Source organism: Bombina bombina, chromosome 4 (genome assembly GCF_027579735.1).
Source record: "Bombina bombina isolate aBomBom1 chromosome 4, aBomBom1.pri, whole genome shotgun sequence".
NCBI lineage: Eukaryota > Metazoa > Chordata > Amphibia > Anura > Bombinatoridae > Bombina > Bombina bombina.
Window position 1 is genome coordinate 333,061,670 of NC_069502.1, and position 144,179 is coordinate 333,205,848.

At 38.3% G+C, this 144,179-nt stretch overlaps 1 protein-coding gene across 1 annotated transcript; it reads left to right on the forward strand.

Moving 5' to 3' along the window:
- Positions 1-3,421: 3,421 nt before the first annotated feature.
- LOC128657434 (extracellular calcium-sensing receptor-like) lies at positions 3,422-109,696 on the forward strand. Its single transcript, XM_053711786.1, has 6 exons — positions 3,422-3,588; positions 4,551-4,842; positions 13,129-13,947; positions 52,372-52,599; positions 88,081-88,204; positions 108,792-109,696. Exons 1-6 carry the CDS (start codon positions 3,422-3,424, stop codon positions 109,694-109,696), a joined length of 2,535 nt encoding a protein of 844 aa, XP_053567761.1.
- Positions 109,697-144,179: the final 34,483 nt, after the last annotated feature.

Genomic DNA, 144,179 nt, shown 5'->3' on the forward strand with positions numbered 1-144,179 from the left:
TTTTATAATAATAATACTTTTTTATACGGATTACCACTGCAGGAAATTTTCCTGGTATCTAGGACTGCGGACATTACTTTAAACTAACTGTTTGTTTCCCTTACACTATTTGCATTGGGACTATTTATTCCCCAATTTTGAAGGATTCTTTTGTATACTTTCAAGAAGAAACCGAGGGGGATCCTAACCTGAACACATATTTCCTTGTTGCATTTTGTTGTAGTAATATTCAGAGACCAATGCTTATGAATGTGTATATGTACACAATATGGGTGTAATTTAATCTGACTAGAGAGGATACTATTAGTTATAAATAGTGAGTTACTCAATAAATAAGTTCACATCATATCTCCTATTAATGCCTGTGGGTGTTCTTGTTGCTAATGTGAACATCCAATAGACCTCCCTTTTGAGTAGGGTTCTTAATCTATCCCCTCCCTGAGGATCTTTATCAATATATACCTTGGAAAGAGAAATTCTTAATATGATCTAAGTGTGTGTGAAAATGTTTAGCTATAGGGGTTCTAGGTAGAGTTTCCTCTATAGATGTAAGGTGCTCCCTTATTCTGTCTTTAAGGGGACGGGTAGTGATGCCAACATATTGAGTCACTAAATAAATGACAAATGTAGATATACAACTAATTATACTCTTAATGAAATATGTTTTTCCTGTTTGTGTTGATTTGAATGTTTTGCTTATGTTAGTGTAATCACAGCTTTTGCATCTGACATGTCCACATTTATAGAAACCAGAGGAGGGTGTCAGCCAATTGATTTGTGTTTGATCTTTTTAATGGAATTTCTTTTTCACTATGTCACCTATATTTGTGGCTTTCTTCGCTGTAAACTTAATTATGTTATCCAACCTATATTTAAGTGTGGAGTCACCATTGAGAACTGGGATATATTTTCTAATAATTCTACAGATTTTCTAAAATTGTCTACTGTATTTAGTAGTGAAATATATAGGATCTTTGTCTAGTGTGTCCATTCTGTTCTCAGTTTCATAGGGAGAAGTGATTGTGTTAATTTGTGGACTGGTATTTGTGATATGGTGAGTGTGATCTTCTGTTTTGTTTAAAAGGGCATATCTGTTCATTTTAGCTACTTGTATCATTGTTTTGTTGAGTAGTGTTCTATTGTATCCTCTAGTAATTAATTTATTAGTTAATTTCTGGGCTTCATCTTTGTATAATTTAAGTGTGGAGCAATTTCTGCGCAAACAAAGAAATTGTCCCTTTGGTATGCCCTTTCTCATGTGTGGTGCATGGCAAGAATTTGCCCTTAAGATGGTGTTTCTGGATAGAGGTTTGGTATAGTTAGAGATAATAATGTTATTGTTGTTATCATGTTGTAGAAAAAGGTTCAAGTATTCAATGTTCTTTTGATGGGCATTATAGGTAAAAGATAGATTTAATTCATTGTTGTTAAGGTATTTAATAAATTCAGGGATAGTTGTCTCTAGATTGTCTTTGTATATGAGGATCAAATCGTCTATATACCTACCATATGTGATAATGTTGGGCTTGAGGTGGCAATCACCTCCAAAGATGTGGCAGGCCTCAAAGTACCCCATGTACAAGTTAGCATAGGAGGGGGAAAATTTTGCCCCCATGGCTGTGCCACATCTCTGGAGGTAATACGCCCCCTCAAACACAAAAAAGTTATGAGTTAAAAGAAACTCTGTTACTTTAATTAGGAAGTCTATAAAACTGTTTGGAAAATCTGTGAATCTTTCCAACATAAATTTAAGTGCTTTTAGTCCTTCTGTGTGGGGGATGCTAGAGTAGAGCGATGAGACATCTATAGTTAACTATTTATAGTTGTTGTGCCATCTGAGAGTTTCTATCTTATTGATTAGATGGGTACTATCTCTAATATTTCCTGGCAGGGATCTTACTATAGGCTGTAGGACATTGTCAAGCCAATCTCCCAACCTCTCACACAGTGAACCTCTGCTGGCCACTATGGGTCTCCCTGGTGGGTTAGCAACAGTTTTGTGGATTTTGGGTACTGTGCGAAAGGTTGGGATAATTGGATGTTCAACTAGGCAATGTCGTGCTGTTTCAGATTTTATTAAGCCCTCCTCACAGGCTGTAGCCAAAAGATTGTGGAGTTCTTTCTTAAATTTGTTGGTTGGATTGAAAGTTAATTTCTGATATGCTTTGGTATCTGCAAGTTGGGATAGTGTTTCAGATCTGTAATCTGTTTTGTTTAAGATTACTATAGCTCCTCCCTTGTCAGCTGGAGTTATAACTATATCATGATTCATTTTTAATGTTTGTAGAGATTCACGTTCTCCTATAGTAAGATTATATTTCAGAGTTGTCATAGACAGTGTGATGTAATTTGGTAATTTCTTGCTCTACTAAATGTTGGAACATTTTAATGGAGTCATTTCTGCTATTTACAGGATAAAAGTGTGATTTGCTTTTAATTGTGGTGTCAACTAAGGGTATGGTACTGTGCTCACTTAATTGTCTAAGTGTAAGTGCTTGAAGAGAAATGAGATCATTAAGATCACAGAGTTCCTCAAATGTGAGACCAGTGTCTATGACTGGATAGTGAGTGGGGTTAGCAGGTGGGGTGTGAGTGGCACTGGTGTTATGTGAAGGTTGGGTACCATGTGTGTTGGTAGTCCTGTTATGTGAGTGGTTATCGCTGGTGTGATTATCAGTTATGTGAGTGTCATTTTGAATCTGTGTAGTGAAGTGTTTTTTCAAAGTGATTTTTCTTACTAATACATTGAGATCAAGTATGGTTGAGAATAGATCAAAATTCATGCACGGTGCGTATGTCATGAATGCGCCTTTCCCTTTTTCTGACTTATTAAAATATTTCCCCTGCCTTTCAGATAAGTTAATGTTTAAATAAGTCTAGCGTTTAAACTGAACCCATTGATGCATTGCTAGGGAGTTTTGGGGGAAGGGAGAAAAAAAGACATGTAATAAAGCATGCAATTATATTAGCATTGCAAGAGTTATTTTTTTTTGTTACATATTTAGCAACCATTAATAGATATATTAGTAAATCTATTGTTAAATATAATATGATATAATATATATATATATATATATATATATATATCTTGTGCTTGACATTTTATAAAGGAGATCTAAAGTGGCACGCATGGGGTAACAGCTTAGATTATTCCAGATGTTTGAGTACTTACCATTTAACTTCATATCTAATCAAATTAATCAGAACTGACAGGAAAACACTGTTTCATCATTTGCATTAACATCCAAATATTCTGTTGGGATTTGCCAGCCATAAAAAAACCTTTTACGATAATTAAACATTAAATGTTAAATGTATAGGAGACTATAAAAGCTACAAAGTAGTAGTTATATTTTCATCCAGTATGGATCTATCTAAAGAAGGGCTATGGTGTTTATTCTATTTGCAGCTTTTGTTTACAATGTGTGATATGAATTTTCATTCCTGTGAAGTAGAAGAATATGATGTGCCAGGGATATTTAGCAATGGGGATCTGATTATTGGAGGTGTTTTTCCAGTTAAACGTTCTATAAACACAGTAGATATGTTGTTTACTTCAAAACCAAATTTTCGAATGTGTGAAAATAGGTGGGTATTTAAAGGCCTCATGTTGGTACATTAAGAGGGATATTAATTTACATTATTTAAGTGATCATTTGCCATCATTTATAGTTTTCAGAAAGCACAATAAATGCTAGACAATTGTGAGTTTAAGTGTAGCATTCAAAATATTGCAATTCTACGTAACTCAGCAAACAAGGAATAAAATATGACAGAAAAGATCAAACACAGAAAGGATAGGAACTGAGAAAGGAGTTTTTTGATCCTATGGGGCCGATTTAAGAAGCTGCGAATGCAGCTGTTTCTGCGCCAGCCTTCAGGCGGCAAGGGGCAGCATTGCACAAGCATTTCACACTATATGCTTGTGTGCATTAAAACTGTGCATAAGCAAGCCAAACCTATCATTTTCTTTAGCTATTTCTAAAGAAGAGGATAGGTTTTCCCTGAAACATCAAATAAAATGTTTGCCTTGTTTATTAAACATCATTGAGTTCACTGTCTGTATATAGATATGGAGATAATTATTATATACAAATATAAATATATATTATGCATATGTAAGCATATGTTCATATCTATCTATATCGGTCTGTCTGTCTATCTATAAGTTATTTACATAGATGATTTTTGGTACTCCTGAAGAAAAGAAGATCTTTATTAAAAATTCAGTTAAATTAGAAAGATAGATAGACAGATAGCATATGTGCACATATATCTATATATTTCTATCTATCTAAATATGTCTGTCTGATTGTCAATTAGTTGTATTACCATAAATTAGAGAAATGTAAACCTTTTTAAATAATTATAATTGTTGAATTTATTTTAGTAAAATGCTTTCTTTTGTTTAAAGTCTGCTGAAAAACATACATAGTCATTGAAAAATAAAAACTATTGGAGAGATCTCTTAAGACTTCACCATACAATAACTAATATTTTTGTTATTAGAGCAATATCTCTCATTCCACAAACTAACACCTCTGCCTTAGCTTTGACTTTAGGAGCTACAGATGGATAAGGGCAATGATATTTGCCATTCATGAGATCAACAGAAATAATATTTTACTGCCCAACTTAACAGTCGGTTATGCAATCTACGACACCTGTGACAACACTGCAAAAGCAGCAGAAGAGATGTTTACTTTAATGTCTGGGCAAGAAAAATATATTCCCAATTATCTCTGTGAAATGAAATCCTCCTTAAATGCAGTGATAGGGGAGTCTGCTTCAAGTATATCAATAGCAATGGCACGAATCCTGAGCGCATTCTATTACCCACAGGTATAGTATATCAGCATTGCGTATTGACGCTATCTTCATTATAGAAACCATTTAGATTATTTGGGTCTTCTGTTCCAGTGCTGGCTGTGTAATGCTGCTTTTAGACTCTATATAAATACATTGTAAACCACTAGCAGTTAGATTTGGGATGATAGATATTCTGCCTTTAAAATAACTACATGTGGCCTATTCTTTGTTCTAATGGACTTTTTAAAGTATAATGAACTGTGTTATGTGTCTCACAGACAGTATCAGAATCATTACTTGTAGCTTAAATGTTTTGGCTCTACAGTGGGCCCCTGCAATTTGCTCTTCATATCCAAGCATAAAAGGGACACGAAATCCATACATTTTCTTTTGTGATACAGACAGAGCAGACCATTTTAAAAACGTTTCCTATTTACTTCTATTACCGTAATTTGCTTTGTTCCCATGACAGATACCTAGGTAGTCACCTTGAGCACTATTTGGCAGGAAATAGTGCTGCCATCTAGTGCTCTGGCTCTTAAGCACACATTTTTTTGCTTTTCAACAAAATATACCAAGAGAACAAAGAAAAATTAATAATAGAAGTAAATTAGAAAGTTGTTTAAAAGCGCATGCTCTATCTGAGTCATGAATGAAACATTTTGGGCTTCATATCCCTTTAAGCACCCATTGAGTGGCTGTTGATTTCACAGTATTTAAGCTAATGTGCAGTTCTTGTGTACAACAAGTGAGTGTCCTGTTGCACACGTTGCTCTTAATATTTTTTGTTTGTTCATTTTTGTCCTCCCCCCACCAAAAACAATTTCTATGGAAATCCAGGCTTTGAATGTAATTTCTCATACAGCTTTTGATTTTGATATAAGTCTAAGAGAATTAGCAGGGAATTAATATGTTTCATAGAGTTCCAATGAAAACTGTGATGATTTCATTTCTTGGAGAATTTTTTTTCACTTTAAGAAAATATATTTTGGTAACGTTCAAACAATGAAACCATTGTAAGCAACAAAAGTGACATTTAAAGTACATTTTAATGCAAATTTGTTCTATAAAAATGTATGCAAATGAATTCACAGAGACGCATTCCCTTCACGCATTAAAGGGACACTAAACAGCTTTTAATTACAAGATGTTTCTGCAGTCTTATAATAAAGTAACATAATGGGTAAGTTTGAAAATATTTCAATTGCATTATCATCTTGTTTTTTGCAGTTAGTTTTCAGTAGCCAAACTTTTTCCACTACTTACCTTTTTTGGAGGAACCAATCCGGACTTGTTACTGGAATAAACAAGGTTAGCCACAGTCATTATGTTAGAAAAATCACAATTTTTTGGCTTTATTAGAGATGATAAGATAAACAGCAAATGAACAACAGCTATATAGAAGGGTGAGGCTTGTGATGCCTGCCATATGCCCTTAAAGTTGTCAGAATTAGAAAATTCTTATCTTTCAAACATTATGTTTATTTAAAGGGACAGTCAAGTCAAAATTAAACTTATATGATTCAGGTAGGGCATGACATTTTAAACAACTTTCCAATTTACTTGTATCATAAAATTGGCTTTTTTCTCTTGGTATTCTTTGTTGTAAGTTAAACCTAGGTAGGCTTATAAACTGTTTTCTAAGCTGTGGAAGACCGCCTCTTATCTCAGTGCATTTTGACAGGTTTTCACAGTTAGACAGTGCTAGTTCATTTGTGTCATATATATATTGTGCTCACTCCCGTGGAGTTATTTGAGTCAGCACTGACTTGCTAAAATGAAAGTCTGTCAAAAGAACTGAGATAAGGGGGCAGTCACAGAGGTAAAAAGTGTATTATTATGATACTGGTAATTATGCAAAACTGGAGAATTGGTAATGATGCTATTATCTAGCTTTTTAAACAATAAACATTTTTAAGTAGACTGTCCCTTTAATTTTGCATAGTACAGCAGCTTTGCAATATACCCTAATTATTTATTCCATCCCCTTCTTAAAAATGTCGGCTTTCCAGTTATAAGAACTCAAAGTGCAAATGTCAGGCATCACAAGCGTTAATCATGCATCATACCTGTCCCTAATTGGCTTCAACAGAGATGATCCAATAGAACGTGTTTTGCTAACATAATTACCGTGGCTTCTTGTATCTTCTCTAGAAGTAAGTCTGGGCTGTCTGCTCCAAATTAGGCAAGGCGTGGGTGGAGTTTAGTTTTTGAACAACAATAGCAGAATACAATGTGTTTATGTAGTAAAAACTGTTCACACTCACCCAATATGTTCATTTATTGCATGACTACAAGAATATTATTATTACAAAGTGTTTACTGGGCGTTTAAATTACAGGAAAAGTGGGCAAAATAGATAATTACAGTGCATTGCAAAGTAGATTTACAACAGAAACTTCAACATTCTACATCAAAATTTCAAAATGTTTTTGTCTCTTTAATTAGAACCATGTGTTGCAGGCAAGAGACTAAAGGGTTATTTTAAGCTGAAGTTGAGTACAAACTTTTAAAGTACAGTTATTTTCTATATCCTCTAAAATAATTTTTAAATGTATGTTGCTCTGCATGTATTTTTAGTGCCACTCAAGAAAAATTGCTGCATTTCTTTGTGAAAGTAATGGATTATTTTGATACAAACAAAGTTCATAAGATTCACTTGAACCAAACACTGTTAAAGAGAAGCACAACACATTCTTAAAATCACTCTGAAACAGGAAAATAATTTGCTATATAACAGGGTTATCCAACCTAGTTTCCTAAAGCCTTATTATGCCAATCTACTACTCTGGACAGTGGGCTGTAAAATAGTTTTTACTTTAATGTGTTGGCAATGATTTGTTATACTAGCTGCAAAGTATAAAATGGGTGATTTAGGTTTATTTTTGCATTTGAAATAACTGGTTTTATTAGTTAAAACCACAACACATTAAAATGGGTTGAGCTTGCAGGGAAATCAGATTATTTTATCATTTTATGTAAATACACATGCTTCCTGTAAACCAAAGCCCAATACTTAGGCCCCGATATACAAAACATTGAAAAACCCACAAGATATTGACTGTTTGGGGTCGCTAGGCTCACAGTCCATTGGTCCGTCAACATATTCTAAAAAAGTGGGCTGAACCTCATGCTGACGAGTGGCGATGTGTCTCCCTTAGGATATAATGGGAATCACAACTTCAACAAAAGTTCGCCCACATCGCCAATGAGCTGAGATGTAGGCAGAGGGTTGGGGAAGCTCTCTTTAAAGGATGTTTTTACAAAATACACTGTGAATTTGGAAAATAATCAAAGTTTCCTGTGTAGTTGCACTTCAAATTATGCATATGTATGTTGAGTTTCACTGTATATTCACTGGGAAATATCGCTGCTAAAAAGCAGGCGAGACTGTTATGGCTGAAAAGGTAAAGCTAAGATGGAGGACGGTGCTTTGAATATTAGAAACCCACGGCAATGTTTCCCCATTAAAATACAGGTTACTCCCATCGAACACCCAGTACATTTACATGGAATGCCTATAATATTCGTCATATCTTCAATAGAATAAAAAAAAAACTTCCTATTAATACTATAGGAGCCTGTATAGTATAATGTTACAATATGTATGTAAACCTGATTGTACTAATCTTCTATTGTTTCTTTAGGTGTGTATTTTCACTTATTTTAAGATTGCGCATTCGCAATAGTCATATTTACATTATATTGAGAATGTGCATTCACTATCACAGTATTCATATTTCACAATATTGTGATTGCGTTTTCACGTTTCCATATTTAACAATATTGTGACGGAAAACAAAATAAATATTTTGTAAACATTTAAAATTTGAAGGGGATTTGCTATTTTAGAACAGTACAGGAACCACCCGCCTCATAACCCAAAATTAGGATGTTTATCTAATCTCCTTTGCTCCCAATTATGAAAATAAAACACTTTTTTTTTAAAAATTCCTCACAAAATGTTAAAGTTAAGTTTTTAAAAAAAGAAATTGGAGTATGCATTAATTATTTATGTTGCCTTTGTCCTGTGATTTTAGGAAATTGTGCTTTTTTCAATTCCTGTAAGAATTGGAAATGCATATGCTAGATTTCATAAGCCTGCTTATGCTACACGGTGATTATTTGAATGCTGTGTATTATTATTATTATTATTATCATCATTTATCTACAAAGCAAATTCTATAGCTCTAAAGTAGCTAATTTATATATATCTCTTATTGGATTCAGCCGAAAATAAGCTTTTTAAAGGGTGTGTTTCTGGCCTTCAGGGAAAATTTTGCTAACAAAATCACAGCTTAAATGAGTTTAAAACATTTATTTTGTATAAATTTTGCAATGTTGCATTTAATTTCACATATTTACTATGTGCATAGACAACAAATCAGTTTTATGTACCTTTACGGGGGGCTTAAAGGGACAGTCAAGTCAAAAAAACCTTTCATGTTTCAAATAGGGCATGCAATTTTAAACAACTTTCCAATTTACTTTTATCACCAATTTTGCTTTGTTCTCTTGGTATTCTTAGTTGAAAGCTAAACCTAGCAGGTTCATATGCTAATTTCTTAGATCTTGAAGGCCGCTTCTAATCTAAATGCATTTTGATAGTTTTTCACCACTAGAGGGCATTAGTTCACATGTTTCATATAGATAACATTGAGCTCATGCACATGAATTTACCATGGAGACTGCTCTGATTGGCTAAAATGCAAGTCTGTCAAAATAATTTAAATAAGGGGGCAGTCTGCTGAGGCTTATATACAAGGTAAATACAGAGGTAAAACATGTATAATTATAACTGTGTTGGTTATGCAAAACTGGGGAATTGGTAATTAAGGGATTATCTTAATCTTTTAAAACAACAACCATTCTGGTGTTGACTATCCCTTTAAATTTGAGTTTTAATACATTTTAGCTTATGCAGAAGTTTTAATAACAGCGCTGTGGAAATGATTGGAAAAACCTTGATCAGGTGAAAAGGAAGAGAAAGATCATCATATCATTTTAATTAAACAAAAAAGTATAATATAATTCCAATTACAATTGTCTTCATTATATAGTTAGATTTTATTGTTGTGTGGTAATAATAATTGATTTATTTTGTGATGTAAATTTGTATGTTAATATTAAAATGTAATTAATTTGCAGGGCTAGAAACCACTTACACAGCTTTATCAGTACCAGGCCATGTATTATGCACAGTGATACTTATCTATTGAATTATCACTCTAACTTTCTAAATTGCTTCAGACCATACAGAGTATAAGTCTAATAAAAATGTATCACTACATACTGCAGAGTGCACATTAATTATTTATTTGATAACATTGCAGACTGTTCGTAGTAAAATTCTCTTCAGCTAGATTTTGCTAGCCATAATATATAAGGGATATAATATATAATTTCCTGTATTGTGCATCAACATGTAGAATGTCAAGTAGATTAATATTAATGTGTAATGTATTTATGAAGCAGTATCAAATTAATTACAATATTTTAGTCTTGTTTCAGTCATTTCAATAAAAAAGTAATTATTTATAATTATTTGGGAAGAAACAAGCTTGTATCATATAACTGTCTGTCAATCTCTCTGTCTGTCTATCTATCTACCTGTCTGTCTATCATAAAGGGTTCAGTTATGAAAAGACATCAGAAATTCAGCTAAATCTATTCATTGCATGTAAATGTATTTCAAAATATTCTGCCTCTCTTCAAATTTTTTATGTCTTTTTCAAACTGTAAGACTACATAGCAAAATGAAGTAACAAATTAGAGATAATTTAGAGGAACAGAAAGGTTGGATAGTACATAAAAGAAATGAAACAAGCCTAAGGGAGAGTAAAATCTACATATGCTGCCAATATAATGAGAGAATTTGTCATTTCCATGACTCTTATTAAAGTTATATGATTTCATAACTATGTAAAATTGTATGAGGTAGAATGCTATAGATGTAATTATAATGATTCTTTGTTAGTTAAAAAGTTATAGTGCAGTGTGAGTTTGAAATGATTAAAAATAAGAACTTGAGAGATTCCAGTTACATCTAATTGAATGAAGAACATGTCTTCAAATGGACATGAAAGGAATATATTAACGTTAATACATCATCTCCTTTTCCATCAATGTTGTGTCAGAAAAAACATTATTTTGTATGTTTTACTTTTGCTAACAAATAAGTATTGTACTATGTTGCTGCTAAGTAAGACACCACCATTAAGCACTTCATTTAGAATTGAGGTTTATGCACATAAGGAAGGCCACAAGGACTCATTTGTGCAACACTATGCTTTACTGATGCATTACCTGATTGGCTGACCAAACTAAACAGGAAAAAGCAGCACCAATGAACTGGCTAAGCAGAAATGTGTTTTATGGTAAAACATTTATTATCTTTATGTAAAAGGAACATGAAAGTCAAAATTAAACTTTCATGATTCTCTCCCTTGGTATCTGTATTTGAAAAGCAGGAATGTAAAGCTTAGGAGCCGATTTTTGGTTCAGCACCCTAGGTAGAACTTGCTGATTGGTGGCTACCCAGGTGCTGAACAAAAAATGGGCCGGCTCCTAAGCTTTACATTCCTTCTTTTCAAATAAAAAGGTACAAAGAGAACAAAGAAAAATGGATAAAAGACTAAATTAAAAAGTTGCAAAAAATTGCATGCTCTATCTGAATCATGAAAGAAAAAAAATTGGGTTTAGTGTCCCTTTAAAACAATTTTACAGTCACCTCCATTATCAATTTACTTTGTTCTCTTGGTATCATTTGTTGTAAAGCATATGAACACATATGATTAAAAAGAGGTGCGCTACAGGCTAGGTATTCAATAAACCAGATAATTTCTTAGGCAAATTTCCTAAAATAACTTATTATTTTATTCATAAAATTACTGAAGAACTTCAGATAAAAGCATAGATTATGACATTTTATGCACAACTGTGTTAATAAAAGTGTGTATTGTCGACAGTCTAAACTCCCAATGTAAAAAGTCACTTCAATATAAATTAATTGGATTAATCCTTGAAATTAATAATAATAATAATAGTACCTTTTAATCCTTATGAAAAATCCTTTGGATACATTGTTACACAGTTGTATATGCTGTAGGGAATTGAGTTTTACTTGTGATCCCTTCGTGCGACAGTGAGCAAACTTTTTCGGGATTCACTTTGCTTCAGTGTCACATGATGTAACGTTACAATTGGAGTTGCTGTGAACTGCTTTCCTTAGGGCTCAATTTATCAAGCCATTTGCACCCCTATGACTGCAGGTACCCACAAGAGAACCTGCAGTCAATATTTATCAAGCAGCGGTCATCGGACTTCCTAACTTCTTCTCCACCTCTTAGGGGAAGAATTTAAATCTCCCTGGTCTTGTCCGACTGGGGAGATTGACAGCTCCTGCCCGCATGTGATTCGCTGTGAAGGGGGCGGTGTTACACGTGTGTTTTTCGCCAAGATTGTTTAATGCGGCAGTACCCCGACTTTTTCGGTGTTCCCTTCAGTTCTGTGTCATGTGACATCACGATTGAGGTTGCTGTCGGTTTCGCAAAACTTGCTACAATTTCCAGAAGCGGTTACAATGATTCACACTGAGCATTTTCCACTTGTAACTTTGTGATTGTTATAGTGTAATATTTCTCAGTTTGTTGGAGTTTTTATCCTCACCCAGTGGCTGTATAACTCTTGAAAACTGCTCCTTGTACTCTTGTATCATTTTTTTGGCACAGAACGTCAATACAATTGCAGTGAACTCCTCGTTATAATTCCCTCCAGACTGTAGCACTGCCGTTCTTCCGTGAGGTCATATATTTACATATGTTCATCAGTTGTAATGCGCTACTGGGAGCTAGCTGGTAATTGCTGGCTACACTCTTCTGTCGCTTGTCATTGGCTGAGATAGCTTTGCAGGGGTTAAACACATAAGAGTCCATCACAATCCTTTAGAAAAACATATCAAATGATTTATTTACAAAAATCCCATAAACTTTAAATTGTGATCTTTTTTTTCTAAAGGTTTGCCATTGACCCCCATAGTTATATGCAGGCAATGCAGTATATTATATCATTCTTTTTTTTGCTCTTTTATGTCCCTTTAATGTATCCTGTCAATTTTCTTATATGTGTTGGAACTATTTTACAGAGGTTGATACAGATGGGAAAACATAAAGCTGATGTGCATTGTAGCCCTCCACCACAGTCATAGGGTTAATTATCTGACAACACAAGGATTAAACTATTGATTTTATTAATGTATTATTTGAGAAAAGAGAACTTATGTACATGAAACTAAAATTTATTGTTTTTGTACTTTTTCAGGTGAGTTATTTTTCTTCTATTAGTATCCTCAGCAATAAACAGGATTTTCCGTCATTTTTTAGGACCATTCCGAGCGACACATTTCAGACCACTGCCTTTGCTGAGATGGTAGAACACTTTGGCTGGAAGTGGGTTGGTACATTGGCTGAGGACAATGATTATGGCCACTTGGGAGTTCAACTTTTTACAGAACAGGTAGAGAGGCTGGGAATATGCATTGCCTTTTCTGAGACAATCCCATTAGTTTATTCAAAGGCCAGGTATGCAGATATTGCTTCTACCATAAAACATTCCTCTGCAAAGGTTATCATAGTCTTTTCTGGAGACACCAATTTAGTACCACTAGTCTGGGAAATAGCCAAGGAAAATATTACAGGGAGAACATGGCTGGCAAGTGAAGGATGGAGCACATCTGCATTTGTAATAGAGAAAGAGCAGGCTGCTTTTTTCAGTGGTACACTGGGAATCGCAATACCCGAGGGGAAAATTGCAGGACTGAAAGAATTTGTCTACCAGCTGAATCCCCTTCAGAATTCTGAAGATTTTAATGTCAAGACGTTTTGGGAATTTGCATTTGACTGCACCTGGCCTGATAATCAGAGGGCACAACAAAACTCCACCCTTTGCACTGGGCATGAGGATCTTTCAGTTATATCAAATCCGTACACTCAAGTCTCCCAGCTAAGAATAACTTATAATGTTTACAATGCAGTTTATGCCATTGCCAATGCCCTCAAGGATTTGTTTTCTTGTGGAAATAATATGGCCTCATTTGACAATGGAGCATGCACAAGCATTCATAATGTTAAACCGTGGCAGGTAACCACTATTTGCAAAAATAAAAAATGTAAATATTGTGCTATGTCGCGTTTGGCCTAGAACTGTTCATTTTTAATTTTTTTTTTTTATATTCTTACTTCTAAAAGATACTGTATGGAAAATAGTGGCTGCATCATTCATGTAATCTTAACATAACTGTAGTTTTAGTTTAGAGTATGAACCATTACCTGTACAATGTACACCTTTTGTTTGTATATATATATATATATATATATATATATATATATATATATATATATATATATATATATATATAAATATATACACAGTATCTCACAAAAGTGAATACACCCCTCACATTTTTGTAAATATTTTTTTTGTTTAATCTTTTATTTATATCAAATTTTCATTACAATCAAAAAGAAAATGCAATATAACAGCATTACAGTATAAATGGTAACAGGACTTCAGCAGTTCATAAGGCTATTACAGACATAGCTCGTTACATATTGACTTCTGTGACACTTTAATAAAACCCATCCAAAGAAGGAATTAATCAACACACCTCCCTCCAAAGCAGTACTAATATCACATTTATACAGATTGCATCAGAGTAAAATAGTTCCCTCCCGTCTATCCTGTAAAGGACTATGAAACCAAGCCATGTGTTCCGATGTCAGGGCCTGAAGGTCCTAAACTATAACGCTCAGTGCGTTTATTCTATCGGTCCTGCTATCTCAGGTCAGGGTGAGTAAGGTCAAGGGGGTCAAGGTCAAGGGGGTGTGTATGGATCCCCAGCCATCAAAGGACGTCTTCTCTCCCTAATTTGGTGGTGATAGGCAATAAGTCCCCCTCTGACTGATTCCATGCTGGGTTCCTCGTTTATAGAAGCCTAGTGAGTAACTCTAAGGGGGGTCTACCTTTGTCTGGGGCAATAATAGGATTCCCAAAAAAACATCATTTCAGCATAGAAGTCTAGTTTACCTATAGTATAATAATGATATCTCTCTAGTGACAGATTCATCTCCATTTGGGATTTCCACATCTGTAAGGTGGGTGTGGCTTCAGATTTCCACAATCTAGGTAATATTTGTTTGGCGCTACAGACAGCTATCTGAAGGAGGGATGCATAGTGTTTAAATGGAAGTTTAGGCAAGACATGGAATAAATATATTAAAGGATCTAGTGGAAGGTCGTGATTTAACATTTTGCTCATTTCCTGGTTTACTTCTGTCCAAAACTTCCGAACCTTAGGGCACTCCCACCAGATATGGTAAGGTGTACCCTCTCCTGAGCATTTCCTCCAGCATCTATCCGATGCTTCTGGAAAAATATATTTTAACCTATGGGGGGTGAGATACCAACGTAGTAGGAATTTGTAATTAGTTTCTAGTAATGCAGTCGAATGTGCGGATTTGCTGGTATTTGCAAATATAGCGTACCATTCGTCCTCTGAAAATGTATAGGGGAGTTCTTTATGCCAAGATAGTATAGTTGGGGTCTGTTGGAACTCAGAGGGTGTGGTTAGTAATTTATATAGGTTGGAGATAGCGTGCGGTGGAGGTGAGTCAAGGGTGCATAGTCTTTCTAATGGGGAGCATTCCCTAGTGACCAGGTGCTTCAGCTTTAGCGTATGTACAAAGTGCTTGAGTTGCAGGTATCCAAACCAGTTAGTGAACTGTGTAATACCCAGCTCTGAAAGTTGCTGTCTAGGCATCAGTTTGTCTGAGTCAAGTAACGTGTATAGTGGAAGGAAACTATCCAAACAGCATTGTACTTTAGGAGTAACCAACATCCCGCTAATGAAATCAGGGTTGGCTAGTGCCGTTGTCAAAGGGGAGGGGACTGTCGTGAGATGTGGGTAGGCGGTCAGAACCGTGGACCACACACTGAACGTCTCCTTAATTATAGGATAGTTTTTTATTATGGCCGGTTGGTTCCCTTTAGGTTGCCAGCAATATACGCCAAGTTGGGCCTGTCTGGTCAGGTCGTGTTCTAACTTCATCCACGTTTTGTTGTGTTCTAGGGGAAGTGTGCACCAGTCGACTACTCTGCGTAAAAAGACTGCTGTTCGGTATCTAGCCAGGTCCGGAACCCCCAAACCTCCATGCTTTTTGGATAAGCATAGAGTGGACCTGGCGATTCTGGGGGGTCTTTTCCTCCAGATGTACGAATTCATCACTGATTGTAGCTTATTAAGATAAATATCAGATAGTGGTATGGGGAGTGCTTGGAATACATATAAGATCTTAGGGAGGATGGTCATTTTGGCTACTCCTATCCTGCCTAGCCAGGACATATTTTTATTTAGCCATACTGACGTGTCTTTGGTGATAGTTGTTAAAAGTGGTTCATAATTCAGTTCATGTAGCCGCTGTACGCTGGTTGCGAGATTAATGCCTAAATATTTCAATGAGGACTTCTGTATAGAGTAAGGGACCTGTGTACTGAGTGCATGGATCTCTACTTCATTTAGATTGATGGGGAGTAGTTCAGATTTGGTTTTGTTGACTAGGTAATTAGAACATAGGCCAAATTCCTCTAAATTTTTCTGTGCCGCAGAGAGAGACGAGGTCGGATGAGTCAATGTCAGTAGTAGATCGTCAGCATAAAGTGCTAATTTGTGGTGAGTTTTGTTTACAAGAAGTCCTGTTATATCAGGATTATCTCGCAGTGTAGTGGCAAGTATTTCCATTGAGAGTACAAATAACAAGGGCGATAGGGGGCATCCCTGTCTGGTGCCATTTGATATGTTAAAGGGGCTGGATAACGCACCATTAACCTTAACTTTAGCAGTGGGTTTGGTGTAGAGCGTCAATATTTTCTGTATAAAACTGTCGGGGAAACCAAATTTCTGTAGGGTAAGTCTAAGAAAGGTCCAGTCAAGTCTGTCAAAAGCTTTTTCAGCGTCAGTAGATAATAGAACCATGGGTATATCATGTGTAGTCACGTACTGTATTAGATGAAGGACTTTCGCTGTGTTGTCCTTGGCCTCCCTCTGGGCACAAATCCCACCTGATCTGGGTGGATCAATGTGGGTAAGATTTTGTTGATTCTTGTGGCCAATATCTTTGCATAAATTTTTATGTCGACATTCAATAGGGAGCTTGGGCGGTAGTTAGATGGGATCGTTGGGTCTTTGCCAGGTTTCGGTATCACCGTAATGATGGCTTCGAGCATGGAAGGGGGTAAGTCATGGGTCCCATCAATACTGTTAAAGACAGTGAGCAAGTGGGGTATGAGGAGATGCTTAAATTTTTTATAGTAACCGCTAGTAAGGCCATCTGGGCCAGGACTTTTCCCTTGCTTAAGTGAGTGTATAGCGTTTCCTATCTCTTCAGCCGTAATAGCTGAGTCAAAGGATTCTAGCTCCTCTTTAGGTATTCTAGGGAGTTGTATAGTGTCTAAGTATCGCTGGCAATGCAATTGATGTGCTGTCTTGTGTCTATGAGGTGTCAGGTTATATAGAGCTGCATAGTACCTTCTGAATATCTCTGTTATTTTCTGGGTCTCCACCGTGGGTGTATTAGGAGGGTCTTGTAGCGTGGGAATGTAGTGTGTTGACTGTCTAGTTTTAAGTGTTCTAGCTAAGAGTCTACCAGGTTTATTGCTCTCTATAAAGAATTTCTGTCGCAATTTTAATGCCTGTGCCTGGGCCGAATGGTCAAGGAATTTTTTAAGCTTATGTCTGGCTTGATCAAGTTGTTGTCTTAAGGAATCATCCTGTGGGTTGTTTTTATATAATTTATCAGTTTGCTGAAATGTCGCAGTAAGGTCCATGTGTTGCTGCCTATAAGCCTTATTCTGTTGTGACCTAAGCTTTATCATTTCTCCCCTTATAACACACTTATGTGCCTCCCACAAAGTGAACGGATCTATGTCAGATGTGTTGTTGTGCTCAAAGTAATCCCCAATAGAGGTTTCTACCTTTTTTGACAGTAAGTCGTCTTTTAGTATTGTGTCATCAAAGCGCCAATGAAATGGTTTAAAAGGGAGGGCAGACCATTGTATCCTACAGATCACGGCAGAGTGATCGGACCAGCTAGTGGGGACAATGTCAGTAGATAAGACAGAGGAGATAGTGCAGTGGTCTACAAAAACATAATCTATGCGGGAGTGGGTGTTTTGTGGTGCTGAGTAAAAGGTAAAATTCCTGGCTGATGGGTGTTGGATACGCCAAACATCATGGGTCCCTAATAATGTCAAATCTTCTTTGATAGATCTAAGTGACTTCCCCGACCATTGTGATTGTGCATTAAAGGTATATAATCCTGGATCTAGGGGTGTATTTAAATCAGTCCCAATGATAAGAGAGCCTTTACAAAATGCCATGATGTTGTTAGCTATTTTGCGAAAAAAGGATGCCTGGTGCGTGTTAGGTGCGTAGATATTTACTAATGTGATTGGTTTCCCATATAACAGACCTGAAAGTGCTAAATACCTCCCTTCTGTATCCCTATCTACTTGTTGGACATGAAACTGTAGTGATCTATGGAGTAAAATACTAACCCCAGAAATCTTCTTTGTTGAGTGGCTACTGTGAAAGTGATTGGGATAAGTAGATGCAAAAAACTTGGGCTCTTGTCCTTCTAGGTAATGTGTCTCTTGCAAGAATAGCACCTCTACCTGCTTATATTTATTATCACTAAATGCCATACGTCTCTTATGGGGCACATTAAAGCCCTTGACATTTTGCGTCATGAAAATAATTGGCTTAGAATTTGTCATATCCCTTTCTCTAGGACAATTTCTATCTGATAGTCAAGTCTCAGCATATAACTACAAAGTCTGTGCCAGTTTAGTGTACATAAGTCCTGTGCCATACATTTGTTAATAGCATATGAATTGCATTTGAACATAATCAACAACAATAACAATACAAACCTAAATAACAATAACAATAAACTTAATTTAAACAAATAATCTGACATTATATGTCACAACGTAAGGGTAGAATAGCTAGCCCCGAATTAAGGCATGTGTACAAAAGAGGTATATAATTACAGGAACATTATTGCTTCTGAAGTTTTTCAACTTTATACGTGTTCAGAGTTATTATTATGAAATGTTCATTCTCTTCACTGGAAAAGTTCAGAGGGTAGCAAAAAAGTAATCAGATAAAGAAGAGTTATAAGGCAACAAAACAAGGAATTATCTCACCCATTTAGCTTCTCCTGATTCATCCATTGCCGTCTGCAAGTAAGGAATCCTGGGATTTCTTCGCCTTTTTAGGCTTTTGCTGTTGCCACATAGCTTTGGGGGGTCTCTCTGATCTCACCCCCCCCAATCCTTCTTCACTATCTCTCACTGTTGCTGGGTGAGGGGGATCAATCCCTAGAGCTTTGCAGAGATCTGGTATTTCGTCTAGAGATTTACAGGTATGTCTAGTACCTTTGTAGGAAACATTAATGGAGCAGGGAAAACCCCATCGATATGGGATCCCCTTTCCCCTGAGCAACATTGTTAAATGTTGGTATTCTCTCCGTCGCTGCAAAGTGCGGGGTGCAAGATCGGTAAATATTTGCAGATGGCAATTCTGAAAGTTTATATCTTTAAGTAGTCTAGCAGCTTTCAAGATGTCTTCTTTCGTTTGAAAGTGGGTCAATTTAAGTATGACGTCTCTTGGAGGGGCTTGGTCCGAGGGTCTCAGACGGAGTGCTCTATGGGCCCTGTCCATTGAGAGATCTGCTGTAGAAGAAGGGCCTAGAATAGAGGAAAAGAGGCCTTTGAGGAATTCAGGGATCGTGTTTGGCAGAACTGTTTCTGGAATACCCCGAATTCGGAGATTCTGGCGTCGCTCCCTGTTTTCCAGGTCCTCTAATTTGTCCTGCAGTTGCGTGAATAGTGAGTCATGTATTTGAGCTGTGGTCTTCAAATCAGAGATTTCTTGCTGATTGAACTCATTATCTTCTTCTAGGACCTCCACCCTATTGCCAATTTCCGTCATATCTTTTCTTAGAGTAGCCAACTCCTCTTTGATGCAATCCCTGACCTTGATGACTATATTGTCCAAATCACTTTTAGATGGTATAGTGGCCAAAAAGGATTTAGTTAGGTGCACAGATTCTTCTAGGTCGCTTTCCTCACTCTCGGAGGGCGACTTCCCAGACCTTCGTGGGGTAGTAGGTTCCGATGGAATAGACTGGGAGGGTTCAGTAGATCTGAAAAATGAGCTTACTGAGTTACGTGAGGTAGCAGGTTTTTTGATGTCTTTACCCTGCGTTACAGCTTTTTTAGGCGACATTTTGGCTGAAATAGTAAATTGTTGCTGTTCTCTTAGTATGCAGTATCACTTTCACTCTTCCAACTGTGCTGTAAGCCCTGCTGCCTGTGCATGCGGTTGTAGAAAATGTTTCTATGATAAGCCTCACCTTCAATAACTATGAGCTGTAGTTAATTTAGCAGACAAAATCACAACAGTCCAAGCAGACCCTCTTTGCATATTTATTTCAATGTAAAAGCACAGCTTAGCAGGATGTAGCGATAAGGCTCTTTTGTGGTAAGAAAAATAAAGGCTTTATTTTTATAGAGATCTCCATAAACTCCCTTTGTGGCCTGTTTTCTGTAGATATTCGTCAGAGTGACTATAAGAAAAAGAAAGGGCACTTCTTGGCTATACGAATCTTACTCCTCATTCAAAAAGGTGATTATGCCTGGTAGATCTACAGATATTTATCTTATAATTCCCATAACCAGTGGATTATATTTCCTTTAAGCTCCGGAAAGTCCGGTGCAGCATATGCATCTCTTGGGCTGTGTAAACAGCGATTATGCCAGGGGTCCTCAGTATTATTGTGAGTCACACTTTAAAGGTACCTGTTGGTGTTTGATCCGTTACCCCATGCGGTCTCTGCAAATTTCCAGGTCGGCTACCGCTTAGTCCTCAGTGCTCCGGTGCGGCTCACATGTTAAACTTTAGCCTCATGCTCCAAAGATGGCGGCCGTTACTAAGGCCTCAGAACCGGAGCTGCGTGTGGCTTCAAGCTGGTTCAGCAAAACGTGTTTTCAATCCTTCATCTGTCCCTGAGAGGGTTATAAGGGGTTTCACTGCCTAATAGCTCCAAAAGGTCCCTGTAAGAGCGATTTAGGGCATTTGCAACCGGAGCTCACATTAAAGTGCGGCCATGTCTCCTTTTGTAAATATTTTATTATATCTTTTCATGTGACAACACTGAAGAAATTACACTTTGCTACAATGTAAAGTAGTGTACAGACTGTATAACTGTGTAAATTTTGCTGAATACAAGCAGACTAAGGACATGGATTACTGGAACCATGTCCTGTGGTCCAATGAGACCAAGATACATTTATTTGGTTCAGATGGTGTCAAGCGTGTGTGGCGGCAACCAGGTGAGGAGTACAAAGACAAGTGTGTCTTGCCTACAGTGTCATGGTGGGAGTGTCATGGTCTAGGCCTGCATTAGTGCTGTCGGCACTGGGAAGCTACAGTTCATTGAGGGAACCATGAATGCCAACATGTACTGTGACATACTGAAGCAGAGCATGGCCCCCCTCAGAGACTGGGCCACAGGGCAGTATTCCAACATGATAATGAACCCAAACACACCTCCAAGACAACCACTGCTTTGCTAAAGAAGCTGAGGGTAAAGGTGATGGACTGGCCAAGCATGTCTCCAGACCTAAACCCCATTGAGCATCTGTGGGGCATCCTCAAATGGAAGGTAGGGGAGTGCAAGGTCTCTAACATCCACCAGCTCCGTGATGTCGTCATGGAGGAGTGGAAGAGGACTCCAGTGGCAACCTGTGAAGTTCTGGTGAACTCCATGCCCAAGAGGGTTAAGGCAGTGCTGGAAAATAATGGTGGCCACACAAAATATTGACACTTTGGGCCCAATTTGGACATTTCCACTTAGGGGTGTACTCACGTTTGTTGCCAATGGTTTAGACATTAATGGCTGTATGTTGAGTTATTTTGAGGGGACAGCAAATTTACACTGTTATACAGGCTGTACACTCACTGCTTTACATTGTGGCAAAGTGTAATTTCTCCAGTGTTGTCACATGAAAAGATATAATAAAATATTTACAAAACTGTGAGGGGTGTATATATAAAATAGTGATTATGAAGATTTTTAGAAAAAAAGTCTGTTTAAATTTAATTGACTATTCATCAAACACAAACTTGCAGAAGAAACAGTCTGTGCAAAAACAAATAATGATTAAAGTCCAGTAATTTATTGCTTCTCTAAAACATCTCATCACCACTGCAGCATTAACAGCCATCATCCAAATTAAATTGAAGCTTGCTGGGAAATTGATATAGCATCCATTGCTGGCTCGGTGCTAAGAGCAACTATTACAGTTGCATTAGACAGCAGAGAAAACTTTCACTAAGCTGACAAGTTAGAGAAGGTTTTTTCGTCACAGGAAAATCAGTTAATATAAAAAAAGTGATTGGTTCTGAATAAAATCCTCTTTTAGATGGAGGAAAATAATTGTGCATATTCTGTTTTCAAATAATTAGTTATTTTTACTCACCTACAAATGTATTGTTTCAAATACTGTGGTAAATATTACATTATTATTAATACAAATAGGTTAAAATGATATATTAAGAATGTGTTGGTATAAAAATATATTTAATGGTTGGGCTTATGAAGAGCTTACAGTATAAATGCAACGTTCATTTGATGATGTTCTGGCTTCGTTTTTCAACTGCGCAGCATGTTTTTATGTTTTATATCTGTATGGCAGATAGATGCCATTGTCTGTCAGGCACACAAACTCATCCACTACAGAGCTTTAAAGGGACATGAAACCCAATTTTTCTCGGACACGATTCAGATAGCGCATACATTTATAAGCCACTTTCTAATTTACTTCTATTATCAATGTTGCTTCATTTTCTTGGTATCCTTTCTTGTAGGAGCAGCAGTGCACTGCTGGGAGCTAGCTGAACACATTGGTAAGCTATCACAAAAGGCAAACGTGCAGTCACCGATCAGCAGCTTTATCCCAGCTTCTGAGCCTACCTAGGTACACTTTTCAATAAAGGATATCAATCAATCAAAGCAAATTAGATAAAATTAGTATATTGGGAAGTGGTTTAAAACTCTATCTAAATCATACATTTGTTGGGGGGGGGGTTCATGTCCCTTTAAGGCTTCTAACTAGCCTTTAAAGTAATTGTATGTTTTTTTATTATAATGTCTTACTCTACAATTCACTTGCTTCAAAGTTCATGATAAAAATAAGGAAATCTAAGTTGGTTTCAGCATTTTAAAATATTACTTGTATTGCAAAATCTTGAAACATTAAGCTTATAGCGGCCAATTCTATAAAATTCTCAAATCTAGGCGTGGTTTTCCACACCGACACTCGCAGGGGAGATGTCTCCCATAGAAGTAAAGAGAGCTCTCTGTTAGGAAAAAGTTCGCAATGGAGTGCAAAGTACAGAGGGCAACCCCGGCGTATGTTTAAACCTTAAAGGGACAGTCAAGTCAAAAAAAAACTTTCATGATTTGAATAGGAAATGTATTTTTTTTTTTAAATAAAGATTTTATTGAAAATTCAAAGAAGGCATTACAGGTTATATGAAGACTTACAGATTTCCCACCTACATGTGGTCTCAATTTACAGTGCTAAAAAGTAAAACAGCTGTGGGAAACTCCACGTCTCCTGTATGTAATAAACCATTTAAGTACATTACCTTCATTAGAACTCATAACTGTTTACATGTATATAGAGAGTAAAAAATAGATCTGAAACTGATAAAATACAGTAAAATTAAATGAAACTTAACAAAATCTTATTAAGTAAAGTTAATTGCTGGTCATATAAAATGCTGGTGTGGTTTGTACTATAAAATCATAGGTTGTGATGTCTTAGGGTTTTCTTTTTAGGGGGCTGTAGGGGTCCTTTCTCAACGGTATTTCTAAGGGACATAATATGTGTGTAAGTTACCTCTGGAAAGAAGTTGCCTCAGTCGCCAGGTCTTCTGTTTCGGTCCTGTCTCTTGTACGGAGTCTCTAGAGAGTGAGTGCAGGGAATCCTCAAATATGAACCTCATTTCATGAACAAAAGAGAGTTTATGTCTCTTCAAGTATCCATATTCCTCCATCGTCAACAATTCTGTGACTTTGTCGGTCCATGTGTAACCTGTCAGGGTATCTTGGGTTTTCCAGTGTAGTGCTATTCGGTATTTGGCTCTGTTTAGGTCTATTTGCAATAGTTCTCTACGGAGTCTGCAGGGGACATCTGGTAGCTTATTCAGTAGTGCGATGCTAGGTGTCAATTTAAAGTCAGTGGTCAGAATTTTACGAAAGTGGGTCTTGAGATAATCCCATAACTGTCTTAATTTTACACAATCCCACCACATATGTTTAAAGCTTCCTCTAGTTTTGCACCCTCTCCAACAATGAGTACTAGCTGATGTATATATGGAATGTATACGTGTAGGGGTGAGATACCACCTCTTTAAAACTTTATAGTTACATTCAAGCATTTTGGGTGAGGTAGATGATTTTTGGGTATTGCAAAATATAACTTCCCACTCTTTAGTTGTATATGTCACGTCTAGCTCTTCTTGCCATTTTGTCGTGTAAGTTGGGATAAGGGTATGCAATGGTACTTGTATCAATGAGCGCATTTTGGAGAGTGAATGTGGGAGAGATGTACCTGCTAGGCAGAGTTTTTCAAAGGGAGTGAGAGGTCAGAGGAGATCTGTTTTGAATGGTGATGTTTGGATGAAGTGTGTAAGCTGCATGTATTTTAACCAGGAGACGTATGTACCGCTCGCTATCTCCAAAAGTTGGTCACTATTTAAAAGTTTGCCGTCTTTGACAAAGTCAGCCAGCGGTGTGGTGTATGACCACTCTGCTGCTCTTTGATAGTTATCGTCTAGTCCACCTGTAAGTTCAGCGTTATTTGGAACTGGGAATAAAGGGGATCTTGAGCCTGTGATATGTCTGTAATGTGATGTCAATTTATCCCAGGACTCGAAGAAGTGGCTATGTATTTTAAGGGTTGTAAATTGTGTCGGTCGTAGGGCCTTTGGGACCCAGCATAGCGCTCCTACCGAGGGGAATTTCAACAAGTGGGAATCTATTGCTATCCATGCCTTATGTTCTCCTGAACTATGCCATTCTAGTATTCTCTGCAGAACCATAGCGTCTATGTATGTAGAGATACAGGGGAGTCCCAGTCCTCCCACTGCACTGGGTCTATACATTAAAAGCTTGTTGATTCTTGGCCTACTTTCCCCCAGATAAATGCATTAATGTGTTTTTGTAGTTGGCTACAGAACCATCTCGGCAGGGGTACGGGAAGGGCCTGTAGTATGTACAAAATTCTAGGTAGTGTTGTCATTTCTTTCATGTAATTAGCAAGAGTCCATGAGCTAGTGACGTATGGGATATACATTCCTACCAGGAGGGGCAAAGTTTCCCAAACCTTAAAATGCCTACAAATACACCCCTCACCACACCCACAATTCAGTTTTACAAACTTTGCCTCCTATGGAGGTGGTGAAGTAAGTTTGTGCTAGATTCTACATTGATATGCGCTCCGCAGCAGGTTGGAGCCCGGTTTTCCTCTCAGCGTGCAGTGAATGTCAGAGGGATGTGAGGAGAGTATTTCCTATTTGAATGCAATGATCTCCTTCTACGGGGTCTATTTCATAGGTTCTCTGTTATCGGTCATAGATATTCATCTCTTACCTCCCTTTTCAGATCGACGATATACTCTTATATATATACCATTACCTCTGCTGATTTTCGTTTCAGTACTGGTTTGGCTTTCTACAACATGTAGATGAGTGTCCTGGGGTAAGTAAGTAAGCTTATTTTCTGTGACACTCTAAGCTATGGTTAGGCACTTTTTTATAAAGTTCTAAATATATGTATTCAAACATTTATTTGCCTTGACTCAGGATGTTCAACATTCCTTATTTTCAGACAGTCAGTTTCATACTTGGGATAAATGCATTTGTTTCAATCATTTTTTCTTACCTTAAAAAATTTGACTTTTTCCCTGTGGGCTGTTAGGCTCGCGGGGGCAGAAAATGCTTCATTTTATTGCGTCATTCTTGGCGCGGACTTTTTTGGCGCAAAATTTTTTTTTTCTGTTTCCGGCGTCATACGTGTCGCCGGAAGTTGCGTCATTTTTTGACGTTTTTTTGCGTCAAAAATGTCTGCGTTCCGGATGTGGCGTCATTTTTGGCGCCAAAAGCTTTTAGGCGCCAAATAATGTGGGCGTCTTTTTTGCCGCTAAAAAATATGGGCGTCATTTTTGTCTCCACATTATTTAAGTCTCATTATTTATTGCTTCTGGTTGCTAGAAGCTTGTTCACTGGCATTTTTTTCCCATTCCTGAAACTGTCATTTAAGGAATTTGATCAATTTTGCTTTATATGTTGTTTTTTTCTTTTACATATTGCAAGATGTTCCACGTTGCAACTGAGTCAGAAGATACTTCAGGAAAATCACTGCCCAGTGCTGGAGCTATCAAGCTAAGTGTATCTGCTATAAACTTTTGGTATCTGTTTCTCCAGCTGTTGTTTGTATTGCATGTCATGTCAAACGTATTAATGCAGATAAAATTTCCTTTAGTACTGTTACATTACCTGTTGCTGTTCCGTCAACATCTAATTTTCAGAGTGTTCCTGATAACATAAGAGATTTTATTTTTTAAATCCATTAAGAAGGCTATGTCTGTTATTTCTCCTTCTAGTATACATAAAAGTCTTTTAAAACCTCTTTTTTCAGATGAATTTTTAAATGAACATCATCATTCTGATACTGATAATGGTTCTTCTGGTTCAGAGGTTTCTGTCTCAGAGGTTGATGCTGATAAATCTTTGTATTTGTTCAAGATGGAATTTATTCGTTCTTTACTTAAAGAAGTATTAATTGCATTAGAAATAGAGGATTCTGGTCCTCTTGATACTAAATGTAAACGTTTAAATAAGGTTTTTAAATCTCCTGTAGTTATTCCAGAAGTGTTTTCTCTCCCTGATGCTATTTCTGAAGTAATTTCCAGGGAATGGAATAATTTGGGTAATTCATTTACTCCTTATAAACGTTTAAGCAATTATATCCTGTGCCATCTGACAGTTTAGAGTTTTGGGACAAAATCTCTAAGGTTAATGGGGCTGTCTCTACTCCTGCTAAACGTACTACTATTCCTATGGCAGATAGTACTTCATTTAAGGATCCTTTAGATAGGAAGATTGAATCCTTTCTAAGAAAAGCTTACTTATGTTCAGGTAATCTTCTTAGACCTGCTATATTTTTAGCGGATGTTGCTGCAGCTTCAACTTTTTGGTTAGAAGCTTTAGCGCAACAAGTAACAGATCATAATTTTATAGCATTATTATTATTCTATAACATGCTAATAATTTTATTTGTGATACCATCTTTTGATATCATTAGAGTTGATGTCAGGTATATGTCTCTAGCTATTTTAGCTAGAAAAGCTTTATGGCTTAAAACTTGGAATGCTGATCTGTCTTCTAAGTCAACTTTGCTTTCCCTTTCTTTCCAGGGTAATAAATTATTCGATTTTCAGTTGGATTCTATTATCTCAACTGTTACTGGAGGGAAGGGAACTTTTTTACCAAAGGATAAAAAAATCTAAGGTAAATTTAGGTCTAATAATCATTTTCGTTCCTTTCCTCACAACAAGGAACAAAAGCCTGATCCTTCATCCTCAGGAGCGGTATCAGTTTGGAAACCATTTCCAGTTTGGAATATATCCAAGCCTTATAGAAACCTGTAGCCAGCTCCTAAAAACCCATGAAGGTGCGGCCCTCATTCCAGCTCAGCTGGTATGGGGCAGTTTACGTTTTCTTTTAAGGTACAGAATTGGCTTCAAGTTAAGGCCTCCTGTAAAGAGATTTTTTTCTTTCCCGTGTCCCAGTAAACACAGCAAAGGCTCAGCATTTCTGAAATGTGTTTCAGATCTAGAGTTGGCTGGAGTAATTATGTCAGTTCCAGTTCTGGAACAGGGGCTGGGGTTTTATTCTATCTCTTCATTGTACCAAAGAAGGTCAATTCCTTCAGACCAGTTCCGGATCTATCTATATTGAATCGTTATGTAAAGATACCAACATTCAAGATGGTAACTGTAGGACTATCCTGCCTTTTGTTTAGCAAGGGCATTATATGTCTACAATAGATTTACAGGATGCATATCTGCATATTCCGATTCATCCAGATCACTTTTAGTTTCTGAGATTCTCTTTTTGGACAAGCATTACCAGTTTTGTGGCTCTACCGTTTGGCCTAGCGTCAGCTCCAATAATTTTTTTCAAAAGGTTCTCGGTGCCCTTCTGTCTGTGATCAGAGAACAGGGTTTTGGTATTTCCTTTTTTGGACGATATCTTGGTACTTGCTCAGTCTTCACATTTCGCAGAATCTCATACGAATCGAATTGTGTTGTTTCTTCAAGATCATGGTTGGAGGATCAATTTACCAATCAGTTCATTGTTTCCTCAGACAAGGGTAACCTTTTTAGGTTTCCAGATAGATTCAGTGTCTATGACTCTGTCCTTGTCAGATAAGAGAAGTTTAACATTGATATCAGCTTGTCAAAACCTTCAGTCACAATCATTCCCTTTGGTAGCCTTATGCATGGGAAATTTTAGGTCTTAGGACTGCCGCATCGGATGCGATCTCCTTTGCTCATTTTCACATGCAACCTCTTCAGCTCTGTATGCTGAACCAGTGGTGCAGGGATTACCACAAAGATATCTCAATTAATATCTTTAAACCGATTATACGACACTCTCTGACATGGTGGACAGTTCACCATTGTTTAGTTCAGGGGGCTTCTTTGTTCTTCCGACCTGGACTATAATCTCAACAGATGCAAGTCTTACAGGTTGGGGAGCTGTGTGGGGGTCTCTGACGGCACAAGGGGTTTGGGAATCTCAGGAGGTGAGATTACCGATCAATATTTTGGAACTCCGTGCAATTTTCAGAGCTCTTCAGTCTTGGCCTCTTCTGAAGAGAGAGTTGTTCATTTGTTTTCAGATAGACAATGTCACAGCTGTGGCATACATCAATCATCAAGGAGGGACTCACAGTCCTCTGGCTATGAAAGAAGTATCTCGAATTTTGGTTTGGGCGGAATCCAGCTCCTGTCTAATCTCTGCGGTTCATATCCCAGGTATAGACAATTGGGAAGCGGATTATCTCAGTCGCCAAACGTTGCATCCGGGCGAATGGTCTCTTCACCCAGAGGTATTTCTTCAGATTGTTCAAATGTGGGAACTCCCAGAAATAGATCTGATGGCTTCTCATCTAAACAAGAAACTTCCCTGGTATCTGTCCAGATCATGGGATCCTCGGGCGGGGGCAGTGGATGCATTATCACTTCCTTGGAAGTATCATCCTGCCTATATCTTTCCGCCTCTAGTTATTCTTCCAAGAGTATTCTCCAAGATTCTAAGGAATGCTCGTTTGTCCTGCTGGTAGCTCCAGCATGGCCTCACAGGTTTTGGTATGCGGATCTTGTCCGGATGGCCTCTTGCCAGCTGTGGACTCTTCCGTTAAGACCAGACTTTCTGTCGCAAGGTCCTTTTTTTCCATCAGGATCTCAAATCCTTAAATTTTAAGGTATAGAGTTTGAACGCTTGATTCTTGGTCAAAGAAGGTTTCTCTGACTCTGTGTTTAATACTATGTAACAGGCTCATAAATCTGTATCTAGTGTGATATATTATAGAGTCTGGAAGACTTATATTTCTTAGTGTCTTTCTCATCATTTTTTCTTGGCAATTCTTTTTGAATACCGAGAATTTTTTCAGTTTCTTCAGGATGGTTTAGATAAAGGTTTGTCCGCAAGTTCCTTGAAAGGACAAATCTCTGCTCTTTCTGTTCTTTTTTCACAGAAGGATTGCTAATCTTCCTGATATTTCATTGTTTTGTACAAGCTTTGGTTCGTATAAAACCTGTTATTAAGTCAATTTCTCCTCCTTGGAGTTTGAATTTGGTTCTGGGGGCTTTTCAAGCTCCTCCTTTTGAACCCATGCATTCTTTGGTTGTTATATTACTTTCTTGGAAAGTTTTGTTTCTTTTGGCCATCTCTTCTGCCAGACGAGTCTCTGAATTATCTGCTCTTTCTTGTGAGTCTCCTTTTCTGATTTTTCATCAGGATGAGGCGGTGCTGCGAACTTCTTTTGAATTTTTTACCTAAGGTTGTGAATTCTAACAACCTTGGTAGAGAAATTGTGGTTCCTTCATTATGTCCTAATCCTATGAATTCTAGGAGAAATCATTGCATTCTTTGGATGCTGTTAGAGTTTTGTATTATTTGTCATCTTTTCCGGTTCTAGAAAAGGCCAGAAAGCTTCTGCCATTTCTTTGGCATCTTGGTTGAAATCTTTATTTCATCATGCTTATGTTGAGTCGGGTAAAACTCCGCCTCTAAGGATTACAGTTCATTCTACTAGTTCAGTTTCTACTTCCTGGGCGTTTAGGAATGAAGCTTCGATTGATCAGATTTGCAAAGCAGCAACTTGGTCCTCTTTGCATACTTTTTCTAAATTCTACCATTTTGATGTGTTTTCTTCTTCTGAAGCAGTTTTTGGTAGAAAAGTACTTCTGGCAGTGGTTTCAGTTTGAATCTTCTGCCTATGTTTTTCATTAAACTTTATTTTGGGTGTGGATTATTTTCAGCAGGAATTGGCTGTCTTTATTTTATCCCTCCCTCTCTAGTGACTCTTGTGTGGAAAGATCCACATCTTGGGTAGTCATTATCCCATACGTCACTAGCTCATGGACTCTTGCTAATTACATGAAAGAAAACACATGAGTTAAGGTCACGTTGGGCCGAGTGCAGTAGTGAGACAAAGTTAGCCTGGAATAGTTCCCTAGGTCTCGGAGACAGATGTATTCCTAAATATTTTATAGATTTATGTTGGAGCTGTAATGGGCATACCAGTGACAATGAGTCGAATTCCTTAGGGGGCAGGGAGATATTTAGGATTTCCGATTTAGTTGTGTTCACCAGGAAGTTAGAATAGTTCCCAAACCTTTCTAATTCCCCCATTATCTCCTTGATCGATTGATGGAGGTCCCTAACTGTAAAGAGGACATTGTCCACGTATAATGCTATCTTAAAGTTGTTGGTACCTAATTCTATTCCTTTAATCTGTTGATTTTTCCTGACATGCGCTGCTAATACTTCCATAGTGATTACAAACAGCAATGGAGACAGGGGACACCCCTGTCTTGTGCCATTGGTGATTTTAAAGGGGGAGGAGAGGAGGCCATTGACCTTCGCCTGAGCTGCGGGACTCATGTATAAACTGAATATTCTATGTAGCATATTTGGGCCTAGACCAATCGTTGTTAGTGTTTCCCTCAAAAATTGCCAATTAATGCGGTCAAAGGCTTTTTCCGCGTCTGTTGCCACAAAAACCGTAGGAATTTTAGAATGTGTTATGTAAGTCATTAAGGTCAGGGCTCTGATAGTATTGTCCCTAGCTTCTCTATGGGGGATGAACCCTACTTGGGCCACATGTATTATGTCTGGGAGAATTTTATTTAGCCTTTTTGCAAGTATTTTGCTAAATATTATCAGGTCTGTATTCAGTAGGGAGATTGGTCTATAACTTTTATGATGTGTGCCAGTTGCATCTCAGGGAGGAAAACCTGTCCCTCATCTAGGGTATTAAACAACTTCTGCAAGTGGGGTGCTAGGAGGAACTTGTACTTTTTGTAGTATGGGTTAGTTAGACCATCTGGTCCTGGGCTCTTTCCAGAGGGCAGGGACGATATGGTGAATAGAACCTCTTGTAAAGTGATAGGAGCCTCTTCCTTCAGCAAGGATGGGATCGTAGGGAGGTCCGCATCTCTAATATATTTAAGCATGTCTGTTTGTGCAGTTTGTTGGGGGGTTGTGACAGGAGATTGTAGAGCTCACCATAGTAGGTGCCGAAGTGGTTCGCAACCTCTTTGCTATCAAGCAGTGTGCGGTTATCTGGAGTGATCAATTTACCTATCTGGGACTTTACAGTGCAGGCTTTTAGTGCTCTGGCTAAGTGTGGGCCAATTCTATTGCCTTCGTAAAAGAAAGTCTTTCTAAGTGATAGTGCCCTACGTTGAGCTTCTTTAGTTAGCAGCACTTGTATGTTAGTTCTGAGTTCATTGACGTGAGTGAGCAAAAAATGATCTTTTGGTGATTGCTTGTGTTTCAGTTCAGCTTGGTTCAGCTGTGAGGTCAGTGTTGCTATAGTCAGATTATAGTTTTTCTTCCAATAAGCCTTAAGTTTTATACACTCCCCCCTGATTACCGCCTTGTGTGCTTCCCATATGAATTTAGGGTGAGTTTCAGTATTGTCGTTGATTTGGAAATATTCTGTCAGGGATTTAAGGATGGTTTCCTGAGATTCAGGTTAATGTATCAATGACTCACCTAGCCTCCATATATAGGGAACTATTGGTTTGTCTGGCCAATTGAGAGATATGCTAGTAGCGGAGTTGTCAGACCACAGTGTTGATTGTATGTCTGAATCTACCAGTAAGGATAGTGATTCCTGTCAATAAATAAATAGTCAATGCGTGTATATGTCGACCAGGGATGGGAGTAGAACGTATAATTATGCTGCATTGGATGTGGTATTCTCCATCCGTCTATTAAGCCCAGCTGGTCCAGGCAAGTATACAAGGCATTCAGGGCCCTATTCTCTGGGCTCATGATCCCTGTCGAGGTATCTAGAGTTGGGTTGAGTGTTGAGTGCCCTTCTGGTGTTCTATTATCAATGTGAGTAACTTTTGAAAAAACCTATGTTTATTACTGTGTGGAGCATAGATGTTGACCAGTGTAACTGGTCTATTATGTAAGAGGCCAGGAATGAGTAGTAATCTGCCTCCGTCATCAGTAATTTTATTATGGAGTTGAAAGTGCAGATTTCTATGAAAATGGATGCTCACTCCGTGTTTTTTTTTTAATGAAAGAATGGTGGTATCCTTCAGGGAAGTCTTTAGTAGTAAAGTGTGGTTCAGCCCCAGACAGAAAATGTGTCTCCTGCAAGAAAATTATGGAGTCTGGAAGTTTAGCTAGGCTCTTCAGTACTATCGAACGTTTAGTTGGTGAATTGAGCCCTTTCGTGTTTTGTGACACTATTTGTATTTTAGGGGTCGTCATGGTGGAGTCGTGGGGGTTTGTGACATTTGTGATGTCATTGTCTTATCTGACGGCTGAGGTCTTGTAGGAGAGTGGAGAGGGGATCTAGTGGGTATAGGTGTGATGCAAGATATTACAACAAACCAGAAGATGCGATGCGATTTACCCCCAAGGGACCTAGGAAAAGTAGACATGCATGTATGCATTACCACCAGTGTTAGCAAGTTATTATATCGGAAAAACAAAAAGAAAAACAAAAAACAAAAAGAGACAAATAAATAAAAAAAACAAGAACAGTAACAAAAAACTGTGGTCTGAACAAGAAATACAAAATTTTAGCAAAATCCTAGGGATCTCGAAAGATCCTCTAGGGAGTCAGGCTCTCCTTGTTAGGAAGAAAAAAAAGTAGTGGGGGGAAAGGTAGTTCAGGCAGATGTATTGCCAAGAAACCCGGTTTGGGCAACCAAGATTCATTCTAAAGTGTATCATCGTTTTCTTATACTTATAATTATTAGTCATAATAGGGGTCGTTCAAGGTCAGCCAGTGGTAAAGAAGGAACCTGTAGTTCGACTCTATCTTAAGAGTCATGTCCATAAATGGTATGTGGTACATCTAAAAGTCCCAGTTGGTACTCTGCTCAAGGAGGGTCAGCAGATGCAGAAGCTGAAGAGGAAGGGCCGATGGCAGCTGCTTTTCGTTTCCTTGCGACTGTGGACCATGCTGGTCTTTGTTGCTTAGGTATTGGCTGACATTTTTTATGGTTGTCTTCTGTGTCTTCATTTAAGCTTGGCAGGGAAGATTGTGAAATATTCAATTGTTTACAAAAAGAGTTCTAGGTCTGCTGGTCCTTGATATATAACAATCCTGTCATCCTTTAGTACTTTAATAGTGAAGGGGAACCCCCACCGATATTGTATATCTATGTCTTAGAGGTGTAGGGTCAAGTACCTTGCCTCTCTTCGTTTTAACAATGTCATAGGGCTTAAATCAGCATATATTTGTAGGTGGTCTTCTCCAAACTGAATTGGCGACTTCTTTCTCGCAGCTTGAAGGATTTTTTCTTTATCCATAAATTTATGGCAGCATAAGACCACATCCCTAGGAGGGGAAGAGTTGGGGAGGTTTGGGCCTTAGAGCCCTATGTGCTCTGTCTAGAGGGATAATGTTGTTGTCTTTTTCCAGGAGGAATTTGAACAGATTTTGGAGGTAGGAGGGCAATTGTGGAGGTAGGATTTTTTCGGGTATACCCCGTATGCGTAAGTTTTGGCATCGCCCTCTATTATCGAGATCCTCCATTTGGCTTTGGAGTTGTTCTATAGCTGTATGTTGGTGTTGGAGTGCCATAGAGGCCTTGTCAGCTTGTGTCTGTGTTTCTTCTAGCTGATCCTCTAATTCCAACACCCTGTTTCCTAGCTCACTAATTTCTCTCTTTACTTCTGCCAGTCCGTCCTTGATGGCTTTATTAACTTGTACAACTATACGGCGAGATTACGAGTTTTTGTCGGTAAGGCTGTGCGGGGCTAACAAGCCTTTTTTTCTTACTGCTCACTTAAGCCAACGCTGGTATTACGAGTTTTCTGCAAGCCGGCGTTAGCCTCAGAAAAGTGAGCATTGAACAAAATTAAGCTCCACATCTCACCTCAATACCAGCGTTGCTTACGGTAGCGGTAAGCTGGCAAAACGTGAAAAAAGCAGCGTTCAGCTCCTAACGCAGCCCCATTGTTTCCTATGGGGAAATAAAAGTTATGTCTGCACCTAACACCCTAACATGAACCCCGAGTCTAAACACCCCTAATCTTACACTTATTAACTCCTAATCTGCCGCCCCTGACATCGTCGCCACCTACATTATATTATTAACCCCTAATCTGCCGCTCTGGACACTGCCGCCACCTACATTATACTTATGAACCCCTAATCTACTGCCCCCAACATCGCCAACACCTACATTATATTTATTAACCCCTAATCTGCCCCCCCAACGTCGCTGCAACTATATTAAATTTATTAACCCCTAAACCTAAGTCTAACCCTAAGTCTAACCCCCCCTAACTTAAATATAATTTAAATTAAACTAAATAAATTTAACATAAATAAATTAATACAATTTAAAACGAAATACTTACCGATAAAATAAACCCTAAGCTAGCTACAATATAACTAATAGTTACATTGTAGCTAGCTTAGGATTTATATTTATTTTACAGGCAACTTTGTATTTATTTTAACTAGGCAGAATAGTTATTAAATAGTTATTAACTATTTAATAACTACCTAGCTAAAATAAGTACAAAATTACCTGTAAAATAAACCCTAACCTAAGTTACAATTACACCTAACACTACACTATAATTAAACTAATTACCTAAACTACCTACAATTAATTACAATTAAATTAAATAAACTAAATTACGAAAAAAAACAAATACTAAATTACAGAAAAAAAAAAGAATTACACGAGTTTTAAACTAATTACACCTGGATGTCGCAATAGAATACTGTTATAGATTCACATGTGTATATTAACCTGCTATTTTATATGTTCACTATGGAGATATGGCCTGCTATAGTTTATCATGCTGGATTGTTTCGCTCATATAAGTGCTGTTCCCTTGCCTGCTTCTGCTCCTGTTTAAGGTTTATTATGTCAAATGTTAGGGGAACTTTTTCCACAGCAGATAGAACTTAGACTATACTGAATTTCTCTTTCTGATTTCGTCCTACCACTTCTCCTCTCATAATGTACAGCATAAGAAGCATGTCTATCTATTTAAAGGTATGCTATGTTAAGATGCAGTGTTGTGTATGAAGAAAGTTGAGATAAGAAATGATTGCGCTACATATACACTTAATAAAAGATGGAAATGTGCAGCTCTCCAGCTGCTATGGCATGTAGTACCTGAATATGCCGTACTAGACAATAGTGTATACCATACCTTGCTCATAAATACGCAAGTCTCCCCGGATAGTGGTTAGCTTTTAATGCTCCCTCTAGAGGCCATCTCTTTAGCCCGATAAAGATAATATATTATGATGTCAAAGAGAATGTCCCTTATGAGTCAGTTAACCGTGTATAAATCGTTTGTATATCTATATATATGTGTTTTTACTCCCCTTACTCCCTCCACAGTTAATGAACACTCATAGCTGTACTAAAGTTTGATATGCTGATCTCTACCACTCTAAATGTTCTTGAGACGTGAGTGTCTGCGGCCGGGATACTCTGTCCTTTTCATGTTTAACTTCATAGAGGGGATCTGTATCACGTATATAGATGGGTGTTTAAATAGTAAGTAGGGGAATACCAACTTTCACCGTCACATATTCATATAATCCCTTGCGATCAGTCCCAGATTTTTGTTTCCTGTCAATATCTATATCCAGCTTGTACTACCTAGTATTTAAGTATTCAACGAGTGTGTTACAGCGGGCTGGTCCTGCACTCTACATAGTCGTCCTCCCTAGTGTACCAGAGCTAAGCTACATAACTCTACCCAAATTCATTTAGTAAGATTTATTGGGATCTGGTATGTTGGGGCTTGCACTGGTCTAGGGTGCACTTAGTCCTTTTTATGCATATACTAGTGGCCCATATGTATAGATAATTCCATAAATAGTTTTGGTGCCTTGCTTTATCTAAGCATATTTTATTTGAAGTCTAAAATTGTAGCTACCTTTGCCCTTCTTGGAAAGTATGACCTCTAGACATGTTTGGCTTATCTTGATAAATCTACCACCTCCTCCCCCCTTTCCCCCCCCCCTCAATGTACCTCCTAAGGTTGGAGGGCTATCTATATGGCTTCTCTTGCCTATGCCATAATCTTGCTACTCTTAGTTCACTACATCTCCCTTGTCTACTTTAACAATTTACATAATCTATGAGTAGTCCTGAGGACTCATTATTATTCCCAGTTAATACCCCTCCTGTCATATGTCGCATAAATCTTCAGGACCTCAAGAACAAAACTGTTGTTAACTTTAAAAAATTTGAGGTTTATTAACGAGATCCAAAAGTGGTCTCCTTAGTTACAATTTCCTTCTTTCACTTCATCAATACCTGTTACTCTTGTTGGCCCAAGAGTAAAATATGGCCTCATATAGAAGGTTCATAAAAGATTAGCTTCTTATCTGGATAATGTTTGCAAACTATGGCCTAGATTTGGAGTTTGGCGGTAGATGGGCTGTTAACGCTCCGCGGGCTTTTTTCTGGCCGCACCATAAATTTAACTCTGGTATCGAGAGTTCAAACAAATGCTGCGTTAGGCTCCAAAAAAGGAGCGTAGAGCATTTTTACCGCAAATGCAACTCTCGATACCAGAGTTGCTTACGGACGCGGCCAGCCTCAAAAACGTGCTCGTGCACGATATCCCCATAGGAAACAATGGGGCTGTTTGAGCTGAAAAAAAACCTAACACCTGCAAAAAAGCAGCGTTCAGCTCCTAACGCAGCCCCATTGTTTCCTATGGGGAAACACTTCCTACGTCTGCACCTAACACTCTAACATGTACCCCGAGTCTAAACACCCCTAACCTTACACTTATTAACCCCTAATCTCCCGCTATCGCTGACCCCTGCATATTTTTTTTAACCCCTAATCTGCCGCTCCGTAAACCGCCGCAACCTACGTTATCCCTATGTACCCCTAATCTGCTGCCCTAACATCGCCGACCCCTATATTATATTTATTAACCCCTAATCTGCCCCCCACAACGTCGCCGACACCTGCCTACACTTATTTACCCCTAATCTGCCGAGCGGACCGCACCGCTACTATAATAAAGTTATTAACCCCTAACCCGCCTCACTAACCCTATCATAAATAGTATTAACCCCTAATCTGCCCTCCCTAACATCGCCGACACCTAATTTCAATTATTAACCCCTAATCTGCCGAACGGACCTGAGCGCTACTATAATAAAGTTATTAACCCCTAACCCGCCTCACTAACCCTATCATAAATAGTATTAACCCCTAATCTGCCCTCCCTAACATCGCCGACACCTAACTTTAATTATTAACCCCTAATCTGACGACCGGAGCTCATCGCTACTATAATAAATGGATTAACCCCTAAAGCTAAGTCTAACCCTAACACTAACACCCCCCTAACTTAAATATAATTTACATCTAACGAAATTAATTAACTCTTATTAAATAACTTATTCCTATTTAAAGCTAAATACTTACCTGTAAAATAAATCCTAATATAGCTACAATATAACGAATAATTATATTGTAGCTATTTTAGGATTTATATTTATTTTACAGGCAACTTTGTAATTATTTTAACCAGGTACAATAGCTATTAAATAGTTAAGAACTATTTAATAGTTACCTAGTTAAAATAATAACAAATTTACCTGTAAAATAAATCCTAACCTAAGATATAATTAAACCTAACACTACCCTATCAATAAATTAATTAAATAAACTACCTACAATTACCTACAATTAACCTAACACTACACTATCAATAAATTAATTAAACACAATTCCTACAAATAAATACAATTAAATAAACTAGCTAAAGTACAAAAAATAAAAAAGAACTAAGTTACAAAAAATAAAAAAATATTTACAAACATCAGAAAATTATTACAATTTTAAACTAATTACACCTACTCTAAGCCCCCTAATAAAATAACAAAGACCCCCAAAATAAAAAATTCCCTACCCTATTCTAAATTAAAAAAGTTAAAAGCTCTTTTACCTTACCAGCCCTGAACAGGGCCCTTTGCGGGGCATGCCCCAAGAATTTTTAGCTCTTTTGCCTGTAAAAAAAACACATACAATACCCCCCCCCAACATTACAACCCACCACCCACATACCCCTAATCTAACCCAAACCCCCCTTAAATAAACCTAACACTAAGCCCCTGAAGATCTTCCTACCTTGTCTTCACCATCCAGGTATCACCGATCCGTCCTGGCTCCAACATCTTCATCCAACCCAAGCGGGGGTTGGCGATCCATCATCCGGTGGCTGAAGAGGTCCAGAAGAGGCTCCAAAGTCTTCCTCCTATCCGGCAAGAAGAGGACATCCGGACCGGCAAACATCTTCTCCAAGCGGCATCTTCGATCTTCTTGCATCCGGTGCGGAGCGGGTCCATCTTGAAGCAGGCGACGCGGATCCATCCTCTTCTTCCGTTGTCTCCCGACGAATGACGGTTCCTTTAAGGGACGTCATCCAAGATGGCGTCCCTTGAATTCCGATTGGCTGATAGGATTCTATCAGCCAATCGGAATTAAGGTAGGAATATTCTGATTGGCTGATGGAATCAGCCAATCAGAATCAAGTTCAATACGATTGGCTGATCCAATCAGCCAATCAGATTGAGCTCGCATTCTATTAGCTGTTCCGATCAGCCAATAGAATGCGAGCTCAATCTGATTGGCTGATTGGATCAGCCAATAGGATTGAACTTGATTCTGATTGGCTGATTCCATCAGCCAATCAGAATATTCCTACCTTAATTCCGATTGGCTGATAGAATCCTATCAGCCAATCGGAATTCAAGGGATGCCATCTTGGATGACGTCCCTTAAAGGAACCGTCATTCGTCGGGAGACAACAGAAGAAGAGGATGGATCCGCGTCGCCTGCTTCAAGATGGACCCGCTCCGCACCGGATGCAAGAAGATCGAAGATGCCGCTTGGAGAAGATGTTTGCCGGTCCGGATGTCCTCTTCTTGCCGGATAGGAGGAAGACTTTGGAGCCTCTTCTGGACCTCTTCAGCCACCGGATGATGGATCGCCAACCCCCGCTTGGGTTGGATGAAGATGTTGGAGCCAGGACGGATCGGTGATACCTGGATGGTGAAGACAAGGTAGGAAGATCTTCAGGGGCTTAGTGTTAGGTTTATTTAAGGGGGGTTTGGGTTAGATTAGGGGTATGTGGGTGGTGGGTTGTAATGTTGGGGGGGGGGTATTGTATGTGTTTTTTTTACAGGCAAAAGAGCTGAAATTCTTGAGGCATGCCCCGCAAAGGGCCCTGTTCAGGGCTGGTAAGGTAAAAGAGCTTTTAACTTTTTTAATTTAGAATAGGGTAGGGAATTTTTATTTTGGGGGTCTTTGTTATTTTATTAGGGGGCTTAGAGTAGGTGTAATTAGTTTAAAATTGTTGTAATAATTTTCTGATGTTTGTAAATATTTTTTTATTTTTTGTAACTTAGTTCTTTTTTATTTTTTGTACTTTAGCAAGTTTATTTAATTGTATTTATTTGTAGGAATTGTGTTTAATTAATTTATTGATAGTGTAGTGTTAGGTTAATTGTAGGTAATTGTAGGTAGTTTATTTAATTAATTTATTGATAGGGTAGTGTTAGGTTTAATTATATCTTAGGTTAGGATTTATTTTACAGGTAAATTTATTATTATTTTAACTAGGTAACTATTAAATAGTTCTTAACTATTTAATAGCTATTGTACCTGGTTAAAATAATTACAAAGTTGCCTGTAAAATAAATATTAATCCTAAAATAGCTATAATATAATTATAATTTATATTGTAGCTATATTAGGATTTATTTTACAGGTAAGTATTTAGCTTTAAATAGGAATAAGTTATTTAATAAGAGTTAATTAATTTCGTTAGATGTAAATTATATTTAAGTTAGGGGGGTGTTAGTGTTAGGGTTAGACTTAGCTTTAGGGGTTAATCCATTTATTATAGTAGCGATGAGCTCCGGTCGTCAGATTAGGGGTTAATAATTGAAGGTAGGTGTCGGCGATGTTAGGGAGGGCAGATTAGGGGTTAATACTATTTATGATAGGGTTAGTGAGGCGGATTAGGGGTTAATAACTTTATTATAGTAGCGCTCAGGTCCGCTCGGCAGATTAGGGGTTAATAAGTGTAGACAGGTGTCGGAGACGTTGAGGGGGGCAGATTAGGGGTTAATAAATATAATATAGGGGTCGGCGGTGTTAGGGGCAGCAGATTAGGGGTACATAAGGATAACGTAGGTGGCGGCGCTTTGCGGTCGGGAGATTAGGGGTTAATTATTGTAAGTAGCTGGCGGCGACGTTGTGGGGGGCAGGTTAGGGGTTAATAAATGTAATACAGGGGTCGGCGGGGTTAGGGGCAGCAGATTAGGGGTACATAAGTATAACGTAGGTGGCGGTCGGCAGATTAGGGGTTAAAAAATTTAAATTGAGTGGCGGCGATGTGGGGGGACCTCGGTTTAGGGGTACATAGGTAGTTTATGGGTGTTAGTGTACTTTAGGGTACAGTAGTTAAGAGCTTTATGAACCGGCGTTAGCCCAGAAAGCTCTTAACTCCTGCTATTTTCCGGCGGCTGGAGTTTTGTCGTTAGAGCTCTAACGCTCACTTCAGAAACGACTCTAAATACCAGCGTTAGAAAGATCCCATTGAAAAGATAGGATACGCAATTGACGTAAGGGGATCTGCGGTATAATCACTGACTCCAAATACCGGCGGTAGCCTAAAACCAGCGTTAGGAGCCTCTAACGCTGGTTTTCACGGCTAACGCCAAACTCCAAATCTAGGCCTATGTAATTTGTTGGCTATATATCTTTTACATGTCTACCTTATTGCTCCTGTAATACTGAAGCCTTATCTCATGTGACATAAGAATTTGTTATTATGTTCTATGTATGCCTTTAACTAAACCTCAATAAAAATTAAATTTAAAAAAAAAAAAAAAAACTAATTACACCTAATCTAATCTCCCTAATAAAATAAAAAAGCCCCCCAAAATAATAAAATTCCCTACCCTATACTAAATTACAAATAGGGCCTTTTGCTGGGCATTGCCCCAAAGTAATCAGCTCTTTCACCTGTAAAAAAAAATACAAACCCCCCAACATTAAAACCCACCACCCACACACCCAACCCTACTCTAAAACCCACCCAATCCCCCCTTAAAAAAACTTAAAACTACCCCCTTGAAGATCACCCTACCGTGAGCCGTCTTCACCCAGCCGGGCACAAGTGGTCCTCCAGAGGGTCCAAAATCTTCATCCTATCCGGCCAGAAGAGGACATCCAGACCGGCAGAAGGCTTCATCCAGGCGGGATCTTCTATCTTTATCCTTCCGGAGCGGGTCCATCTTCAAGACATCTGACGCGGAGCATCCTCTTCATCCGACGGCCGACGACTGAATGACTGGTCCTTTAAATGACGTAATCCAAGATGGCGTCCCTTGAATTCCGATTGGCTGATAGAATCCTATCAGCCAATTGGAATTAAGGTAGGAAAAATCCTATTGGTTGATACAATCAGCCAATAGGATTGACCTCGCATTCTATTGGCTGATTGGAACAGCCAATAGAATGCAAGCTCAATCCTATTGGCTGGTTGGATCAGCCAATCGGATTGAACTTCAATCCTATTGGCTGATTGTAGGGAAGTGATAGGAGAAAAGCTGCACCTGGTTATCACACTACCTGATAGGCACAAAAGGTTACTGACCCATCTGGCCCATCTTAGTGGGTTGGGCTTCAAAATACTGGCTAGACCTACTGGGTATATGCCCAGATTATCTGTTGGTCAGTCCAAGCCCACCTGTAAGTTTAATTCTGAGTAAAATACATATAGGTATAAATTAAATGTTATTGCCCACTTTTAGGTTCTTAAATTCCTTGCTGCAGCTGTTAATAGACATTTAAAAATAAAACGGAGCTAGATGGAGGCTTTTTGCACCCGTTGGGTTGCATTTGTAGTTGAAAGTAAAAAGTTAGAGAGAGTGAAAAGCTGCCACATGCAAAAACTTGAACTTTAAATATTGCTTGTGCGCTAACCCAATTGCGTTTATTCAAGTGAGCAAAACCCGACATGAATTATGAATATTTCACATTCTAATGTTCTTCACATAGGAGAATATGTTCTATTTATTCTTAAATAAATATTTCCATATATATTTCTGAGGATTTTTTGGTATCTATCTATCTATCTATCTATCTATCTATCTATCTATCTATCTATCTATCTATCTATCTAGCTATCTATCTATATATATATACAGTATATATATATATATATATATATATATATGTATGCACAGATATATTTAGGAATATCTATTTAAAAATACTTAAAGGGACAGTCTAGGCCAAAATAAAATTTCATGATTCAGATAGAACATGTAATTTCTTTCATGTAATTAGCAAGAGTCCATGAGCTAGTGACGTATGGGATATACATTCCTACCTGGAGGGGCAAAGTTTCCCAAACCTCAAAATGCCTATAAATACACCCCTCACCACACCCACAAATCAGTTTTACAAACTTTGCCTCCTATGGAGGTGGTGAAGTAAGTTTGTGCTAGCAGGTTGGAGCCCGGTTTTCCTCTCAGCGTGCAGTGAATGTCAGAGGGATGTGAGGAGAGTATTGCCTATTTGAATGCAGTGATCTCCTTCTACGGGGTCTATTTCATAGGTTCTCTGTTATCGGTCGTAGAGATTCATCTCTTACCTCCCTTTTCAGATCGACGATATACTCTTATATATACCATTTCCTCTACTGATTCTCGTTTCAGTACTGGTTTGGCTTTCTACTACATGTAGATGAGTGTCCTGGGGTAAGTAAGTCTTATTTTCTGTGACACTCTAAGCTATGGTTGGGCACTTTTTATATAAAGTTCTAAATATATGTATTCAAACATTTATTTGCCTTGACTCAGGATGTTCAACATTCCTTATTTCAGACAGTCAGTTTCATATTTGGGATAATGCATATGAACAGGGATAGGCAAGGTGTCCGTACATGGACACTGGTGTCCGTGACTGGCCCTTGTGGTGTCCGCCACGCATTGTGCAGCAGGGAGGGAGGAGTAGGATAGATGAATGCTGGTCCTGATGCCTCGACGCACGCGGCACAATGTTTTGCGGGGATGGGGCCACGCCTGCGTGACTCAGCTGAGTAGCGGAAAAGTGAGTAAGAGATTGGCAAGAAGCAAGTAGCCTGCAGTGCAGCCTGTGTCAACCACCCGTGTGTCGTGACCCATCCTGATTCTTTGATCTGTGTGGCAGCGTAGCGCTGGTGTCTGTGTGTAGAAGACTGCTGTCTACTCTGACAAACCTTACCTAACCAAGTAAGTAACCAACCATGATGATCATGCAATGAACATCAAGGTGGGTGGGTGGGTTTGGTCAGGAGTTGCAGATTCTCAATCCAATAAAAAATAAATAAAAAAAGGTAAGAATTTTTAAAACATTTTATACCAGTATACCAGAAGCAGTCTTTACATAAATGGTATTTTAAACTTGTTTGATTAGATTAATGTTTTGTACTTGAACTAGACCAGGGGCATCCAACAGCAAAATGCCAATCTCCTGACTTATAGAAAAAAAGAATGTATCGGCAGATAGGAACCATTCGGCCCATCTAGTCTGGCCAATTTTCTGAATCCTTTCATTAGTTCCTGGCCTTATCTTATATCTAGCATAGCCTTATGACTATCCCATACATGTTTAAACTCCTTCACTGGGGCCCATTTATCAAGCTTGAAGGTCCGTGTTTCTGGCGAGCCTTCAGACTTTCAAGAAACACCAGTTATGAAGCAGTGGTCTAAAGACACCCCCTGTTAGCGGCCAATTGACCGTGAATCTGTAGGGGGCGGCGTTGACCAGAAGTTCACAAGAGCTGCTGGAGCAATGCTGAATGCGGAGAACGTATTGCTCTCAGCATTCAGTGATGTCTGTCGGACATGATCCGCTGATCGGATCATGTCGAACAGGCATTTCATAAATAGGCCCCACTGTCTCTACCACTTCTGCTGGATGGCTATTCCACCATGCATCCACTATCTTCTCAGTAAAGAGAGTGTTTTTAATTTGAAATGTACCTTTGTGTCCTTCACTAAGGTCTGTACTTTGGAAAATGTCCGCCAAAGCCTTGGTCCGTGCCTATCCCTGCATATGAATAATTCATTTTTTTCTTACCTTAAAAATTTGACTTCCCTGTGGGCTGTTAGGCTTGCGGGGGCTGAAAATGCTTCATTTTATTGCGTCATTCTTGGCGCAGACTTTTTTGGCGCAAAAATTATTTTCTGTTTCCGGCGTCATACGTGTTGCCGGAAGTTGCGTCATTTTTGACATTCTTTTGCGCCAAAAGTGTCGGCGTTCCGGATGTGACGTCATTTTTGGCGCCAAAAGCATTTAGGCGCCAAATAATGTGGGCATCTTTTTTGGCGCGAAAAAATATGGGCGTCACTTTTGTCTCCACATTATTTAAGTCTCATTGATTTTTTGCTTCTGGTTGCTAGAAGCTTATTCACTGGCATTTTTTCCCCATTCCTGAAACTGTCATTTAAGGAATTTGATCAATTTTGCTTTATATGTTGTTTTTTCTATTACATATTGCAAGATGTCCCACGTTGAAGCTGAGTCAGAAGATACTTCTGGAATATCCCTGCCTGGGGCTGGAGCTACCAAAGCTAAGTGTATCTACTGTAAACTTATGGTATCTGTTCCTCCAGCTGTTGTTTGTACTGTTTTGTCATGACAAACTGTTTATGCAGATAATATTTCCTTTAAGTACTGTTACATTACCTGTTGCTGTTCTGTCAACATCTAATACTCAGAGTGTTCCTGATAACATAAGAGATTTTGTTTTTAAATCCATTAAGAAGGCTATGTCTGTTATTCCTCCTTCTAGTAAATGTAAAAAGTCTTTTAAAACTTCTCATTTTTCAGATGAATTTTTAAATGAACATCATCATTCTGATTCTGATAATGGTTCTTCTGGTTCAGAGGATTCTGTCTCAGAGGTTGATGCTGATAAATCTTCATATTTATTTAAAATTAAATTTATTCGTTCTTTACTTAAAGAAGTCCTAATTGCATTAGAAATTGAGGATTCTGGTCCTCTTGATACTAAATCTAAACGTTTAGATAAGGTTTTTAAATCTCCTGTAGTTATTCCAGAAGTTTTTCCTGTCCCTAGTGCTATTTCTGAAGTAATTTCCAGGGAATGGAATAATTTGGGTAATTCATTTACTCCTTCTAAACGTTTTAAGCAATTATATCCTGTGCCATCTGACAGATTAGAGTTTTGGGACAAAATCCCTAAAGTTGATGGGGCTGTCTCTACTCTTGTTAAGCGTACTATTCCTACGGCAGATGGTACTTCCTTAAGGATCCTTTAGATAGGAAAATTGAATCCTTTCTAAGAAAAGCTTACTTGTGTTCAGGTAATCTTCTTAGACCTGCTATATCTTTAGCGGATGTTGCTGCAGCTTCATCTTTTGGTTAGAAGCTTTAGCGCAACAAGTATCAGATCATAATTCTCATAGCATTTTTATTCTTCAACATGCTAATAATTTTATTTGTAATGCCATCTTTGATATCATTAGAGTTTATGTCAGGTATATGTCTCTAGCTATTTTAGCTAGAAGAGCTTTATGGCTTAAGACTTGGAATGCTGTTATGTCTTCTAAGTCTACTCTGCTTTCCCTTTCTTTCCAGGGTAATGATCGTTTTCGTTCCTTTTGTCACAACAAGGAACAAAAACCTGATCCTTCATCCTCAGGAGCGGTATCAGTTTGGAAACCATCTCCAGTCTGGAATAAATCCAAGCCTTTTAGAAAATCAAAGCCAGCTCCTAAGTCCACATGAAGGTGCGGCCCTCATTCCAGCTCAGCTGGGCAGATTACGTTTTTTCTAAGAAATTTGGATCAATTCCGTTCACAATCTTTGTTTCAGAACATTGTTTCAGAAGGGTACAGAATTGGCTTCAAGATAAGGCCTCCTGCAAAGAGATTTTTTCTTTCCCGTGTCCCAGTAAACCCAGCGAAGGCTCAAGCATTTCTGAAATGTGTTTCAGATCTAGAGTTGACTGGAGTAATTTTGCCAGTTCCAGTTCTGGAACAGGGACTGGGGTTTTATTCAAATCTCTTCATTGTACCATAGAAGGAAAATTCCTTCAGACCAGTTCTGGATCTAAAAATATTGAATCGTTATGTAAGGATACCAACATTCAAAATGGTAACTGTAAGGACTATCCTGCCTTTTGTTCAACAAGGGCATTATATGTCTACTATAGATTTACAGGATGCATATCTGCATATTCCGATTCATCCAGATCACTATCAGTTTCTGAGATTCTCTTTCCTAGACAAGCATTACCAGTTTGTGGCTCTGCCGTTTAGCCTAGCTACAGCTCCAAGAATTTTTTACGAAGGTTCTCGGTGCCCTTCTGTCTGTAATCAGAGAACAGGGTATTGTGGTATTCCTTATTTGGACGATATCTTGGTACTTGCTCAGTCTTCATATTTAGCAGAATCTCATTCGAATCGACTTGTGTTGTTTCTTCAACATCATGGTTGGAGGATCAATTTACCAAAAAGTTCATTGATTCCTCAGACTTAGGTAACCTTTTTAGGTTTTCAGATAGATTCAGTATCCATGACTCTATCTTTGATAGACATGAGACATCTAAAGTTGATATCAGCTTGTCGAAACCTTCAGTCACAATCTTTCCCTTTGGTAGCCTTATGCATGGAAATTCTAGGTCTTATGACTGCGGCATCGGACGCGATCCCCTTTGCTCGTTTTCACATGCGGCCTCTTCAGCTCTGTATGCTGAACCAGTGGTGCAGGGATTACACAAAGATATCTCAATTAATATCTTTAAAACCGATTGTACGACACTCTCTGACGTGGTGGACAGATCACCATCGTTTAGTTCAGGGGGCTTCTTTTGTTCTTCCGACCTGGACTGTAGTTTCAACAGATGCAAGTCTTACAGGTTGGGGAGCTGTGTGGGGGTCTCTGACAGCACAAGGGGTTTGGGAATCTCAGGAGGTGAGATTACCGATCAATATTTTGGAACTCCGTGCAATTTTCAGAGCTCTTCAGTCTTGGCCTCTTCTAAAGAGAGAATCGTTCATTTGTTTTCAGACAGACAATGTCCCAACTGTGGCATACATCAATCATCAAGGAGGGACTCACAGTCCTCTGGCTATGAAAGAAGTATCTCGAATTGTGGTATGGGTGGAATCCAGCTCCTGTCTAGTTTCTGCGGTTCATATCCCAGGTATAGACAATTTTGAAGCGGATTATCTCAGTCGCCACACGTTTCATCCGGGCGAATGGTCTCTTCTCCCAGAGGTATTTCTTCAGATTGTTCAAATATGGGGTCTTCCAGAAATAGATCTGTTGGCTTCTCATCTAAACAAGAAACTTCCCAGGTATCTGTCCAGATCCAGGGATCCTGAAGCGGAAGCAGTGGATGCGTTTTCACTTCCTTGGAAGTATCATCCTGCCTATATCTTTCCGCCTCTAGTTCTTCTTCCAAGAGTAATCTCCAAGATTCTGAAGGAATGCTCATTTGTTCTGCTGGTGGCTCCAGCATGGCCTCTCGGGTTTTTGGTATGCGGATCCTGTCCGGATGGCCTCTTGCCAACCGTGGACTCTTCCGTTAAGACCAGACCTTCTGTCTCAAGGTCCTTTTTTCCATCAGGATCTCAAATCCTTTAATTTAAAGGTATGGAGATTGAACGCTTGATTCTCAGTCAAAGAGGTTTCTCTGACTCTGTGATTAATACTATGTTACAGGCTCGTAAATCTGTATCTAGGGAGATATATTATAGAGTCTGGAAGACTTGTATTTCTTGGTGTCTTTCTCATCATTTTTCCTGGCATTCTTTTAGAATTCCGAGAATTTTACAGTTTCTTCAGGATGGTTTGGATAAAGGTTTGTCTGCAAGTTCCTTGAAAGGACAAATCTCTCCTCTTTCTGTTCTTTTTCACAGAAAGATTGCTAATCTTCCTGATATTCATTGTTTTGTACAAGCTTTGGTTCGTATAAAACCTGTCATTAGTCAATTTCTCCTCCTTGGAGTTTGAATTTGGTTCTGGGGGCTCTTCAAGCTCCTCCGTTTGAACCTATGCATTCATTGGACATCAAATTACTTTCTTGGAAAATTTTGTTCCTTGTTGCCATCTCTTCTGCCAGACGAGTTTCTGAATTATTTGCTCTTTCTTGTGAGTCTCCTTTCTGATTTTTCATCAGGATAAGGCGGTGTTGCAAACTTCTTTTAAATTTTTACCTAAGGTTGTGAATTCTAACAACATTAGTAGAGAAATTGTGGTTCCTTCATTGTGTCCTAATCCTAAGAATTCTAAGGAGAGATCATTGCATTCTTTGGATGTAGTTAGAGCTTTGAAATATTATGTTGAAGCTACTAAGAATTTCCGAAAGACTTCTAGTCTATTTGTTATCTTTTCTGGTTCTAGGAAAGGTCAGAAGGTCTCTGCCATTTCTTTGGCATCTTGGTTGAAATCTTTAATTCATCATGCTTATGTCGAGTCGGGTAAAACTCCGCCTCAAAGGATTACAGCTCATTCTACTAGATCAGTTTCTACTTCCTGGGTGTTTAGGAATGATGCTTCGGTTGATCAGATTTGCAAAGCAGCAACTTGGTCTTCTTTGCATACTTTTACTAAATTCTACCATTTTGATGTGTTTTCTTCTTCTGAAGCAGTTTTTGGTAGAAAAGTACTTCAGGCAGCTGTTTCAGTTTGAATCTTCTGCTTATAATTTCAGTTTTTTTCATTTAATCTTTATTTTGGGTGTGGATTATTTTTCAGCGGAATTGGCTGTCTTTATTTTATCCCTCCCTCTCTAGTGACTCTTGCGTGGAAAGATCCACATCTTGGGTAGTCATTATCCCATACGTCACTAGCTCATGGACTCTTGCTAATTACATGAAAGAAAACATAATTTATGTAAGAACTTACCTGATAAATTCATTTCTTTCATATTAGCAAGAGTCCATGAGGCCCACCCTTTTTTTTGGTGGTTATGATTTTTTTGTATAAAGCACAATTATTCCAATTCCTTATTTTTTATGCTTTCGCACTTTTTTCTTATCACCCCACTTCTTGGCTATTCGTTAAACTGATTTGTGGGTGTGGTGAGGGGTGTATTTATAGGCATTTTGAGGTTTGGGAAACTTTGCCCCTCCTGGTAGGAATGTATATCCCATACGTCACTAGCTCATGGACTCTTGCTAATATGAAAGAAATGAATTTATCAGGTAAGTTCTTACATAAATTATGTTTTTAAACAATTTTCCAATTTACTTTTATCACCAATTTTGCTTTGTGCTCTTGGTATTCTTAGTTGAAAGCTTAACCTAGGAGGTTCATATGCTAATTTCTTAGATCTTGAAGGTCACCTCTTTTCAGAATGCATTTTAAAAGTTTTTCACCAGTAGAGGGTGTTAGTTCACGTATTTTATATAGATAACACTGTGCTTGTGCACGTGAAGTTATCTGGGAGCAGGCACTGATTGGCTAAACTGCAAGTCTGTCAAAAGAACTGAAATAAAGGGGCAGTTTGCAGAGGCTTAGATACAAGATAATCACAGAGGTTAAAAGTATATTATTATAACTGTGTTGGTTATTCAAAACTGGGGAATGGGTAATAAAGGGATTATCTATCTTTTAAAACAATAAAAATTCTGGTGTAGACTGTCCCTTTAAAGGACCAGTAGGAGTTGGTGACTCAAAAAGTATAAATATAAAAAGGCATTTTGTTAATGGAAGTAAATTGGAATGTTGTTTAAAATTGCATCCTGTATTTGAATCATGAAGTTTAATTTTGACTTGAGTGTCCCTTTAAAACATATTCCCCTATGTGAAGAACATTGGAATGTAAAATATTTACAGTACATACACAGTTAAACACTTTATTAAATATGAATGTTGGATAAATATGATTATTCATGTTTTCAGCTACATGACTGCTAAGGGCTCTAATGCACTTATATACATGTCTATATATACTGTGTATATATATATATATATATATATATATGTATTCATGTGTTTATATGTGTATATATGTCTGTAAATACATATACAAAATATAAATACATACAGTATGTACACACATATAAACATATTTAGACATGTATATGTATGTATCTCTGTTAAAGCCCTTTGCAGGCCTTTTATTTAAACACCTAAGACCTCATATCTTTGAGTCCTTATAACTTTTTAATGCAATTTTTGTATTGTTATTTTTATCAGCCAGTGTTATTATGAGTGAAACTGCACTGTTAAATGTACTTTTGATGTGTTTTGTGCAACTTTTTTGTCTCATGTAACAGTTAACCAGATCTTTAAAGTTGCGCTAACCCGACACGTGATAAATTAAATTGAGTTCAATACGCATGCTATATCTGTTATCCTCAAAGAGCCAAGAAATGTGCCATGGTGCTTGCGCACTACAGTTATTATTATTCTTATTATTATCGGTTATTTGTAGAGCGCCAACAGATTCCGCAGTTAGCGTGCCACTCGTAATCTAGTCCTTAATCAGGTTGGTTCTGGTCAGTAGAGGCCAATTTTCCCAACTATACATTACTAACATAATAAAATAGAAAGAAAAAAAAAACTACAGTAGCAACATCACTTCCAAATTCAATATCATCTTCAGATTAACACAAATTTGGTTTAAAATTTGCTATAAAAAGTTATGTTGATCTAGTACTGAAAACAATATTGGTGTGTGCTCCCCAAATTAAGTTTTGGGCACTTTTTCCTCCTGGCTTGTGTGTTCAACATATACAAATGCCCATTATAAAACTTATATCTCCAAACCTACTGGTCAGTTTTCACTGCAACTTTAACTACAAACCCTCATATGACAATATTGAAAAAAGTCATATTTTAATAGATTACATTTTCAGGGTTTGTAGTAAATCCAATCCTAAACAAAGTATTAAATTGCATTTAATGTATTCATAAGGACATAATACTCAAAAATGTTCTATCACTTATATTAAAGAGCAACTGTTAAACATGAAAATCTAAAGTAAAAATAACAGGATGTGTGTGATTGTGAACAAATGAATCCTGGGGACTTTAATGCTCAATGTCTGATAGGGTCAATTCCAGGAAAAAAAAAATGTGAATTATTTAGCACAGGAATCTATTTTAAGAAACCAAAACACAAATCAGTGAAATACATTTTGAAAAAATCTCTACTTTTCAAGTATCATATACTTTAAAGCAACTACAAAACCAGGTAGAAAATGAGACTCTTAAAAATGCAGATGAAACGAACTACTGTATTAGCAAAATAGAATGAAAGACTATTGTTTAAAATAACTGTACATTATTTTTAAATACTTGAGCATTTGTAAAATGCCTAATTAATCCTTGTGTTATTGTACTTTTTATAAAGAATATACTTTTTTCAGTTTGTATTAATTAAATACAAGTACTTGTACTACATACAGAAGCAATGTACCCCTTTTCATGCGTTCAGTTTAAATATCATTTTACTAACATGACAAACCAGAATACAAGGTACATAATGCATTGCTTTTATAGTGTTATCATTATATGTGTGCAATTATTTTATATTGACAAATGTATGATATTTATGCCATTATGTAGGTAGTGAAGTCCTTAAAACAGGTACATTTCACAGATCAGGCTGGAAAACAATTTTACTTTGACCAAAATGGAGATCCAGTGGCAAAGTATGATGTGTTGAACTGGTACAAAGGAGCAGATGGTCTTCTTGTTTACAGAAAGATTGGCAGCTATGATGGTGGCGCACCCAAAGGACATCGGCTAGTTATCAGCGAACAGGATATGATATGGAATGAGGACCAGTTGAAGGTTAGTAACATAGAGTAACGCAAATCCTCTACCCTAAGAATAGAAATGAAAAAGTCAAACAAATCGCTCAGTGCTTATACTATCATATGATGTTAATGTACTAATAAATAGAGATTTTTTTCATGCTTTAGTGAGTTCACTCAGCAGACTAACTTATGAATATGAGAAACAAGCGTTTATAGGGAGACCTTTCCATGTGTTGTTGATCTTCGTTATGATTAGATTTTCACATATATTTACATAAATAAACTATTATGATTTATTAGATTATGAGTGGCTTGCAAGCAAAAAGGGGTTTATCGCAGGTCTTTTCGTGTGTCAGGATTTCTGCTCGTTTTACATATTTAAAGTAAACAAAATCACTTGACCGCAAATTGAAGTTAACACTTGTCAGATTAGCGTGATCTCAGAGCTCTGGTTAACTGTTTCACAAAACAAACCGCTAGATCACAAGTTCTGCATTAGCCTTAAAAAGCAGCGTTGAGAGGTCCCAACGCTGTTTTTTAACGCCCGCTGGTATTACGAGTCCTGCAGGTACAGGTGTACCGCTCACTTTTCTTCCGCGACTCAAGGCTACCGCAAATCCCCTTACGTCAATTACGTATCCTATCTTTTTAATGGGATTTGCCGAACGCTGATATTACGAGTCTTGGAGAAGTGAGCGGTACACCCTCTCCTGTCAAGACTCATACCGCATTTAAAAGTCAGTAGTTAAGAGTTTTATGGGCTAACGCCGGAACATAAAACTCTTAACTAAAGTGCTAAAAAGTACACTAACACCCAAAAACTACCTATTAACCCCTAAACTGAGCCCCCCCCCCTACATTGCAAACACTAAAATATTTTTTTTTAACACCTAATCTGCCGACTGGACATTGCTGCCACTTTAATAAATGTATTAACCCCTAAACCGCCACACTCCCGCCTCACAAACACTAGTTAAATTTTATTAACCCCTAATCTGTCATAGGAAGGAAACAATGGCACTATTTAGAAATAATGATAAACGTTCCCCATTTGAAACAATGTATATATGTGTATTTATTTATAATATTTCTGATTTTATTAACAGTAATGTATTAGGGATTGGTGCTTGTACTGGTTTACAATCTATATAGAAAATCAGCAAAGAACTGATGACAGGGTACAAATATAGCACTCATGAATATTATAGAACAATAGTTTAAAGAATATAGAATAAAATATAACTTTTACTAGATGATATTAAAAACAGGGGTTAAACACACATTTTAAAATCATGTATTAGTCTACTACCATGGAGCCAGGGAAAGTTTATACTGGCTCATTGGAGACAAAAATCCCTGTTAGGATATTAATTAAGTCTCATGTTTAAACAACCAACTACAAGTACACAATTAAATACTCATAAATTCGCCTTATGTGATAACTGAGTATCCCGGACTGCTATATTACGTGATGAAATAGTATTTGTTGATGGTACTGAAACACAATATATGAAGTGGTTAACTTAGATTCATAGAGGTGCAAAAAATGGATGTTGGTAAGGCTGGAATTTCTGCCCTAACAGACTGTCTGTTAGTATATGGCGTTATATCATTAGTAAAGAAGTCAGGCAAGAGTGTGTGTTGTGCCTTCCCCTCTCTTCCCTTCCTGTTGTTTTTAAATGCTTAGTCTACTACCTAACAGATAATGACTACCTAACATTTAAGAAAAATTGACCGCTTTGGTGGCCTTAATTTACTCTGATAACGCTGCTTAATGCAAAAGCCTAACAATTGATAGAATCTAGCATTATTGTGATACTAATATTTGATAACCAAAGCTCAAATAACCGGTTATATTTATTAGTCTGTTATAACGGTATTAACAAGGTATAGCAGTCAGGCTTTTCCAGACTCTGATACAGGTGCCTAACAACTCAAAGCTCCATTATATTTATTAGCCTGTTATAACGGTATTAACAAGATATAACAGGCTTTTCCTGACTCCGATACAGGTGCCTAACAACTCAAAGCTCCGATACCAGTCACACCCATTAACTGCTTAGACACCCGGTTACACTTATTAGCCATTCACAAAGGTAATAACAAGGTACAGCAGTTAGGCTTTTCCTGACTTAATACTGGGTGCAATGGTAATAACAAGGTATAGCAGTCAGACGTTCCCTGACAAAGATACTGGTTCCATTTGACCACTAAAGTCTGATTTGTCTGATAACGCCGCTTAATGCAAAAGCCTAACAAGTGATAGAATCTAGCATTACTGTGATACTAATATTCGATAACCAAAGCTTAGTTAACCGGTTATATTTATTAGCCTGTTATAATGGTATTAACAAGGTATAGCAGTCAGGCTTTTCCTGACTCTGATACAGGTGCCTAACAACTCAAAGCTCCGTTATATTTATTAACCTGTTGCAATGGTATTAACAAGCTATAGCAGTCAGGCTTTTCCTGACTCCGATACAGGTGCCTAACAACTCAAAGCTCCGATACCAGTCACACCCATTAACTGCTTAGACACCCGGTTACACTTATTAGCCATTCACAAAGGTAATAACCAGGTACAGCAGTTAGGCTTATCCTGACTTAATACTGGGTACAATGGTAATAACAAGGTATAACAGTCAGACGTTCCCTGACAAAGATACTGGTTCCATTTGACCACTAATCTAACGTAATTTGGAACTTAGTCACGTTTCATGGTATCAATAAGGTATAGCAGTCAGGCTTTTCCTTACCCAAGAACTGTTATTATCTAGCATTTAGCTCAAACCCAGTCGCTATTTATGGTAATAACCAAACATAGAAGTCAGGTTTCTCCTGACTTTAGGTACTGAAGCAACCTAGGTTTTAGTCACTAGGTGTCACTCATAAGAATTTCCAGACCTAGGTTTTCTCAGAATATTTATAGATAATTCAAACACACAATGAATTTACAAACACACAAATCCAATCATGGTAATAATGAGGTATAGATGTTGGGATTTCCTGGCCACAGCTGCCCAGACAAATATAAATATCTCACTATCTACCATATGAAATATAGATGTTGGATATTTGTGTAACATAACGGAGACCATATAGCAATATTTGGTCCAAGTGATTTTGTGGGATAGTAGGACTGTTTATCTAATTATAAATTCAGGTACAGATATTGACATATTGGTCACATCTTTAGTAAAGATTATAGGGTTCAAGAGAGGGATATCACTGCTACTAGTGGGTACAAATTTATGGATGAAGATTGAAGACGCCGCCTGGATGATGATTTCAATCGGATGGAAGACTTCTTCAGCGCCCCTTTGATGAAGACTTCGGCCGCTGCGGATCTTCTCTTCTGTTCCATCGGTGGTCGGCTGGCTGAAGACGGCTAAAGGTAGGATGATCTTCAGGGGGGTAGTGTTAGGTTTATTTAAGGGGGGTTTGGGTTAGATTAGGGGTATGTGGGTGGTGGGTTTTAATGTTGGGGGGGTTGTATTTTTTTTTTACAGGCAAAAGAGCTGAATTCTTTTGGGGCATGCCCCGCAAAAGGCCCTTTTAAGGGCTGGTAAGGTAATAGAGCTGTTAACTTTTTAATGTAGAATAGGGTAGGGCATTTTTTTTATTTTGGGGGGCTTTGTTATTTTATTAGGGGGCTTAGATTTGGTGTAAGTAGCTTAAAATTGTTGTAATATTTTTTAAATGTTTGTAACTTATTTTTTTTAATTTTTTTTCGGGGTACATGTTAGGGTGTTAGGTGTAGACATCTCCCATAGGAATCAAAGGGATATCTGGCAGCAGCTAACATGAACTTTCGCTATGGTCAGACTCCCATTGATTCCTATGGGATCCGCCGCCTCCAGGGTGGCGGATTGAAAACCAGGTACGCTGGGCCTGAAAAGTGCCGAGCGTACCTGCTAGTTTTTTGATAACTAGCAAAAGTAGTCAGATTGTGCCTAACTTGTGTTTGGAACATCTGGAGTGACGTAAGTATCGATCTGTGTCGGACTGAGTCCGGCGGATCGAAGCTTACGTCACTAAATTCTACTTTTGCCGGTGTGTAGGGCTTGATAACTTAGGCGAATCAGCCTCGCCACAAAAAATGGTACTATGCATGCAAGCTACTGTGACAACAGATATGAGTGGCACTGTGCACTGGCAGAAGTTGGCAGAATAGACACTGTAGGCCTGACACACACGCTTGCAGACAACTAACTGTTATTCAAGCTATTAATTACAGTCAAAATTGTATATTATTTTTTTAAATGTACACTACTGTTACACCAGATATGAGTTGCACTGGTGTGACACTGTGCCCTGGCAGGCACTGAAACGCACACGTGTGAAGGAAACTGACTGCTATTATTTCACAGTCAAAAAAGTGTTGTTTTTTTTAAATGTACACTACTGTTACACCAGATATGAGTTGCACTGGTGTGACACTGTGCCCTGGCAGGCACTGAAACGCACACGTGTGAAGGAAACTGACTGCTATTATTTCACAGTCAAAAAAGTTTTTTTTTTTTAAATGTACACTACTGTTACACCAGATATGAGTTGTACTGGTGTGACACTGTGCCCTGGCAGGCACTGAAATGCACACGTGTGAAGGAAACTGACTGCTATTATTTCACAGTCAAAAAAGTGTTGTTTTTTTTAAATGTACACTACTCTTACACCAGATATGAGTTGCACTGGTGTGACACTGTGCCCTGGCAGGCACTGAAACGCACACGTGTGAAGGAAACTGACTGCTATTATTTCACAGTCAAAAAAGTGTTTTTTTTTTTTAAATCTACACTACTGTTACACCAGATATGAGTTGCACTGGTGTGACACTGTGCCCTGGCAGGCACTGAAACGCACACGTGTGAAGGAAACTGACTGCTATTATTTCACAGTCAAAATTTTTTTTTTTTTTTAAATGTACACTACTGTTACACCAGATATGATAAGAGAAAAAAGGGCCCAATGGCACTATTGAGATGTTATAGGGAATATAATTAGTAGTAATAGTTATTTAAATAATAACTTGGAGGAAATTAACGTACATGTGTTCCTCCTAATGTTACGTGATGCAAACGTTGGTGCTATGTACCGGTTAATGAGAGAACAAAAGAAGATCAAAGTCTTCAGAAAATGTACACATTTATAGCACTCAAATTCCCTGAATGTAGAATACGACTGAGTTACAATTGGCAGGTGTACAGGAAAATTTAAAATATAACTTTTATTGGAACTTTAAAAAAATGTAGAACAATACACTTTAAAAACACAAGAATATTGTTAGCTCAAAAGAGGAGAGAGTGGTAATAGGGGTTTGAATCACCGACTTAGCAGCGATTAATCCTTGCAATTTACAATTTATCAGGAAGTTGTAATAATGTAAACTCAGAGTACATCTATGGTTCCTCAATCAGACGGTTGATCCTTGTTTATGTATCACAAGGGTCAAGTACAATAATTAGTTCAGGCACTATTGTTGATTACATGGTGGTTTAACATGAGAGACCATGCATGTGTAGTTAGTAAGATACAACACTTATGTTAATGTATATGACTATGGCATATTTGTGATATACCATGTACTTGGTTTGACATTTGGTAATTTTGGATAGTCTAAATATCATACATCATGCATGAATATTTCCTCTGACGTTCCTATTTGATTATTTCGTGACAGTAATAATTTTTACAACTTGCAATTGTTGCGGTATAAACCCAGGGTGGTAATTATTCAGAACAAATATATCTCTATCAGGATTAATGTACCAACTAAATGACCAGGACTACTGTTTATATTGATAGTGATCAATGTGAAGTATCCCTGTATTAATAGATATTTAATTCCTGAAATTAGCCCAGGACATTGAACAGGTGGTAAATTAAATCATAGTATATTACATTGCGTTCTGAATCACTAATATTGGGTTAAATTAGTGTCTAAGGGTTAAATTGTCCTGTTAATATATATCCCCCATATATTGTACCAATATTGCTGTCTATTGTATTGTCTGCAAATATTGCTTGTCACGATTTGCTAAGCTGTTATGATAACTGTCAGAGACAGATCAGGTTTACTATATACCTGGTCCCTGGTCTGTTAACAACACATGTGAAGGAAACTGACTGCTATTATTTCACAGTCAAAAAAGTTTTTTTTTTTTTAAATGTACACTACTGTTACACCAGATATGAGTTGCACTGGTGTGACACTGTGCCCTGGCAGGCACTGAAACGCACACGTGTGAAGGAAACTGACTGCTATTATTTCACAGTCAAAAAAGTGTTGTTTTTTTAAATGTACACTACTGTTACAACAGATATGAGCAGGGGCGTATTACTGCCTAGGCAAACAAGGCACGGGCCTAGGGCGGCAGTTTAGAGGAGGCGGCAATTTTTGAAACCTCTGTGCTGGCTTATAATTTTAATACCGGAGCGTGTGTCTTATTCGGGCACATAATCTGGTGTGCATAGAACTACGTTTTTATTTACACACCCCTCAAGCTGCTGCTATACTGATCTCCATTACTGGGCTTCTTCCGGCTTTATTCTATGACACAATGAACCTGGAAGAAGCCCAGTATAGCGCGGGAGAAACATGCGTGCATAGTTTCCACATTGCGAGAGGGGATATAGGACCAGTGAACACACTCCAGTCCAGACAGACAGTTTTTGACCGAGGGGAATTTGTTGCGCCTGCTAGCATTTTGAATGCAATGTTAATTGAATCCAACAAGTGGAGTATCACGGCAGATGGCTGTCATAACGGTAAGAAGATTAAAAGCAGTGTCAGTAACACAGAGGGTTGGGATAAGTAACGTTATAAGACTGATGTATGTACTGTAACTGTAACCAAACTGTTTTATTTAGAGGAGGATACATACATTTTTTCAGCAATCCAGTTTTGCAGCAAGTGAACATTTTAGTATTTAAGATGGTATACAGCTAGCTGGCCAGGGGCAGTATATTAAGCATGCAAACAGAGCTTATTAAAAAGGCAGGGGAAATAAGGTGCAGTAAATTTGAAAAGAAAAAAAAATACTGCCTTTTTAATAAGCTCCGTTTGCACGCCTAATATACTGCCCCACTGCCCAGCCACATTAAGAAACAAAATAACTGCTTTTCAAATGCCGGTATGCACACTAAAATTAGCTGTACAGTGTACACGGAGCATTACTGTATTCAGCAGAGCCAGGGAGAGTAGTTCCTAAACATGTGTCCTGAGAGTGACTCCTGAGGTACAATCAGGCTGTGGAGTGGACAAGTGCAGGGATTACTGCTGGAGAATGTCTGCTCTCCCACGGAACATAACGGTGAGTGAAGGCAGCAGCAGTAGCGGGGGTTGGGCTATCAGTAGGGAGAAAACAGCTGTCAAGGAAGGGGGGTATGTTTATTAACTGAAAAAATGCTGTCTCTTTTTTTGCTATTGGTCTTCTTTCTTTACTGCATTGTCGGTAATGAATGCTGTGCCTCCAGCAAGCTTTTACTGCTATTTCTGACACCTTTGAAAGAGTGGGGAAAGGGGAGCAGAAATACTGTGTGTGTGTATATATATATATATGAGAGAGATGTACACACACATATTATATATATATATATATGACTGTATATATATTTATATGTGTATGTGTATGTGTGTATATATATATATATATATATATATACACACACATATACTGTGTATATATATATATATATATATATATATATATATTAAGCCTATTCAAGAGAGGTAGATTTATATAGTTCGACAAATATTATATAAAAAGTAAGGGATATCAGCACTCTTTTGTTGAGAAAAGTCATATAAATTTATTTATTTCAGAAGGAGATCCAACAAACAGCGGACCTCTGTCCCATCAATGAGCAGAAACCTGCACATAATGAAAACACATTTAAAATAGATGCCTAACACATAATATTGACTGGCCAGTCTTGTCTAATGTTAACTAAAGTATGTAAAATACCTCATACAGCAGACAGCTATAAAGAGAAAGAGCAATAACTACTGCTATTAAACTAACATACAAATAGAAGCAGTGATAAGTAAATGCATAGTATCAGATTAACACAAATATCTCAATAGCATAGTCGCATACAGCAACAGCGTGCAGCTGCCGCTGACATACTCAGCTAGATTAGCAAGATATAGCAGTCCCACAATGGTATAGCAAGAGTTAACTGTGAAAGTCTTTACGAACTTCCCTTGCTAGTGTAGCAAATATCTGTACTCATATAGCACCATTTGTAGAAACAGACATGTCCCATATAATTGAAACAGCAAACAAAATGCCTTCAGTATCTCTTTCCTTGTTACTTTTAGATTGAAAGTTACTGACAGGTAGACATGCTGTGATAATCATCTATTTTATAGGTTACCGTTTCTTCAGGTGAGTCCCTTGTTGTGTTACCCGGTATACATACATACACTGCGCTTAGTCCAGCGCTACTCTGCCTCTTCAGGGCTGTATGTCTTCTTCCAGGGCAGGCTGCACAAAACAGAAATGCTCACATCCAGGCTGTGAGTGGTTGCATTCAGTCCCTTTGTTTTCACTCGTGCATATTCTCATACACAGGCAGGGATCTTTTCTTATTCAGCAAACAAACGGCTCACTTTCTCTCCACCATCTCTGGGGCATTCAGGTGTGCGCTGCATATAATCAAGGGCTGAATCACGCTTGCAAACAGGTGTTGTCTTTCACTGCTTCCGGTGCTTATGTTTCTTTAGGTGCAGAACAATCTGTGGGATTTCTCATGCCAATGGTCAGTCTGTGTGGCATCATAGGGAGCATGCCTACGTACGTTTCACCCCTATATTGCTCCAAACATATCGGGGCTTCATCAGGGCTGATTTTTTTCAGGCTTAGGTGCTTCCTTTTATACCTAAAAACTCCTCCTCTTCTCATTACATCATAGTAAAAAGGGCATACCTAGAACATTTTCTTAATCACAGGTACCGTAATACCTGATCTAGAAAGGATTATGGTATATACATAATTATGCCATTCAAAATGTATCATCAAAACGCACAGGTTATGATGAACACCATGCCAGTTTGCTAATTTTTTAATATATGCCTAGAGAAATGAGGCAAATTCCAACCTCTCATTTAGGCCTCTAGGATGTCTAGTTTTTAGCATATAGATCCATCGAGTCTCTTTCTGTAATAATATTGTATCGTTATCACCACCTCTATTATTCACAATACCCTTATCAATCCCCATTATTTTCAGCTGCGATGCATCAGATTGATGGCACTGTGTGAAATGTCTAGCTATGGTGGTGTCTCTATTATGTGAGATGTCATCTCTGTGTTCCTGAATTCGATCTTTCAAAAACCTTTTTGTTTTTCCTACATAGAATTTGGGGCAGGAGCAGTGTATTAAATACACTACACCCACTGAGTTACAGTTAAAGAAATATTTAACCTCATATTCTTTACTGTTACCTGCTGAAAACTTTTTTGCCTTTTCCATAAAGGGACAGTACACACATTGGCCACAAGGGTAGCTACCTTTCACCCCTCTGTCCTTTCTCAGCCAGTCTGCACTTGATGGACTTCTATTGTACATACTTTTCACTAGATAGTCTTTTAAGTTTGGTGATTTTCGTGCTACCATCTGGGGAAAATTCCCCACCTTGCCTTTGATTTTGTCTTCATATGTTAGAAGATGCCAATGTTTATGCAAAATTGACTGGATGGTTTCCCATTGGCAATTGTAATTTGAAACAAATCTTATACTATCCTTAAGGTTTGTTTTATCCTTGCTTCTATAGAGCAACTCGTCTCTATCCAATTTATCAACTTTAGATATAGCTCTATTAACAACTTTCTTTGAATACCCTCTGTCTAAGAATCTATCTTTCATCAGATCAGCATGTTTGTTATATTTCCTTTTGGAAGAACAATTTCGTTTCAATCTGAGAAATTGTCCAAAAGGAATGCCCCTTTTGAGGTGTTCAGGATGGCTGCTTTGTGCCTGTAAGATACTATTGGTCGCTGTCTGCTTCCTATAGTTTTCTGTGACTATTGAGTCATCTTCTTTACTTATCAAAATATCCAAAAACGAAAGACTATTTTTGTCAATTTGATGGGTTAACAAGATATTTTTATCATTCTTATTCAGATCTATGATAAAAGTTTCTAGTACATCTTGGGGTCCATCCCATAGGAGGAGAACGTCGTCCACATAGCGAATCCAGAGGACGACGTTCTCCTCAAAGATGCTACTATATTTTTCATAGATTTCCATTTCCCATGCTCCTAAATGCAAGCAAGCATAAGTGGGGGCACATACCGCCCCCATTGCCGTACCTCTTTTTTGTCTGTAAATAGTGTTGTCAAAGACAAACACATTGTTTTCCAAAATGAACTTGAGCAGGGATACTACAAAAACTGTATGGTGTCTATACTTAGGACCCCTTGAGTCTAAATAATGTTCTACTGCCTTCAAACGCTCTTTGTGGGGGATAGAAGAGTACAGTCCCTCCACATCAAGGGATACTAGGAGAGTTTCTGTACTGACTTTTATTCCATCCAATTTTTTAAGAAGGTCCCCTGTGTCCTTAATATAGGATGGCAAAGTGGTTGGAAAGGGTCTTAGAAAATGATCAACATAGTTGCCTATGTTTTCTGTGATACCGCCAATTCCAGCCACAATTGGACGCCCCGGTGGGCACTGTAAACTCTTGTGAAGTTTCGGTATCACATAAAACACAGGCAAGATTGGATATTGTTGATAAAGGAATGAAAACTCTTTGAATGTTACTATTCCTTTCTGTTTTGCATCATAGAGTAACCGATAGAGACTATTTTGTACCTCTTTTAGGGGATTCCCTCCAAGTTTTTCATATTGGTCCCCCACACTCAATTGCCGTTTGACTTCTCTAACATACATGGATTCATCCATTATGACGAGATTGCCGCCCTTATCAGCAGGCTTGATCACAATGTTGGGGGCCAACATGAGATCCCTGAGGGCCTTTCTTTCACTTCTGGTTAAATTATCATTAATTATCATATTCTCAGGTGAACTTTTCAATGTCTTTTTCTACCAATTTTAGAAAAAGGTTAACTGAGGGTACTGAGGCTAGAGAAGGCATATAACTTGATTTTGGTTTAAAATCTGTTGTGATAAGGGGATCATTATGTTCAACCTTACTTGGATCATTCTCTTCTAAAAGGCAGTTTAATGTGTCTAGAGAAGCTAGATCACTTGTTGTTAAGATTTTATTTTTAGAGCTACCTTTGTCCATTGTTTGGGACAAAACTATTTTTCTAGCAAATAAGTTTAAATCCTTCGTAACTTCAAATTTATTCAACTTTGCTACAGGGCTGAAGGACAGACCTTTTTTCAAAAGACTTATGTGTGCAAGGTTTAGTGGAAACTTTGAAAGATTAACTATTTGCATCTCGTCTGTATTGTGAGTTTCTAGTAGTCCCTGAACCTGCCTCTCCTCGATCTTCCCCTTTCCAAGGACCTCTCCTGATTGTAATAATCCCTTCTCCCTCTTGTCTGCCTCATTGGATATCTCCTCTCTCTTGTAGATGAATTGCTTTGACCTCTTCCTCTTTCTCCCGCCCCTTCTTCTCCATCTTTTAAGTAGGGGCCTGGTTGGTTTTTTGGTACATTGTCAGCCTCTACATCAGAGGCATCTGTGCCTGAATCATATGATTCTTTTTGGAATTTGTATACATAAACCCTATCCTTCCTATAGTCCTCCTGGTCTCTTAATAATTTTCGACACTTTCTTAGCTTTATATCTCCCTGTAGCCTAGATATACTATTTTTTGTCTCATCATTTAGTTTTTCAAAGTTTTTGTCCTTTGCAAATAAATTCACATTTGCCAAAGCTAGATCTACTTCAATTTTTACCTTTTCCAATCTTTTGTCATTTCTAGATATCATCGTACCCATTAAATCTAATGAAAGTGCGGATAGCTTCCCATTCCATTCTGTTAGGAATGCCTCCCCTTCCTCATCTTCCTTAGTTCTTGCACCAGGATCCAATAAAAGGCGTAGGCCTCTGGGTATAATTTTATTTTTTACATAATTGTTCAGACTTGAATTTTCTGCTCTAATCTTAATTTGTCTATTTAGACATTGTCTATATTTTTTAAAAGATGAAAAAACATTTAGAGACTCATTGTTTGTGTCATTTATTTCTATACTGCTACTTTGTGAGAGTGATTTATTCAGTTCAGCTTCCCACACCTCATCTGACATGGTGAACGCCATCCTACTCACTAAAGGGACACAGAGAATGAGGTCACGCAAAAAGTGGATCCACCACCGAAACAAACATATGAAGGACCAACCTTGCCCTTGTTATGACAATATAATCTCAAATATATCTCAATCACCCAGAAATAAAGGGGGAGTGTGAATCCTCAACAGTGAATCCTTTAATAGTTAGTATAAGTACAAATATAAAAATTGAAGGGGAGAGATAATATATATACTATTGTATACAATAGTATTGATAATTCGATGTAGTCACATCAATTGGTGCAGACCCTTATAAATTTAAATATATTAAGCCTATTCAAGAGAGGTAGATTTATATATTTCGACAAATATTATATAAAAAGTAAGGGATATCAGCACTCTTTTGTTGAGAAAAGTCATATAAATTTATTTATTTCAGAAGGAGATCCAACAAATAGCGGACCTCTGTCCCATCAATGAGCAGAAACCTGCACATAATGAAAACACATTTAAAATAGATGCCTAACACATAATATTGACCGGCCAGTCTTGTCTAATGTTAACTAAAGTATGTAAAATACCTCATACAGCAGACAGCTATAAAGAGAAAGAGCAATAACTACTGCTATTAAACTAACATACAAATAGAAGCAGTGATAAGTAAATACATAGTATCAGATTAACACAAATATCTCAATAGTATAGTCGCATACAGCAACAGCGTGCAGCTGCCGCTGACATACTCATCTAGATTAGCAAGATATAGCAGTCCCACAATGGTATAGCAAGAGTTAACTGTGAAAGTCTTTACAAACTTCCCTTGCTAGTGTAGCAAATATCTGCACTCATATAGCACCATTTGTAGAAACAGACATGTCCCATATAATTGAAACAGCAAACAAAATGCCTTCAGTATCTCTTTCCTTGTTACTTTTAGCTTGAAAGTTACTGACAGGTAGACATGCTGTGATAATCATCTATTTTATAGGTTACCGTTTCTTCAGGTGAGTCCCTTGTTGTGTTACCCGGTATACATACATACACTGCGCTTAGTCCAGCGCTACTCCGCCTCTTCAGGGCTGTATGTCTTCTTCCAGGGCAGGCTGCACAAAACAGAAATGCTCACATCCAGGCTGTGAGTGGTTGCATTCAGTCCCTTTGTTTTCACTCGTGCATATTCTCATACACAGGCAGGGATCTTTTCTTATTCAGCAAACAAACGGCTCACTTTCTCTCCACCATCTCTGGGGCATTCAGGTGTGCGCTGCATATAATCAAGGGCTGACTCACGCTTGCAAACAGGTGTTGTCTTTCGCTGCTTCCGGTGCTTATGTTTCTTTAGGTGCAGAACAATCTGTGGGATTTCTCATGCCAATGGTCAGTCTGTGTTGCATCATAGGGAGCATGCCTACGTACGTTTCACCCCTATATTGCTCCAAACATATCGGGGCTTCATCAGGGCTGATTTTTTCAGGCTTAGGTGCTTCCTTTTATACTTAAAAACTCCTCCTCTTCTCATTACATCATAGTAAAAAGGGCATACCTAGAACATTTTCGTAATCACAGGTACCGTAATACCTGATCTAGAAAGGATTATGGTATATACATAATTATGCCATTCAAAATGTATCATCAAAACGCACAGGTTATGACAAACACCATGCCAGTTTGCTAATTTTTTAATATATGCCTAGAGAAATGAGGCGAATTCCAACCTCTCATTTAGGCCTCTAGGATGTCTAGTTTTTAGCATATAGATCCAACGAGTCTCTTTCTGTAATAATATTGTATCGTTATCACCACCTCTATTATTCACAATACCCTTATCAATCCCCATTATTTTCAGCTGCGATGCATCAGATTGATGGCACTGTGTGAAATGTCTAGCTATGGTGGTGTCTCTATTATGTGAGATGTCATGTCTGTGTTCCTGAATTCGATCTTTCAAAAACCTTTTCGTTTTTCCTACATAGAATTTGGGGCAGGAGCAGTGTATTAAATACATTACACCCACTGAGTTACAGTTAAAGAAATATTTAACCTCATATTCTTTACTGTTACCTGCTGAAAACTTTTTTGCCTTTTCCATAAACGGACAGTACACACATTGGCCACAAGGGTAGCTACCTTTCACCCCTCTGTCCTTTCTCAGCCAGTCTGCACTTGATGGACTTCTATTGTACATACTTTTCACTAAATGGTCTTTTAAGTTTGGTGATTTTCGTGCTACCATCTGGGGAAAATTCCCCACCTTGTCTTTGATTTTGTCTTCATATGTTAGAAGATGCCAATGTTTATGCAAAATTGATTGGATGGTTTCCCATTGGCAATTGTAATTTGAAACAAATCTTATACTATCCTTAAGGTTTGTTTTATCCTTGCTTCTATAGAGCACCTCGTCTCTATCCAATTTATCAACTTTAGATATAGCTCTATTAACAACTTTCTTTGAATACCCTCTGTCTAAGAATCTATCTTTCATCAGATCAGCATGTTTGTTATAGTTCCTTTTGGAAGAACAATTTCGTTTGAATCTGAGAAATTGTCCAAAAGGAATGCCCCTTTTGAGGTGTTCAGGATGGCTGCTTTGTGCCTGTAAGATACTATTGGTCGCTGTCTGCTTCCTATAGTTTTCTGTGACTATTGAGTCACCTTCTTTACTTATCAAAATATCCAAAAACAAAAGACTATTTTTGTCAATTTGATGGGTTAACAAGATATTTTTATCATTCTTATTCAGATCTATGATTAAAGTTTCTAGTACATCTTGGGGTCCATCCCATAGGAGGAGAACGTCGTCCACATAGCGAATCCAGAGGACGACGTTCTCCTCAAAGATGCTACTATATTTTTCATAGGTTTCTATTTCCCATGCTCCTAAATGCAAGCAAGCATAAGTGGGGGCACATACCGCCCCCATTGCCGTACCTCTTTTTTGTCTATACATAGTGTTGTCAAAGACAAACACATTGTTTTCCAAAATGAACTTGAGCAGGGATACTACAAAAACTGTATGGTGTCTATACTTAGGACACCTTGAGTCTAAATAATGTTCTACTGCCTTCAAACCCTCTTTGTGGGGGATAGAAGAGTACAGTCCCTCCACATCAAGGGATACTAGGAGAGTTTCTGTACTGACTTTTATTCCATCCAATTTTTTAAGAAGGTCCCCTGTGTCCTTAATATAGGATGGCAAAGTGGTTAGAAAGGGTCTTAGAAAATGATCAACATAGTTGCCTATGTTTTCTGTGATACCGCCAATTCCAGCCACAATTGGACGCCCCGGTGGGCACTGTAAACTCTTGTGAAGTTTCGGTATCACATAAAACACAGGCAAGATTGGATATTGTTGATAAAGGAATGAAAACTCTTTGAATGTTACTATTCCTTTCTGTTTTGCATCATAGAGTAACCGATAGAGACTATTTTGTACCTCTTTTAGGGGATTCCCTCCAAGTTTTTCATATTGGTCCCCCACACTCAATTGCCGTTTGACTTCTCTAACATACATGGATTCATCCATTATGACGAGATTTCCGCCCTTATCAGCAGGCTTGATCACAATGTTGGGGGCCAACATGAGATCCCTGAGGGCCTTTCTTTCACTTCTGGTTAAATTATCATTAATTATCATATTCTCAGGTGAACTTTTCAATGTCTTTTTCTACCAATTTTAGAAAAAGGTTAACTGAGGGTACTGAGGCTAGAGAAGGCATATAACTTGATTTTGGTTTAAAATCTGTTGTGATAAGGGGATCATTATGTTCAACCTTACTTGGATCATTCTCTTCTAAAAGGCAGTTTAATGTGTCTAGAGAAGCTAGATCACTTGTTGTTAAGATTTTATTTTTAGAGCTACCTTTGTCCATTGTTTGGGACAAAACTATTTTTCTAGCAAATAAGTTTAAATCCTTCGTAACTTCAAATTTATTCAACTTTGCTACAGGGCTGAAGGACAGACCTTTTTTCAAAAGACTTATGTGTGCAAGGTTTAGTGGAAACTTTGAAAGATTAACTATTTGCATCTCGTCTGTATTGTGAGTTTCTAGTAGTCCCTGAACCTGCCTCTCCTCGATCTTCCCCTTTCCAAGGACCTCTCCTGATTGTAATAATCCCTTCTCCCTCTTGTCTGCCTCATTGGATATCTCCTCTCTCTTGTAGATGAATTGCTTTGACCTCTTCCTCTTTCTCCCGCCCCTTCTTCTCCATCTTTTAAGTAGGGGCCTGGTTGGTTTTTTGGTACATTGTCAGCCTCTACATCAGAGGCATCTGTGCCTGAATCATATGATTCTTTTTGGGATTTTTATACATAAACCCTATCCTTCCTATAGTCCTCCTGGTCTCTTAGTAATTTTCGACACTTTCTTAGCTTTATATCTCCCTGTAGCCTAGATTTACTATTTTTTGTCTCATCATTTAGTTTTTCAAAGTTTTTGTCCTTTGCAAATAAATTCACATTTGCCAAAGCTAGATCTACTTCAATTTTTACCTTTTCCAATCTTTTGTCATTTCTAGATATCATCGTACCCATTAAATCTAATGAAAGTGCGGATAGCTTCCCATTCCATTCTGTTAGGAATGCCTCCCCTTCCTCATCTTCCTTAGTTCTTGCACCAGGATCCAATAAAAGGCATAGGCCTCTGGGTATAATTTTATTTTTTACATAATTGTTCAGACTTGAATTTTCTGCTCTAATCTTAATTTGTCTATTTAGACATTGTTTGTGTCATTTATTTCTATACTGCTACTTTGTGAGAGTGATTCATTCAGTTCAGCTTCCCACACCTCATCTGACATGGTGAACGCCATCCTACTCACTAAAGGGACACAGAGAATGAGGTCACGCAAAAAGTGGATCCACCACCGAAACAAACATATGAAGGACCAACCTTGCCCTTGTTATGACAATATAATCTCAAATATATCTCAATCACCCAGAAATAAAGGGGGAGTGTGAATCCTCAACAGTGAATCCTTTAATAGTTAGTATAAGTACAAATATAAAAATTGAAGGGGAGAGATAATATATATACTATTGTATACAATAGTATTGATAATTCGATGTAGTCACATCAATTGGTGCAGACCCTTATAAATTTAAATATATTAAGCCTATTCAAGAGAGGTAGATTTATATATTTCGACAAATATTATATAAAAAGTAAGGGATATCAGAACTCTTTTGTTGAGAAAAGTCATATAAATTTATTTATTTCAGAAGGAGATCCAACAAACAGCGGACCTCTGTCCCATCAATGAGCAGAAACCTGCACATAATGAAAACACATTTAAAATAGATGCCTAACACATAATATTGACCGGCCAGTCTTGTCTAATGTTAACTAAAGTATGTAAAATACCTCATACAGCAGACAGCTATAAAGAGAAAGAGCAATAACTACTGCTATTAAACTAGCATACAAATAGAAGCAGTGATAAGTAAATACATAGTATCAGATTAACACAAATATCTCAATAGCATAGTCGCATACAGCAACAGCGTGCAGCTGCCACTGACATACTCAGCTAGATTAGCAAGATATAGCAGTCCCACAATGGTATAGCAAGAGTTAACTGTGAAAGTCTTTACAAACTTCCCTTGCTAGTGTAGCAAATATCTGCACTCATATAGCACCATTTGTAGAAACAGACATGTCCCATATAATTGAAACAGCAAACAAAATGCCTTCAGTATCTCTTTCCTTGTTACTTTTAGCTTGAAAGTTACTGACAGGTAGACATGCTGTGATAATCATCTATTTTATAGGTTACCGTTTCTTCAGGTGAGTCCCTTGTTGTGTTACCCGGTATACATACATACACTGCGCTTAGTCCAGCGCTACTCCGCCTCTTCAGGGCTGTATGTCTTCTTCCAGGGCAGGCTGCACAAAACAGAAATGCTCACATCCAGGCTGTGAGTGGTTGCATTCAGTCCCTTTGTTTTCACTTGTGCATATTCTCATACACAGGCAGGGATCTTTTCTTATTCAGCAAACAAACGGCTCACTTTCTCTCCACCATCTCTTGGGCATTCAGGTGTGCGCTGCATATAATCAAGGGCTGACTCACGCTTACAAACAGGTGTTGTCTTTCGCTGCTTCCGGTGCTTATGTTTCTTTAGGTGCAGAACAATCTGTGGGATTTCTCATGCCAATGGTCAGTCTGTGTTGCATCATAGGGAGCATGCCTACGTACGTTTCACCCCTATATTGCTCCAAACATATCGGGGCTTCATCAGGGCTGATTTGTTCAGGCTTAGGTGCTTCCTTTTATACCTAAAAACTCCTCCTCTTCTCATTACATCATAGTAAAAAGGGCATACCTAGAACATTTTCGTAATCACAGGTACCGTAATACCTGATCTAGAAAGGATTATGGTATATACATAATTATGCCATTCAAAATGTATCATCAAAATGCACAGGTTATGACAAACACCATGCCAGTTTGCTAATTTTTTAATATATGCCTAGAGAAATGAGGCGAATTCCAACCTCTCATTTAGGCCTCTAGGATGTCTAGTTTTTAGCATATAGATCCAACGAGTCTCTTTCTGTAATAATATTGTATCGTTATCACCACCTCTATTATTCACAATACCCTTATCAATCCCCATTACTTTCAGCTGGACTAAGCGCAGTGTATGTATGTATACCGGGTAACACAAGGGACTCACCTGAAGAAACGGTAACCTATAAAATAGATGATTATCACAGCATGTCTACCTGTCAGTAACTTTCAAGCTAAAAGTAACAAGGAAAGAGATACTGAAGGCATTTTGTTTGCTGTTTCAATTATATGGGACATGTCTGTTTCTACAAATGGTGCTATATGAGTGCAGATATTTGCTACACTAGCAAGGGAAGTTCGTAAAGACTTTCACAGTTAACTCTTGCTATACCATTGTGGGACTGCTATATCTTGCTAATCTAGCTGAGTATGTCAGCGGCAGCTGCACGCTGTTGCTGTATGCGACTATACTATTGAGATATTTGTGTTAATCTGATACTATGTATTTACTTATCACTGCTTCTATTTGTATGTTAGTTTAATAGCAGTAGTTATTGCTCTTTCTCTTTATAGCTGTCTGCTGTATGAGGTATTTTACATACTTTAGTTAACATTAGACAAGACTGGCCGGTCAATATTATGTGTTAGGTATCTATTTTAAATGTGTTTTCATTATGTGCAGGTTTCTGCTCATTGATGGGACAGAGGTCCGCTGTTTGTTGGATCTCCTTCTGAAATAAATAAATTTATATGACTTTTCTCAACAAAAGAGTGCTGATATCCCTTACTTTTTATATAATATTTGTCGAAATATATAAATCTACCTCTCTTGAATAGGCTTAATATATTTAAATTTATAAGGGTCTGCACCAATTGATGTGACTACATCGAATTATCAATACTATTGTATACAATAGTATATATATTATCTCTCCCCTTCAATTTTTATATTTGTACTTATATATATACACAAATATCTCAATATGTATGTGTATATATATGTATATATATATATATATATATATATATATATATATATATATATATATATATAATGTGACCAGAGTGAATGCAAGCCCTGGTGAACATCTACTTAAAAAGACATATTTTTTTTTACACCCTGACCAAAAGAAAAAAAATGTCTAAAAAAGGCCTTAAACCTGGGGAGGGTGGGGGGAAGGGGGGCAGCACAATTTTGAATGCCTAGGGCAGCACAAAACCTAAATACGCCACTGGATATGAGTGGTGGCACTGGGCAAGTGGGCACAGTATACGCTGTGAGCCTGACACACATGCTGGCAGGCAGGCAACTGCAATTAGATTACACAGGAAAAAAAAAAGCAGACTGATGTTCTAGCCCTAAAAAGGGCTTTTTGGGGTGCTGTCCTTACAGCAGAGATCAGATGAGTCCTTCAGGACTGTAGTGGACACTGAATACACTAGCCTAGCTATCGATTTCCCTATTAAATCAGCAGCAGCTACACTGTCCCTCCTCTCACTAAGAATGCAGCTTCCGAATGAATCTAAAATGGATGCTGTCCAGGAGGTTGGAGGGTCTGGGAGGGAGGGTCTGCTGCTGATTGGCTGGAATGTGTCTGCTGACTGTGAGTTACAGGGTCAAAGTTTACTCAATGATGACAAATAGGGGGCGGACCGAACATTGCATACGTTCGCCTGCCGCGGCGAACTAGCTATGTTCGCCGGGAACTATTCGCCAGCGAACAATTCGGAACATCACTATGCACGAGTCATAACGTGTGAGAATATTCCCGTTCCTGACCACTAGGAGGAGGCAAAATACACCTCAAAACTAGGGATGGGCGAATGTTTCTAAAAATTCGAAATTTAAAATGAATTTTGATACATTCGTTCATTCTAATCAAATTTTTAATGTTTATGTAACATTCTAACATTCTATTTTCGAATTTTCGTTTTCAAATTTTTCAATAAAATTCGAAAATATTCGTTTGACTAATAAAATGTTTAGCTATGTATTCATTCAATTTCGAATGTAAGATTAAAATTCGAAATAGTATTTCTAGTCTACAACTGTGTTTAATAAATGTAATATTCAAATTCGAATGCTGTATTCAAATTTGAATGTCACATTTGAATTTGAAATAGTATTTCTAGTCTTATACTGTGTTTTATAAATGTAATACTCAAATTCGAATGTGACATTGAAATTCAAATGTGACATTCGAATTCGAAATAGTATTTCTAGTCTAATACTGAGTTTTATAAATGTAATATTCGAATTCGAATGTGACATTTAAATTCGAATGTGACATTCAAATTCGAAATAGTATTTCTAGTCTACACTTGCGTTTTATAAATGTAATATTCAAATTCAAATGTGACATTTGAATGTGACATTTGAATTTGAATGTGACATTCGAAAACTGTAAATAATATTCGATAATAGAATTTTTAAGAATATTCGTTCTTATCAACATTCTATTATGTAAATCAAATTTCTACAATAGCATTCGTTCTAACACACAAATTCGAATATAAACACATTGCCCATCCCTACTCAACACACCAGATCATTAAATCCCTCCCTCTTCCCATGTTAGTCATACATACAAGTGTGGGCATGAGACAAATTCATTTCTTTACTGTTGTTACTAACAGATGATTCAGCACCTTAAAGGGACATTATACACTCATTTTTTCTTTGCATAAATGTTTTGTTGATGATCTATTTATATAGTGCATAAAGTTTATTTTTTTTAAAATGTATAGTTTTGCTTATTTTTAAATAACATTGCTCTGATTTTCAGACTCCTAACCAAGCCCCAAAGTTTTATGAGAATACCGTCAGCTACCTTCTCCAGCTTGCTCCTGTTTGTGTAAAGGGTCTTTTCATATCCAAAAGAAGGGGGAGGGGTAATGTCTTATATCCCACTTGCAGTGGGCTTTCCAGCTACCTTTTCAACAGAGCTAAACTGAGAGCTTCTAAATAAGTTTTTAAACCATTTTATACTGGATTTTTATATCAGTATCTGTGCATCTTATTCTTTATAGTAGTGTCTATTACATGCAGTTATATGAAAATGAGTGTATACTGTCCCTTTAAGCCATTGTTTACTGATAAAAAGAGCAGGGGATGTTAGTTTATACTAGGTAGTTTTACACTAGACAAGTGTGACCAACAAATGTATGGGGGGGGGGGGGTCACTTATTGTAGTTGAAATGCCACATACTTCACTTAAGATGATTTTTCTGTATGAAATGAAGTGCCTGTCTTCCCTAAGAAGAGCAAAGGGGCAGAGATATTACATGTAAGAACTCTTACAGTTGCTCCTAATGCAGCTTGTTTGACACAAGGAGCTCAGGTACTCATTACATATCAAATAGCTTCTCTTGCCTAGTGAGCCAGTATTTGTTTTAATGATGATCAAAGGATTAGAAAGAATAGTCTGCTTTGGAAGGGTTTTGCTATTTTTGAACCTCCCAGTGATATATAGTGTCATGAGATACAGGACACAGCAAAGAGGGTACAACACTTTTATTGCAGAGCATGGAAATATAAATCTGGTAGCATTGATCTCACTTAGTAACTGCGACATAGACAAATGGACATAAGCCCCGCCCCCAGCCGGTGACATCACTTCCCACTCTCATCACATCTTCCCCCTTTTCAAAGGACAAGGCATACATTTTTTTTCATTTGAATACAACAAATAACAAGGTATACAAGAAGCATACAACAACAGTTTTGAATAGTATATAACAAATAACAAGTTAAAGAGAATATATGTATAAACAACATGAATTACATCCTGACTTGAACATCGGGGTAGACTACCCTAGTCCACAGTGACCATGGGATTATTCTGCACAGACTTCCGGTCACTGCTCTAACTAATGTTAATCCCGATATCGGGCTGGAAGTTTCACCACTCTTCCGCTTGATGTAACTCTACATGAACTGTCCTCTGATACAGAAGAAGGTGATTGAGAGTCTGCTGAAGGCAAAGACATATCCCCGCTGTGATCTTGCTGAGAGGAAGGCACCCCTCTTAAAACAGGGAATCCCACCGGTGGTGGTACTGAGGCATCCAGGTACAGGCTGAAGATGTTTTCGATTTTGACGTGTAACTGTCCCTCCATCAGTAAGGACTACATAAGACCTTGGTTCTGGAGAGCGTCCAATTAGCAGGTGTCTTCCATTTCTTCTCATCATCCAGTTTAATTCTGACACTTTGCCCCGCATTCAGCTCCTGCAAGGGCCTCACAGAATGTCTCCTGTCGTAGAAGAATCGATAGCCCCTTTTTGCCTCTTCATCCCTCCTAAGGACTTCGTCCTGAGGAATAGAGCTAGTTGGCTGGAAGACACCCACAGAGGGTAAGGTGGTGTGAATCTGGCATCCTAGCATCAGCTGTGCCGGGCTAAACCCCGTGGCTTGAATGGGAGTCGCCCTATAGGACAAGAGGGCCAGGTACGGCTCAGATTGCTTCAAAATGAACTTTGTTGTTTGAACTGCCCTTTCAGACATTCCATTGGCCTGCGGGTAATGTGGACTTTCATTCAAAGGTGCAATTTCCAAATACATGGAATAGTAGTTGATCACGACTAGGTACTTTTTCCCATGCAGTTCGCACAAATCAGCAGCTATTTTCTGCCACGGGCCTGCAGGCAGTGGAGTAGAAATCAAGGGCTCCCTTCTCTGAGTAGGCTGGCATTCCCAGCAAAAGGCACATTTTGACACATGGTGTCCAATGTCGGAACTGATCTCAGGCTACCATACTGCCGTAGCTGCCCTTTCTCTGCACTTTGTAATGCCTATGTGGCCATCATGAATCCTGTTTAACATCTCCTGCCGCATGCTAACAGGAATAACAATGTGGTCCTGGAACAGCACCAACCCATCCAGCTCCGTGAGCTGCAACCTTTCTGACTGGTAAGAACTAAAAGACATCTAGGCTGCCCGACTCTCAGGCCAACCTTCTTATATGTACTTTATAACATCCTGAAGGTCTGTATCTAAATATGTCTCTTTCTTTATTTGTTCTAGCTTCCCTGAAGAAATGGATTTGGAGGCCAGAACTGAATCTACATACACTTTCACATCTGATTCCGTTGACTCTTCAGCAGCAGTCAGCGGGAGCCTGGAAAGTGTATCTGCCACAACCTGTTGTTTCCCCGGCACATGCACTGCCTGAACGTTGAACCTAAACAGCCTCATTAGAAGTCTCTGGCATCTTAGGGGTGTTTTGTCAATATCATAGGAGTTGATTAGAGGGACTAGCGGTTTATGGTCAGTCTCCAGACTAAATTTCTCTAAACCCACTAGGTAACGCTGAAAGCGCTCACAGACCCAAACTGCAGCCAGACACTCTTTCTTAATTTGGGTGTATTTCGACTCGGCAGCCGTGAGTGTACGGGAACAGTAGGCGATAGGCTGTAGTTTGTTCTCATTCAACTGCAGGAGGACGGCCCCCAACCCATAACTGCTCGCATCAGCACTAACCACAGTCTTCTTGGAAGGGTCATAGAAACCCAACACTGGGGCAGACCCCAGCAGGGACTTGACCTGCATAAGAGATTCTTCCTGTGAAGGTCCCCAGACCCAGGCAACATCTTTCTTTAGCAACTCTGTGATAGGCTGTAGTATAGTGGATAAATCTGGGAGGAACCTGCCCACACAATTTACAAGGCCCAATATTTGTCTCAGCTCATGTACATCAGAAGGACTTTTCATCTGTTCAATAGCACAAATTTTCTCGGGGTCTGGCTTGATGCCATCCCCATTGATGATATGACCAAAGTAACATAACTCAGCTTTCCTAAAATGGCATTTATCTTTATTTAACTTCAGCTTGGACTCTCTAATAGTCTGCAGCACACAGCTCAGTCGCTGATCATGTTCCTCCAATGTAGACCCATACACCAAGATGTCGTCCATGACGACTGCCATGCCCATGTGGTCTCTTAGGAGAGAACTCATTTCTCTTTGAAAGATTTCAGGATCAGAGGATATCCTGAAGAGGAGTCTGCAGAAGCAAAACCAACCTACCGGTGTAATGAAGGTAGTCAGTTTGCGGCACTTCTAGAGGATCTAGAGGTATCTGCCAGAAGCCGCTAGAAGCCACTAGAAGTAGAGAAGAACTTCGCCCCAGCCAATTTCTGAGCTATATCTTCCAGTGTTGGCAGTACATATCTCTCTCTTCACCACCTTATTCAGCCTTTTCAAGTCTACGCAGATGGTTACCTTCCCGTTTTTCTTCGCAACAGGCACAATGGGGGCACACCAGTCAGTTGCTTCAACAACCTCTTCAATAACCCCCATATTCTTCATACGCAGAAGCTCCTTCTCCACTTGAGGCATGAGCGGGAACGAAATTCTACAGGGAGTGGTAATGCTGTATGGGACTGCGTCACCTTTAAGTGATATATGGACTGGGTTGCAATTCAGTAGGCCCAATTCACCAAACATATCTTCTGAGATCTCATTCACTCTGGCTACTAGGCCCAAACTACATGCTGCTTTTCTACTCAATAAATTGTTAACACACTGACCTCTAATCACATGCACCCACATGGTGAATTTCCTTTGCTTGTACTCACAGCTGGCAAGAGATTTCTCCGCACAATCAATGCGGCCACCAGGACTATGGACTTTTGTTGTAACTTTCGCCAGCTGGGGCTGTCGAGGCAGTTTTATGAATGCTGCAAGGGACATTACAGTGATGTCTGCTCCTTTGTCAATCTTAAAGGCAACTTTGGCTCCCATTACAGTAAGGGTAACCCTCCAATCTTCTTCAGAACCCGGCCGTTCAACAACAGACCCTACAAAGGACACTTCTTGACCCTCCTGGTTGCTATCCACCTGCATCTCCTTAATATATTCAGTTTTACACACCACTTCAAATGGCCCATTCTGTTACATTTTCTACATCTTTTGTCTTTAGCAGGGCATATGACACTCTGATCATGGGCACGGTTGTACCGTGTGCATCGGGCATGCTGCGCCCATCCGCTTCTGGGCCTATATGTTGCCCTAGGTCTACCGCTCACACTGTGCCTTTCACTAGCAGCTCTCCTGAACTGCTGCACTTCATCCACAATACTCTCAAACCTCAGATCAGCACTTTACTTTTTCACCAGTTCACTCTGGCGGGCCATCCTAATAGCCCCATCTAATGTAAATCAGACTCTAACTGTAGCTTCAGTGAGACTTCAGCATCTGCAATTCCTATGACTATTCTGTCTCTGATTTGCTCCTCTTTAGCAACACCAAACTCACAGAATTCAGCTAGTTCATACAGGCTGCGCAAAAATGACTCCACAGATTCTCCCACACGCTGAGCACGTTTGTGAAAACAAGCCCTCTCATGAATCACAATTATTTTGGGCACAAAGTGGGCACTGAGTTTATTCATAACTATTTCAAAGTCAAATTCTTCCCCTTCTTGGAAAGTAAAGGCATTAAACACTGGCTCCACATCTTTCCCCATAGAGTATAAAAGAGAATGAACTTGTACTTCACTACTCTTCTTGTCCAGCTTGGAAGCAATCCTGAAGCACTGAAACCTCTGACGCCATGTGGGCCAAGCTGCAGGCTGAGAAAAATCAAAAGGCTCAGGTGGTGTAAACTTCGACATCTTAAGGAAAAGGATGAGCGATAGAGAAGGACTAGGAGGGGATTAGTTAGCACTCATACTCCTATCAATTGTATAATGCTGTAATTACACAGCTAAGATGTGTGAAAAATTTAGGTATTTAAAAATAAAAACTTTATTTTTACAATAAAAATTAAGGCCTAGATTTGGAGTTTGGCGGTAGCCGTGAAAACCAGCGTTAGAGGCTCCTAACGCTGGTTTTAGGCTACCTCCGGTATTTGGAGTCATTAAAAAAAGGGTCTAATGCTCACTTTTCAGCCGCAACTTTTCCATACCGCAGATCCCCTTACGTCAATTGCGTATACTATCTTTTCAATGGGATTTTTCTAACTCCGGTATTTAGAGTCGTGGCTGAAGTGAGCGTTAGAACTCTAACGACAAAACTCCAGCCGCAGAAAAAAGTCAGTAGTTAAGAGCTTTCTGGGCTAACGCCAGTTCATAAAGCTCTTAACTACTGTGCTCTAAAGTACACTAACACCCATAAACTACCTATGTACCCCTAAACCGAGGTCCCCCACATCGCCGACACTCGATTACATTTTTTTAACCCCTAATCTGCCGACCGCCACCTACGTTATCCTTATGTACCCCTAATCTGCTGCCCCTAACACCGCCGACCCCTATATTATATTTATTAACCCCTAACCTGCCCCCCACAACTTCGCCGCCAGCTACCTACAATAATTAACCCCTAATCTGCCGACCGCAAAGCGCCGCCACCTACATTATAGCTATGTACCCCTAATCTGCTGCCCCTAACACCGCCGACCCCTATATTATATTTATTAACCCCTAATCTGCCCCCCTCAACGTCGCCTCCACCTGCCTACACTTATTAACCCCTAATCTGCCGAGCGGACCGCACCGCTATTATTATAAAGTTATTAACCCCTAATCCGCCTCACTAACCCTATCATAAATAGTATTAACCCCTAATCTGCCCTCCCTAACATCGCCGACACCTAACTTCAATTATTAACCCCTAATCTGCCAACTTGCGCTCACTGCTATTCTAATAAATGTATTAACCCCTAAAGCTAAGTCTAACCCTAACACTAACACCCCCCAAATTAAATATAATTTTAATCTAACGAAATTAATTAACTCTTATTAAATAAATTATTCCTATTTAAAGCTAAATACTTACCTGTAAAATAAATCCTAATATAGCTACAATATAAATTATAATTATATTATAGCTATTTTAGGATTAATATTTATTTTACAGGTAACTTTGTATTTATTTTAACCAGGTACAATAGCTATTAAATAGTTAAGAACTATTTAATAGCTAAAATAGTTAAAATAATTACAAATTTACCTGTAAAATAAATCCTAACCTAAGTTACAATTAAACCTAACACTACACTATCAATAAATTAATTAAATAAAATACCTACAATAACCTACAATTAAACCTAACACTACACTATCAATACATTAATTAAATACAATACCTACAAATTACTACAATGAAATAAACTAACTAAAGTACAAAAAATAAAAAAGAACTAAGTTACAAAAAATAAAAAAATATTTACAAACATAAGAAAAATATTAACAATTTTAAACAAATTACACTTACTCTAAGCCCCCTAATAAAATAACAAAGCCCCCCAAAATAAAAAAATGCCCTACCCTATTCTAGATTACTAAAGTTCAAAGCTCTTTTACCTTACCAGCCCTGAACAGGGCCCTTTGCGGGGCATGCCCCAAGAAGTTCAGCTCTTTTGCCTGTAAAAAAAAACATACAATACCCCCCCAACATTACAACCCACCACCCACATACCCCTAATCTAACCCAAACCCCCCTTAAATAAACCTAACACTAAGCCCCTGAAGATCTCCCTACCTTGAGTTGTCTTCACCCAGCCGAGCCAAATTCTTCATCCAAGCGGGGCAGAAGAGGTCTTCCATCCGATTGAAGTCTTCATCCAAGCGGGATCTTCTATAGTCATCCATCCAGAGCGGAGCGGCAGGATCCTGAAGACCTCCGACGCGGAACATCCATCCTGGCCGACGACTGAACGACGAATGACGGTTCCTTTAAATGACGTCATCCAAGATGGCGTCCCTCAAGTTCCGATTGGCTGATAGGATTCTATCAGCCAATCGGAATTAAGGTAGGAATATTCTGATTGGCTGATGGAATCAGCCAATCAGAATCAAGTTCAATCCGAGTGGCTGATCCAATCGGATGGAAGACCTCTTCTGCCCCGCTTGGATGAAGAATTTGGCTCGGCTGGGTGAAGACGACTCAAGGTAGGGAGATCTTCAGGGGCTTAGTGTTAGGTTTATTTAAGGGGGGTTTGGGTTAGATTAGGGGTATGTGGGTTGTAATGTTGGGGGGGGGTATTGTATGTTTTTTTTTACAGGCAAAAGAGCTGAACTTCTTGGGGCATGCCCCGCAAAGGGCCCTGTTCAGGGCTGGTAAGGTAAAAGAGCTTTGAACTTTAGTAATCTAGAATAGGGTAGGGCATTTTTTTTTATTTTGGGGGGCTTTGTTATTTTATTAGGGGGCTTAGAGTAGGTGTAATTAGTTTAAAATTGTTGTAATATTTTTCTTATGTTTGTAAATATTTTTTTATTTTTGTAACTTAGTTCTTTTTTATTTTTTGTACTTTAGTTAGTTTATTTCATTGTAGTAATTTGTAGGTATTGTATTTAATTAATGTATTGATAGTGTAGTGTTAGGTTTAATTGTAGGTTATTGTAGGTATTTTATTTAATTAATTTATTGATAGTGTAGTGTTAGGTTTAATTGTAACTTAGGTTAGGATTTATTTTACAGGTAAATTTGTAATTATTTTAACTATTTTAGCTATTAAATAGTTCTTAACTATTTAATAGCTATTGTACCTGGTTAAAATAAATACAAAGTTACCTGTAAAATAAATATTAATCCTAAAATAGCTATAATATAATTATAATTTATGTTGTAGCTATATTAGGATTTATTTTACAGGTAAGTATTTAGCTTTAAATAGGAATAATTTATTTAATAAGAGTTAATTAATTTCATTAGATTAAAATTATATTTAATTTAGGGGGGGGGTGTTAGTGTTAGGGTTAGACTTAGCTTTAGGGGTTAATACATTTATTAGAATAGCGGGGAGCTCCAGTCGGCAGATTAGGGGTTAATAATTGAAGTTAGGTGTCGGCGATGTTAGGGAGGGCAGATTAGGGGTTAATACTATTTATGATAGGGTTAGTGAGGCGGATTAGGGGTTAATAACTTTATAATAATAGCGGTGAGATCCGGTCGGCAGATTAGGGGTTAATAAATATAATATAGGGGTCGGCGATGTTAGGGCAGCAGATTAGGGGTACATAGGGATAATGTAAGTAGCGGCGGTTTACGGAGCGGCAGATTAGGGGTTAATAAAAATTTTCAGGGGTCAGCGATAGCGGGGGCGGCAGATTAGGGGTTAATAAGTGTAAGGTTAGGGGTGTTTAGACTCGGGGTACATGTTAGAGTGTTAGGTGCAGATGTAGGAAGTGTTTCCCCATAGCAAACAATGGGGCTGCGTTAGGAGCTGAACGCGGCTTTTTTGCAGGTGTTAGGTTTTTTTTCAGCTCAAACAGCCCCATTGTTTTCTATGGGGGAATCGTGCACGAGCACGTTTTTGAGGCTGGCCACGTCCGTAAGCAACTCTGGTATCCAGAGTTGCATTTGCGTTAAATATGCTCTACGCTCCTTTTTTGGAGCCTAACGCTGACATTATATGGACTCTCAATACCAGAGTTATTTTAAAGGTGCGGCCAGAAAAAAGCCGACGTTAGCTACGCGGGTCGTTACCGACAAAACTCTAAATCTAGCCGTTAGTATGGAAAAAGTGATACAAAAATCACCTAAATCTAATCCACTATAGAGCTGAGTTACAAACAAACACCAAAGAAACTGCACAGTTACGCTGAGTGCCACCCCCCTGTGTTGCTGGCCGATAGCAGGAATCATAGGCATCAGGTGCCAGGGGTAACACAAAGTAGCGCAGTGAAGCAACAACAATGGTGAATGAGAATAATTAAAAGAATAAATAAGCCACAAACGCGTTTCGGACATTGCACGGCCTTTCTCTATGTGATTTTAGTTCAAAATGACAAGCCGAATTTCTGCTGCAGCCTCTTTTTAAACCTATTGGAAAATGTATTACACCAATCCCCTAAGCTAATTTGGGCTCGCCTCTATATTGACCAATGATGAAGGGTTGTTCTCATCTCAATGTAGTGCTATGTAGCTTGCATCTAGATTGGACAGAGTGAGAAGCAGATGGCCCAATCAAATTCTTGGTACGAGACAAGCCGCTCATATGCGTCCGTAGCCAAGAATCTGTAATATAGAAAGCGGAGCAATCGCTACTATAGATAACACTAACACAGGTTTTATTGCTTATACACTGTTATGAAAGTGGATCATTATTTACAGTGTCTATTGGTCTACCCATAGTACAGATAGTTAAATATTTCCCATATGTAATGTGCTCATAATGCGCCGCATTCTCACAGAGTTGCCTCTACATGTTTGCTTAATTATTATACATGATTTTTGAAAAATTGCTGGTAACATCCTTTTTTTAAATTGAATATAGCAATAGAAGCTGCTTATGTATTCTGCCTATGGGGAGTGTAATTATAGGTAAAGAGAACAACAGATTATTAAGAGAACAACAATTTATTATATGACTTGCACACCCTAAATTTGACCATCTTTAGTTGTAGTTATATCACCAAAAATGCAATCCTCACATATACTATTGCTAACTAGTTAGTGATGTAGTATGTTGTACCTAAAATCTATACAAATAAGAATGAGGCTCAATTTTTGGGTTTATCTTTAAATGTGCTAATCACTGATAAGATTAGGAATTGACACATGGTTGGCTTTTGATGTGGAGATTTTATTAATGGAAATGAGTACAGAAATATATGTACAATATAATCTATTTTCCAATCTTCAATGCCTACCTACTTGAAGCTATACAGGTAGAGTCTTATTAAGACTGAGCCATTTCTTAGGTTTATGGCCTATTTCAGCTTAATGTATAATTCCAATAATACTATATCGGTATACAGTTTTGGTAGTACTTTAATGTACCCATATTATGATATACACCCCAAAAGGGCGATCATACTATAATACCTATAAATTTTAAGGGAGTCTTGGTTTATTTAGAAACACATCTAAATACCTCCTCAAAGATTTTTATCTAAACCCATTATCATTGTGGGATAAGTATGAGCCTCATTCTTATTTGTATAGATTTTAGGTACAACATACTATATCAATCGTATATGTGTGGATTGCATTTTTGGTGATATAACTACAACTTAAGATGGTCAAATTTAGGGTGTGCATGTCATATAATAAATTGTTGTTCTCTTAATAATCTGTTGTCCTCTTTACCTATAATTACACTCCCCATAGGCAGAATACATAAGCAGTCTCTATTGCTATATCCAATTTAAAAAAAGGATATTACCAACAATTTTTTAAAAATCATGTATACTAGTTGGGCAAACATGTAGAGACAACTCTGTGAGAATGCGGTGCATTATGAGCACATTACATATGGGAAATATTTAACTATCTGTACTATGGGTAGACCAATATACACTGTAAATAATGATCCACTTTTGTAACAGTGTATAACAAATAAAACCCGTGTTAATGTTATCTATAGTAGCGATTGCTCCGCTTTCTAAATTACATATTCTTGGCTACGGACGCATATGAGGGGCTTGTCTCGTACCAAGAATTTGATTGGGCCATCTGCTTCTCACTCTGTCCAATCTAGATGCACGCTACATAGCACTACATTAAGATGAGAACAACCCTTCATCATTGGTCAATATAGAGGCGAGCCCAAATTAGCTTAGGGGATTGGTGTAATACATTTTCCCATAGGTTTAAAAAGAGGCTGCAGCAGAAAATTGTCATATTGAACTAAAATCACATTGAGAAAGGCCGCGCAATGGCCGAAACGCGTTTGTGGCTTATTTATTCTTTTAATTATTCTCATTCACCATTGTTGTTGCTTCACTGCGCTACTTTGTGTTACCCCTGGCACCTGATGCCGATGATTCCTGCTATCGGCCAGGAACACAGGGGGGTGGCACTCAGCGTAACTGTGCAGTTTCTTTGGTGTTTGTTTGTAACTCAGTTCTATAGTGGATTAGATTTAGGTGATTTTTGTATCACTTTTTCCATACTTCATTTTTAATCGTAAAAATAAAGTTTTTATTTTTAAATACCTGCATTTTTCACACATCTTAGCTGTGTAATTACAGCATTATACAATTGATAGGAGTAAGAGTGCTAACTAATCACCGAGGTTATACACTTACCTCTATATCCTATTTAACAAACTGACAGTGTGCCAATATTTGTCAATTTTGGCAAACTTCAACATCATCATCAATCAGGAAACAGAAGAGCAGGCAAGTACTTCTGACACCATGTCATGAGATGCAGGACACAGCAAAGAGGGTACAACACTATTGTATTGCAGAGCATTGAAATATACATCTGGTAGCATTGATCTCACTTAGTAACTGCGACATAGACAAATGGACCTAAGCCCCGCCCCCATCCGGTGACATCACTTCCCACTCTTATCACATATAGTTTTATTATTTAAAGGGACACTGAACCCAAATTTTTTCTTTTGTGGTTCAGATAGAGCATGCAATTTTAAGCAACTTTCTAATTAAATCCTATTATCAATTTTCTTCGTTCTCTTGCTATCTTTATTTGAAAAAGAAGGCATCTTAACTTTTTTATTGGTTCAGTACTCTGGACAGCACTTTTTGATTGGGGGATTAATTTATCCACCAATCAGCAAGGACAATCTAGGTTGTTCACCAAAAATGGGCCGGCATCTAAACTTACATTCTTGCATTTCAAATAAAGATACCAAGAGAATATACAAAATTTGATAATAGGAGTAAATTAGAAAGTTGCTTAAAATTTCATGCTCTATCTGAATCACGAAAGAAAAAATTTGGGTTCAGTGTCCCTTTAAGTATCAATGGTCGGAATTAAGAACTGTTCTTTGGTTTGCTAAAGTCTAGTAAGGAAAGTTGCCATTTTCAGTGAACGTTTACATGTAGTATCCTTTTTGCTACTATTTGCCTATCACCTTTATACGTCATTAGAATTAGTGGGAGAACTATTACATTATTGAGTTGTTTTAAAAGAACTGTATAATATCTAGCAGTTTTTTTTAATTAAAATCGTATGAAAATCCAACAAATAACTATTTAAAGGCATAGAAAGGTCAACATTAAAGTGTGCACGGGAGCATTTACATTTTAAATAGAAGCATTTTTGCACTATGCTTCTATTAGCAAACATTTCTATTTAAAGTTATTACTGTTTTCAGTGGCTTATACACGTATGCTGTCAGGGCCTGTGCTCCAGCATTTAAACAAATTGACACAAATATGACAACAATTATAACTTCACTGATTTAATAGACAAAACTGTAGTCCTGATCCTCTAGTCACATGTAGCATATGTGCGTATGCTTCTGACAAAATAATAACATTTACTAGAAGCATTTTTGCTAATAGAAGTATTTTGCAAAAATGCTTCTATTTAACACTGAAATGTATTCTTGCACATTTCAAATTGGATTTTTCTATCACGTTAACTAAATAACAAATGATGTTTACTGGGCAGAGCATTGTTTACTTATTGGGCATTGAAACCTGATAATAATTATAATAATATTAATAATAATAATAATAATAACAACAACAATATTGCCTTGTAAATAAAATGATCTTAATGGGACAGTAAACACCTTAAAATTTAAATATAAAATGTTTAATAATGCATAATACAACAACTTTGCAATATACTTTTACTATTTACTTTCCCCCCTTTTCTTTAATTTAAACCTGAAAATAGTTATAGTGCACGTAACAGGCTTCTGTAATTGACTTTGCCAGAGATCATATGATAGAGTATGTTTTGCCAACATAATGACTATGTCTACCCATATCTTCTCCAGAAGGCAAGTCTGGGTTGGCTCCTGCTACTGGATAAGGCAAGTAATAGCTGGAGTTTGGCTATTAAAAAACAATTGCATCAAATAGGTGTTATTCCTATTTTAAAAATATATATATTTACACTCACCTAATATGTTAATTTATTGCATGACTGCAAACAAAAATTGTAATTACAGGGAGTTTACTGCCCCTTTAAGCCCTTGATGAGTTTTGTTACTAAACCAGCGTGGCACATAAATATACAGGGACTAATCTGTACAGATACTAAAGATGGAGTACAGAATGCATTAACTCTGAGCATTTAACTCCTAGAAAGGTTCTGGTGGAATTCAGTCTATATTAATGTGATAGGTGTGAGCAAATCAAAACTGATAGAATTAATACAAGAGGGATCTTACAGCCTCTCCCTTAAACAGGCTTGGAAATAATGTGTATGCATGCACCAAGCTATATCCTGTCCCACAGGATATAAACACTAAGGCCTCTATTTAACAAGCTCCAAATGGAGCTTGATGGCCCCTGTTTCTGGCGAGTCTTCAGACTCGCCAGAAACAGCAGTTATGAAGCAGCGGTCACAAAGACCGCTGCTCCATAACCTGTCCGCCTGCTCTGAGCAGGCGGACAGACATCGCCGGAAATAAACCCGATCGAGTACAATCGGGTTGATTGACAACCCCCTGCTGGCGGCCGATTAGCCGCGAGTCTGCAGGGGGCGGCATTGCACCAGCAGCTCCTGTGAGCTGCTGGTGCAATGCTGAATACGGCGAGCGTATTGCTCGCCGTATTCAGCGAGGTCTGGCGGACCTGATCCGCAGTGTCGGATCAGGTCCGCCAGACTTTGATAAATAGAGGCCTAAGAGCCCCATTTATAAATGCCTTGGGGAATCTATTCAAACTGATTAGATTGATTCCTTACCACTGGGTATAGGTGGTCTTAGATATATTCTGATCATTGTGGATGTTACGGTTTCTTTGAAAATGCTCCATTGCCTCTTGTTTATAGAAATATTGCATTACATTTTACTTCAATTACTGTTCTCCCATTTTACTTCAATTACTGTTCTCCCATTTTACTTCAATTACTGTTCTCCCATTTTATTTCAATTACTGTTCTCCCATTTTACTTCAATTACTGTTCTCCCATTTTACAGCCTCCACGCTCAGAATGTAGTATGATTTGTAAGCCAGGATTTAGAAAAAGCATCTTGCAGGGTCAACCGGTTTGCTGCTTTATTTGTATCCCATGTCCTGAAGGAGAGATTGCAAATGGAACAGGTATATATATTGTAATAATAGTTTTTTTGTTTTTTTTAAATATATTTATTGTTTTTTACAGAAAACATGAAACATAATAGCAATTAACAAAGTAATGCTTAATTGTACAGTCCAGAAAAGGAAGAAAAAAAAAGAAAAAAGAGAAAAAAACAATAAACAACAATATCATAGACATAATGTAGCACATCAAGCAACATGAACCTTAAAAAGAAATGGCAAGGTAATGCTTAATTAGACAATCCAATAAAGATACACTCATAGGTTCTTAGGCAAGACGTTACTAATGACAGTATCTGGACCTAAGCAGAAGAAAAAAAAGTGAAAAGAAACAAAGCGAAAATACAAAATAAAAACACCAGGATATTATGGCGCATCAAGTATACAAGAATACCACCACAGCCTCAGTCTAGGTAAGACAAGACAAGCCAGAACCTGACATGACACAACAAAACCAAGCAGAACAGATCAAAACAAGATAACACAGTAAAACAAAACAAAACAAGACCAGGCAAGACAATACAAAAAACAGACAAACAAAAAAAAAAAAAAAAAGGGGGCACTCCCCATAAACCTCCCTAACCTGCGACTCCTAATGCTATATAACAGCCTCACTTGTAATTTCTCCCCTTAATAATGCATTTTGAATCCAAACGGAATTTTTAAAAGGGGCTATGAATCTCTTTTGTATTTCTACTGAATTTGAGAATATGTAATTACTCCATTTCTCAAAAAAGAGATCAATTTCATTTTCATTTTCTGCGCCACTAGATGTTTCATATTGTTCCAAAACTAATTTAGTATCTAACATATTAAGGAGCACAGATAGTGCGGGCTTTTTAGTAGACTTCCAGGAGGAAAAAATAACATTTCTTGCACATAATATTATAAAATTAATAAATATTGTATTCTCTTCCCTATTATAGTTCTTTAAGAAAACAACTTCAAGCTTATTCAAGATAACTTCATGTTTTAAAATTTTTGACAGCCAAAATGCAACTTTAGCCCAGAATTGGTTAACCTTAGGACATGCCCAAATACAGTGAATCAGATTAGCTTTAGGTTATCTACACCTAAAGCATTCATAGACTTGCGTTTTATTCCACCTTCCTAGATCTTCTGGGGTAATATATGCTCTATTAATTAACTTGATATGAGATTCACGCCAGGACAATTGCGGAGTAGCCGCCCATACTTTAGAAATACTCTTTGCAATTATCTTATTCTCTATGCCCTCAATATCCATGGACCATTTTGTGCACAAATGCTCCACCGTGATCTGGCCTTCTTTAAGTAGTAATAGATTATACCATTGAGAAATGGACACTTTACCCTTTTGAAAAACATTTAATGCCATATACACTCTTTCCCAATTTTTATGAAAGTCTTCCCACTGCAAAGTATTAAGGAAATGTCTAATCTGAAAATACCCAAATAAATCTCGATTGGAGAGATTATATTTCTCCTTCAGATCATTAAACGTGTATAAGGTATTTTTTTGCATATCTATACACTGAACAAAGAACTCAAAGCCATTTGTTTTCCATCTTTTGAAGACTTCTGTATCATGACCTGCGGGAAATACAGAGTTATTTTGTATAGGTAAGAACTTAGAACAGTGAAAATTAATATCCAGTTCGCGACATAATTTTTGCCATGCGAGCATAGGGTTTTTAAAGGAATGCATTTTTTTAAGCATGGGAGGCCAATCCTTTGGATATATATGAACTAATGCCTTTAAGGAAAAGGGCTTAAAGAATCCCATTTCAATATCTCTAAGGGCTAGAAACCCTTTATCCAGAAGCCAGTCTGGAACAATTTTGACTAGGCAAGCAAGGTTATATTTATAAATTGAGGGAAGATTGAGCCCTGCCATTTCTTTCGACTGACTAAGCCTTTTTAAAGATAGCTTAGGTTTCATGTTGCCCCATAAAAAGCGCCCAAGTGCAGTATTGAACCGCTTTACGCCTGCCTTATGAAGAAAGAGTGGAATATTTTGCATCACATATAATAATTTGGGTAACGCAATCATTTTGAATAAATTGATCTTGGCCGCCAGAGATAAAGGAAAGGATGCCCATTTTAACATGTCTTCCATGATTTTCTTAATCACCCCAGCGAAATTAGCCTGGTACCACTCCTCCGGGCAAGTAGACACACAAATTCCTAAGTATTTTATGCTTTTAACTTCTTTAAAGGGAAATGAAGGATATGGGCCTCTACTACGATTTAACCACAGTATTTCTGATTTCTTTGAATTTATTGCATATCCAGAAAATGAGCCGTAATCATCAAGTAATCGCAAAAGTGCGGGTACACTTTCCCGCGTATTAGCAAGAAATACAAGGAGATCATCCGCATATAATGATATTTGGACATCTACACCGCCCACTTCTAGCCCTTTAATGGTATTACGTAAAGCAATAGCTAACAGTTCGATACTAAGGTTAAAAAGAAGCGGTGACAACGGGCAACCCTGTCGAGTACCCCGAAACAGTTGAAAGTATTCTGTACATGCCCCATTGATGATTAAGGCAGACCTTGGTTTGTCATATAAGGCCTGAATAAATGAGAGAAAAGGGCCTTTAAAGCCAAATTGCTCTAACGTGAAACACAAATGCCCCCAGCTAATAGAATCAAATGCCTTTTCGGCGTCTAGGGCAATAATCGCCTTATCCTCTAGATTGATCTTATTTAATTTCTTTCTTATATAGTGAGACTCTACTGTTAATAGCAGTTTCCTCAGATTCAAAAATGAAGATCTTCCTTTTAAAAAACCCGTTTGATCTGAGTGGATTAGGTTAGACAGAATTTTCTGTAATCTGGCGGCCAGAATACTTGCTAACAATTTATAATCCGTATTCAGCAACAAAATTGGGCGATATGAGTCTAGATTTTCCATATTCTTACCCTTTTTTGGAATTAGGACAATTAGTGAGGCTGAGAAATTGGCCGAAATAGGATGTCCCTGGACATAATAAGCATTGAAAAGTGCCTGAAGAGAATCTGTCACTTGTTTCCTGACTGCCCCTGTAGAGGCAAAGACTTCACCAACCCAATCTGTGCGTAATTTATTAGCCTTATTTTGCAGGATATATGTTTCCTGTAAAAAAGCAATATTGCATCTAAGTTTCTTCAAATTTTTAATTATCATTTTTCTTTTGATTGGCGAGGTAATACCTCTTACATTCCATGATACTAATTCTATATTCACTTTATCACACATTTATTTAGTGGGACTATAGTGGCTAACCTTGCCATTTCCATTGTGCAAGGAACATTTAAATCGCACAAAAAACATGCAGTGGAGATACAAGAGTAAAAATGCTGCGAGCAGGCGGAGAGTGAGAGGGCCCAAAAAAACAAAAAAACAAACAACAGAGAACAAAAAACCACACGTACATATAAACAATCTTTTAAAACCTATACCTAATATGATTTCCATTGTTATATCAGAATGGTAAGCCTAATACAAATTTGCAACTCTGTACCCTTCTTATTCAGATTCCTCTAAAAATGTATTTGCTTCTTGTTGTGTGTTTAGTATAAACCATGAATTATTTTTGAGTACTTTAATCCTAGCAGGATATAATAAAAAGGCTTCATACCCTTTCTTGATAATACGTGTACACAGGGGAGCCATTACCTTACGACGAGTAGACGTTTCTTTCATGTAATTAGCAAGAGTCCATGAGCTAGTGACGTATGGGATATACATTCCTACCAGGAGGGGCAAAGTTTCCCAAACCTTAAAATGCCTATAAATACACCCCTCACCACACCCACAATTCAGTTTTACAAACTTTGCCTCCGATGGAGGTGGTGAAGTAAGTTTGTGCTAGATTCTACGTTGATATGCGCTCCGCAGCAAGTTGGAGCCCTGTTTTCCTCTCAGCGTGCAGTGAATGTCAGAGGGATGTGAGGAGAGTATTGCCTATTTGAATGCAGTGATCTCCTTCTACGGGGTCTATTTCATAGGTTCTCTGTTATCGGTCGTAGAAATTCATCTCTTACCTCCCTTTTCAGATCGACGATATACTCTTATATATACCATTACCTCTGCTGATTCTCGTTTCAGTACTGGTTTGGCTTTCTACAAACATGTAGATGAGTGTCCTGGGGTAAGTAAATCTTATTTTCTGTGACACTCTAAGCTATGGTTGGGCACTTTGTTTATAAAGTTCTAAATATATGTATTCAAACATTTATTTGCCTTGACTCAGAATGTTCAACATTCCTTATTTTTCAGACAGTCAGTTTCATATTTGGGATAAATGCATTTGTTTCATTCATTTTTTCTTACCTTAAAAAAATTGACTTTTTCCCTGTGGGCTGTTAGGCTCGCGGGGGCAGAAAATGCTTCATTTTATTGCGTCATTCTTGGCGCGGACTTTTTTGGCGCAAATTTTTTTTTTTCTGTTTCCGGCGTCATACGTGTCGCCGGAAGTTGCGTCATTTTTTGACGTTTTTTTGCGGCAAAAATGTCGGCATTCCGGATGTGGCGTCATTTTTGGCGCCAAAAGCATTTAGGCGCCAAATAATGTGGGCGTCTTTTTTGGCGCTAAAAAATATGGGCGTCATTTTTGTCTCCACATTATTTAAGTCTCATTATTTATTGCTTCTGGTTGCTAGAAGCTTGTTCACTGGCATTTTTTTCCCATTCCTGAAACTGTCATTTAAGGAATTTGATCAATTTTGCTTTATATGTTGTTTTTTTCTTTTACATATTGCAAGATGTTCCACGTTGCAACTGAGTCAGAAGATACTTCAGGAAAATCACTGCACAGTGCTGGAGCTACCAAGCTAAGTGTATCTGCTATAAACTTTTGGTATCTGTTTCTCCAGCTGTTGTTTGTTTTACATGTCATGTCAAACTTATTAATGCAGATAAAATTTCCTTTAGTACTGTTACATTACCTGTTGCTGTTCCGTCAACATCTAATTTTCAGAGTGTTCCTGATAACATAAGAGATTTTATTTTTTAAATCCATTAAGAAGGCTATGTCTGTTATTTCTCCTTCTAGTATACATAAAAGTCATTTAAAACTTCTCTTTTTTCAGATGAATTTTTAAATGAACATCATCATTCTGATACTGATAATGGTTCTTCTGGTTCAGAGGTTTCTGTCTCAGAGGTTGATGCTGATAAATCTTTGTATTTGTTCAAGATGGAATTTATTCGTTCTTTACTTAAAGAAGTGTTATTTGCATTAGAAATAGAGGATTCTGGTCCTCTTGATACTAAATGTAAACGTTTAAATAAGGTTTTTAAATCTCCTGTAGTTATTCCAGAAGTGTTTTATCTCCCTGATGCTATTTCTGAAGTAATTTCCAGGGAATGGAATAATTTGGGTAATTTATTTACTCCTTCTAGACGTTTAAGCAAATTATATCCTGTGCCATCTGACAGATTAGAGTTTTTTGGGACAAAAATCCCTAAGGTTATGGGGCTGTCTCTACTCCTGCTAATGTACTACTATTCCTACGGCAGATAGTACTTCATTTAAGGATCCTTTAGATAGGAAAATTGAATCCTTTCTAAGAAAAGCTTACTTATGTTCAGGTAATCTTCTTAGACCTGCTATATTTTTTGCGGATGTTGCTGCAGCTTCAACTTTTTGGTTAGAAGCTTTAGCGCAACAAGTAACAGATCATAATTTTATAGCATTATTATTTTTCTATGACATGCTAATAATTTTATTGGTGATACCATCTTTTTGATATCATTAGAGTTGATGTCAGGTATATGTCTCTAGCTATTTTAGCTAGAAAAGCTTTATGGATTAAACTTGGAATGCTGATATGTCTTCTAAGTCAACCTTGCTTTCCCTTTCTTTCCAGGGTAAATAATCATTTTCGTTCCTTTCCTCACAACAAGGAACAAAAGCCTGATCCTTCTTCCTCAGGAGCGGTATCAGTTTGGAGACTATTTCCAGTTTGGAATATATCCAAGCCTTATAGAAACCTATAGCCAGCTCCTAAGTACCTATGAAGGTGCGGCCCTTATTCCAGCTCAGCTGGTATGGGGCAGATTACGTTTTCTTCAATTTGGATCAATTCCGTTCTTAATCTCTGGTTTCAGAAACATTGTTTCAGAAAGGTACAGAATTGGCTTCAAGTTAAGGCCTCCTGCTAAGAGATTTTTTTCTTTCCCGTGTCCCAGTTAACACAGCAAAGGCTCAGCATTTCTGAAATGTGTTTCAGATCTAGAGTTGGCTGGAGTATTTATGCCAGTTCCAGTTCTGGAACAGGGGCTGGGGTTTTATTTTATCTCTTCATTGTACCAAAGAAGGTCAATTCCTTCAGACCAGTTCCGAATCTATCATTATTGAATCGTTATGTTAGGATACCAACATTCAACATGGTTACTGTAGGACTATCCTGCCTTTTGTTTAGCAAGGGCATTATATGTCTACAATAGATTTACAGGATGTGTATCTGCATATTCCGATTCATCCAGATCACTTTTAGTGTCTGAGATTCTCTTTTTAGACAAGCATTACCAGTTTTGTGGCTCTACCGTTTGGCCTAGCCTCAGTTCCAAGAATTTTTTTCAAAGGTTCTCGGTGCCCTTCTTTCTGTAATCAGAGAACAGGGTTTTGGTATTTCCTTATTTGGACGATATCTTGGTACTTGCTCAGTCTTCTCATTTTCGAAGAATCTCATACAAATCGACTTGTGTTGTTTCTTCAAGTTCATGGTTGGAGGATCAATTTACCAATCAGTTCATTGATTCCTCAGACAAGGGTAACCTTTTTAGGTTTCTAGATAGATTCAGTGTCTATGACTCTGTCCTTGTCAGACAAGAGAAGTTTATCATTGATATTAGCTTGTCAAAACCTTCAGTCACAACCATTCCCTTTGGTAGCCTTATGCATGGAAATGTTGGGTCTTAGGACTGCCGCATCAGATGCGATCTCCTTTGCTCGTTTTCACATGCGACCTCTTCAGCTCTGTATGCTGAACCAATGGTGCAGGGATTACTCAAAGATATCTCAATTAATATCTTTAAACCGATTTTACGACACTCTCTGACATGGTGGACAGATCACCATCGTTTAGTTCAGGGGGCTTCTTTGTTCTTCCGACCTGGACTATAATCTCAACAGATGCAAGTCTTACAGGTTGGGGAGCTGTGTGGGGGTATCTGACGGCACAAGGGGTTTGGGAATCTCAGGAGGTGAGATTTCCGATCAATATTTTGGAACTCCGTGCAATTTTCAGAGCTCTTCAGTCTTGGCCTCTTCTGAAGAGAGAGTTGTTCATTTGTTTTCAGATAGACAATGTCACAACTGTGGCATACATCAATCATCAAGGAGGGACTCACAGTCCTCTGGCTATGAAAGAAGTATCTCGAATTTTGGTTTGGGCGGAATCCAGCTCCTGTCTAATCTCTGCGGTTCATATCCCAGGTATGGACAATTGGAAAGCGGATTATCTCAGTCGCCAAACGTTGCATCCGGGCGAATGGTCTCTTCACCCAGAGGTATTTCTTCAGATTGTTCAAATGTGAGAACTTCCAGAAATAGATCTGATGGCTTCTCATCTAAACAAGAAACTTCCCAGGTATCTGTCCAGATCCCGGGATCCTCAGGCGGAGGCAGTGGATGCATTATCACTTCCTTGGAAGTATCATCCTGCCTATATCTTTCCGCCTCTAGTTCTTCTTCCAAGAGTAATCTCCAAGATTCTGAAAGAATGCTCGTTTGTTCTGCTGGTAGCTCTGGCATGGCCTCACAGGTTTTGGTATGCGGATCTTGTCCGGATGGCCTCTTGCCAACCGTGGACTCTTCCGTTAAGACCAGACCTTCTGTCTCAAGGTCCTTTTTTCCATCAGGATCTGAAATCCTTAAATTTAAAGGTATGGAGATTGAACGCTTGATTCTTGGTCAAAGAGGTTTCTCTGACTCTGTGATTAATACTATGTTACAGGCTCGTAAATCTGTATCCAGAGAGATATATTATAGAGTCTGGAAGACTTATATTTCTTGGTGTCTTTCTCATCATTTTTCTTGGCATTCTTTTAGAATACCGAGAATATTTCAGTTTCTTCAGGATGGTTTAGATAAGGGTTTGTCCGCAAGTTCCTTGAAAGGTCAAATCTCTGCTCTTTCTGTTCTTTTTCACAGAAAGATTGCTATTCTTCCTGATATTCATTGTTTTGTACAAGTTTTGGTTCGTATAAAGCCTGTCATTAAGTCAATTTCTCCTCCTTGGAGTTTCAATTTGGTTCTGGGGGCTCTTCAAGCTCCTCCATTTGAACCTATGCATTCATTGGATATTAAATTACTTTCTTGGAAAGTTTTGTTCCTTTTGGCCATCTCTTCTGCCAGAAGAGTTTCTGAATTATCTGCTCTTTCTTGTGAGTCTCCTTTTCTGATTTTTCATCAGGATAAGGCGGTGTTGCGAACTTCTTTTGAATTTTTACCTAAGTTGTGAATTCCAACAACATTAGTAGAGACATTGTGGTTCCTTCATTATGTCCTAATCCTAAGACTTCTAAGGAGAAATCGTTGCATTCTTTGGATGTTATTAGAGCTTTGAAATATTATGTTGAAGCTACTAAGTCTTTCCGAAAGACTTCTAGTTTATTTGTTATCTTTTCCGGTTTTAGAAAGGCCAGAAAACTTCTGCCATTTCTTTGGCATCTTGGTTGAAATCTTTAATTCATCTTGCCTATGTTGAGTCGGGTAACACTCCGCCTCATAGGATTACAGCTCATTCTACTAGGTCAGTTTCTACTTCCTGGGCGTTTAGGAATGAAGCTTCGGTTGATCAGATTTGCAAAGCGGCAACTTGGTCCTCTTTGCATACTTTTACCAAATTCTACCATTTTGATGTATTTTCTTCTTTTGAAGCAGTTTTTGGTAGAAAAGTACTTCAGCCAGCGGTTTCAGTTTGAATCTTCTGCTTATGTTTTTCATTAAACTTTATTTTGGGTGTGGATTATTTTCAGCAGGAATTGGCTGTCTTTATTTTATCCCTCCCTCTCTAGTGACTCTTGTGTGGAAAGATCCACATCTTGGGTAGTCATTATCCCATACGTCACTAGCTCATGGACTCTTGCTAATTACATGAAAGAAAACATAATTTATGTAAGAACTTACCTGATAAATTCATTTCTTTCATATTAGCAAGAGTCCATGAGGCCCGCCCTTTTTTGTGGTGGTTATGATTTTTTTGTATAAAGCACAATTATTCCAATTCCTTATTTTATATGCTTTCGCACTTTTTTCTTATCACCCCACTTCTTGGCTATTCGTTAAACTGAATTGTGGGTGTGGTGAGGGGTGTATTTATAGGCATTTTGAGGTTTGGGAAACTTTGCCCCTCCTGGTAGGAATGTATATCCCATACGTCACTAGCTCATGGACTCTTGCTAATATGAAAGAAATGAATTTATCAGGTAAGTTCTTACATAAATTATGTTTTCTACAGAATAATCTTGAAAAATAAGTAGTCTAGCACCCTCCAGCATGACCTCTTTCTTTTTACGATATGCATTTAATAAATCAACTTTATCTTGAAAGTTGAGCATCTTAACGATAACCGGTCTAGCCAACTTAACACCATCTGACCCAAGTTTTTCCTGGCCTATTCTGTGGATTCTTTCAATTATTAACTGCCGCTTTGGGCCTGGCATTTCCAGAATTAAAGGGAGTTTTTCTGTCATAAATTTTTTAAGATCTATATAATCTGTTGTCTCTGGGATACCGATAATTCTGAGATTATTCCTCCTAGATCTATCCTCGAGATCATCTATCCTGTCCTGAAGTTTTTTTTAAGGAAGATCTATAAAAACCTGTATCCTGTTCTGCAATATTCATTCTGTCCTCAATATCTATATATTCGTAATTCAGCTGCTTCAATCCTATTATTAAAGGAATGTATCTCATTTGTGAGTGAAAGCATATCTTGTCGTATCTGCTCAAATTGAGGGCTCATTGCATCATATATAGCTTTAACTAAAACTTGTGAATCTGTATCCATCTTTAAAGTACTGTTTTCTTCCACTATACTCTCTTGCAATGTAGCGCCTAGCTTACCCTTTTTATCTTTTTTAGGAGCCATTACCGGCGATTTTGCTTTAACAGTGTGAACAAATTTCTCCATATGTAGCAAGTGTGCGTATCCAACACAAAGAACAAGTCAACTAGTGCGTGTAGTGCCTATGTTTACACTAAGTAATTTTGCCTCAATTATACTAGATACCTTCAATAAAGAGACCACTATGTTACCTATTAATAGTGAATACCCTTAGTGTAGCAAGTGTAAGAAAAAAAAAAAGTGAAAAACCCACACAGAGAAGGAATTACTTATCTGACTTCCACAGAACAGTGCACCCCCTTCCTTTCTAGACGCTATCCTTAATAGATCTTTAACAAGAGATTATGCAATGCATGGACCTTTTTAGCAGTATCTTATACTATCTTATCTATGCAGCATACTAATAACAACATGATTATAGGTGTATCAACAGAAATAAACCTTCCACAAATCTAAGATCTATGGTTGTGTTTCGTATTTATGTGAAAGCTTTAACGCTAAGTTGTTCTATACACAGACCAGTGTAAGCGTTGCTCAAGAGATTTTTACCAATTCTAAAAGCTTTTCTAGGCTTACTTACAAAAAAAAATACTAAATAAGAGAGGGAAGGAGGATTTAACACAGACAGTTTACTGCTTTGTGATTAGCAAATTTTGTCTACGGACTGATTCTTATAACTACTTATCAATCCTTAATTTGCGCCCTTCATTATGGGCAAAAATTGTTAATGCATGTAGGCCCAGTATAAGAGAAAACACAATTTTAAGATTTACCCTTGTAATTTCTTACTGTATATTATATAGATTGTGGTAAGGAGATAACCTATAAGTATATCTCATATAAAATACTATCGCTCTTTATCATATTTTAACACATATTTGCTGAGCCAAGAAAAACAGGAAACAAGCAATGACTTGTTCCTACAATCACATTCAACTAGCCTGCTCAGTATCAAAATCGTATTAGTAACAAAAACACAGTTTAGTTAAGTCTCCTTGATTTAGGGGCTAAACATCCATTGCTTTGGATCTATAGAATTTTAACTTGGCTGAAAGGGCACAGAAAAACTCAGCCAAAGAAGCCCTCTTGAGTCCTCTTTCTTCTAAACAGCCAGATGCCCCAAGGACGAGTATACTTCCAGACAAAGTTATTTCACTGATCAATCTGTATGGGACTTAGATCAATAAGGGAGGCCAAAAGACCTGAGATTTCCATCAATTACTAGGCCTAGCTCCACACTTCTTCACCCTAAACAGTTCGATCAGAAATATTATATCCATATTACATCCAGTCCCTTCCAATAAAAGTTAGGATGTTGTGCCAGAATACCAAAGCCAGGGCCTGAAGCCGGCAGCAGCTGGGTTGCTTCACTGGGCGCCTAGATGTAAGGGACTTATACTGATAGCTATGAGTTCTTGTAGAATTTTGTCTTGCACTTGTACTTGACCACGACAATAAGCTCTGTCTGTAGCCTGTATAGTAGCTAATCGACTTCACCCTTTAACAACTAGTGCACCAGACTAAATTTTACCCAGGTGAGTTACAGCATATAAGTTCACAGCCTAGTGATTGTCCCAATTTTCATCCAATACAGCAAGGGCAAATGATGTTGTTTCAATACACAATCTGTGCGGGACTTACATCAATAGGGAGGTACTTGTGCCAAGAGTTACTATACCACTCCCAAACTTCTTCACCCTAATCAGAAGGTTCAGACTTGTTATACCCCATCCTTTTAATAGGGAGACAGAAATTGTGGTAACCCGCCAGAAGCCAAAAGGTAGCTGGGTTGCTTCACTGGGCTTTTAAATGTGAGGGACTTACACTGTTAGCTTTGATTGCTTGTGGGATTTTATCTCGCACTTTAAGTATGGCTTCTTTTTTTTTTGAAGTCTATACTGCAGCTGACCAACTTCACCCTCCAACAAAAGAGCACCAGACTTATTTCTACCCAGAGAGATTAGCACGTATTAATTCAAGATGTAGTGGCTTATCCCATTCACATAAGACAATAAATGAGCTTACATTGCATATCAGGCAAAGTGTCTATGGCCACTAGACATGTTAGGCCTAAAGTGGGGAGTTACCAGACCAAGCAGGGAAGATGTATGCTGCTTGCACGACGTCTACCGTCCTCTTTATGGTCGTTCTCAGGCAGACTTTCCGTCTGCCAAGGGAAATGGCGTCGTTGACTTAGGTGAGCGTAAAAATTGGGGAGCGGCTGCCAACTCCTAGATCTACAGACACACTCCTTCTCGCTGTCAAACTCCTCTATATCGGTTTCCCGGCTGTTTGCTGCAGCGTCTCTGTATGCACAGCTCTCCACTACACAGCCTGTGTCTCTGGCATCTCCTGCCGCTCCACGCAAACCTACGTCATGTGCGTCACGTGACGCCTAACCCGGTACTCTCACCGTTGGTAATAATAGTTATAAGCAGATATACTTTATTTATATTTTCATCTGTAAATTAAACTGTACAGTCACAGGAAACAGTGCAGCAATGGTTTCTTTACAAATAACATTTATTAAAGGTACATTGCTGGGTAACTATGAGCCTAATTCTCTATGGCCTAGATTTGGAGTTTGGCGGTAGCCGTGAAAACCAGCGTTAGAGGCTCCTAACGCTGGTTTTAGGCTACCTCCGGTATTTGGAGTCACTCAAAAAAGGGTCTAACGCTCACTTTTCAGCCGCGACTTTTCCATACCGCAGATCCCCTTACATAAATTGCATATCCTATCTTTTCAATGGGATTTTTCTAACTCCGGTATTTAGAGTCGTGTCTGAAGTGAGCATTAGAAATCTAACGACAAAACTCCAGCCGCAGAAAAAAAGTCAGTAGTTAAGAGCTTTCTGGGCTAACGCCGGTTTTTAAAGCTCTTAACTACTGTGCTCTAAAGTACACTAATACCCATAAACTACCTATGTACCCCTAAACCGAGGTCCCCCCACATCGCCGCAACTCGATTAATTTTTTTAACCCCTAATCTGCTGACCGCCACCTACGTTATCCTTATGTACCCCTAATCTGCTGCCCCTAACACCGCCGACCCCTATATTATATTTATTAACCCCTAACCTGCCCTCCCTAACATCGCCGACACCTAACTTCAATTATTAACCCCTAATCTGCCGACCGAATCTCGCCGCTATTCTAATAAATGTATTAACCCCTAAAGCTAAGTCTAACCCTAACACTAACACCCCCCTAAGTTAAATATAATTTACATCTAACGAAATTAATTAACTCTTATTAAATAAATTATTCATATTTAAAGCTAAATACTTACCTGTAAAATAAATCCTAATATAGCTGCAATATAAATTATAATTATATTATTGCTATTTTAGGATTAATATTTATTTTACAGGTAACTTTGTAATTATTTTAACCAGGTACAATAGCTATTAAATAGTTAAGAACTATTTAATAGTTACCTAGCTAAAATAATAACAAAATTACCTGTAAAATAAATCCTAACCTAAGTTACAATTAAACCTAACACTACACTATCAATAAATTAATTAAATAAAATACCTACAATTACCTACAATTAAACCTAACACTACACTATCAATAAATAAATTAAATACAATACCTACAAATAACTACAATGAAATAAACTAACTAAAGTACAAAAAATAAAAAAGAACTAAGTTACAAAAAATAAAAAAATATTTACAAACATAAGAAAAATATTACAACAATTTTAAACTAATTACACCTACTCTAAGCCCCCTAATAAAATAACAAAGCCCCCCAAAATAAAAAAATGCCCTACCCTATTCTAAATTACTAAAGTTCAAAGCTCTTTTACCTTACCAGCCCTGAACAGGGCCCTTTGCGGGGCATGCCCCAAGAAGTTCAGCTCTTTTGCCTGTAAAAAAAAACATACAATACCCCCCCCCAACATTACAACCCACCACCCACATACCCCTAATCTAACCCAAACCCCTCTTAAATAAACCTAACACTAAGCCCCTGAAGATCATCCTACCTTGTCTTCACCTCACCGGGTATCACACCGATCCGTCCTGGCTCCGATATCTTCATCCAACCCAAGCGGGGGCTAGACATCCACTGAAGAAGTCCAGAAGAGGGTCCAAAGTCTTCATCTTATCCGGGAAGAAGAGTAGATCCGGACCGGCAACCATCATCTTCCAAGCGGCATCTTCTATCTTCATCCGATGAGGACAGGCTCCATCCTGAAGACCTCCACCGCGGACCCATCTTCATCCGGCGACATCCAACTGAAGAATGACGGTTCCTTTAAGGGACGTCATCCAAGATGGCGTCCCTCGAATTCCGATTGGCTGATAGGATTCTATCAGCCAATCGGAATTAAGGTAGGAATATTCTGATTGGCTGATGGAATCAGCCAATCAGAATCAAGATCAATCCGATTGGCTGATCCAATCAGCCAATCAGATTGAGCTCGCATTCTATTGGATGATCGGAACAACCAATAGAATGCGAGCTCAATCTGATTGGCTGATTGGATCAGCCAATCGGATTGAACTTGATTCTGATTGGCTGATTCCATCAGACAATCAGAATATTCCTACCTTAATTCCGATTGGCTGATAGAATCCTATCAGCCAATCGGAATTCGAGGGACGCCATCTTGGATGACGTCCCTTAAAGGAACCATCATTCTTCAGGTGGACGTCGCCGGATGAAGATGGGTCCGCGGTGGAGGTCTTCAGGATGGAGCCGGTCCTCATCGGATGAAGATAGAAGATGCCACTTGGAAGATGATGGTTGTCGGTCCGGATCTACTCTTCTTCCCGGATAGGATGAAGACTTTGGAGCCTCTTCTGGACTTCTTCAGTGGATGTCTAGCCCCCGCTTGGGTTGGATGAAGATATCGGAGCCAGGACGGATCGGTGTGATACCCGGTGAGGTGAAGACAAGGTAGGATGATCTTCAGGGGTTTAGTGTTAGGTTTATTTAAGGGGGGTTTGGGTTAGATTAGGGGTATGTGGGTGGTGGGTTGTAATGTTGGGGGGGGTATTGTATGTTTTTTTTTACAGGCAAAAGAGCTGAACTTCTTGGGGCATGCCCCGCAAAGGGCCCTGTTCAGGGCTGGTAAGGTAAAAGAGCTTTGAACTTTAGTAATTTAGAATAGGGTAGGGCATTTTTTTATTTTGGGGGGCTTTGTTATTTTATTAGGGGGCTTAGAGTAGGTGTAATTAGTTTAAAATTGTTGTAAGATTTTTCTGATGTTTGTAAATATTTTTTTATTTTTTGTAACTTAGTTCTTTTTTATTTTTTGTACTTTAGTTAGTTTATTTCATTGTAGTTATTTGTAGGTATTGTATTTAATTAATTTATTGATAGTGTAGTGTTAGGTTTAATTGCAGGTATTTTATTTAATTAATTTATTGATAGTGTAGTGTTAGGTTTAATTGTAACTTTGGTTAGGATTTATTTTACAGGTAATTTTGTTATTATTTTAACTAGGTAACTATTAAATAGTTCTTAACTATTTAATAGCTATTGTACCTGGTTAAAATAATTACAAAGTTACCTGTAAAATAAATATTAATCCTAAAATAGCTATAATATAATTATAATTTATATTGTAGCTATATTAGGATTTATTTTACAGGTAAGTATTTAGCTTTAAATAGGAATAATTTATTTAATAAGAGATAATTAATTTCGTTAGATGTAAATTATATTTAACTTAGGGGGGTGTTAGTGTTAGGGTTAGACTTAGCTTTAGGGGTTAATACATTTATTAGAATAGCGGTGAGCTCCAGTCGGCAGATTAGTGGTTAATAATTGAAGTTAGGTGTCGGCGATGTTAGGGAGGGCAGATTAGGGGTTAATACTATTTATTATAGGGTTAGTGAGGCGGATTAGGGGTTAAGAACTTTATTATAGTAGCGCTCAGGTCCGCTCGGCAGATTAGGGGTTAATAAGTGTAGGCAGGTGGAGGCGACGTTGTGGGGGGCAGATTAGGGGTTAATAAATATAATATAGGGGTCGGCGATGTTAGGGCAGCAGATTAGGGGTACATAGGGATAATGTAAGTAGCGGCGGTTTACGGAGCGGCAGATTAGGGGTTAATAATAATATGCAGGTGTCAGCGATAGCGGGGGCGGCAGATTAGGGGTTAATAAGTGTAAGGCTAGGGGTGTTTAGACTCGGGGTACATGTTAGGGTGTTAGGTGCAGACGTAGGAAGTGTTTCCGCATAGCAAACAATGGGGCTGCATTAGGAGCTGAACGCGGCTTTTTTGCAGGTGTTAGGTTTTTTTTCAGCTCAAACAGCCCCATTGTTTTCTATGGGGGAATCGTGCACGAGCACGTTTTTGAGGCTGGCCGCGTCCGTAAGCAACTCTGGTATCGAGAGTTGAAGCTGCGTTAAATATGCTCTACGCTCCTTTTTTGGAGCCTAACGCAGCCTTTATGTGGACTCTCAATACCAGAGTTATTTTTATGGTGCGGCCAGAAAAAAGCCGGCGTTAGCTTTTCGGGTCGTTACTGACAAAACTCTAAATCTAGCCGTATATTTCTCTACAAGAAATTTCCCAACTATTATGAAGCCCAAGATGTAATTCACTAAAGGCAGTTTTTACTTTGATTACAGAGTGTCTCGCACAGGTGTGTTCCCTGCATTTAAGTATGTGATGGCAATGTAATAGGAAATTCCTTTTAAAAATCTTATAAAATTAATAAAATAAATGCTTAAAGTGATGGTAAACTCTCCCCTTTTTAAAATCAGATCTGGAATGTTAGTGATATTTTAGATGGGGTTTCATTCATCAGTTGTAACGATAATACGCTATAACTTAATTTTTAATATTAATATAAAATTCAAATACCCCACGTTCCGCCACCCACTTCAAAAGTCTATTTTTCTGTGAGCTGAAGGATTGAATTGTTGTCCAATCAGCGCTCTCCCCATATGACCCTAATGTTGTAGCTATAGCGCTGCTTGGACAACAATTCAAACCGTTAGCTTAAAGAAAACTAGACTTTTAAAGTAAGTGGCGTACAGCGCATCTTCTTTACAACTGATGAATTTCTTCATCTAAAATATCACTAACATTCTGGATCTGATTTTAAAAATTTTACCATCACTTTAAATACAAATATGCAGTAAAAAATTGTGTTGTTTAATTGCATCAAAATTGTAAGTAAATTATTCTGCAAAAATATTATTTTATGGAAGATTTAAATTCATACTGAAACTGTGCAGGAAAGAAACAATTTAAACTGCAAAGTAGAAATAGTAATAAAACTACATTGCACATGCAAAAAACAATGTGAAATTCATATATATTTTCCTTATTGGAAAATATTGGAAAATTAGTTTCTCTACCTCTGCTATTTGGCTGACCAGGGGTGTACTATGGGTGTAGCTATAATTTCTTGACCAGGTCTGTCATATTCTTGAAACGCTTCCCCTGCAGATTCACTGTTTTTTCTTCCAAACTAAAAGTTGTCAAGATTGTGTAAAAATACTCAAAACATCTTTTACCCTAATAGAGAAAAACCTGCATATGAGGAGTTTGTAAGGTACTATGAGCTGAAAGCAGACTAATCCGATTTGTATTGACTGCAGGAGTTCATTTTTAAATTACACCCCCAGTTCCCTGCTAACGCCACTCTTTCCAGTAATTTTTCTCTTTCTAGCAAGTCCTATTACTTTCAATGAGAGTCATCTTGCAATTTGCAGAGAAAGACAGTTTTTTTTTTTTTAAATATCCCAGAGGGCAGCCCCTGCTAGATGTTTTTTTATGTCTGATCAAGTGAAGTTTCGATCATCATTATTGTATTTTCCCTTTCCAACCTCCATAATAGCTGGGAACTTCCAATAAGATAGAAAGTACTCTACAAGGCATAGCTGGGAACGTCCACTAAGATAGAAGGTACTCTACAAGGCATAGCTGGGAACGTCCACTAAGATAGAAGGTACTCTACAAGGCATCGCTGGGAACGTCCGCTAAGATAGAAGGTACTCTACAAGGCATAGATACAGGAGTGTACCCCAGCGCCAACAAAAACCTTATGAGCCTGAGGCGGTGGTACCTAGCTCCCACCTAGAGAAAGATAATTATGAGGAATGAGCCCAGGCGCCAACAATACGAAGGCTAAGGTTGGGTACAAGAGTGGACTAATATAGCAATATTAAAAATATTAAAAACAATTTATTGCATTAAATATTAAAAAACTCATAAAGAACTCTTGTAAAAACACAATGTTACATGTGCATGGATCCACGCTAATAAAACATAAAAAACTTTAGAGCATAAATACATAAATAGAAGTAAACACAAAGAATTGGTACTGTTTAGTGTAGCAATGTAAAAAGGTACTCCAGAGTGTTCAATTAGATGAATTAAAAATATATAAAAATGATAAAAGTGAAAAATCCAGATAACAATCAAAAATTGAATGTGACAGTGTTCCAATAGTAAAATGTTCTAATGATAAAATGTTAATCCTGTGTGGTAAAATGAAATAAAACGTCAATCCTGTGATTTTCAGTGGAAAAAATAAAAAAACAAAAAACGAAAACCATGGAAAGTATAAATCCTTTGAGTGAAAGAGTTAATCCCTGTGTCCGGTGTTAATGTGTTGATATCCTTATCCCTTAGTGTTTGGTATCCTTCTCCCTTAGTGTTTGGGGGCCCAAGGGGACTCTGCCCCAGTGAAAAATAATATATAAAAAAATGCTGAGTGCAAAAATTCAAAATATAACAAACAGATACCAAAAATTCAAAAATAGGAAACCTGTGAATAAAAAGATAAACACAATGTGTAGAACGTTTACAAATGAGTACTCCTAATGAAATGATGCTTACCAGGTCTACGCGTTTCGGCCCTTCCTAGGCCTTTATCAAGACTGATGGTAAGCTATAATTAGTGGTCTTATATAGAGGTAATCAATCTGTAACCGGAAATAGACTTGATTAGTCACTTCCGGTTTTTCGTGAGTTTTAAACTTTAATTTTTCTGTTTATTTAGTCCTACTTGGTCTTAAATGTTTAGTTTTGGGGCGTATTTGACTTCTAAAAATTGCTGATTTGTATATTTGGACTGTTTAAGACCTTTACCCGATAATCCCCTTCGTGATCCTATGACGTCACTTCCGGTAGGGGTGTCATAGGATCACGAAGGCTAGGGATTATCGGGTAAAGGTCTTAAACAGTCCAAATATACAAATCAGCAATTTTTAGAAGTCAAATACGCCCCAAAACTAAACATTTAAGACCAAGTAGGACTAAATAAACAGAAAAATGAAAGTTTAAAACTCACGAAAAACCGGAAGTGACTAACCAAGTCTATTTCCGGTTACATTTTTATATTCTTATACTTAGCAACACAATAAACTTAAGGACATTAAACATAAAATACATTTCATGCATATCTCTCTAATTGTGGGTGCCTCCATTTTGGAACTTATGTTGGAATGCAACAATGGAATGCAGTGAAAGCTAAATTTCAACATGGCAGCACCCATGAGGGAGGTGAGGGATAACATTAATACTATACTTAAATGTATTCAGTGTTTAATGTCCCTTTTAAGATATTCAGAATGAAACACAGAAAAGTGGTAAAAAGTAAAATAATTAAAATCTTTTAACTTAACAATATATATATTTATTTTAAAGTTTTTTAAAGTTTATAGCCAAAGTCACAAAATGTCTGATGCCTGACAATCTTATATGGCACTGTTGGCACAATAAGTGGGACCAGAGTGTAATTTGAGCACAAGCCTGGGATACAGCAAACCCTGATTACTGCAATTACATAAAACAAAAACTTAATTTGTTGCTTTGGTAAACATTAAGAGTTTCATAGGCCTAGTAAATAATTTCCAAGACATGGAGTTGGACATGCTGTGCCATCACAGCATTGGAGCTTTATTATTATATGTTAATTAAGAGGGCATTGTAAGCGAAATAATTATATCATATGAAAGCACAGCAATTAAATATTTTACAAATATTCCTGCATCAGCTGTTTAACTTAACACTGGCTGGTAGGACCAATCCCCACAGCTGTTTTGTTAACAAAAACACATCTCAACGAACCTAATAAAAAGTTAGATTATTCAACATAGACATTTTAAGAATTTAATGAACAGGAAACTAATAAATTTAGTCTTAGGGCCTGATATTCAAAACATTGCCGTCATGGAGAGAAATCACTACATAGCAACATAAACATTTGTCAAGATAAATTTTGTGTTAATCATTTTTTTTAAGGGCGGTACTGATGAGACTTCTTAGATAATCTCGTCTGAGCGGCGAGGTTTTAAATATAAGGCCCTTAGTGAGAAAAATATGATGGCAAGTCCTACAGACTGAGAGACACGGAAGACTGTCATTGTTCTCAAATTGCTTTGTAACTTTGTGTTTCAAAACAGCAATCATGTTTTAATTTTATATTAAAATACAGTCTAGTGTTTAAACCATAACAAGTTTCTTGTCTTTATGTTATATTTTTATTAAAGTAAAAAGTTAGATGCAACCAAATATTTGACTTTCAATTGTGCATTGATATATCATTTTTTTTTCTCTTAGATTTCACGGAATGTATAAAGTGCCCAATGGACTATTGGTCAAACAAGAATAAAGATTCATGTGTACCTAAAGAGGTGGATTACCTTTCATTCAATGAGCCACTAGGAGTCATATTTACAGTGTTTGCTATTTTAGGTATCTGTAAAACAATGGCAATCACAGTGGTGTTCATACGTTTCATGCACACCCCAATAGTGAGGGCTCACAACTTAGAAATGAGCTTCCTGCTGCTGTTTTCTCTCACTCTCTGCTTCCTGGGCTCTCTTACATTTATTGGCGAGCCAAGCATTGGATTATGTATCCTACGACAAACAGTGTTTGGGATTAGTTTTGTCCTGTGCATCTCAAGCATTCTTGTCAAAACACTTGTTGTCATTCTTGCCTTTACCATGTCAAAGCCCAACCAAAATGTGCTAAAACATTTTCGACCATGTCACCAAAGGGCATTTGTTGGATTAACCACATTTGTGCAAATTAGCATCTGTGTTGGATTCCTGACAGCCAATACTCCCTCCATTAAAAAGAACACAAAAGCTATGATGACCAGGATTGTTCTAGAATGCAATCCTGAACTGGCCTTTCTATTTGCCATTGGGTATATTGGCTTACTGGCTTTGGTATGTTTTGTGTTAGCTTTTTTGGCTAGGAATCTGCCAGACAATTTTAATGAAGCTAAATTTATAACATTCAGCCTGTTAGTATTTGTAATGGTCTGGATCAGCTTTATTCCAGGTTATGTTAGTACAAGTGGCAAATATTTGACGGCAGTAGAAATATTTGCCATTCTTTCCTCTGCCCTTGGCTTGCTGACTTGTATTTTCTTTCCCAAATGTTATATTATTTTGTTAAAACCATCCAAAAATATTAAAAAGAACCTAATTGGACGCTCACACCTTGTAAAATAAACATATAGCTAAATAAAAATGTGTTAAAATTGGACATTCAACTTTTATAAAATAAACATAAAACTGATACTGATATTTATGAATCCATACAAATATGCATGATTATTGTGGAAAATGTGTTGTGAAATGCTTGTTTATTGTTAACTTCATCATATGCTGTAACAAGAACATTTTGTTTAGAAAGAGTTTTGTAACTTATAAAATGTTTGTTATATATAACTTTATGCTTGAATCCCTGTTTCTGACCTTATGGTGTAGATTCAACAAGGGCCGAATGGCCCTTGTTCTCCTTGTTTCCGCGCGAGCCTTCGGGCTCACCGGAAACAGCAGTTATTAAGCAGCAGTCTAAAGACCACTGCTCTATAACTTGTCCGCTGCCTCTGAGGCTGCTGTCTTCAATCTGCCCAATCCTATAGGATCGAGCTGATTGACACCCCCTGCTCGCAGCCGATTGGCCAGAAATCTGCAGGGGGCGACAGTGCACAAGCAGTTCTGGTGAACTACTTGTGTAATGATAAATGTCGACAATGTATGCTGTTGGCATTCAGGGATGTCTGTCGTACATGATACACTACAGCGTATCATGTCGGACAGACATTGGTAAGTCTACCCAATATGTTTGTATATCCATGAAAAAACATTTTTTGCGAATGGTATAAACCATAATTCATAATCATTTTTAATAAAGTGTTTCTTTTGTTCTATAATCTGCTTTGCCTCCTTCTAATTAATGGTTGACAGAGGTATTTCAAACTAAAGAGGCAGCAAAAATAATGTGCCAGTTAAACGCTTTTTTAGGAATCAGACAACAGTGTTTATATGTAGCTGTATGCAGAATAATACAAAACTGTAGGAGCCAGAAGTAAAATTCTAGGAGCTATGGCACACCCTGTAATAGTACATATATTTTATTTCACACTAAAGATGTAAAAACTAAGATTTTTTTGTTTGCAGGCATAACAACATAATAAGAAATCCAGTGCTATATGCCCTGCCTTGCTGCAACACTAGTATTATTTATTTAATTATGAATTTATTTTTTCATTAGCCAAAATTGACAGATTATATTGATTGATTCTCATCTTTCAAAGGAGCTAGATTTAATTATTACTTATTATTCTAAAATCAGTGAATCACAATTACTATATTTGATTGATCTTGCCTTTTCCTAAGCCTAGTTTTTTTTTTAAATGTGAATACCTTTGTAAAGAAATGCTCAGGTGAGCACTGTTAGTGGTGGTTTCAGGAACTGTACTTTTTTTTTTTGGGGGGGGGGCAGTTCTGGGTTAAGTCCACAGGCGAGGACAGGGTGGGTGGAGGTATAGTTATGAGTGTTCCAAGCAATCTGATTAAATAGGGGGCACCCTTGTTGTTATAGCAATACAGTATACTGTTGTTACGAATCTCAAATGATACACTAAGGAGTTATTTAAGATGTGGAACTAACCACTCAATTGCCACACCGGGCTATTGCCCAATTCATAATAAAGTTATTTTGTTAAATATTAGAACATCAGTAGCTATGGTACAACAGAAATATATGGCACAATTTTGATAGATATATATATATAAAGAGAGACAGTAATATATAACCATAGATACTTAAATCTACAGTATATGCAAGTATATATATATGAAAGTCTCTTATGATGTTGATATGATCGATGGAGGCAGCAATCTGTGATGGACCCGGCCTAGATCCAGGAACAGCAGTCTAAAAGAACAAGAAGAAACAGATGCGCGACCTGGCCCAATAATGTCTGATCCAAATATATAATAATAATGTGTATGGTTGCACTCACATGTGTTGTAGCACTCCAAATAGTGCAATAGGAGCAGTCTGGGATCTATAACAGTCACCAAGAAGATCGACCTCTTAAGATAGGTATATGAACTGTGATAGAAAGATACAAAAGACACAAAGGTGCCTATATGGCCTAGTACAGTTTAGCCAAGGATAATGCAAACAGATGGTATAATATGCACTCACATTTGTTGTAGCATCTCTATTGATGCTAGTAAAGCAGGATGGGATCAATTCAGTCACCCAACAGACTTGTACAAGGGCAAGCAGGAGACTCCAAACCTCCAAATGATCCAGGGGGCCAATAAGTTGGTCCAATTAATTCAGATATAGGCAACAAGTGTTTAAAAGTAATAAACTTACTTTCTCCAACATTGGTGTGTCCGGTCCACGGCGTCATCCTTACTCGTGGGATATTCTCTTCCCCAACAGGAAATGGCAAAGAGTCCCAGCAAAGCTGGTCACATGATCCCTCCTAGGCTCCGCCCACCCCAGTCATTCTCTTTGTCGTTGCACAGGCAACATCTCCACGGAGATGGTTAAGAGTTTTTTGGTGTTTAAATGTAGTTTTTATTCTTCTATCAAGTGTTTGTTATTTTAAAATAGTGCTGGTATGTACTATTTACTCTGAAACAGAAAAGGATGAAGATTTCTGTTTGTAAGAGGAAGATGATTTTAGCAGACAGTAACTAAAATCGATTGCTGTTTCCACACAGGACTGTTGAGATGAAGTAACTTCAGTTGGGGGAAACAGTTAGCAGACTTTTCTGCTTAAGGTATGACTAGCCATATTTCTAACAAGACCATGTAATGCTGGAAGGCTGTCATTTCCCCTCATGGGGACCGGTAAGCCATTTTCTTAGTTAAACATAAAAGAATAAAGGGCTTCAAAAAGGGCGTAAAAACTGGTAGACATTTTTCTGGGCTAAAACGATTGCTTTACTAGGCATATTATGCAGATTCTAACTAATAATTGGTATTATAATCTTGGGGAACGTTTAGAAAAACGTCAGGCACTGTGTTGGACACCTTTTTCAGATGGGGGCCTTTCTAGTTATAGACTGAGCCTCATTTTCGCGCCATTAATGCGCAGTTGTTTTTGGAGAGCAAGGCATGCAGATGCATGTGTGAGGTGCTAAGAATCACTGAAAAAGCTTATAGAAGGCGTAATTTGGTATCGTATTCCCCTCTGGGCTTGGTTGGGTCTCAGCAAAGCATATAGCTGGGACTGTATAGGGGTTAAATGTAAAAACGGCTCCGGTTCCGTTATTTTAAGGGTTAAAGCTCTGAAATTTGGTGTGCAATACTTTTAATGCTTTAAGACACTGTGGTGAAATTTTGGTAATTTTTGAACAATTCCTTCATACTTTTTCACATATTCAGTAATAAAGTGTTTTCAGTTTGAAATTTAAAGAGACAGTAACGGTTTTATTTTAAAACGTTTTTTGTGCTTGGTTGACAAGTTTAAGCCTGTTTAACATGTCTGTACCATCAGATAAGCTATGTTCTATATGTATGAAAGCCAATGTGTCTCCCCATTTAAATTTATGTGATAAGTGTGCCATAGTGTCCAAACAAAGTAAGGACAGTAATGCCACAGATAATGATATTGCTCAAGATGATTCCTCAAATGAGGGGAGTAAACATGATACTACATCATCCCCTAATGTGTCTACACCAGTTTTGCCCACACAGGAGGCCCCTAGTACATCTAGTGCGCCAATACTTATTACCATGCAACAATTAACGGCTGCAATGGATAACTCCATAGCAAATCTTTTATCCAAAATGCCTACTTATCAGAGAAAGCGCGATTGCTCTGTTTTAAACACTGAAGAGCAGGAGGGCGCTGATGATATTTGTTCTGACATACCCTCACACCAATCTCAAGGGGCCATGAGGGAGGTTTTGTCTGATGGAGAAATCTCAGATTCAGGAAAAATTTCTCATCAAGCTGAAACTGATGTTGTGACATTTAAATTTAAATTAGAACATCTCCGCGCACTGCTTAAGGAGGTGTTATCTACTCTGGATGATTGTGACAATTTGGTCATTCCAGAGAAATTATGTAAGATGGACAAGTTCCTAGAGGTTCCGGTGCCCCCCGACGCTTTTCCTATACCCAAGCGGGTGGCGGACATAGTAAATAAAGAGTGGGAAAGGCCCGGCATACCTTTTGTTCCCCCCCCTATATTTAAGAAATTATTTCCTATAGTCGACCCCAGAAAGGACTTATGGCAGACAGTCCCCAAGGTCGAGGGGGCGGTTTCTACTCTAAACAAACGCACTACTATTCCTATCGAAGACAGTTGTGCTTTTAAAGATCCTATGGATAAAAAATTAGAGGGTTTGCTTAAAAAGATTTTTGTACAGCAAGGTTTCCTTCTACAACCAATTTCATGCATTGTTCCTGTCACTACGGCAGCGTGCTTCTGGTTCGAGGAACTAGAAAAGTCGCTCAGTAGAGAATCTTCGTATGAGGAGGTTATGGACAGAGTTCAAGCACTTAAATTGGCTAACTCTTTTGTTTTAGATGCCGCTTTGCAATTAGCTAGATTAGCGGCGAAAAATTCAGGGTTTGCTATCGTGGCGTGCAGAGCGCTTTGGCTAAAGTCTTGGTCAGCGGATGTGTCATCCAAGACAAAATTGCTTAACATTCCTTTCAAAGGTAAAACATTATTTGGACCAGATTTGAAAGAGATTATTTCAGACATCACTGGAGGAAAGGGCCACGCCCTCCCACAGGATAGGTCTTTTAAGGCTAAAAATAAGCCTAATTTTCGTCCCTTTCGCAGAAACGGACCAGCCTCTAATTCTGCATCCTCTAAGCAAGAGGGTAATACTTCACAACCCAAACCAGCCTGGAAACCAATGCAAGGCTGGAACAAGGGTAAGCAGGCCAAGAAGCCTACCACTGTTACCAAAACAGCATGAAGGGATAGCCCCCGATCCGGAACCGGATCTAGTGGGGGGCAGACTCTCTCTCTTTGCTCAGGCTTGGGCAAGAGATGTTCAGGATCCTTGGGCGCTAGAAATAGTTTCTCAAGGTTATCTTCTGGAATTCAAGGAACTACCCCCAAGGGGAAGATTCCACAGGTCTCAATTATCCTCAAACCAAATAAAGAGACAGGCATTCTTACATTGCGTAGAAGACCTGTTAAAGATGGGAGTGATACATCCAGTTCCAATAAAAGAACAAGGAATGGGATTTTACTCAAATCTGTTCGTAGTTCCCAAAAAAGAGGGAACATTCAGACCAATTTTGGATCTGAAGATCCTAAACAAATTTCTCAGGGTTCCATCGTTCAAAATGGAAACCATTCGAACGATCCTTCCCACCATCCAGGAAAGTCAATTTATGACCACCGTGGATTTAAAGGATGCGTACCTACATATTCCTATCCACAAGGAACATCATCAGTTCCTAAGGTTCGCTTTTCTGGACAAGCATTACCAGTTTGTGGCACTTCCATTCGGATTAGCCACTGCTCCGAGAATTTTCACAAAGGTACTAGGGTCCCTTCTAGCGGTTCTAAGACCAAGGGGCATTGCAGTAGTACCTTACTTGGACGACATCCTAATTCAAGCGTCGTCCCTGTCAAAAGCAAAGGCTCATACGGACATCGTCTTAGCCTTTCTCAGATCTCACGGATGGAAGGTGAACAAAGAAAAAAGTTCTCTGTCCCCGTCAACAAGAGTTCCCTTCTTGGGAACAATAATAGATTCCTTAGAAATGAGGATTTTTCTGACAGAGGTCAGAAAATCAAAACTTCTAAGCTCTTGTCAAGTACTTCACTCTGTTCCTCGTCCTTCCATAGCGCAGTGCATGGAGGTAATAGGTTTGATGGTTGCAACAATGGACATAGTTCCTTTTGCACAAATTCATCTAAGACCATTACAACTGTGCATGCTCAAACAGTGGAATGGGGATTATACAGACTTGTCTCCGATGATTCAAGTAGATCAAAAGACCAGAGATTCACTCCGTTGGTGGCTGACCCTGGACAATCTGTTGCAGGGAATGAGCTTCCGCAGACCAGAGTGGGTCATTGTCACGACCGACGCCAGTCTAGTGGGCTGGGGCGCGGTTTGGGAATCCCTGAAAGCTCAGGGTTTATGGTCTCGGGAAGAGTCTCTTCTCCCGATAAACATTCTGGAACTGAGAGCGATATTCAATGCTCTCAGAGCTTGGCCTCAACTAGCAAAGGCCAAATTCATAAGGTTTCAATCAGACAACATGACGACTGTTGCATATATCAATCATCAGGGGGGAACAAGGAGCTCCCTGGCGATGAAAGAAGTGACCAAGATAATTCAATGGGCGGAGGATCACTCCTGCCACTTGTCTGCGATCCACATCCCAGGAGTAGAAAATTGGGAAGCGGATTTTCTGAGTCGTCAGACATTCCATCCGGGGGAGTGGGAACTCCATCCGGAAATCTTTGCCCAAATAACTCAATTATGGGGCATTCCAGACATGGATCTGATGGCGTCTCGTCAGAACTTCAAGGTTCCTTGCTACGGGTCCAGATCCAGGGATCCCAAGGCGACTCTAGTAGATGCACTAGTAGCACCTTGGACCTTCAACCTAGCTTATGTATTCCCACCGTTTCCTCTCATTCCCAGGCTGGTAGCCAGGATCAATCAGGAGAGGGCCTCGGTGATCTTGATAGCTCCTGCGTGGCCACGCAGGACTTGGTATGCAGACCTGGTGAATATGTCATCGGCTCCACCATGGAAGCTACCTTTGAGACAGGACCTTCTTGTTCAGGGTCCATTCGAACATCCGAATCTGGTTTCCCTCCAACTGACGGCTTGGAGATTGAACGCTTGATTTTATCAAAGCGTGGGTTTTCAGATTCTGTAATAGATACTCTGATTCAGGCTAGAAAGCCTGTAACTAGAAAAATTTACCATAAAATATGGAAAAAATATATCTGTTGGTGTGAATCCAAAGGATTGCCATGGAACAAGATAAAAATTCCTAAGATTCTATCCTTTCTACAAGAAGGTTTGGAGAAAGGATTATCTGCAAGTTCTCTAAAGGGACAGATCTCTGCTTTATCTGTTTTACTTCATAAACGACTGGCAGCCGTGCCAGATGTTCAAGCATTTGTTCAGGCTCTGGTTAGGATCAAGCCTGTTTACAGACCTTTGACTCCTCCCTGGAGTTTAAATCTAGTTCTTTCAGTTCTTCAAGGGGTTCCGTTTGAACCCTTACATTCCGTAGATATTAAGTTGCTATCTTGGAAAGTTTTGTTTTTGGTTGCAATCTCTTCTGCTAGAAGAGTTTCAGAGTTATCTGCTCTGCAGTGTTCTCCTCCTTATCTGGTGTTCCATGCAGATTAGGTGGTTTTGCGTACTAAGCCTGGTTTTCTTCCTAAAGTTGTTTCTAACAAAAATATTAACCAGGAGATAGTTGTACCTTCTTTGTGTCCGAATCCAGTTTCAAAGAAAGAGCGTTTGTTACACAATTTGGACGTTGTCCGTGCTCTAAAATTCTATTTAGAGGCTACTAAAGATTTCAGACAAACATCATCCTTGTTTGTTGTTTATTCTGGTAAAAGGAGAGGTCAAAAAGCGACTTCTACCTCTCTTTCCTTTTGGCTTAAAAGCATTATCCGTTTGGCTTATGAGACTGCCGGACGGCAGCCTCCTGAAAGAATCACAGCTCACTCCACTAGGGCTGTGGCTTCCACATGGGCCTTCAAGAACGAGGCTTCTGTTGACCAGATATGTAAGGCAGCGACTTGGTCTTCACTGCACACTTTTGCCAAATTTTACAAATTTGATACTTTTGCTACTTCGGAGGCTATTTTTGGGAGAAAGGTTTTGCAAGCTGTGGTGCCTTCCGTTTAGGTGACCTGATTTGCTCCCTCCCTTCATCCGTGTCCTAAAGCTTTGGTATTGGTTCCCACAAGTAAGGATGACGCCGTGGACCGGACACACCAATGTTGGAGAAAACAGAATTTCTGCTTACCTGATAAATTACTTTCTCCAATGGTATGTCCGGTCCACGGCCCGCCCTGGTTTTTTAATCAGGTCTGATGAATTATTTTCTCTAACTACAGTCACCACGGTATCATATGATTTCTCCTATATATATTTCCTCCTGTCCGTCGGTCGAATGACTGGGGTGGGCGGAGCCTAGGAGGGATCATGTGACCAGCTTTGCTGGGACTCTTTGCCATTTCCTGTTGGGGAAGAGAATATCCCACAAGTAAGGATGATGCCGTGGACCGGACACACCATTGGAGAAAGTAATTTATCAGGTAAGCAGAAATTCTGTTTTATTTAAAACAAGGTTAAAAACAAGCAACGCGTTTCTCAGCCAATGGCTGTTTCATCGGGCTTAATAAAAATAGTTGTAAAACACTTGCTATATATACACCAAACAAATTAATTAAGATAATTAACAACACTTGTTGTAGGAGTGGCCTAGGATGACTGTGAGCTCTGTTATAGCCAATCAAATTCATTTAACAAAATGTTACATGCATATATCAACATTGTAAACATAGCAACATATGATCATGTCTCAAAATATAAATAAGTAGTTAATACATTGTACATTAACCGTATAACCTCTATACAAACATATCCAGAATCAGATCATCATGTGATTATAGCAACCTACTACGATAATACTCCTAAATAAATCGGTGTATTTAATAATAAGTGTACTAGTGGACTCAGTTTCTTTTCTTCAATCAGAGAGCAAGTTTAATTACCTTATTCAGTACGGGTGTATTATATACTCTTTAGGCCGAGAGATCTTATTTTACTTACTCTATGAGTCTCAGACTTTAGTAGCATCGTATATTTCAAATCAGTGGCGTCCGTCTAGTACTATTGCGCATGTCTGATACTGACATGTCACTAACCTACATATATATAGCTGTCATTGGTCTAGTGAGGGAACGTTCTCATCCACAGAATGAAAATTGATGATGGACGTCATAAAGGGGGTGTGTTATACCGATTGTCAATGCAATAGAACAATAGCAACAAATAACGGCAACAAACTGCCCACTAGTAGTGAACAATACTAACAATAAGCTAAGTGTAGTATGAGGTGCGTGGATAGATATAATCCTATAGATTTATTAGGTTTTATATTACACATATATATCTTATTCTTAGGTTGTAATATTTGATCCTATTTATTTATCATTTGATATGGGTAAACACTTTTCACAGTAGCCATTCATCTAGGACACACAAGGGCATCTCTCTTATGTACGTTATAGGAAACTGTGCCTAAGGTGCATGGGGCCATTTCCATCTAGCTAAATGTACTACTATTCCTTTTGTAGAGACAGTAGTTCTTTTAAAGACCCTTTAGACAAAAATTTGAATCTTTTCTAAGAAGGGCCTTTTTAGATACTGGTTATATTCTTAGACCTGCTGTGTCTATTGCTGATGTAGCTGCAGCTTCTACTTTCTGGTTAGACAGTCTTACTCAGCAGTTTTCTACTGACCCTGTTAGTTCTAATCTGTTAAGTTTGCTTCAAAGTGCAAATTCTTTTATTTGTGATACTGTATTTGATATTATGAAAATCAATGTAAAAAGCATGTCTTCGTTTATTCTTGCAAGGAGGGTCTTGTGGATTAATTCCTGGAATGCTGACATATCGGCTAGATTTAGAGTTTGGCGTTAGCCGTCAAAACCAGCGTTAGAGGCTCCTAACGCTGGTTTTGGGCTACCGCTGGTATTTAGAGTCAGTCAGGAAAGGGTCTAACGCTCACTTTCCAGCCGCGACTTTTCCATACCGCAGATCCCCCTACGCCATTTGCGTATCCTATCTTTTCAATGGGATCTTCCTAACGCCGGTATTTAGAGTCGTGGCTGAAGTGAGCGTTAGAAATCTAACGACAAAACTCCAGCCGCAGAAAAAAGTCAGTAGTTAAGAGCTTTCTGGGCTAACGCCGGTTTATAAAGCTCTTAACTACTGTGCTCTAAAGTACACTAACACCCATAAACTACCTATGTACCCCTAAACCGAGGCCCCTAATCTGCCGACCGCACACCACCGCCACCTACGTTATCCCTATGTACCCCTAATCTGCTGCCCCTAACACCGCCGACCCCTATATTATATTTATTAACCCCTAATCTGCCGCCCCCAACGTCGCCTCCACCTACCTACAATTATTAACCCCTAATCTGCTGACAGGACCTCACCGCTACTATAATAAATGTATTAACCCCTAATTAGCCTCACTCCCGCCTCAATAACCCTATAATAAATAGTATTAACCCCTAATCTGCCCTCCCTAACATCGCCGACACCTAACTTCAAGTATTAACCCCTAATCTGCCGACCGGACCTCACCGCTACTCTAATACATTTATTAACCCCTAAAGCTAAGTCTAACCTTAACCCTAACACCCCCCTAAGTTAAATATAATTTAAATCTAACTAAATAAATTAACTCTTATTAAATAAATTAATCCTATTTAAAGCTAAACACTTACCTGTAAAATAAACCCTAATATATCTATAATATAAATTATAATTATATTGTAGCTATTTTAGGATTAATATTTATTTTACAGGCAACTTTGTATTTATTTTAACCAGGTACAATAGCTATTAAATAGTTAATAGCTATTTAATAGCTACCTAGTTAAAATAATTACAAAATTACCTGTAAAATAAATCCTAACCTAAGCTACAATTAAACACTACACTATCAATAAATAAATTAAATAAAATACCTACAAGTATCTACAATTAAACCTAACACTACACTATCAATAAATTAATTAAATACAATACCTACAAAAAAATACAATTAAATAAACTAACTCAAGTACAAAAAATAAAAAAATATTTACAAACATTAGAAAAATATTAGAACAATTTTAAACTAATTACACCTACTCTAAGCCCCCTAATAAAATAACAAAGACCCCCAAAATAAAAAAATGCCCTACCCTATTCTAAAATTAAAATAGAAAAGCTCTTTTACCTTACCAGCCCTGAAAAGGGCCCTTTGCGGGGCATGCCCCAAAGAATTCAGCTCTTTTGTTTGTAAAAAAAACCCATACAATACCCCCCCCAACATTACAACCCAACACCCACATACCCCTAATCTAACCCAAACCTCCCTTAAATAAACCTAACACTAAGCCCCTGAAGATCTCCCTACCTTGTCTTCACCACACCAGGTTCACCGATCGGCCCTGAGGAGCCTCCGAAGTCTTCATCCAAGCCCAAGCGGGGGGCTGAAGATGTCCATGATCCGGCTGAAGTCTTCATCTAAGCGGGAGCTGAACAGGTCCATGATCCGACTGAAGTCTTCATCCAAGCGGGAGCTGAACAGGTCCATGATCCGGCTGAAGTCTTCTATCAAGCGGCATCTTCAATCTTCTTTCTTCCGGATCCATGTTCATCCCGCCGACGCGGAACATCCATCTTCACCGACGACTTCCCGACGAATGACGGTTCCTTTAAGGGACATCATCCAAGATGGCGTCCCTCGAATTCCGATTGGCTGATAGGATTCTATCAGCCAATCGGAATTAAGGTAGGAAAATTCTGATTGGCTGATGGAATCAGCCAATCAGATTCAAGTTCAATCCGATTGGCTGATCCAATCAGCCAATCAGATTGAGCTTGCATTCTATTGGCTGATCGGAACAGCCAATAGAATGCGAGCTCAATCTGATTGGCTGATTGGATCAGCCAATCGGATTGAACTTGAATCTGAATTTGAGGGACGCCATCTTGGATGACGTCCCTTAAAGGAACCGTCATTCATCGGGAAGTCGTCGGTGAAGATGGATGTTCCGCGTCGGCGGGATGAACATGGATCCGGAAGAAAGAAGATTGAAGATGCCGCTTGATAGAAGACTTCAGCCGGATCATGGACCTGTTCAGCTCCCGCTTGGATGAAGACTTCAGTCGGATCATGGACCTGTTCAGCTCCCGCTTAGATGAAGACTTCAGCCGGATCATGGACATCTTCAGCCCCCCGCTTGGGCTTGGATGAAGACTTCGGAGGCTCCTCAGGACCGATCGGTGAACCCGGTGTGGTGAAGACAAGGTAGGGAGATCTTCAGGGGCTTAGTGTTAGGTTTATTTAAGGGGGGTTTGGGTTAGATTAGGGGTATGTGGGTGGTGGGTTGTAATGTTGGGGGGTATTGTATGTTTTTTTTTACAAACAAAAGAGCTGAATTCTTTGGGACATGCCCCGCAAAAGGCCCTTTCCAGGGCTGGTAAGGTAAAAGAGCTTTTCTATTTTAATTTTAGAATAGGGTAGGGCATTTTTTTATTTTGGGGGTCTTTGTTATTTTATTAGGGGGCTTAGAGTAGGTGTAATTAGTTTAAAATTGTTGTAATATTTTTCTAATGTTTGTAAATATTTTTTTATTTTTTGTAACTTAGTTCTTTTTTATTTTTTGTACTTTAGTTAGTTTATTTCATTGTATTTATTTGTAGGTATTGTATTTAATTAATTTATTGATAGTGTAGTGTTAGGTTAAATTGCAGATACTTGTAGGTATTTTATTTAATTTATTTATTGATAGTGTAGTGTTAGGTTTAATTGTAACTTAGGTTAGGATTTATTTTACAGGTAATTTTGTAATTATTTTAACTAGGTAACTACTAAAAAGTTATTAACTATTTAATAGCTATTGTACCTGGTTAAAATAAATACAAAGTTGCCTGTAAAATAAATATTAATCCTAAAATAGCTACAATATAATTATAATTTATATTGTAGATATATTAGGGTTTATTTTACAGGTAAGTATTTAGCTTTAAATAGGATTGATTTATTTAATAAGAGTTAATTTATTTTGTTATATTTAAATTATATTTAACTTAGGGGGGTGTTAGTATTAGGGTTAGACTTAGCTTTAGGGGTTAATACATTTATTTGAGTAGCGGTGAGGTCCGGTCGGCAGATTAGGGGTTAATAATTGTAGGTAGCTGGCGGCGACGTTGTGGGGGGCGGATTAGGGGGTTAATAAATATAGGGGTCGGTGGTGTTAGGGGCAGCAGATTAGGGGTACATAGGTATAATGTAGGTTGCGGCGGTGTACGGAGCGGCAGATTAGGGGTTAATAATATAATGCAGGTATCAGCGATAGCGGGGGCGGCAGATTAGGGGTTAATAAGTGTAAGGTTAGGGGTGTTTAGACTCGGGGGTACATGTTAGGGTGTTAGGTGCAGACTTAGGAAGTGTTTCCGCATAGGAAACAATGGGGCTGCGTTAGGAGCTGAACGCTGCTTTTTTGCAGGTGTTAGGTTTTTTTCAGCTCAAACAGCCCCATTGTTTCCTATGGGGGAATCGTGCACAAGCACGTTTTTGAAGCTGGCCGCGTCTGTAAGCACCACTGGTATTGAGAGTTGCGGTGGCGGTAAATTATGCTCTACGTTCCCTTTTTGGAGCCTAACGCAGCCATTCTGTGAACTCTAAATACCAGCGGTATTTAAAAGGTGCTGGGAAAAAAAAGCCAGCGTTAGCTACGCGGGTCGTTACTGACAAAACTCTAAATCTAGGCGTTAGTGTCCAAATTTAGATTGTTATCTCTTTCCTTTTGAGGAAAGAAATTATTTGGGTCTGATTTAGATTCTATTATATCTACTATTGCTGGGGGTAAAAGTGCTTTTCTTTCTAATGACACAGTGAGTCCACGGATCATCATCAATTACTGTTGGGGATATCACTCCTGGCCAGTAGGAGGAGGCAAAGAGCACCACAGCAAAGCTGTTAAATATCACTCCCCTACCCACAATCCCCCAGTCATTCTCTTTGCCTGTAGTGCAAGGACGAGGTGAAGTTTAGGTGTCTGATGAGATGTTTTCTTCAATCAAGATTTTATTATTTTTTTAGCAGATTAAGCTTACTCTGTTACTTTCTGGGGTTTATTCTAGTCCACATCAGTCTCTTCAGTAGGGCAGTGTTGGCTTTTGAGCACTTGAGATCTTGTGAATTACAATCCTCATTGCATTTTCTCAAGAATCTGCTGCCCTAACTAGAAAACCTGAGTAGGTTTACTCAGTTTTTCTCTCTTCACAGGTCCATGTGAGGTGCTGCACCCTCTCAAATCAGGTGGGCTGTCCTGCTGCCGGACAGCACTTTCAGGTAAATGCCATTTTAATTTTCTTTTGCAAGGAGATTGCTGGCACTTGTTACAGATAAAAGCTGTCTTATTTAATATGGGACTTTATTAAACATTCATGTTTGGGGTTTCTTTTAGGCGGTTTGGGCATTGAGACTGTGAGACTTTAACTTTTGGTCATGGAGATTACTGTTGTAAGCCATTTTTTTGGCAGTTAGGACTCTGTAACCGCTCTGTATTTGAAAAGGGGATTGTTTCTTCTGTGAGGCAAGTCACTATGTGAGCTGCAGGACAGGTAGGCACCTCAGTAAATCTACTGAGGTGTATAGGTAGCATGGGGTCTATTTGGTTTGTTGTGCTAACACACATTTCTATTTAAAGACACAGTACACATTTATTTTTTATTTTCAAATAAAGAATGTTTACACTTTATCCTTATTTATTACATATGATGAATCAAGAGGCTTTTCAAACCATTATCCCAGGCAAAGTTGCTGCTTTTCAGTTATGCTTAGATCTCAGGTGGAACCCCCAGTTCCTTTTTGTTCCTCATGCATTGAGAGAACCTTAAGTTATAGAGATAAAATATTTGACCATGAGCCACCATTATCCCAGGCAAATTCTGTTCAGGTGTCTCCTGTTGCAAATATGCCTCAGCTTTCTCCTCAAGCATCCCAACTTTTCAGTCTCCACATACAGTGCCCTGTGTTTCCTCTTGCAATCCTGTAGGATTTTCTCTACAAGACATGGCTTCCCAGGTATCCCTTGTGGTATCTGAGGCCTTGTCAGCTTTCCCCATGTTGCAGGGAAGGCGTAAATGGAAATTTAAGGAAACAGTTAGTAAGGTTTCTGATCAAGTTCTGGCTATCCAGAGTGTCCCTTCCCATAAGCCTGAGGAAGAAGACATGTCGGTAGCATCTGAGGGGTTTTGGCTACTTTGGACGACTCCGACACAACTATCATAGTCAATCCTAAAAAGTCTAGTAAATTGAACAAATACATTTTTTCTGGTTTCTAACCGTGCTGCAGAGATTATTACTCGAGAATGGGAAAGACCTGGTATGAAGATGTTTCCTATAGCGGATTCTATTAAGGAGTCGTGGCAGATGGTTCCTAAGGTAGAAGGAGTGATCTCCACTTTAGCCAAGAGGACTACTATTCCCATAGAGGATAGTTGTTCTTTTAAAGATCCAATGGATAATAAATTGGAGGCTTTACTAAAACAGATGTATGTCTACCAGGGTCTACAATGGCAACTTGCGGTGTGTATCGCCACTGTTACCAGCGCTGCGGCTTACTGGTTTGATGCGTTGTCTGAATCTCTTCAGACGGATACCCCTTTTGATGAGATCCAGGACAGGATTAAGGCTCTCAAGTTAGGCAATTCCTTCATTACAGATGCTTCCTTACAGGTTATTAAACTGGGAGCCAAAATTTCTGGTTTTGCAGTCCTAGCCCGCAGGGCCTTGTGGTTGAAATCCTGGTCTGCAAATGTTTAATCTAAATCTAATGGCTATTCCTTACAAGGGTAAGACATTGTTTGGACTTGGTCTGGGGGAATGTTTAAACAAGTTTCTCAGAGTGCCATCCTTCAAGATGGAGATGTAGATCTAGATAAGGCGTCAATAGACTCTCTAACATGGTGGCTTCCTCAGGATCATCTCTCCTAGGGTACTTGCTTCCGTAGACCCTCCTGGGTCATTGTGACCACGGATGCCAGCCTTCTAGGTTGGGGAGCAGTATGGGGCTCGTTGAAGGCTCAGGGCTTATGGACCCAGGAGGAGTCAGTCCTGCCCATAAACATCTTGGAGCTGAGAGCAATCTTCAATGCTCTTCTGGCCTGGCTTTAGTTAGCCTTACCCTGGTTTATCAGATTCCAGTCAGACAACATAACCTTGGTGGCCTACATCAACCACCAGAGGGGAACTAGGAGCCCCTTGGCCATGACAGAGAGGGCCCAAATTATTCAGTGGGTGGAGACCCACAACAGCTGTCTTTCTGCGATCCATATCCCAGGAATGGACAATTGGGCAGCGGATTTTCTAAACAGACAGACTTTTCATCCCAGGGAGTGGGAACTTAATTCGGATGTGTTTTCCAGCTTGACCCTCAAGTTGGGGCAGCCGGAGTTGGATCTCATGGCTTCTAATCAGAATGCCAAACTTCCAAGATACGGCTTGAGGTCAAGAGATCCGCAGGCATTTCTGACCGTTGCTCTGGCAGTTCCTTGGAACTTCAGTCTAGCATACCTGTTTCCTCCGTTCGCTCTCCTTCCAAGAGTCATTGCTCAAATCAAGCAGGAGAGGGGATGTCTGTAATTCTCATAGCCCCGGTGTGGCCTCGCAGGATTTGGTATGCAGACCTAGTGGAAATATCATCCTTTCCACCTTGGAGACTGTCTCTGAGGAAGGACCTTCTACTTCAGGGTCCCTTCCTTCATTCAAATCTCGTTTCTCTGAAGCTGACTGCTTGGAGATTGAATGCTTAGTTTTATCTAAGCGTGGATTTTCAGAGTCTGTCATTGAGACCTTGATTCAGGCTCGTAAGCCTGTGACTTGCAGGGTTTACCATAAGATCTGGCGTAAATACTTGTATTGGTGTGAATCCAAAGGATACTCTTGAAGGAGAGTAAGGATTCCTAGGATTTTGTCCTTTCTCCAGGATGGTCTGGAGAAGGGTTTGTTGGCAAGTACTCTAAAGGGTCAGATTTTGGCATTATCTATTTTGTTACATAAGCGCTTGGCGGATATGCCAGACATGCAATCGTTTTGTCAGGCCTTGGTAAGAATTTGGCCTGTGTTTAAACCTGTTACTCCTCCATGGAGTCTTAACCTTGTTCTTAAAGTTTTACAACAGGCTCCGTTTGAGCCTATGCATTCTTTAGATATTAAGATGTTATCTTGGAAAGTTTTGTTTCTTGTTGCTATTTTCTCTGCTCGGAGAGTTTCTGAACTCTCTGCTTTACAGTGTGATTCCCCTTATCTTAAATTTCACTCTGATAAGATGGTTCTGCGTACTAAGTTTGGTTTCCTACCCAAGGTTGTTTCGGTCAAGAATATTAAATAGGAAATCGTTGTACCTTCTTTGTGTCCTAATCCTTCTTCTCACAAAGAACGCTTGTTACATAATCTGGAAGTTGTGCGAGCGCTAAAATTTTATTTGCAGGCAACTAAAGACTTTAGTCAGTCTTCTGCATTGTTTGTTTGCTTTTCTGGGAAACGCAAGGGTCAGAAAGCTACGTCTACTTTCCTTTCCCTTTGGCTGAAGAGCGTTATTCGCTTGGCATATGAGACTGCTGGACAGCAACCTCCTGAGAAAATCACAGCTCATTCCACAATGGCTGTTTCTTCTTCCTGGACCTTCAAAAATGAAGCTTCTGTGGAACAAATTTGCAAGGCTGCAACTTGGTCATCTTTGCCCACCTTTTCCAAATTCTATAAATTCAATACTTTTGCCTCAGCTGAGGCTTCTTTTGGGAGAAAGGTTCTTCAAGCAGCGATGCCTTCTGTTTAGGTTCCTGCCTTGTCCCTCCCTTTTCATCTGTGTCCTCTGGCTTGGGTATTGGTTCCCAACAGTAATTGATGATGATCCATGGACTCACTCTGTAATTAGAAAGAAAATGAAATTTATGGTTACCTGATAAATTTCTTTCTTTCTTGACACGGTGACTCCACGGCCCTCCCTGTATTCAGACAGTTTATTTTTATATAAACCTCAGTCACCTCTGCACCTTGTGTTACTTCCTTTCTCTCCTTTCCCTTTGGTCGAATGACTGGGGGATTGTGGGTAGGGGAGTGATATTTAACAGCTTTGCTGTGGTGCTCTTTGACTCCTCCTGCAGGCCAGGAGTGATATTCCCAACAGTAATTGATGATGATCCATGGACTCACCGTGTCAAGAAATAAATACATTTATCAGGTAAGCATACATTTTGTTTTCTTCCTCAGGATTAGAAATCTAAAGGAAAATTCAAAGCACCTAATCATTCTCATTCCTATCATCAAAACAAGTAATAGAAAACTGACTCTTTCAGAAGCAAGGTCCCTCTGGTTCAGCCTGGAGGCCTAATGCCAATTGGAACAAATCCAAACAGGGTAAGAAATCTGTTTCGGGAGGCTTGGTTTTAATCTGTCCCAGATCAATGGGTTTCTCTGTCCAATGATGCCGACATCAAACCACTGCAAGTCTTAAGCTATTATCCCCTAAACCGCCATATGCCTACCACAATAAACTAACTGTAAACCCCTTAAACCATCATCAACCCAGCGCAAGTACCTAAATATTAACCCCCTATTCTGCCATAAAAAAATCTAAGTTAAAAAATCTAATTTAAAAAAATTCTAAACTAAAAAAATCTAAGTTAAAAAATTACAAATCCCTAAACAGAAAAATTTATAAAAATGTTATTTATATATATATATATATTAGGGATTTATGTAGCAGCCCTTTAGTGCTATGCTAGTTGTGCTGGGTGAGGAGGTGAGTAGGGTGCTCTGGGTTCATGTGATAAAGGGTTAATATGTGATAGAGAAACGGGTACAGTAAAAGGTAAATAGCTTTAGGGGTTTAGGTGATAAGCATTAACAGCAGTTAGTGGGGCTGAGGTGAAAGTGACATTCTAATGCAAAAATTACATTTTCTAATTCATTAAAATATGTCATTTTTTTATTTATGACCCTAGAGCTCTGTCTCTAACTTCACACATAGGAAAAGTCATGCTCGGGAGCAGCATACATTGAAGCTTCCAAGTTGAACACAGCCTTTGATCCAATCGGGAGTAGGGTTAATAGCATTTAAGCATTTAAATGGGCAAGGTTAATAGCAGTGGGCATTTTTTGGTAAGGTACTAAATACAGTGTAGCTAGGATTAATTACAGTAGGAGAAGTCAGTTAGGGTTACTTGGGAACACTGGTGGTCAGGGTTATGATTGGACCTCCCAATATATATATATATATATATATATATATATATATATATATATATATATGTAAAAATAGTTACCATCCAAAGCAACATCCCAACACAAGCCTGCAATCTCCCAACTTCATTCCCAGTCACCCCCTCTGCCACTCTCTGCACCCTCCTCCCAACCACACCACTAAGAGTTAAGAGGGTTCCCTATTGTCTTCCTCACACATCACTACCTGCCCACTTGACCGTATTCCTTCACATCTAATACCTTCTCTGTCTCCCACCCTCACTCCGGCTCTACTCACATATTCAACCTATCCCTTTTTTACTGGTTCATTCCCTGCCTCCTTCAAACATGCAAGGGTCACCCCCATCCTCAAAAAAACGTCCCTTGACCCTAACTGTCCTGCAAACTACCGCCCTATATCACTGCTCCCGCTAGCTTAGAAAATCCTTGAAAAACTAGTTTTCGATCGCCAAACCCATTTCCTGTCCTCCAACTCATTGCTCAACCCCCTGCAATCTGGCTTCCAACACTCAACTGAGACTGCCCTCACCAAGGTTACTAACGATCTCCTTTATGCTAAAAACAATGTCTACTACTCTATACTAATCTTACTTGACCTCTCTGCTGCCTTTGACAGTGTTGACTATCCCCTCCTCCTATGGACTCAGCTCTCTTGGGCTTTGTGACACTACCCTCTCCTGGATTTACTTTTATCTCTCTAACAGATCCGTCTCCATCTCTTTTGCTGGTGACTCCTCTTCTCTATTTCCTCTGTCTGTTGGAGTACCTCAAGGCTCTGTCCTGGGTCCTCTACTCTTCTCTGTTTACACTTCTTCACTGGGTAAACTTATCAACAGCTATGGCTTCAACTATCACCTCTATGCTGATGATACCCAGATCTATCTATCCACCCCTGCACTCTCTAACTATCACATCAGCAACTGCTTATCTGGCATTTCCTCCTGGATGATTACACACTACCTAAAAATAAACATGTCCAAGACCAAACTACTTCTAATCCCCCCCTCTAACTCTACTTGAGTTTCTATTGTTTTCTATCACTGTTGGCGGCACCACTATCTCCTCATCACCCCAAGTCTGCTGCCTTGGAGTCGCACTTGATTCAAATCTGTCCTTCATTCCCCACATCCAATTGTATATATACCTTTTATAAGTATCAATTTTAATGCGGCACAGTTCTAAAACTCATAAGAATCCATTATACATGCAATAAATGGGATTCTTGTACTAGCTTAAAAGTAAATCACAATTGAGAATTTTCTGTCACCTTTTTTAAAAACAAATGTTTTTTTGTAGTGGCTCAATTGAAATCTATGGAATAGAAACAAAGAGGTGTGAACAATATAAAAGAGGTGAAGCTGGCTGACAAGACTGAAAGATTAACAGGTAATGGAAATAAAAAACAACATTGAGGAAGAAACACACAGCCTTAATATAGAGACTTTTCTCTACATTCCAATTTAGTGATCGCAATATATTCCAGTTGATGCATTACTAATCAGTGGGATAAGCTCTCCTCCTGTCACGACTTTGTGAGTTGTGTGGGCAGCTCATATGAAATCTTTTTAAGAGCTCTCACAAGTATCTGATTATTTGTTATACTATTCTTAATTACAGAGATAGATGTCAGTAGATATATATCGCTTTCTCTTTTTGTAATAGTGCCTATTTATATGTGTGGCAGTGTGCATATCCTTAGTTGTGTTTTCTAATTGCCCCCCTCTGTTTTCTCATGTGTGTGCAATATATAATTAGATTAGTTTAATATGAAACATTCTTGCTTTTCACTCATCTCCAATAACTGATAAAAAGATCATTTAACCTATTGGCTGCTGGAGAAAATGGCGACATGCTTTTTAGTGTTCTCTGGAAAACTTTTGCAGTCTGCACACCATGATATAAAATGTTACTACTTGACCACAGTTTATTTTAATGTCATTTAATTTATGAATTGTTTAAAAAAATTGCTCCCAAATGTGTACGTTAACAAAAAATTCTAATATGGTAAAAGGGATTTAAAGGGATGGTATCATGCAAAAATTACATCTTCTAATCTGTTAAGGGTAAAGTCCTGCTGAGACCAACAAGCACTTCATTTCCAGAGCAGAAAATCTCTAGTGAGCCTCTTAATACTGTATTACATAAAAGATCTTTGGCAATCAAAGGGTGTAGTTCATTGCTACCCTATCTGCATTCAGTAGGTGTAATTCATCACACTCTAATTGTTAAAATAAAATGAATGTATGAAGAGTGTTTTCTTTGCTTTATAAGTATTGTAGCGGTAAAATAAATATAATGCCAAGAGATAATGATAATACAAATGAGTGACACCACTGTATTCATAAAATATTTGATACCAGTTATCAAAGGTTCCAAGATTTAAATGTTAATGATCTAAATGATTATTTCTTGTTATTTTTTCTTTTTATTATCCATCTGAAGAAACTCATTCTGCTATGTGAAGTGTTCACAACAAAAAGTGTTTTCATAAAGCATTCCACTGCATAAAATGATTATAAGGATATATAATGAGGCAATGATTACGTGTTAGTAGTTTGTACATTTTTTCTTTTAAAGGGGTATTTAAAATGTACATTTCCTCTAATTTAAAAGTACATTGTACTGTAAAACGTTATCCCCTTTAGGGCCAGATTACAAATGGAGAGGTACTTAAAGGGACACTGAACCCAAATTTTTTCTTTCATGATTCAGATAGAGCATGCAATTTTAAGCAACTTTCTAATTTACCCCTATTATGAAATTTTCTTCATTCTCTTGGTATCTTTATTTGAAATGCAAGAATGTATGTTTAGATTCCGGCCCATTTTTGGGGAACAACCTGGGTTGTTCTTGCTAATTGGTGGATGAATTCATCCACCAATAAAAAAAGTGCTGTCCAGAGGTTCTGAACCCCAAAAAAGCTTAGATGCATTATTTTTCAAATAAAGATAGCAAGAGAACGAGGAAAAATTGATAATAGGAGTAAATTAGAAAGTTGCTTAAAATTGCTTGCCAAGCATTGACAAGGGTGTTTCTGCTGCTGGTTGGAATACAATGAACTCTTATCAGCTACTTACTTGAATATATTGTTCCTGAAAGCTGTTTTTCATAAAAAAATTGAGACAAAGATTACAAGTGGAATGCAAAAATGTTAGCGCTATTATGTGTTAATGTCGCTCAATTGCAATCCAAGCCTTTTCATTTGTGTGCTTATATTATAAGTTTAAAGTTATTTTTTATTGCTTAAACGTTAGTCTAGTGCACCCTGACATCTGCATTTTGGATACCGTAGGTGTGTTAATTACTTTACATTATAGACTTCTATGGAGTCGCACAGGACAAATTCATAAAAATAACAATCTTTCGCTAAGCCGATGGATCAGAAAAAAAATCTTAATCTAGTTGTGCACTAGACTATTTTATTAAATTTTAACCATAAATACCTCATACATCTATATACGCACACACACACACACATATATATATATATATATATATATATATATAAATATATACACACATATGCATTCATAAACATACATACCTTTGAATTCTTCCTAGTCCCATTTGCACCTGTTGTCACATTAATTTAATTCTGACACAATTTTTAAGTCTAAATATAGCTTAAATCCTTTATTTTCATACAATTTTTATGTGTTGTTATTCAAAGGAACAAGCGATAATCACTTATATAAATTTTAAAGAGGTTCTAAGCTTACTGCTTGTAATATGAATGCAATGAGTGTGCAATAGTGCCCTCTGTGATATCCGTTAAAAGTATATGGTGAGCTAAAATAGTTGCATCCGCGTTAGGATATTTTGTTTACAATTTTTAAAGAGCCACTTGTACTGCCAGACTGTAAATTTTTGTTCTCCACTTTTAATTTAGTCCATTATGTTTCATATGTTTAACTACTGCTCTTTTATATACATTAAAGGTTTTGAGTACAATGCACCTTTAATGTCACTAGGGGGATATTTATCAAGCCGTCAACTTTGTTGAATTCAACGGCACTAATACACTTGCCTAACATCGCAGCCGCGGACCTGAATACGCTATACATATTTATAAAAAAAAGCCGGCAAAAAGATGCACACCAAGTACGGGGCAATGAGCATCTGGCTGTTGTTAACTAGCAGTCATCGTTCTACCGTCTATTTGGCTTTTTACCAACTTTATTTATATCCTGTCACTAAACGCTGCCACTAAAATTTTTAACCCCTATCCCGCCACTCCCGAACCCCGCCGCCACCTAAATAAATGTATTAACCCCTATCCTGCTGCTCCCGGACCCCGCCGCCGCCTAAATAAATGTATTAACCCCTAAACCTCTGGCCTCCAACATCACTACCACTAACTAAATCTATTAACCCCTAAACCGCCAGCCCCCCACATCACCATAAACTAAATTAAGCTATTAACCCCTAAACCTGCCAAGCCGCTGACTTTAAATTAAAATTACAACATCCCTATCTTCAAATAAATTTAAACTTACCCGTAGAATTAAAAGAAACTATTTTTAAACTATTAATTAACCTATCCTAACTATTATACTACACTTAATTTAAGCTAGCAATTAAATTAACTAAATGACATATTAAAAAACCCAAACCCTTCTCAAATTATTTAAATATACTCTTTAACCGTATTAAAAATTACTAAATTACAAAAAAAATAAATGCTAAGTTACAAAAAATAAAAAAACACTAATTTACGAAAACAAACAAACCACATTATCAAAAATAAAAACGAATTAAACCTAATCTAATAGTCCTATCAAAATAAAAAAGCCCCCCAAAATAAAAAAAACCCTAGCCTACGATAAACTACCAATGGCCCTTAAAAGGGCTTTTTGTGGGGCATTGCCCCAAAGAAATCAGCTCTTTTACCTGTAAAAAAAAAATACAAACACCCCCAAACAGTAAAACCCACTACCCAACCAACCAACCCCCCCCAAATAAAAACCCTATTTAGCTCTTTTACCTGCCCAAACCCTACTCTAAAAATTTAACCCACCCAAAAAATCCTTAAATAAACCTAACTCTAACCCCCGACGATCCACTTACAGTTATTGAAGTCCCACTTGAAGGATCCATCCAGCCAGCAAGAAGTCTTCTTCCGGGCGGCAAGAAGTCTTCATCCGGGCGGCCTCTTTCATCTTCATCCAGCCGGCAAAGTCTTCATCCAGACGGCATCTTCTATCTTCATCCATCCGTCGCGGAGCGGGTCCATCCTGCAGATATCCGGTGCGGAGCTCCTCTTCAATACGGTCACTGCCGTAAACTGGAATTTGAATGCAAGTGATGTAATTAAAGATGGCGTCCCTTGCATTCCTAATGGCTGAAAGCTTTCAATCAGCCAATAGGATTAGAGCTGCTAAAATCCTATTGGCTGTTCCAATCAGCCAATAGGATTTGAGCAGCTCTCATCCTATTGGCTGTCCCCTCGGTTTAGGGGTTAATAGGTAGTTTATGGGTGTTTAGTGTACTTTGTAACACTTTAGTTGTGAATTTTATGTAACAGTTTTGTTGCATAAAACTCAGAACTACTGGTCTCAGATGGCGGTACGGATCTTGTCGTTATAGGGTGTACTGCAAGCTTTTTAGCCTCACAGTGATGTGCAGTAATAGGAGGCAGGGGAGGCAGCGCCAATCAGAGAAAAAAGATTTCAACTAATATTTATTTAAAAAAAAAGAAGTATTTTTTATCTTAATTTTGTTTGGCCACACCCACCCTGACCCACGGGTACCCCCCCACCCCAACGGCAATTACCAGGATCATTATTTTATTTGTTGTACTGCGCTTGCACTGCCAAATTCAGCATCCATTGTTGCGCAATAAGGAGGCAGTGAGCCGGTCTGCTGCCCTCCATAAATTGCGCAACATGGATCTGACTAACATCCACTGCTCACTTAGAGCTAGCGCAACCCACTGGTGACTTACCGGGCCCTCATACAAGCTCCAATGGAGGCGGTTCTCAAAACCGCCTCCATGATGAGCTACGTAGATCACTCAGCCAATCAGCATTCAGCACTGCGGGGAGGCATGCCTGCTGGGCTGCTCTGAGTGACAGACTCAGTGTGGGCCACGTGACATAGCGCCGACACAGTCAGACTTGACTTCAGGCGGGAAGAAGATCAGTAGTCAGTACAGAAGGAAGCTGCTGCTGCAAGTGCGTGCCCGACTGTACTGCCCTGCCCTCAGTGCCTGCCTGTGCCCTACTGCCCTGTGGTGAAAAAATTAAAGTGCTCAGTCAGTCAGCTGTGGTTGTGGCTGTGTGGAGGAGGTCCTGGAGCTGTGCTGTGGGGGAGGCTGGTGGATGAAGAATTTGCAGAAGAAACTTACTAGTTAAGTAAATGTGGAGTTGTGGATGGAGCAGTGTGGATATAAATATATACGGTTTAAAAACTGCATGGTCCTGCCAGACAGTGTCTATGATTTTTTTTTTAACTGTAATGCAAGTTCTTCTGTGCTTTTAAGCTTTGCTGAGTGGGAATGTACTGCTGCCAACCAACAGGGGAGTAAAAAGTAACATTGGAGACCGGTCTGGTCACTGATGATGCAGCAGTTACTGGGCACTGAGTACTGACCGGCAGTGGGGACTGGGGGAGACCACTATTTTATTGAGGCTGGCTCAGTTCTATATACAAGAACACAGCTTTTTGATCTATTTATTTTTTAAATGAAGGAGAAATGCCCGGGAAATAAAATGTGTACATTGCAGATTCAGTCATTGTTTTTGAACACCAGCATTTGAGATCTTGCCCAAAATCGCCACCTGCTGGGTGTGTGGTTTATTTTTAAAGAGCTAATTGTGTACTACACCCAGCAGGTGGTGCTGCTGGAGAAAATCTCAAATGCTGGTGTTTAAAAACACTGACTGAATCTGCAATGTTCACATTTTATTTCACATGTATTTCTCAGTACATCTATTCATTTAAACAAAATAAAAAATGAAAAACTTTGTCTTTACATTTTTTTGTATGATGATCTATATGGTCAGTGAATTTAAAATTAATTTATTAATAATCTTGTTGAAATGGTATTTTTGTCACTAATGCCTTAAAAACAAAATTACACAATACTGAGCCTTCCAGGGGGAACTTAATCTGATTCTTTGGGGTTAAATTATTATTATTTTATTTATTAAAGGATTGTGCTGTTGTCTCCCTATTCTAATTACACAAAATATTAGTGTTTATTTGTCCAACAGCGCCTCCTGCTAGGTGTAGTTTACACAATAAAATAATAATAATTTATAACCCCAAATAATCAGATTGAGTTCCCACTGGAAAGCTCATTATTGTGTAATTTTGTTTTTAAGGAATTAGTGACAAAAATAGCACTTATACCTCACTAGCCTCTGACCTCACTGCACGTCACTGATGGAAGTCTTATGAAAAAACGTAATTTTTACGTGTGCGGGACTGATGTTGCGTTACAGGCTAAAAGGCTTGCAGTACAGCTATACCGAGAAGACTTGTAATGGCTGCGGTGCTGAAATGACCATTTTTTCAGTGTTAAAACACGAACGCACAACTCGTTATGCAGTGACCAATCAGAGTATCCATAGTGTCCATAAACTGACAACTGAGCACCCTATTCTCCTCTTTCTTGTTTAATGTTTATAAGAAAAAACCTTTTCTATAAAACAACAAAGTCCTAAAGACAAATAAACTGAGGATCAGGAACCATAGGATGTAGAAGTACTTGGAGCATGCTTGACTCAAAGGGATTTCAGATGAAGAAAATGAATAAGAAATTCTTTTGATCCATCTTCTTTTCTATGATGGAGTTGGAGAGTTGATGAAAGGAACAAATTCAGATTTAATGAGTGAAGTTTGATCAGATGGTCACTAAAAATAATAAAAAAATAATAATAAATATAGTATATAGGGAGGGAGAGAAAAGCAGTGGGAAAATATTTGTCTCTGTGTCTTCAATAAAATCTAGATTATTCCGTCATAAATGTAGGATAATCGGAATTTTATTACAAGACCAGTGACAATATATTTTGCCAGTTTAAAGCAAAACTAACAGAATAAATGAAGAGAGGCTGGTTGAATAGGTTTAAAATAAAAATGTTTAAAAATAGAATCAGATGACCAGTCTGTTGCCTTTACAATTTCCTGAAGAGGCACAGATTTAAATAATGCTTTAGGAGCTGTGGGTCCTCTAACTGAGGGCCAGATTATGAGTGGAGTGCAAAATTGCACTTTCGCAAGCTCAATATTTGCGCTCCAGCCGTAATACCAGCACTTAATTGGGAGCCTTGTTCTGATGCTGTGAGACACGGCACAGAACCTAAGCACAGCGAAGGGATTAAGTCACGCAGCAAAGGGCAGCAAATGTAAAATATATATGTATATAGATATTTATGTGTTTATATTTGTATATACATATATACATTTATTGTGAACACATAGTTCCCCATAGACCGCTATATAAAGACACTTTTCAGTGCCATTTTTTTTTTTCTAATATCCTACACCCACACACTTTAACCCCTAAAAACTGCTTTGTGCAGATATTTAATAAAAAAAAATAAAGATGCCACATTTCTTTGGGGACAATTGGGGCTCATTTTGAAAAATAACCAGAGATCTGATTTCTGGTTAATTTTCAGAGCACTAATTGCTAACACGGTAGCAATAACCAGCCACTTGTAATGTAAATTTACAATAACTAGCAATAACCAGCCAACTTGTAAATAAGCGCTCCACTTGTAATTTAGCCCTGAATGAGCTGTAAAAAAAAAAAAAAAGGTCACTACCAGCTTCAGAGGAAACATAACCCATTTAACCCACCTCACAATAGTAGTCGATGAGACAGGAGTGTGAGGTGAAGCAAAGAATAGTAAGAGCTAATTAATAAATGAAACTCTAAAATGAGAGGTTCTAGATTCATACTCTTTTAAACATGAGACAACACAGAGAGCAGGTTCAGAAGGTAGATAGGGATAGAAAACAGCAGAACACATAGAGGCCTACTTATCAAGCCGTCAACCGCATATACGCTGGAATTCCGCAGCATAATTGTGGAGAGCTTGATTCCCCTTAGTTATCAAAACCTACAGACCGGCAAAGTTGAAATCTGTGATGTAACATACGATCCGCCGGTCTCAGTCAGACACAGATCGATGCTTACGTCGTTACAGATCTTCCGAATGCAAATTTGGCACTATCTGACTACTTTTGCTAGTTAACAAATATCTAACAGGTACGCTCGCCACTATAGGCGGCGGATGCCATAGGAATCAATGGGAGTCTGAAAGCAGCGAAAGCTTATGTTCGCTGCTGCCCAATATCTTATTGATTCCTATGGGGTAATAAAAGTTAAGTTTACACCTAACACCCTAATATAAGCCAGAGTCTAAACACCCCTAATCTGCCGCCCCCTACACCGCCGCCACCTACATTATACTTATTAACCCCTAATCTGCCGCCCGACACCGCAGCCACCTACATTATACTTATTAACCCCTAATCTACCGCCGCTGCCACCTACATAAAGTTATTAACCCCTATCCCGCTGCTCACGGACCCCGCCGCCACCTACATAAAGTTATTAACCCCTATCCCGCCGCTCCCGGAGCCCACTGCAACTAAATACATTTATTAACCCCTAAACCCCTGGCCTCCCACATCACTAGCACTTACTTAACCTAGTAACCCCTAAACCTAACAACCCCTTAACTTTACATTAAATATTAACTCATCCCTATCTTATAATAAATTTAAATTTACCTTTAGATTTAAATTAAACTATATTAAACTATTAATTAATCTACCCTAACTATTATACTAAATTTCATTAAACTATATTAAACTATTTATTAATCTACCCTAACTATTATAATAAATTACACTAAAATATATTAAACTAATAATGAATCTACCCTAACTGTTATACTAAAACTACATTAAACTACAAATTAAATTACTATATTATATATTTAAACACCTAACCCTACTCAAATAATTTAAATCTACAATAAAAAATTACAAAGTTACAAAAAACTAACAACTAAGTTACAAAAAATAACAAACACTAAGTTACAAAAAAACAACAACACTAAGTTACACATAATAAAAAATAAATGATCAAGTATTTAAACTAATTACACCTAATCTAAGAGCCCTATGAAAATAAAAAAGCCCCCCCCCAAAATAAAAAAAAAACCATACCCTACAATAAACTACCAATGGCCCTTAAAAGGGTCTTTTGCGGGGCATTGCCCCAAAGAAATCAGTTCTTTTACCTGTAAATAACAAATACAAATACTCCCCCAACAGTAAAACCCACCACCCACACAACCAACCCCCCCAAATAAAAACCTAACTAAAAAAACCTAAGCTCCCCATTGCCCTGAAAAGGGAATTTGTATGGGCATTGCCCTTAAAAGGGCATTTAGCTCTATTGCTGCCCAAACCCTAACCTAAAAATAAAACCCACCCAATAAACCCTTAAAAAATCCTAACACTAACCCCCAAAGATCCACTTACAGTTTCTGAAGAGCCGACATCCATCCTCAACGAAGCAACAGAAGTCCTCATCGAAGCCGGCAGAAGACTGCCAATAGGATTTTTTCAACCTTAATTCCGATTGGCTGATAGAATTCTATCAGCCAATCAGAATCTAAGGGACGCCATCTTGGATAACGTCATTTAAAGGAACCTTCATTCCGAAGAAGATGTTGTAAGAAGAGGATGCTCCTCGTCGGATGTCTTGAAGATGGAGCCGCTCCGCGCCAGATGGATGAAGATAGAAGATGCCATCTGGGTGAAGACTTCTGCGGGCTTGGATGAAGACTTCTGCCAGCTTCGATGAGGACTTCTGCCACTTCGTTGAGGATGGATGTCGGCTCTTCAGAAACTGTTAGGATTTTTTAAAGGGTTTATTGGGTGGGGTTTGTTTTTAGGTTAGGGTTTGGGCAGCAATAGAGCTAAATGCCCTTTTAAGGGCAATGCCCATACAAATGCCCTTTTCAGGGCAATGGGGAGCTTAGGTTTTTTTAAGATAGGTTTTTATTTGGGGGGGTTGGTTGTGTGGGTGGTGGATTTTACTGTTGGGGTATTTGTATTTTCTATTTACAGGTAAAAGAGCTGATTTCTTTGGGGCAATGCTCTGCAAAAGGCCCTTTTAAGGGCCATTGGTAGTTTATTGTAGGTTAGGGTTTTTTTATTTTGGGGGGACTTTTTTATTTTCATAGGGCTCTTAGATTAGGTGTAATTAGTTTAAATATTTGATAATTTATTTTTTATTTTGTGTAACTTAATGTTTATTTTTTTTGCAACTTAGTGTTTGTTATTTTTTGTAACTTAGTTGTTAGTTTTTTGTAACTTTGTAATTTTTTATTGTAGATTTAAATTATTTGAGTAGGGTTAGGTGTTTAAATATATAATATAGTTAATTTAATTTGTAGTTTAATGTAGTTTTAGTATAATAGGGTAGATTAATTAGTAGTTTAATATAGTTTATTTGTATGCTAAAGGTACGTTTTAATTTATTATAAGATAGGGATGAGTTAATATTTAATATAAAGTTAGTTAATAGGTTAATTTAATTTATGGCAATGTGGGGGGCTGGGGTTTAGGGGTTAATAGGTTTAGTAAGTGGTAGTGATGGGGGAGGCCAGAGGTTTAGGGGTTAATACCTTTAGTTAGTTGCGGCGGGGTCCGGGAGCTGCGGGATAGGGGTTAATAACTTTATTAGAGTTGCGGTGGAGTCCGGGAGCAGCGGTTTAGGAGTTAATAACTTTATTTAGTTGCGGTGAGGTCCGGAAGCGGCGGGATAGGGGTTAAACATTTTAGTATAGTAGCGGTGTTTAGTGACATTGAACAAATAAAGCTGTGAAAAAGCCGAATAGCAGCGAGATCGATGACTGTTAGTTAATAACAGTCCGCTGCTCATCGCCCCGTACTTGGTGCTCGGCTTTTTGAAAGCTTTTTTGTTAAATATGGAGAACGTATTCCGGTCCGCAGCAGCGATGTTAGGCGATGTCAGGCAAGCGTATTGGTGCTGTCGAATGCAAGTAAGTTGACGACTTGATAAGTAGGCCTCATTGTCTTAGTTCTGTGAGACAATAAAAAGGTGACATCTTTGGGAGAGAAACATTTAGAATTATAGTCTAAACGTCAGACATCAGAAACTCTACGGAAACCCAAAAGCAGTTGTATCTTGGTGATGGATGGATGGAGTCAGCAAACTAATGGGTGTTTTCCTACAGGGGAGTTATTGATAGGACTGTGTTTAACAGAAATATCTGATCTAGATAGGTTTATGGTTCTACTAGTTGGTAAGCCTGCCCAGAGGGCAGTCTATGTGTTGTTAATAATAACATTTTAAAAAAATTGAACTACAGAAAAAAATAAACAAATTATCAAAAATAAAAAAATTAAACCTAATCCCTATGAAAATTTACAAGAAACTCTAAGTCCCCCCTAACAGAAACCCCCCAAAACCCACCAAACCCCCCTAAAATAAATTAACCTAACACTAAAAAACCTAAACTATCCATTGCACTGAAAAGGGCATTTGTATGGGCATTGCCCTTAAAAGGGCATTTAGATCTTTTGCTGCCCATCCCTAATCTAAAATAAAAAAACAAAACAAAAAAACAAAAACGCTAAGTCTAAAACCCCCCCAAAATACAAATAAAACCTAATCCCTATGAAGTTAAAAAAGCCCCCAAAATAAAAACACCCCTTAATCTAAAACCACCAATAGCCCTTAAAAGGTTTTTTTTTTGTAGGGTTAAGTAAACAGCTCTTTTGCAGTTCCAAAACATTATAAGTCTCCCTTAACAGTAAAACCCATCAGCCACCAAACCCCCCAAAATAAATAAACCTAACACTAAAAAAACCTAAAGTATCCATTGCCCTGAAAAGGGCATTTTTATGGGCATTGCCCTTAAAAGGGCATTCATATCTTTTGCTGCCCATCCCTAATAATAATTTTTTTTTTTTTTAAATAAAAACCTAAAAAAATAAAAAATTAAACCTAAATTTAAATTAATCTAAAATTACAGAAAATAAAAAAATCTTATATTACAGAAAATAAAAAAACAAAATTATAATTTTTTTTTAAATTATACCTAATCGCTATGAAAATAAAAAAGCCCCCCCCCCCAAATAAAAACACCCCCTACTCTAAGAATAAACTGCCAGTAGCCCATAAAAGGGCTTTTTGCAGGGCATTGCACCAAGTCTTCTTCCAAGCGGTGACCTCTTCTTTCCTCTTCATAGGAACAATCCGGCATGGAGCGGAGCTGAAGACTGATGACCGCAGAGCTAAAGACCGTCGACCCTGGAACTGAAGACCAGCGACCCTGGAACTTAAGGCCGGTAACTGTGGAGCTATGGAGCGTGGAAGATCCTCTTTGTACGATCGCTGCTGTACACTGGATCGTGAATTCAAGGTACACAATTAAAGATGGCGTCCCTTGAATTCCTATTGGCTGATTTGATTCTTCAAATTTAAATCAGCCAATAGGATGAGAGCTACTCAAATCCTATTGGCTGTTCAAATCAGCCAATAGGATGAGAGCTGCTAAAATTCTACTGGCTGATTTGAATAGCCAATAAAATTTCAGTAGCTCTCATCCTATTGGCTGATTTGAACTGCCAGTAGGATGTGAGTAGCTCTCATCCAAATGGCTGATTTGAATTTGAAGAAGCAAATCAGCCAATAGAAATTCAAGGGACGCCATCTTTAATCGCGTACCTTGAATTCACTATTCAGTATACGGCGGCAATCATACGAAGAGGATCCTCCATTCTCCATGGCTCTGCAGTCGCCGGTTTTTAGATCCAGGGTCGCCGGTCTTCAGCTCTGCTGTCATCGGTCTTCAGCTAACCACTCTGCACCAAATTGTTCCTGGAATAAGAAAGAAGGACAGGACCTTCTCCGCTGGACTTCAGGAACGGTGAATTTTTTTTATTTTTTTTATTATTTAGATTAGGGTGGGCATTTTGTAAAAGAGCTAAATGACCTTTTAAGGACAATGCCCAACAAATGCCCTTTTCATGTCAATGGGTAGTTTAGGTTTTTTAGTGTTAGTTTTTTTTATTTTGGGGGGTTTGGTGGGTGGGGGGTTTTACTGTTAGGGGGGACTTTGTTTATTTTGAATGTGAAAGAGCTGTTTATCTTGGGGCAATGCCCTGCAAAAAGCCCTTTTAAGGGCTACTGGCAGTTTATTCTTAGATTAGGGGGTGTTTTTATGTTGGGGGGGCTTTTTATTTTCATAGGGATTAGGTTTAATTTTGTAAACTTTGGTAATTTGTTTTTCTATTTTCTGTAATGTTAGCATTTTTTATTTTTGTAATCTTAGCTTTTTTATTTTTTGTAACTTTAGTATTTTTTAGTTTAGGTAATTTATCTTAATTTAGGGGGTGTTAGGTTAGGGGCTTAGTAATTTAATTAGTTATTTGCATTGTGGATGTTGGCCATTTAAGGGGTTAATAGGTTAATTAGGTTTATTGCGATGTGAGGGTTTTGCGGTTTAGGGATTAATAGGTTTGTTCTTTTGTTATACTTTGGGGGGGGGGGGGCGGTGTTTTTTTTTTGTAATGCTCCGTTTGCCTTCACTGCATCCCGGGGGATACTTTCACCACCCTGCCATTTTCAGAATTCACCTGGATGCAGCTTCACCAATTCTGTTGGCTGCCTCGCACTGCCAAATTCCATTGAGGATGTGCGCAACTGCCGACGGTGACGGACATTACAAACCCAATTATAGTATAGATAAGCCTGACAAAAATCAAATAAGTGAGATAAAAAATTTAAAATATTAGTTATACGAGTGGAAATAAGATCCAAATTTCTTTGCATGCACCAGCCAGACCATCTGGCCCATGCAGAAAAATAACATTTGTGGGTTCCCGGGGCCCATGATTCATGTATGAGGTCTCTAGCTCTTTCCAAAAGGCCTTGGAGATTTCTGAGTTCCCCATAATTTTTCAAGGGATCACAAGAGGTAAGAAGTGTAAACTTGTAAGACATTTCTAGTAGAAAGGGGTACTAATACTAGGGAAAGAAGGTTCCTGCGGATAATCAAAATCTTTCTGGCAATCAATGAAACAGGAGGCTCCCTGGTTCGGTCAATGTTGAAAGACTTCTATGGCTTGGCTAAGGTATTGGGGGGCTTGACACCAATTGTAATATTGAGGAAGTTGAAAATTGAGACAAGATGCAAAATTGTCTACCAAAAAAGGACTACAAAAAGACCACCAAAAGATTGAACAGAGAAAAAAAAAACATAGATGAATTAAATATTTTGTAATGTCTGAAAGATTTCATGATTTTATAGTCGATTTAAATAACGAACTGTGGATATGCTGTACATCCGAAGAAGAATGGAAATGGGAGTAGGAGAAACGTTTGACCGGAAAAGAACCATCAAGAAGTTCTAAACCATTTATGTAAAGTTCTTTGTCTCCTGAGTACCATTTGCCTCCAGTTATAGAGGGTCTGCAATGAACTCCCAAACCTGAACTACTCAAATCTGATTTTATTATTAAATCTGTGACTTTCCCAAAAATTGTTCTCCCATTCCAAGTTTCCATGTGGGATAGCCACCATGAAAGCTCCTCTTTGACTTCTGACCATAATGGAATGGGATGACAATATGAAAACCTTTCTGTAAGTAGGATATTTTA

What these genes read in the sequence shown, in the direction of transcription:
- LOC128657434 (XM_053711786.1), top strand. Translation starts at nt 3,422, where the DNA reads ATGTGTGATATGAATTTTCATTCCTGTGAAGTAGAAGAATATGATGTG. An exon ending in ATAATGTTAAACCGTGGCAG is followed by an intron (nt 13,948 to 52,371) that starts GTAACCACTATT and finishes GCCATTATGTAG; the next exon opens with GTAGTGAAGTCCTTAAAACA. An exon ending in GGAATGAGGACCAGTTGAAG is followed by an intron (nt 52,600 to 88,080) that starts GTTAGTAACATA and finishes CCCATTTTACAG; the next exon opens with CCTCCACGCTCAGAATGTAG.